Raw genomic sequence first — 144179 nt, forward strand, 5'->3', positions numbered from 1 at the left:
TGTGAATATTCTGATTTTGAAATGAGAAGAAAAAATACTATATGTACAGAAGAATGATGGGCAAGACTGGCAGGAATCTTTGAGAATAAAATCTTCATGAAAGTGTGTGTGTGTGTGCATGTGTCCATATATGTGTATGTGTGAATTAGGGTACATTAGACTGAATATAAGAGAAAAAAAGAAATGGCTGAAAATAACAACATGTGTTTAGCTGAAAATCAAACTACTTAATGTAGGCAGCTCCATGGTTGGTAATGATGCTTCATGGAAGACTCAGATTTTTGTCATTTTTTTTGTCTGCCTTTGGGTTTTTCTCAGTGTAGGTCCCCTTATGATCTTGAATTACTGGACCCATGTCATATAATGATATTTCAATTGACAGAGGAATAAATTATAAAAGTGTCGTCATTCATCTCTATTTTAGAATGAGGGAGGGAGATGGAAGAATGAATAAACTTGGTTCACAACTATGCACTCCTCCAGAGCTCACCACATTCTGCCCTTGTATTTTCATCCAAGACACTGCTACATATATTGTGCTATATTTATTTTACACAAAAACTTCCACAATTGTTAAACTGGGTTGCTATTTGGTTCCAAACATCCTAGAAACCAACGGGAGAAGAAAGATAGTTACAGGATTCTCGGTGCTTATAAATCAAACCAGACCAGCTGCTCAGGAGAAATGCAGCTTTTCTTCTTAAAGGACTTTATACCGGGAACATAATGTGGCATATACAATAATATATTTATAAAACCCAGCATATTTTGCAGTTATTGTTCATGGACCCAGAGTTCCAACATAAAAGTTCATGTCAGTTAAAGTGACTTTGGATGACAGCAGCAAATGTTGTTCTAATAGCTGATCTGGTCCTGGGATAAGAAAAATGCTTCTTAGCTGAATGCTAGTTAGAGATTAAAAGACTATTTACATATTTAATCATCTACTGAACCAAAGGATAGTTGAATCTTTCCTATTAAAATTTTTGTTTCAAACAGAATTGATGCATGGATTTGAAGATAAAAAGATTATTTCCATCAAAGTGGCACAGATAAGAAATCTTTGGTGCTAAAGAAAGAACATATTTTTGAGAAGGGTATGTTGAAGTGGGATGGGAGTGTTAGGGTTTTATGGAATGAATCTATGTTAATGGAATAGAAACAGTATTTTCAAAGAAAGACCAAACACATTCTCCATTAATATATATATTTTTATAAACTTAAAAGTTCACTATTGGAAAATTACCCTAAAGTAGCTCAACTGCAAAGCTCATGTCCCATTTTTATAGGATTTCAAGTATACAAGGCTGTGTGTGTGTGTGTATGTGTGTGCACGCGTGTGTGTATCTTAAAGAGTGAATATATGAAAGAGCTGAAATCTGTTCATGTATAAAAAATAGTAACTAGGTTTCACTACATCTATATATATTCACTACGTCTATATTCTTTACCATATAAATATGAATATATATATATTCAAAATCAAATTCTACATTTTCTCTTAAAACTAGTTATTTTTAAAACAACCAATTTTATTAACAGTTCGTTAAAAATTAGTTTGGTTGAATTCAGTTGATTTCATTTCTGCCTTTACATCATTTAAGTCTTTACCATTTGGTCTTAAATTTGTGGCATTCAGTCAATTATTTAAAGAGCTAGTATCGTCATGTATTACAAATTTTATTAAATATGAAAAAACCACAAATATTTATAAATACCCATGGTGTTTCACCACATTACCATCATAACAATCTTAGAAATTATTATTCCAACTTTATATATGAGAAGTTTGGTTTAGAAGGGCAAGGGAATAGAGTTTGTGCTTTAGACAGATTTGGGCTCAAAGTCACACCCTCCACTTTCCAGGTTGAATAACTTAGAGCAAATCACTTACTCTTTCTAAGCCCTGGTAAAACAACACTTGTTTTATAAAGTTCATAGTTGAAAAAGTTAATGTATAGAAAGTATGCATAGTACTTGACACAGAGCAATGACTAAAAGTATATAAGCTATTGCCTTTATTACTATTCTTTTTATTTTTATAGAATTATTTTATTGTTGCTAACATTTTATTGGCATTATTAATATTATTACTATCAAAGATAGTAATAGATTTTCTTCAAAATTCATTTTGTTGTAGTGATCAAAACAGATTTTATTTTGTTTTTAAGATTTATTTATTTATGAGGGAGAGTAAGAGCGCATGCACGCGGGGAAGGGGCAAAGGGAGAAGGAGAGTCTTTTTTTAAATTTTTATTTTATTATTATTATTTTATTATGTTATGTTAGTCACCATACATTACATCATTAGTTTTTGATGTAGTGTTCCATGATTCATTGTGTATAACAGCCAGTGCTCCATTCAATACGTGCCCTCCTTAACACCCATCACCGGGCTAACCCATACCCACAACCCTCAGTTTGTTTCTCAGAGTCCATAGCCTCTCATGGTTTGTGTCCTGCTCTGATTACCCCCCCTTCATTTTTCCCTTCCTACTATCTTCTTCTTCTTCTTTTTTTTTTTTAGCATATAATGTATTATTTGTTTCAGAGGTACAGGTCTGTGATTCATCAGTCTTACACAATTCACAGCGCTCACCATAGCACATACCCTCCCCAATATCTATCACCCAGCCACTCCATCCCTCCCACCCCCCCACCACTCCAGCAACCCTCAGTTTGTTTCCTGAGATTAAGATTCTTCATATCAATGAGATCATATGATACTTGTCTTTCTCTGATTGACTTATTTTGCTTGGCATAATACCCTCTAGTTCCATCCACATCATTGCAAATGGCAAGATTTCATGTTTTTTGATGGCTGCATAATATTCCATTGTGTGTGTGTGTGTGTGTGTGTGTATACACACATATATATATACCACATCTTCTTTATCCATTCATCTTTTGATGGACATCTTGGCTCTTTCCATAGTTTGGCTATTGTGGACATTGCTGCTATAAACATTGGGGTGCACGTACCCCTTCGGATCACTACATTTGTATCTTTGGGGTAAATACCTAGTGCAATTGCTGGGTCGTAGGGTAGCTCTGTTTTCAACTTTTTGAGGAACATCCATACTGTCTTCCAGAGTGGCTGCACCGGCGGAGAAGGAGAGTCTTAAGCAAGCTCCTCACAGTGCTCAATCTCATGGCCTGTGGGCAAGGAGATCACAGCCTGAGCTGAAACCAAGAGTCAGATGCTTAAATGGCTGCACCACCCAGGCACCCCTAAAACATTTTAATTTCATGTCTTTCTGTCATAGTGTTGATTTCAGGTCTTCCTGTCAAAAATATGTGTCGCACTAGGCTTCAATGCTTTAAAGAGAACATGTGTCTCCTAAAGTAGTGCTGCTCAAATTTTAAAGTGCATTCAAATCACCTGGGAACCTTAACTACAGAATCTGATTCATTCAATCTAGGCACAGGCTTAAGAATCTGCATTTCAAAAAGCTCCCAGGTGGTGCCAGTGCTTCTGGTCAATCCACAGTTTGAATAGTGCAGACACACAGGGCATATTTAGACTCTTGGGCACATGAAGGTGGGAAATAGCACACAGGCTTCTTGGCCTCAAATAGAATACTTCCTAATTCATCCTTGAGAAATGAAAGATCACTGTTTTCAAACCCTCAGATTCAAAGTTAATCCATGATTTCATGAAGAAAGCATAAACTTCATTCTTTCATTTCATACCTAAAGTATGATTCACCTAAGAAGAATCATATTTAGAGATAGTTTGTGTCTTTGACCATGTGTTTTTCCTTGCTTTTCTCAGAGCATAAAGAAATATAAAGACCTCACTCTCCTTTCTTAATGGATACTTATTATACCTCTGAATGTCTTCTGCCCTCATGGACATGAAGTCCATGTGTATTGTATATAAATCTACTTACAAGTGCTTAAAAGTAATCTTTCTCTGGAATACATATCTCACTTGTTTCTCTAGTTCTCTTCTCTCATCACGACTACATTTTGCTCATCTTTACCTCTAGTCTCTAAAAGCAATTATCATCTCAGGAATGCAGATTTTTGCTCTGATAATTAAGCTTAACTTTCATATGAATATCTTCCATGCATGAACATTTGCACAGGGTGGGCTTGAAACCATTACTGGTTTAGTGGAAAAGAGCTTGACAATGTGCAATAATTGCTATGGTCTGAATGTTTGTGTCCCCTCAAATTTCATATATTGAAATCCTAATCCCCAAGGTAATGGTATTAGGAGGTGGGTCTTTTGGGAGGTGATTGGTCATGACGGCGGAGCTCTCATGATTGGGATTAGTGCCTTTATAAAAAAAATACCCCCAGAGAGTCAACCCATCCCTTCTACCATGTGAAGCTAGAGGGAGAAGATGGCCATGAGTGAGGAAGCAGGTCTCAGCAGACAACAAATCTGCCAGCGCCATGATCTTGCATTTCCCAGCCTCCAGAACTACAAGAAATAAATTTCTGTTTATAATCCAACCAGATTATAGTATTTTGTCATAGCCTCCCAAATGGACTAAGGTAATAGGAACATGTTTTGTTTTGTTTTTCTCCCCCTCCTCCCCCTCCTTCTCCTTCTTTTTTTTACTATAGCATAAAGACATTAAATTAACATTTATTGAAGGCATTTGAACAGGTGTTTTGGGATGATGTAATACTTTCTGATTTTGTTTATTCTTCTTCCTGTTTAATTAATTGCTTTATTAAAACCCAGCATACACTTATACTAATAAGAAGAAAGTATGGAAAAAGAATGTTATCCAAATTAATCTTCTCTGGAAAAGTTATTGAATATGACATTGTGTTTCAATTTAACTTCTTGACCTAAACTCTCTGAGATTTTATAGAATGATACTTTGAGAATTTTATTCTCAAATTTTTTGATAGTTCTTCTTTTGTGTCTACTGAGGAATACTAGCACCCCACCATTCTTTTGTGACCATCCATTAAATAAAAGAAAATGAGCCTTTAAATAACAGTTTGTGGAAGGTAGCATTTCACATTTGGGGATATAATTTTATAAAATAATTTAAATAAAGGTTTGCAGCAGATGTGTGTGTTTATTTCAACAAGTATTTATTGATTGCATAGGGACATGTAATATCCTTGAAACCAAGAATACTTGGTTTCTGCATAGGAATGTGAAGTAGAAACATATGAGATGGCATGAAATCTATGACTGAAGTATACAGTTCAAGCAACAAGCATATATATATACACATTTACAATATGAAATTATATTATTTATGAATTTATATGTCTATTTTCTGTTTTCTTGTCAAGTGTGGATAATCTAGAAGGCAGATGTAGTTCTAGATGTTGATCTTTTCAGTGGTATCCTATAGGTAAAATGAGTGAATTTGAACCAGATGAATAAGGCTGTATTACATATGTTCCTTGCAATGCCCATATATCTAGCCAGTGAGCAAAATGGGGCTGGTTTTGTCCAGACTGCCCTGGTTTTAGTCACAGTGGAAGATGTCCATGGACACATGAGCTTTCTAGAGATTCAGGTAAAACTATCTTCTAGTCATCCATACCTCAGGTCAAGGGGGGGGGGAGGTGGGCAGAGAATGAGAGAGAGAGAAAAATGAATGAATGAATGAATAGTGGCTTATATTCCTCTAGAACTAATTAAGTTTAGTAGTCTAATTTTAGGAATGAAGAAATGAAGACCTAAAGAAATAAGAAGACTCATATAAAATAACATTTCTGTGAGTACAGAAAGGAAATATCTTTGTATCTTATCACCAAAAAGAGGTATTATTTTTAAAAGAAAATAGCAAGATCATATAAGAGAAAATATGGGGGTGGGTGAGCAGTGAGAAGGGAAGGCCTCTTCAAGAAAATCACAATTAGGCTGACACCTGAAAAATACAAAACACCAGTCAAGGAAAAGAAAGGAATAAAAATATCCCATGAATATTTCAGGAATGGCATGTGCTAATTTACTGAGAACAGGAAGAATAATTTTTTAGAAAATTACAGGGACAGGGTGTGGTGAACAACTGGATCTTGAAAACCAAGGGGGAGGACAGTATAAAGACGTGGCTGTAGATATAGGTAGAGAACACATCATGCTTTCTTGATTCCGATCAAGCTCCTCTCTCCCCAGTTCCCAAGGTGTAAGAACTACCAACATGAAGACATCAGATCATTTTGTTTGCCACCAGTACACTTTCTGGTTCCATAAAATTGCAGATCACATTTTTTTTTTCTTAGCATGATTATTCTGAGGATCAAATAATGTGAGATGTGTGAAAATGGTTGGAAAATTAAAAATACTGTAACTCTATGGGATTATCATTGCAAGAGACAATGCTTCAGCCATCCATGTTGGTTGGGCTTTGATATACATTCACAAAGATCAGTTTGTTTTCACCAAGATGCCATGATTTTGTTGTTAAATTCACTAGATCCTTTGATGTCACTAAACTAAACCCAAAGTAAATGGCAAAGAAATGTAATAGAGTGTCTATCATGATAAAAGTTAACATTGATTTTAGGGCAGAGTATTCTCCTAGAAAGTCCTTATTACACAAAGAAAGGAGCATTAAAACCTTTTGGGATAAGTAAATCTTAACTACGAAAGCACACTGGAATCTGACTTTTTTTCAGGGCAGGCAGATTAGGTCTTTGGAGCACAAATGCAGGTGTGGTATCTCAGACAAGAGTTTAGATATATTTCTCTATCATTCCACTGCATGGGCATAACCAAGGCCTAGCTACCTGCCAGAGGTGCACATCAGCTGCAGGTTTCTTTAAAGTCTTCATCAAACTGCCAATATCTGTAACTCCTTGATTCTCATCATCCATAAAACTTATGTTGTTGAAAATATGTACAATTTAAATACTTGAAATGATTTATAGCTCAGTGACAGTAAAGTATTTACTTTCCTTTTGGAAAAAAAATGTTGAAAGAGACAAGGAAGTTTCAGGGGGATCTGAAGCAATAAGAAATATGAATTGCCCAAGACAAAACTGACTGATTTTAAATTGTGAATGTAGTTTATCTTCAGTGTGATTAATTTACTCTGACTTCTATGTGTCTTTTGTAACATCAGAAGTCGAAGCAGTATGTAATATCTGGATAATTTTTAATTATACCAGATCATAAACTTACTTGAACTTCTGGTTCTTTAAGCATTTGTTGACTAAGTTGTGTGGGGAGAGTGGCTAACAGAGTATGCAGACCCTTGTCTCTTTCCTGAGTTCCAGGTCCGGATTATAACAGGGAAGAACATAAACACAACAAACAAAAAAGCAGACAAAGAAACTAGTAATCAAAAGTAATTTGGGGTGCCTGGGTGGCTCAGTTGGGTAAGTATCCAACTCTTGATTTCAGCTCAGGTCATGATCACAGGGTCCTAAGATGGAGCCCCACCTGGGCTCTGTGCTCAGGGGAATCCACCGGAGATTCTCTCGCTCTGTCCCTACCCTGCTCCCTCTCTCTCTCTCCCTAAAATAATAAATAAATAAATCTTTTTTTTAAAAAAAGTAATCTAAGAGTTCACAGGAGAATAAGTAAGTGGCGTGATCAAAATGTGAGGTGGTGGATAAAACTAACAGAATACATTCCTAAATAGTTGGAATCAAGCTCGATATCCATGGAGTGTGTTGTGCGCGCACGCACGATGTGCATTTATGAATAAGAGAAAGAGGGGAATGGAAGCGGGTGGGGGAGCGGGAAGGAAAGAGACTTACACAAATAACATTAAAATTTCACAGTTATATTTATCTAAAGTCTTTGTGAACACTTTATGTTCTCTACCATATTCATCCAGGGAATATCTTGTAAAACATGTTTCACAGGCAAGCAAGGTATCTGACTTTTTCTCTTCCCGTGGTTTAATCCACTTGTGAGTTTGAAACCTAAATCCTTTTAAAGATTCAGTCCCTTTGGAAATGCTAATCTCAAAAGGATTTTTATTTCCTTTTTTGGTGTAAAAGTAATCTCGCCTCTTTCTGTGCAATTATATACTACATTCTATTTATTTCTATTGCATTTTCACATTAATCTTATTTTCCTGATACTCTAGTTAGGATGCTGTCCATTTAGAATAAGGTTGTAAACACAAAGTGAAAAGCATTCTTGGAAAAGAAAAAGAATTATATTGAAGTTTTATAGACGATTTCCCCTCCCCCTTTTCCTTTTTGCTTCAAAACATTGCACTCCAGTAATGCTTTTACATTTGAGGCTAAGTCAATCAATATCAATATCAAAAATATTGATTCTTTTATCTGCAGGATGTTCTTGGCCACAGCAGAAAGCACAAATGAATAAAAATACATGTACTTTCTTCTCCTTTCAGAGAAGACTTGCCATCTGTCCATGGCCTTTCATGATCAAGACACCAAGTCACTTGGTTTAATGTTACATAAAGCATCTCTACAGAATGGTTCCAACAAAAGATTCTATCTCAGGAAGATAAAAGAAAGGAGACATTTGAATTTTTTTTTTATAATGCTGTATGCCATCAAATATTTACTAAGTGTCTTCTAAAATCTAAGCACTATGTTTGATTCTGAAGATATAATGGGCAGAAGTGCGCATGTTCCATAATTTCTCCAAACATCCACTCCAGTGAGATCAGGAAGGACAATTATGTGGAAAACAGCCCCAGTATTTTCAGAAATTCCTAACAGACAGGCAGTGGTGGAGTAAAGAGAATTTTAAGATTATTTAGAGACCCAGATTCTAGGTCCAGTTACTACCAATTAAATTCTCAAATGTAAAATAAAGTTCAAAACACTTACTTTCCAGTGACCTAAGTAAGTAAAGGCTATGACAATACTGTCGTGGATGTTTTGCTTCTGTTTTATTGCTTATTTTATTATAGTTTTGTTATTGTTATTCCATATCATAACCTCACTCTTTTAATATTTCCAGGTACACAATGATAGTAGATAGATAGATATAGGTATTCATTCATTCCGGGAGATATTGAAAAACAGTTGTAATGATTAAAGATAGTTTCTTTTTGTACTTAAAGGTTATTGGGGACTCAATGTTTAATATCTAGGGATTTACTTAAATTGCATCAGGTAGCACTGCTTCCATTTTATGCCTATAGGCTACTATATTTCCTTACCTATTAAACAAAGTAACTTGTCTATTAGAATATTTTTCATGTGTTGCACTGTTAAAAAGTAAGATACATTAGATTTTGATGTATTCTTAATTTTATTTTGTGAGATGTTTGACATTGTTGGCCCAATGGCTATTAACCCCTAAATTCTTTAGTTAATGACCAAGGTGTTAAATATTTGTAAGGAATTAGTCAAATAAATTGGGAAGGAACCAGTTAAATGTAAAGGCTGCAATGGCATCATTGCTGCTAATAATTTTCTTCCATGCCTGTCTTAAGATGTTGTACTCAGTTCACTGGGGGAAAGGAGACAAGAGAAGGGGAGTACTGGAAGGACAAGAAAAAAGAAAGTTTTGGTTTAGTTTTGCTTTCTCTCTCTCTCTTCAATAAGACCTGTTCAGAATGTCTATTTGGACTTAAGCTAGAAATATCCAAGCACAAATTTCTATGACAACCAGCCACGTATTTCTCAGGCAAGCCACGGTTTACTTCTGAAAAAATTCTCTCAGGTACCCAAGTGGTCTGGGCTAAGAAAAAAAAAAATGGATTCTCTCACAGGTAGCAAATATTTTTCAAAAAGCTCTGTGTGTGTTTCCCCACAAACAGGGCCATGGGATAGGCTAACTTGTAAATGAATAATTTGTCTCATTTTCTCTAAAGAAAGATAATCTATACCAAAGTTCATGAGAGAGAACAAGCTCCTGTGACAAAATAATTGTATAGGCAATAGTCATACTTTCCATAGGCAGGCAATGTTTAATGTCAGTTCAATAGGATAAGAACTGTGCCTCACATAATTCATTAGCTTATTTAATTCCCACTTCAAAAAATTAAATGTATTAGAGATAACATGTCCACCCTGAGTTTGGAAAAGCAGGATTAAAGTGGATGTCCTAGACTAGGACTGGAATAAGAATTGTTTAACATCATTTAGTAGGAACCCTTTACAAGCTTCATTTGAGAACACTGTCATATTTAAATCACCAACAAAACTAAGAGGTACAACAAACCTATTTATCCATTTTTATGAATATAAGAAACTAAATGATTATGACAAATCAATTAGTTTTCAAAGATCAGAACAAATGTCATCTCCTTGATAAAATCTTCCCCTAACTACCCAACTGCACGTGATCCCATTATCCTCTAAATTTTCATAGCAAAATATAGTTACATGTATTACTACTCTCCTCTATAGACTGTACCCATCATGAATAAACACATCTAGTATTTTTTTTTTGCAACTCATCACATTAAGGCACTTTTTTAACTAAATAACTTTATTCACCCATTTGATCTTCCTAATAATCAATATTTTATCTCCAAGTTACAAATAAGGAAGACAAAACTGAAAAAGTTAATTTGTGAAAATTACTCTAGCAGTATGTGGCAGAGCCAGAATTAAAACACAAACCATGTTTTTTTATATAGCTCATGTTGTTTTATATGAAGAAAGAATATAATTTGCATCTGTGTAACACTTAGAAGGTATAACATAATACTTTGAGAATACTAGTTACTAAGTAAATGCCACGGAATGAATAAATAAATGAACAGGACTTCAAATAAAGAGAAAAAAACATTTTCAAAAAGTAAAGATGGAAACTGGTCAACTTGATCTTAACAATGTAACCAAAATTTTAGAAGTATAAAAACAAAATTCAGAGATAGTCTTAATATTGTTTCCATCAGTAAAGATATAAATCTAGACAAACAAAACACAATGCACTTTAATATAACAAACAACATTAAATATAAAGATAGAAAAATAACTTTTTAGGATGAAGCTAGGGCATAAGACAGTCATATAAAGGTAGGACCTAACACAAATTATGTGAACTACAGAAAGAACGGATATCTCTAGTTAAACAGATATGCACTTAGACTGAACTGAAGAAATTTTTTAAAAAGATTATTTCATATAATTTTAAGTCTCTGTTTTCTCTATTGTCAAGGTCTGGGTATCGTTCAAAAGTATATATCCAACCTATAGCTCAAAAACTATTACAAAGCAATATGTAAATAAATATTTGTTGAATTTATTAATGATCATGTTACCTTATCTCTAAAAATAAGAAAATAAAAGATAATTTAAGAATGTAGCAATATATTCAGTCCTATATAATACAAGAAAGATACTGCTGGGCAAGTATTACAACTGCATCTTTAAGTTTTGTATTCTATGAAGTTTAAAATGCCTATTTGCATATACAACATAGCTATCTGAAACACACTTAAAATATTCATAATTTGGAAAAGGAAGAGCACAACTGATTAAAAATGTGATGTTTGTGGAGGAGCAATGTAGATGAAATGCAAATTTTAAAATATTAATTTTTCTGATCATGCTCAGTTATCAAAAGACGTGAACAGACTCCAAGTTGTGAGAAAGGGACATGCATCTTAAGTACATTGTAAAAAGATTACCTGAACTGAGATTAGTTCTAATAAACAGAACCACGCTGGCAAGAGACCACATAATTCACAGCAGTTAGCAACATAGCTCCGGGGTCCTGCACACATACTACACAAGAACCAACACACCCACATACTTGGCTTTCTGACTTTGGGAAAACAAAAAAACAAAAACCAAACAAATACCTTCTAGAAATCCCAGTAGCCTCCTCTGTATCATGGGGGTCATAGATATGCCTCCCTCATTTGTTTGGACAAATTTTAAAACATAAGCACACAAAAACACACTTAAGCAATTGTTGTGCCTATTATTAATCAACATCAGTTTTTGCTATTTTGTTTTGAAGTAGATTAAAAATAAAGTCAAGCGGGCGCCTGGGTGGCTCAGATGGTTAAGTGTCTGCCTTCGGCTCAGGTCATGATCCCGGGGTCCTGGGATCGAGTCCCGCATCGGGCTCCCTGCTCCTTGGGAGCCTGCTTCTCCCTCTGCTTCTCTCTCTCTCTCTCTCTCTCTCTCTCCCTCCCTCTCTCTCCTTCTCTGTCTCTCATGAATAAATAAATAAAATCTTTAAAAAAAAAAAATAAAGTCAAGCAGTAGCCAACGATTATGCAAGAAAAATGGGGAAGGGCTTGACTCTCAGATAAACCTGAAAGAGTATTTGCTTATGATGAAATAATTTAAATGACTTATAAAATAAGAATACTGAAACAATTTTGAGCCAAATACCTGGTACCAATCCAAGATAAGGAATTACATTATTCTAGAGAAAATACAAAAGTCTTGAAGTTAGTAACACAAAGCAACACTTCAAAAAAGGAATTTAATTTTAGAAATTATAACTTTTGTTTACAAAAATTAAAATCAGATTGTATATAGATAACACACACACATCCACATATATGCAAAGTAATATATACATATATACATGCAGAGTAGTATTGATATATATGTGTGTGTGTGTATATATATGTGCATGTGTATATATATACATATATGTATAAATATATGTGTATATATGCACATAATATATATACACATATACAATATAAACACACAAATATATATGTATATATATATTCATATCCCATCTCCATGAAGGGAGCTTACTTCTCCAAAGTATTGTGCTGAATTGCTTTGGTCTTATGGTGGGTGGAGACTACCATGTTGACCCCGGCTTCAGGGTTGGCTTTGTAAACTAAATGGAAAACAGGATATTGACAAATGTGATGCAAGCAGAGGCTTGAAATGTGCTTAGGACTTTGGATTTACCTTCTGATGTTGTTGTCTTCAACCTAAGAACTTCCTCCCTGCCCCTTATGCCATGGATACAAAATGAACACATGGGGAGTGGGCCTGAACCCAATATGCCCGTTCTAGCCAGACTCCACTGCTGGAAGAAATTAAGAACAACAATCCCCAGCCAGCTAACAGATTCACAAAACAGAATAAATGATGGGTATTTAAAGCTACTGAATTTTGAAGCACTTTTTAATGAAACAATAGCAAGTAATAACTAAGCACTATTTAATTATAAATCAATGTTAAATAAATAAATTGTAAGTTGTTTTTATTAGAGAATACATGTCCTCTATATACTGGCAAGAATGAGCTTTGAGTATTTTATTACTTCTGTTTGGTGAAAGAAATTCTGCAAATTTGTAAATAATGTTCACAATGTAATATGATAATGAATAAATATTAGACAGAAAATGTTTTGAAATGTTTAAAGAATTTTATCAGTATGAGGGGACTTACAACATTTTCTCAAATAGAAAACATTTATTGTAAAAAGTTAAGCAGTATACACATGCAAAATATGCCCATAGCATGAAGATAATATATGCATTCTTCTTTGAACCTCTCTATATAATGCCTTAAGTCACTAAGTCATTTCCTTCAGTTAGAATCTTAAAGAGCCCTTTGACAAGACATCAGCACTCAAAAAAACATTCCACCAAACTTTGATTAAAACTTGTGCTAAAAAAATCATACTTGAAACTAGAATATTTTCATGTGCTTGCTTTGATTTTTCTCTCTCAGATTATATATCTTCAAGGAATTGTGGCTATAATCTTGCTTCGTAATTAATTTATCACAGATGAATTTGAAAAATAGGTTTAGTGAACACTATTTGATGATCTTTGGCTTGAAACAGTTACTGTAACTTTTCAGGCTTCCCACATTATAAACCTAATTAAATACAAAGGCATTCGGCAGATAATAAAGTAAGTGTTATGTAAATTTTCAGTAAAGACAAAGTAGTGATTATAAATAAAATCAAGATACTTGCTGAACTGGAAAGGGATTTTTATTCATGGAAGGATAGTTTGTTAATTACTTTTTCATGTTTTTCACATTAACTAGAAATGGTTCTTCCAGCCACTCAAAATATCCACTGGACAAGACTATACAGGGTGAAGAATTAAATACATCTGTAAATGGCAGGTAGAACCATTCAGATTTGCTTGCAGTGTCTCCTAATGTGGCCCTACTTTTTTCTGTGTGCATTTCAATGTGTCAGGGACATTTGAATAAAGGGGAAAAACATTTCACTGTGTGTGTTTTTGAGGACCGTAGAGATCATTAGTTTAAATACAGTACTTTTTAGTAATTTCACCAGAATTATTTCTTTTCAGTATTAGAAAATATCAGGAAATTCACATTTAACTATATAAAAAGTTTCAGTTTATAAAAGGTGCTATTTTCTTTCTTTTTTTTTCCCAAAGAAATTCATCACATGTCAGTAATTATGGGTGAGTTACTATAATTTATAATTATGATGCATTTTGAGAGTGAGATCTCTTTTCCTCTTTGTTAGATATGGTTACTTTTCTGGTTGTTACTTGATTATAAAATTCAAATAACCACTTAGAAATCTGTAAACACCTCATTCTACTATCTCATGAAAATTTGTTAGCTAGAAAAGGAATCAAGATTTGGGGTGTTTTTATCCTCCTTTTAATTTCAGACACACTTTCTACCTATATAAAAGACTTTTTTTTTTTTTTTTGTAACAGTTTAGCAACTTGAGCTAACATAACATGACGACATTAAAAGCTTTGGAAAATACTCTCATTGTTTTTTTTCTTTATATAAATATTTTTAGCTCTATCATTCTAGAAAAAATAAGTGAATAACAAAATAATTTCTGGAAAATGAGGGCATCAAAAAAGATAAACTTTAAAAAATATTTCATTTTTTAGGCATTTTAGAGAAAATTAACTCCTGAAGCATACTGGATTTGTGGCATATACACTGAGATACAGATGTCTCATCTTTTTCCCAGATGGATCTTTCCACTCATAGAATCACCAGTCTTCACCATTTGCTCTTAGTAGGTTGCTTATTTTTCTGACTCCTTCCTGGGTTTCTTTTCAGATTTTTGCTCATGCTGTTGCAAAAGCATGGATATATAAGAGGAAATTGGGAGTAGAAGAAAGAGAGGATAAGAAGGCTTATGTAAAATTCCCACATAGCAGATAAAAAATAATTTATATTTGACAGGATATGAAATATAGTAGTAGTTCAGAAAATCTGCTATGTGAATTGTCAAAAAAACACAATGTCCAATTTATTTTGTGGCTCTGTAAACTTGTTTTTTTTTTTTTTTTTCCAGACAAGAAAAATCTAGCAATCGGGGTGCCTGGGTGGCTCAGTTGGTTAAGCGGCTGCCTTCGGCTCGGGTCATGATCCTGGAGTCCCGGGATCGAGTCCCGCGTCGGGCTCCCTGCTCAGCAAGGAGCCTGCTTCTCCCTCTGACCCTACCGCCTTTCATACTCTCTCTCAAATAAATAAAATATTAAAAAAAAGAAAAAAAGAAAAATCTAGCAATAATAAAGAGCAAAGCTTAGAAAAGCTAGTAGCTCTTTCAATGGGAAAACCTTATTAATAGCAAATCAGACTGTGCCACCTCTTCTACGACCATTTTAATCACACTGCTCTTCAAAGTAACTAATTCATCCTCACCTATAACTAATAATTGTTTGGCGTACCTCCAGGACTAAGTTATTCTTACTCATTAAACTCACACTAGTCATTCTAGCCCGCAAATGATCTCAATGAACTTTCATGACACTTCTGTTTGTTAACACAAGATTAAGTATTTAATTATGCTCAATTAATTGTATGTGTCTTGAGTTTTTGCACAGACCGTAAACAACAGAGCCAACAGTCGACATCCTTTCTGTAACCAGCTCTTGTTTTAGTCTTTCTGCTTATTTTCTCTTGATTGCAGGTTCCTTATATGCTACATGTTTTATGCTATGCGACCCTATCAATAAATATAATTGAATAATACTTAGACTCCTTAGAACCATCTTGATCAGCTAGACATCTACTTTGTGTTCAGAAAAGATGCATTCACCTCCTATTCACCTCCTAGATCTCTAACCATCATCTCATTTTTGTTTCATTGAATGACTTTAAAGTAAAAACAATGGCCTTTTCTCCTCCATGGGCCTTTGGGGGTTTGTATTGTATCGCTGAATGGGGATTATACTTTTAAATTGTAAATTATTTAAACAAGGTATTGTGATATTTAAAAAAATAAATTATAACAAAATTAGTGTGAATAAATAGCAATTATACAAATAACAAAATGATGTGCTCTTCTGAATACCAGAGGTTTAGTCATGTCAGTATTAGATATAATAGAATATATATATATATACCATTAAAATAAAGTCTAAATGTCTATTGGTTGAGTAATTGGAAAGTCCAACAGTTTGATGTAGCTTATTATGCCAGGCTATAAATTAGGCATCCTTTCAAGTTTAAATTATAACACATTTTATTTTTTTAAAATGTTCAATACTATCAATAGTGTCAATATTATCATAACACACAATCTAAACCATGAGTAGGGGTCTGTTGAATTAATTGAATCTGAGAGGCACGGAAGAGTCTTACATGTGGCAAAATACAAACTCCATTCAAAGCAATGATAAAAACAAACACAAAATATTGAATCATTTTTTGTGTTCCTTAACTCATTCATTCATGCATTCTTTAAACAAATAATCCTTGGGGATAAGCACCAATAAGTGAACTAGAAAAGGCATGTAGTGCTGTATAAACTATCTGTAAGACCTAAATTTTGATTAATTCCAGGCGAGTTGATGGAGCAAGTTAATGGTTGGTGAGAACCAATTGTTAAATTTAAGAAATTTTTCAAGCTAATTAATAAACAAAGCAATTGTCAAATATTAGATTATATAAATTTGCAACTAAAAAAATATATACAAAAAAGTAGTCCATACTCAAAACATATCACTGCCTATTTATTTACCTCATTTTCCATTATATATGGATTTTGAGATTTTTTGCATCTATTGTATCTGTATGGTGGAAATATTATATAATGGTGTGCGACTGCACATATATTTCCAATCCACATTCAGTGATATGTTGCTAGCCTACAATTGGGTCATGGTGGAATACTGAAGCCATGCAAAGTGATAAATTCCACAATGCAGGAATTGCCCGCTACCACCCAAATAACTACAATCACAAATGAAAGGAGGACATTACTAACAACCTTACAGAAATAAAAAGGAATATAAGAGACTTTGAATAAGGGTGTATCAATAAATTAGATAACAAAAAAATAAGCAAATTCTACAAAGGCCAAACTATTGAAACTGATTAAAAATAAATTTAAAGAGGGCACGTGTTGTGATGAACACTGGGTGTTATACACAACTAATGAATCATTGAACAGTACATCAAAAACTAATGATGTACTATATGTTGGTTAATTGAACATAATAAAAAAATCTGAATAGAACTAGAATAATAAAGACATTGAATTAGTAATCTGAAAACTACCTATAGAAAAAAATCCGGACCCAGATGGATTTACCAGTGAACGCTACAAAACATATAATGAAGAATTAATAGCAACTCTGCACAAATTCTTCCAACAACGATTAGGGAAGGGAACACTTTCCAAATTATTCTATGATATCAGTATTACCCTTATACCAAAAAGTAACAAAGACATCATAGAAAATAAAACTATAGGCCAATGTATTTTATAAATATAGACACAATAATGTTTGAGATATTAGTAAATTGAAGAAGTAAATTATAAAAATGGATTATATATCATAATCGAGTGGATTAATTATAGAAATGCAAAATCAAATTAACATCTGAACATCAATTAACGTAGCAACCTTATCAATAGAATAAAGGACAAAAACTACATGACCAGTTAAACAGACCCAGAAAAATCACTTAACAAAATATACATCTTTTTATAATAAAACCACTCAACAAATTATGAAAGAAGGGAACTTTCTCAACTGATATAGATCATTTATGAAGATCACACAGCTATCATTATACATAATAGTGAGAGACCGGATGCTTTTCCCCTAAGATTAAGAAAAAAATAGGGATGTTCATTTTAGCCATTACTATTTAAAAATGTTCTGGAAGTTCTAGTCAGGCCATTTAGGAAAAAAAATTGAATTAAAAATCAAACCGGAGAAGACCAATTAAAACTACATTTGCCGATGATATGATCTCTTATATAGAAATCTTGTAAAATCCACAAAATAATTATTAGAACTAGTAAACAAGTCCAGCAAGGTAGCACCATCATAATTAATATACAAATATTAGTTGTATTTCTAAACAATTGCAATAAACAATATGAAAAGAAAATAAGAAAATAAATCCATTCATAATAGCATCAGAAAGAATAAGATGTTTAGGAAAAAAATTTAACAAATGGAGTGCAAAACTATAAAATAATTGAAAAATTAAAGAGATTCTAAATAAATGGAAATAAGTCTCAAGTTCATGAACTGGAATACTTATTAAGATTGACCTACAAATTTACCTTCAGGTTCAACACTATTCCTATCAGAATACCAACTACCTTCTTTGCAAAAACTGACAAAATGATCCTAAAATTTATATAGAAATGTACTGGATCCAGAATTGCCAAAACAATATTTTATTTATTAATGTATGTATTTATTTATTATGTTCAATTAGCCAACATACAGTACATCATTAATTTTTGATGTAGTGTTCAACAATTGGTTGCGTATAACACCCAGTGCTCATCACAAAAAATGCCCTCCTTAATACCCATCACCGTTTACCCCAACTCCCCATCCTCCTCCCTCTGTAACCCTCAGTTTGTTTCCTGGAGTCCAGAGTCTCTCATGTGAAAAAAATCAGAGAGGGAGACAAGCCAAAACAATTTTTAAAAACAAGGACAGAGTTGGAGAACCCACCTTACCTGATTCAAAGACTTAATACATAATTGCAGTAATAAAATAGCAGTGTTGACATAAGAAGAGACATATATATCAATGGAACAGGATTAACAGTTCAGGATAAACACCTACATTTATGATAAATTGACTTTTTTCAGCCTTACTGGAGTATAACTGACAAATAAATTAAAAGATATTTAAAGTGTATGTGATGATTTTATATACATATACATCGTGAAAGGATTTTTAACAAATGATGCTGGATATCTGAATAGCCACATGTGAAATATTTAGATGGACCCCCTACCTCTTACCATATAGAAAAATTAACCCCCAAAATGGATAAAAATCTTAAAATGTAACAGCTAAAACTATAAAAATTTTAGAAGAAAACATGGGGTTAAATCTTTGTCACCTTGGATTTGATAGAGGATTCTTGGGTATTCTTAGACACCAAATGCACAAGCAACAAGGAAAAAATAGATAAAGTATACTTCATTATCAAAACTAAAACCTCTGTGCTTCAGAGGACACTATAAAAAAAAGTGAAAAGACAATTGACTAGGAGAAAGTATTTGCAAGTCAAATATCTGACAGAGCACTTGTGTCTAGAATATACACAAATGCCTACAAGTTCATAATAATAAGACAAAAAAACTATTAAAAATTGGTAAAGGATCTGAGTAGACACTTTTAAAAGAAGACATAAAAAGGTGAATAAACACATGAAAGAATGTTCAACATCTTGGTCATCAGGAAAATGCAAATTAAAAACCACAGGACAAGTGTTGATGAAAATATGGGGAAATTGAAAAGCCTCATACATTGTTGGAGGAAATTTAAAATGACACAGCCACTTGAAATACAGTGGTATTTCTTCAAAAATGTAAATATAGTGTTACCAATTGATCCAGAAATTCTGCTCTTAGGTATTCAAGATAATTGAAAACACATGTCAATGCAAATACGTGTACATGAATGTTCATAGCAATATTCTTCATAATAGCCAATAGTGTCTTATATGAACATATCACATATTAAATGATTACATTTATATGAAAGGTCCCATTAAGAGAATAGGAAGACTGTAGGGTAATGGCTAAAGAATAAGTGGCTGCTTTTTGAAGTGATATAATATGGTAATACTGATTCTGGTCATGATTGTATAATTCTGTGAATATACAAGAAAACCCCATCAAATTGTACATGCTAAATGTGTAAACTATAGCTCTGTAAAACCATTAACAACAGAAAAAGCTGTCTAATCATCTAGCTTTTACATTTTTTATACTGCTTCTAAAAAATAACGTCATATTTATCAGAAATGTGAAGTTGTAATTTTTTATACATTCTTTTATGGAATTTATTTTTCTGATTATAATTAGCTGCTTCTATGTAAAAAAATATTCTGTGTAGAGAGATCATTAAAATACTATTTCAAGACTGCCAGCCTAGACTGCATTAAACGGAATTTTTGTAACATTTTCTGTCTTGTTTAGTAAGAGTTTCTTTTAATTATCTTTGTGTTTGCTGTGCATTATCTCTATACTTAATTTCTTGACATGTGAATTCTTTAGGTATTCCATAACATTGGGGAATACTGCTAATTTCAGAAGCTCTAGCTGTGCTTAATTCACAAGATTATGAATAGTACTTAGTTGCTCTCACTCCCTCCTATTCTTTCAGCCAATCTGTGGCAAAATGCAATGGAGATTAAATATTCTTTTGTTCAAAATATTCCCAGCATTTTCCTATACCATCTCCTCTTCTTCCCCCTTACCTTTAGTGAAGTGAGAGTACCAACTGATATCTGGCATTTGTTCACATCTTTAATAAATAGCAAAAGAAAATCATGCCTTAGACCTAATTTGCACTGATATGTGAGACAGTACAACTAAAAGAAAGAGACAATGTTTATAATAGAATGGCTTGAAAGTGAAGAATACCCAAATTAGAGAATTTGGTTATTACTATGGAAAGTGTTTTGGAATCAATGAGTAACCTGGTGAGAATGAATTCAGCTATTCAATTTCCACTTATATTTATCTACATTTATTCCCACTCCATTTACTTGGGTGTGTCTCCGCATTAATTACTTCCTATTTTGAATAGCTCTTCTTTCCAGAACTTAGGACTTCAGAATTGAAGACCACTGGAAATTTGTTAGGAATTCTTGCTCTCCAGATACTCCTAGCACTGCATGTAGTTAAGACAAAGTTTCCCTTACTGTTTACCTCAGTAAGAGTGAACACTACCTTGGCAAAGCTTTGGTGGTGTTTTCCAAGGGGAAGGTCAAGGTCAGATTTATTGAGGCAAGTATTTTACTGTGACAGTTGACTATGATTGGGAAAATCATAATATAATAGTTTGTGATTTGGAGGAAAACAAGGCAAACTTCTGAGGAAAGAGGTAAACAGTATTGGAATATTGTTGATTCTATTAAAAAGTTGATGAGCTTTTCAGGAAATTCCTGTAATAAAGTTGAAAGTTATTCACCTGGGCAAGAGTCTCCTGGGTCAGATTATGACAAAGAAAACAGTGGAACACTAAAGTCAATTTAACATAAATAGCAAACTGTGTGAACACAGGTAATTCTGGTTCTCTATTGTTTCAACATAATGTTCACAGAAAGGGGGCATTTGAACTTGCTCTTGCATCTTTGAGCCAGATGATTACTGAGAATTTAAAGGACAGGAGCATTTATACCAATTTCTTTGTGTAGAAGACAGAATGGGATTGCACTGGAATTTTCAGAGAGAAATGACAGATTGAGACAATTAATTAAGGATCTACTAAGAGATGAAACAAATGAAAGAACATTAGTGAAAACATTTGATGCCATGGACTATGTAATAAGAAATGCACATTTATTACTAAAACAAATGAAGGGAAAACACAGAACATAGGCTGTAATATGCCTGTAAATATAGAATATAATAATTATATTCTAGTAGCAATTTGTAAAATTCAAATTTAAGACTGGAAGATATATGATATCTGACTCATAGTTTTTAATTAAAATTAATAAAATAAGATACACAATTTGTAATCAATCAAAAATCATGGCGAAGAGCCCAGAGCCCAGAGTCTAGAGTCAGACTTTGTGTGGTCATAATTCTATTTCGGCCCTAATTCTGCCACTTCCCAGTCAGAGCAAATTAAATAACTGTAGTTTTTCATTTTGTTTGTGTGTATGCATGTGTTTTGTAAACTTGGGAAAAAATAGAAACAAACATTTAATTGTTGTTACTTGAAGTGAGATTCTACATATGTAATCATAATATACCTATATCTGTGTTTACACCTAGATACAGACATAGGTATATGTATCTCACTACATTAAACACAATACATTTTCAATACATTTAGCTCCCTTAGTTTTACTATTTCTAAATTAAATTTGTGCTTATATCCTGAGGTGAGCATCAGCTGCAGCAAAAGAAGCGAATTGGAATTCCCCCTAAAATCAGAATCCTGAAATCCAGCAAAATTTGGTTACCATGCTCCCAGATACATGACTGAATGTCCTTACCTATAAAATCTAGGGTTTTTTAGTTACTTAAAATAATTTATATTCATCTTTATCCATTTATGTTTCATCGGTAGTCCTTCGAACTTGGGTCTAAAAGAAGGCTCAGGCAATATTTTGATGCCAACTGTGGGGAATTTGCTTATTTAGGTGGAAGTTATTCAATGGTGGGAAATGCATATTACAATTGCCAACATGGGAAGAATATAAGAACCCGGAAAACTTCCTGAAGGGGGGAAATACACATTTCTGAAACTGGAATATATATATCTTTGTGTTCCTATTCCTCCTCTTGCCTCTGGGATCTTGATAATCTCTCCTAGGTGTATTTGACTGAGAATGACATTTTATTTTATTTTTTTATTATGTTATGTTAATCACCATACATTACATCATTAGTTTTTGATGTAGTGTTCCATAATTCATTGTTTGCATATAACACCCAGTGCTCCATGCAGTATGTGCCCTCATTAATACCCATCACCAGGCTACCCAGGAGGATGATAGTAGGATTCAAATGTGGTCTTTGAAGTATCTTAATGATTCACTAAAAGACCCTTGCTGTGCCATATTTTGGTGCATCCCTCAGCTGACTGCTGTTTGTGAGTCATCTATTTAGTCAATAGTCGTGTGATAGAGGGGTCCTCCAAGTGGTATGGAATAAGACAGGCTGATCCCAAGGCCCAAGAGATATACTTAGATTCAAAGATGGCTGAGTTTGGGCCAAATTTCTGAGTGAGCCTCAGTCAAATGTTTAAAGGCTAAATTGCAGAAATTTTCAAGTTTAAGTGGGGAGTGTGGGCATTGTGGCCTGCTGGAGAATTGTCTTTTCCTTGTCACTACACAACAAAAGGGGAGCGCAAGTATCATGACCTACAGTGGTTTCATCTTTCCTTTGCTTATATATAATGAAAATCCCTCATAATACAGCAGGGCACAGAAGAAGACACCTGAGTAATAACACAGACTGTTCAGACACCCAATAACAGTAGAGTTCTCCATAATTTGTGTTAAAGATGAACTTTGGTTAGCTTTTTATTTAAAAAATGAGATACTACTATAGTATAAAGACAATCTAAACAAAACTAAACAAACTGTGATAAAAAAGAAAAACCAATCAACCAACCAACACTGGATACCACAGTTCTCAATTGTATCTCAAAATTCAAGGCAAATCAAATAAATATCTCACCGGTGCTTTTCTATATACTTTTCAAGCAAGACCTAAAATTCTTTAAAAAAAGATAAAAAGGGGCAAGAACACTCAAAATCATTTCTAAAATAAGCAGGAAAAATAAAATTATCCTATTACCTGTCAAAGCTTATTATGAAGCTCAAAGTAACTAGTTCTAGTAATTAGAAAAGTGTATAATATTTGAATCAGTAATGCCAAGGATGAATAGAGTAGAAACATATCTATAGAGAGAGGAATGAGAGGGAGAATAATAATGGAAATGCCACAAGATTGAAACAACTGGTGAATCTCTGTAAGGATGCACAGGTGTTTCTTGGACTATTCTTGCCAAAGTTGTGTAAATTTGAAATATTAAAATAAAAAGTTACCATAAGAATATCTCAATTCAGTAAAATAACTTGAGAAATAAGTTAGATTCAGGGTAGAGCTTTCCACTTATTTTCCAGATAGGCTCCATCTAGCTGGCAATTAGTTTGAGAGAGGCAGCCCTGAGGAGTAAAGCAATCTAAGTAGAGTGGTTTGAGAATTATGTCTTAGAAATACATTGAGGGGCGCCTGGGTGGCTCAGTCAGTTAAGCGTCTGCCTTCAGCTCAGGTCATGATCCCTGGGTCCTGGGATCAAGTCCTGCATCGGGCTCCTTGCTCTGCGGGGAGCCTGCTTCTCCCTCTCCTCCCCACTCGTGCTCTCTCTCACCATCGCTGTCTCTCTCTCTCAAATAAATAAATAAAATCTAAAAAAAATTTAAAAAAAGAAATACTTTGAAATAATTTTGTTACATTAAAAGGGCAGCAGATACAAATGCTTTTCCTATTCCACTTTCAAATATTGGATGTGAGGAAGGTATACACCTTATCTTCCTAGATTATGAGTCACAGAGAAGAAATTCAAGAAGGTACTTGGTGGTCAGAAGAACGGGCAGTAAGAGCGGTCACTAGTGCTTTTCAAATATCTTCATGATCCTCAGTATGCAGCCTTTGGTATCTAGGTAGGTCAAATAACCCATCTTGCCAGCCAGTAGAGCACAGCAAAAACAACATACCCCATGGTAAACAACTGTGAAGAAAGTGTTTTTTACTTTCCATTATCTTGCATTCTCAGTCTACACAGATGAAAGCTATGTATTCTGACAAGAGGCTAAATTGCAAGATAGAAGAAGTTTGGACCCCTGATTTAAATTGGACATGGACAACAAATAAACATTTGCCCTAATAAATATATATAATATTCATATTATAATAAATATATACATATATTATATATTTACATATAATATGTATATATAATTATATAACTTTTACTATAGCTTGAGTTTCCAATCACTTTAAGTATTCAATAAAATATGTTATTATATGTCAGGTATTGAAAAAGCAATTGCTTTAATGACATAATTGTTTGTTAAGTCACTGCCAATCTAATAATTTATGTTTCTTTCTACAAAGTTGATCAAGAAAGTGTTAATAAGAGATGTTTATACACAGTATAGACTCTTTCCTAATTTCTTAAATATTTTTGATTTGCAATATCAAACCTACAATGTAATCAAAATTAGAGAAGAAACTCTTCATCCTCTTATTGCTTGCATTCTCTTAGCTTATTGCAATGCCTGAGAATAAGATATTTTATTGAAGAAACACATATAAATGGATGAATGAGTGAATTAATTAATAATATAATGTAATTGTAAATAGAAGTAATGAGAAGCATTGGTTGGATAGCAGAAACTCTGCTAGTAATTATTAATGCTTCCCCTGAACAAAAGCAATGCTTCAAATCATAAGGCAATGAATAATACATTTCTAAGTTAATTATATACAATGAGGGATGACACGTTTTATTTCTAGTATTACCATATACTTTTCACTCTTGATATTATATATAAAATTAAATGCCAATTTTTTTCTTGATTCTCTATGAATTGCCATTAATCTATCCATAATAATGATTTAAGCATATGGAATTTAGAGCTTCAGTCCACTATTGTCATGAGTACTCAACTTCATTACTGATTTGAGAACCTGAGCATTTATTGTGGAAAACAATGGCAAATATATCCCCATACATGTTTATAAAATTGTCTAGTTATGAAAATAGGTATTGATATTCTTCTTCATTTTTATATGAAGCTTAAATCATTAGTAAGAATTTGAAGAAATCATAAGTCTAAAATTCATTCTCTCTTTAGAAGGGTCAATAGAGTTCCAGAGTGAGTAAACATTTGGTTACTGCAAAAAGATACAAATCAGAATTTCAACATGTTTATTCATTTTTATCAGGCTTTAGGCAAAATAATTTCATTTGGAAGTTACATAAAAACTCATTCTAATGTTCTGCCTTTCTCTCTGGCTGTGAATAAAAAAAGAGGTAAAGACAAGATTATTTGCAAAATCTTATATAATCATTTAACACTGAGCTGATGTGAGATTCTGAAGCCTTTGTTAAAATAACTCTTTACTCTTGTGTTTCAATCCTGGCCTCAAGCATTTGCAAGCTTGCAAACCCAGGAAAGTCACTTAATCACTCAGTCTAAATGTCTGCCCCTGGAGAATACAAATTATAATACTAATTGTACAATGAGGATTAAATGAGATGGTATGTGCAAACATTGTTTTCTCATTAGTGAAATGTTTTCCAAATATGAGAGATGATGTGATGTTGATGCAAACAGGGAGACCTTTAATAGATGCAGCAATAGGTCTCATGGCCATAGAGAACCATCTGTGGATGGGGTGACTATACAGATGAAATACTACTGTGCTCAGTAGAAGGACAAATGTCATCTAACATTCTTTCCCTTTAGGCATTTCTATACGATAAGCAATTTAGGTTGTCAGGCAGGAAAAGCTGCCCCACTGTTTATGATAATAGTGATTTTACTTTGCACAGCAAGTGAAGGGGTGTGTGTGTGTGTGTGTGTGTGTGTGTGTTTTCAATAAGCCTAAGAGATTGTGTATAAATTCAAATGCCTATTTTGAAATGTATAATGTTAAATAAATCTGTCACCAAAAACTGAAATGAAATTGACCAACTCACTATTGGCAACTGGATATGGTAAACTATATTTGTCAGTTGTGGAACCAAAACAAGAAGGGTCAGAAATTAAAATTTAATGGCCTCAGGTAAAATCAGCCTAGTGATCCATCTCCTCCATACAGCTGATTTGCTGGTGGAACATGAATACTCTGATTATTGGCCAAGTCTGTCTTCATCTAGATAGTGCAAAGCTGGTTACTGCTTCTGTTTGACTATGTGACTCTTGCTTTCATGGATTTTGAGGCTTATCAAACTGGTTGTGGCTGATATATTCTCCCTTTACTCATGCTGGTATAAAAATACTCATTTTGGATTTGAAAATGTCTACTCTATCATGGAGTGCTTTTAATCTTAAACTCTGAAGTTTAGGAAGGGATGTGATAAAATTTGCATTGACATCTTTGAGCCTCCTGAAATTGAAAGTGTTGGTTTTCTCAGCCTTCTACCTTTAATGCTCAATTTTTCATAATCAAAGTGTCTGCAGTGATAAGCCAAGGTCAAATCCAGCACCTAGATGGTTATTGGAAGGCTTGGTTCTATGACTAGCATGTAGTAGAGACAAAGACCATCTCCTGATCTAACATTTAGAATTTTAAACAGAACAACCACAGATGATTATAAAGTTGATGCATTTCACAAAGATGTCTAGGTAGGGGTGGGGTAAGTAGACATTAAATTCTACCTCACATTAATCACCAAACTGAGCCTTGCTAAGAAGTTGCATCTCCTCAAAGGGTGGGGGGTGAGGTGGCTATGTCTAATTGGAACCAAAGTGCCACATAGAAGAGTAAAGGCCTTGACCATGAACTTGTTTGGGAATTAAAGAAAATGTGGGTAAATGTAAAATTATAGCTCTGGGGTTTGCAAGACTGTGGAGAAACCATCGTTATATGTAACAAGACAGAAGACAAGATTTTCTCCTCCCACTTATTCTAACTCTGATCCAACAGCACATGCACTGAGAGAAGCAGTCAGATTAGCAGAGACATTATAGGGGTTGACACATGTATCATACTCTATTTTCAGTAGACAACCCTGTGGCTGACATTGGATAATCTACAGTTTTTCCTTTGAGAAATCTCAAAGACTCTGAGATGCCTTGATATTGTTAGACAAAGAGGATCTTCAAACTTCTTTTTCAACTGTCTACACTTGCTAATTAGAACATCTCTGGAAGAAGCTATACATTGGTGACAACTTGGGCTGGGGGCAATTATAGTATTTTCTGGCCTTAAGTTTATGAATCTGAATTCCAACTCCTGGGGAGAGGGAGTAACCAGGGTTGTTCTTTATGATTAAGCACCATGGGTAATGACTTTATGCCAATAAGAGTGAGTCTAGGTGGAGATAAAATGCCCTCAATGTAGCAGTGAGTTCAGTATATGATGTATATTAAATTAAGTATTTTAAAACAAGTTGCCCTGTTTTTATTGTAGACTGATGAAATATATCACACATGCTATGCTATGGCAGGTACTTATCTAGGAGTCTTATAGACCAAAAAGTTATTCTTACTTATTAGGTGAGTTTTAATATACACCTCTGAGAGAGAAACATAATTCCTATTTGTTGGGAGAAAGTTTCATGGAAAAATTCAAATGTTCTCAACTGCCTTTCACAGAGCCAACTGTCTGGTCAGATAGTGACATCCACTGCTAAGATTTTGGCGTTTGTGGTGTAATGCCTGATCAAGTGCCAAAAGAATATATCCTACCTTTTATACTTTCCTGCTATATAATTCCACTTGGAACAGCTCAGGTGGGCAGATAAAATTAAGGACTCCTCTAAATGCAGTCTGTAGCTAAAGATGGTATATCACTTTAGAAGAAGTCATACTGGTTGGTCTCTTCCCTTAGAGGATTAGATGAAGACTGATAATCATTTTTTCCATTTTTCCCCCCTGTGGTAACATACACATAACATGAATTTACCCCCTTATCAGTTTTAAGTGCATAGTTCAGTGGTATTAAATGCATTCATAATGTTGTACTACTATCATTAATCTCTAGAACTCTTTTCATCTTGTAAAATGAAACTCTATACTCATTAAACAATAACTCCCCATTCTTACCATCTCAGACCCTAGCAGCCACTACTCTACCTTTTGTCTCTATGATTTTGACTAGTCTAAGTATTTCATATAAGTGGAATCATAGAGTATTTTTTTCTGCTCCTTTACAGCTCCACCCCCACCTCTTTCAGTTACTGATGTCACAAAATTACATATATTCTCTCTTTATATATTACATGTATTTATATATGTATATTGCATATATATGTAATCTCCCTCTTTATAACTTGTATGCAAAAATATAAATTTGTAAGTCTTTTAAATGCATTAGTCTTAGATTACATAGAAAACAAAATGTGGAGCTACAAACCAAAGTTACAAAAAAACTAGCTTTCAGACTCATTTTTTAATGTACAGGCTCTAAGAAAAAGTAGAACTTTATTTATTTAGTATTTTTAAAAAAGATTTTATTTATTTGTCAGAGAGAGAGAGTATAAGCAGAGGGAGTGGCAGACAGAGTGAGAAACAGGCTCCCCGCTGAGTGAGGGGCCTGATGTGGGACTTGATCCCAGGATCTGGGATCATGATCTGAGCTGAAGGCAGATGCTTAATTGACTGAGCCATCCAGGCGTCCCAAAAGTAGAACTTTAAACCACTGCTACAATAATACTAGGTTTTATCCCTGTCCATGCATATATTTTTACTGACATTTCCATCTCTTCATACAACTTCAAGTTGCTGTTTAGTATTATTTCATTTCAACCTATAGCACTCCCTTTAGTAATTCTTCAGGACAGGTCTAATGCTAATGAACTGCCTCAGCTTTTGTCTATCTGGGAATGCCTTAAATTCCCCTCACTTTTCAAAGATAGTCTTACAGGCATAGGATTCTTGATTGACAGTGTTTTTGCTTTTGTTTTAGTTTTCTTTTACCACTTTGAATATATCAGCCCACTGCTTTCTGGACTCCAAAGTTTCTGATAAGAAATTGACTGATAATCTTACTGAGGATCCCTTGTATGTTATGAGTTCCCACTTCCTTGCTGTTTGAGTCTATCTTTGTCTTTGACTTTCAAAGTTTAACTATAATATGTCTAAGTGGAGGTGTCTTAGAGTTCATCTTACTCAAAGTTCATTGAGCTTCTTGGATGTTTATATTCATGACTTTCATGAAATTTGGAAAGTAGCCATTATTTATTTGAATTTTGTGTCTGCCATTTTCTCTCTCTTTTCTTCTGGAATTCCTACAATGTTTGATGGCATACCACAGGTCCCTTAGGTTCTGTTCCCTATTTCCAATCTTTTTTTTTTTTTGTTCCTCAGATTGGATACTTTTTTTGCCCTACATGCTCAAATCTGCCTTTAAATCTCTCAGTTACTATAATTTTCAACTCCAGAATTAATTTTTAATTTCTTTTTTGATTTTCCATCTCTTTCTTGATATTTCCATTTTGTTCATATGTCATTTTCTTAACTTTCTCTACATCTCCCTTTAGTTCTTTGAATATGTTATTTTAAAATCTTAATTTAATAGATCTGTCATGGGATCTTTTCAGGGACAGTTTCTTTTAATTTATTATTTTCCTATGGATAAGGCATACTTTTGTGTTTTGTTTAAAGCCTTGTGATTTTTTTTTGTAGAAAGAAACATGCACATTTGAATCTAATAATATAATAACTTTGGAAATAAGAGTCCGCCCCTTCCCTCAGGGTTTGCTGAATTTTTTTTTTTTTTTTTTTGGTAGATTTTCTCTTTGTCAATGATCAGTCTGAGGTATAAACTAAAGATCACCTCAGGTCCTTTCTCAGCCTGCACCTTTCCCTGGGCATACATGTTCACTTTTTAATTTCCCCTATATATAAACTTGCTTTGGAAATGTCCCAGTGTTCAATATCTGGCTCCCAAAAGGAAAAGAAAGAAAAAGAAAGAAAGAGAAAAAAGAAAGAAAGAAAGAAAGAAAGAAAGAAAGAAAGAAAGAAAGAAAAGAAGGAAGGAAGGAATGAAGGAAGGAAGGAAGGAAGGAAAGAAAGAAAGAAAGAAAGAAAGAAAGAAAGAAAGAAAGAAAGAAAGAAAGAAAGAGAGAGAGAGAGAGAGAAAGAAAGAAAGAAAGAAAGAAAGAAAGAAAGAAAGAAAGAAAGAAAGAAAAAGAAGGAAGGAAAGAAAGAAGGAAAGAAAGAAAAAGAAAGAAAGAAAGAAAGAAAGAAAGAAAGAAAGAAAGAAAGAAAGAAAGAAAGAAAGAAAAAGAAAGAAAAAGAAAGAAAGAAAGAAAGAAAGAAAGAAAGAAAGGAAGGAAGGAAGGAAGGAAGGAAGGAAGGAAGGAAGGAAGGAAGGAAGGAAGGAAGGAAGGAAGAAAAAGAGAGAAAGAAAGAAAAGAAGGAAGGAAGGAAGAGAACAAAATGAATGGAGGAGTACCAGACCTTTAAATGCACTGGAAGTCACTTCAGCTTAAGGGAGAAGAGCTTCTGAGATCAGAAGGAATAAACAGCAATCAGAGCACAAAACTCCAATATTTGGAGGATAGGGTCTTTTTTTGCCTATCCTGACTCCCACAGGCTGAGTGCAAGCTGGTCCTATGACAAAGGCATAATTGTATGCCAGGGGCTGGTAGTGGGAGATGGATAGCTTCTATTGTGTTAAAAGCTGAATTTCACTAAAATTAACTACAATTTACCAACAAAACCTTCCCTTGGAAGTTACCAGCTTTCAATAGACTCTAGAGTTCTAGAATGATTACACTGGACAAATTCTGCCAGTAAACTTGCTGTCTAGATGGAAAGACAGATTCCTGTTGCTTCCTCCTATGCCATCTTCCCATAACCCCAATATTGAATCATTTTTGAGAGATATATTTGATTTGCCCTTCATCATTTCTGCTGCTTAGTGTATAGAAGTTCAGTTTAACAGTCAAGAATATATTCAGACTGAAATCATATATTGACTCTGTCACTTCTTACTTAGGTGATACGGGACAAATTGCCCAAATGACATTGCAGCTCCTTCATCCACAAACCATGATAGGCAGCTTCTAAAATGGTTTTCAGTGATACCCACAACCACTAATCATGTTTTTTCATGTGTGCTTGATCTACTCACTCTCTAATAAAATAATATGATAAGCACAATGAGGTGTCCCTTACAAGATTAGGCTGATGGTATGTGTGTGTGTGTGTGTGTGTGTGTGTGTGTGTGTGTGTGTGTGTGTGTGTGTGTTTTCCTTGTTGACACATTTTCTCTGGCTCTCTTATTCGTTTCCTCTGACGAAGTAAACTAACATTTGGAGGAGGTCCATGTGGCAAAAAACTGAGTGTCGTTTCCACTCCACAGTCGGTAAGAAACTCAGGCCTTTGGTCCAACAGGTCATGAAGAACTGAATCTATCCTACGATCACGTAAATTAATCCTTCCCTAGTAGAGCCTTGATTTGACCACAGCCCTGGATGATACATTGACTGTAACCTGTAACAAACTCTGAAGCAAAGAACCAGATTGCTCTTGTCCAGATTTATGACCAACAGGAATTGTGAGAAAATAAATGTGTGTTATTTAGACCACTATTTGCAGCAATTTGTTATGCAGCAAGAGATAACTAATATAATGGGTAATACTCTTGTCTACCTCAACCTAATTTTTAAATGAGGATTAAAGGATATAAAGCAGATTACTCTTCCTACACAATCACTGGTATACAGTAAGCACTCAAAGAATATTGACTATTCTTATTCTTTTTCCTTATTTTAATTTGATTGGTACTCAGACTTGATAAATGAATATGAGTAATATCTCTGGGATTCATATTTATAACAAGTTCATATCAAGGAATTTTAAATCATTATTCTTATTATACTACATATTTCTTTTGCTTGGTTGTTTTATATATTGAATTCATAGTTTTAAATTTGCCCTGTTAACTGTCACCTTCCAGGCCATGGCTCCCAGGGAAGATGACTCTTTACAAAGAATTCCATGAGAATGTACAAATCTTCTAGGCTTTAAGAAAGACACATATACAATTTAGCTGATCTGGTTATTAGAACAAATCCCTAGACTATATATACGAATGGAAAGAATTTATTTCCCCCAATGGAGATTTCTTGGTTAATTTATTTCAAAGGTGTACAATTTACATTTAGTTAAAAAAAGAAAACTAACCTAAGAAAAATCATTTTACAATTATTTTTGAAACAACTCAAGTCCTTTCCACTTCATAAGCAGAACATATTGAAGTGGCAGTGCCTTCTGGCACAAGAGTAACCAGGTTATATCTCCTTATCTCTTGATATGGCCTGCTATTATTACTGACTACTCAGTATTTAACATTATAGTTTTGACTGGCTATTAATTACTTATGTATATCTTCATATCTAAAACTTTGAAATCAGTATATTACCAACTCCATCATCCAACCAGGTAAAATTCTAAGAAAATTATCAAGAATTCAGGAAGAAAGATTATCTTTAAAAAATAATGACCCCCTCTTTTTTCCCTTTATTGGGAAGATTATAAAAACTTTTAATGTTTTTAAGAATTAATTTGAGGGAATTTCTTAGAAATGAGAACAAAGAAGCATTGAGAGAATTTTCTCATTTATCCATGTACCCAGCTAGTAAGTGGAAGTGTTCAGATTTTAACTCTGGTAGTCTGACTTCAGAATTTGAACTCTGAAATGTTATGCCATATGCTACCATTAATAGCAGTAGCCATACTTATACCAATCAAGTGATTAATATTTGTCAATATTTGTAAATGATTCATGTATATATTGTAATTAATACTATGCAATGGCTATGTGGTGTAGGCATTGATGCAATAAACATTTTAGCAGGTCAGGCAGAGAGAAATTAAAGGAAATTATACTGGCATACATAAATGTACTCACATTGCTAATCCCTAAACTTAATTTTTTTTTAAGATTTTATTTATTTATCTGATAGAGAGAGCACAAGCAGGAGGAGAGGAAGAGGGACAGGGAGAAGCAGGCTCCCTGCTGAGCAGAGAGCCCGATATGGGACTCCATCCCAGGACCCTGAGATCATGACCTGAGCTGAAGGCAGACGCTTAACTGACTGAGCCACCCAGGCGTCCCAGCTAATACTTAACCTTCTATATAGGAATTCTCACACTACATGAATTTCATGATTGGAGTGTTGATATGCCTGTGTGTTTCATTAAAGAATTATTTGAAGAGTTGTTCTGAGCATAACATATATGTCAGAGAGACATGAAGAAACAATGTTTAGAGAATTTTTGTCTACCAAATATTAGCAGATAGATTAGAAGAATCAAAACTTGTTTAGTATGTCTACAAGGGACCTCTATACATTGTATTATGTATTTATTGAGTGACCTCGATGATTACCCACCCAAGAAAGCGGGGTTAAGGGCAGAGTTAGAAGTGATTCTTGCCTTTGAAAGGCACACGCTTAAATTGTGGTTAGTCATGTAGATATTTTAAGAGTTGATATTTTTTTGCCTTGTTTTAGGTTTCAAGTATGCTAACATATGAATCAATATAACCATTTCCAAAAATTCTTTATATTTTCAAGTCTAAAAATCATCATGGGGGAAATGAAGAAATTAAAAGACAAAAGCAGTTCATTATTGTTATTAAGTCCCTCTACTTCACATCAGGCCATTTTAGTTAATCCTTTCCCCATTCCATTACCAGCCAAGAGCTGCTGCAGCTAAAACTGCAGATGGTTCAGGCATGGAACACAGAATGTCCTGAGTTCCAGCTGGCTATAAGAACCTGAGATGAGCTTATGAGGCACATGCCAGCAAGCTGCTTTTCCTCCTTTTTCTATATTTCCTATTTTAAAAAAATGTTCAAAAAGACTAGATTTGCCTGTGTCCATTGGCAGTGATTATAATCCTTTGGAATCAGAAAAATCAAAGTGAAGCTGGAAATGCTAACTTCTCTTTTCTCTTCCTGCTCATGCTGAGCCTCAGTGCTATTTTCTTTCACAGGAGTAAGAATTTTGCTTAGTCCTGGCAACACCAAGAAGGCTGTGCCTCTCACTAAATATTAGGATTGAGTAGTTCCTTGAAGCTTCTGCATATTAAGATGACAAAAGTGAGTAAGATCAATCCAAACAGCAGAAGAATCAGGCTCTGAGTAGTCTCTCCAGGGAGGAACTGGAAGAAATATTATGGTCCAATCTAATATAAAACTCCCTTACCCACCATAAGCTTAATGTAGTAAGTCAAATTCTACACACATAATCATAGTTTTGAATCCAGACCTCCAGAAATTCCCTAAGGACATGCAACAGTAAGAATTGTGGAAAAAAATAGCAATTGCTTATTGGAATCTGGATAAAAATGTATTTGTTGCTAGGAAATCAGATATAGGAACTGCCTACAGGTTTCTACTCTAACATTTCTGTAAAATGCAACTGCAAGTCCATCACTAGTGGATTAGGGAAGCAAAATCTGAAAAACAAAGCCAAAAAAAAACACAAAAATTGTGCCAGGAACTGTTCCACACCTTTTAGTGTTTTAGGTCTTTCCTGCCAATTCATAAGCATGGTGGAGGACAGAGCAGTGTGATTGCAGCTGGACGAAACAAAGACTGACCAATAATTTATTTCAGACTGCATTCTGCTTAATGCTTGAATTGGCCCAATTTTTCTGCCAAAAGTATCCATGGTAGTCAGGATTAATAACACTGGAATTATGGAATTGAGAGGTAGCTTCATATTCCAACCTCTCACACGTGGCAGGAATTATGTCTTTAGAATTGTACCTCTAGACACCCTTAGGATTGCTGAGTTCACCAGTTTGTGAGTTAAAGCTGGGATCCTTATGTTGACCTTAAAATTCCTTATCTATTATGCCTGCCCATTTGTCCAACTGGAAATATAAATGATTTTACCTCAATCTAAATAGCTGTTGCAACAGCTTTAAAAAAACAATATTCTTTTAGGATAAAGCAGTTTTTAACAATAAGGTTTTTTGTTTTCAGAACAATTTTAGGTTCACAGAAAAACTGAGAAGAAGCTGCAGAGATTCCCCAACTACCCCTGTATAGCCTCTCAGGTTATCAACATCCCCAGCAGAATGGTACCTTGTTACAACTGATGAACTTAAACTAACATATCACAATCTCCCAAAGTCCATAGTTTACCTTAGAGTTCATTTGTGGTGTGCCATATCCTATGGATTTGCATAAAATACAATGACATTAGTCAATCATTATAGCATTATATGAAGTATTTTATTGCCTTAAAAATACTCTGTGTTCTATCCATGCATCCCTCCCCCACAATCCCAAGCTGTGACAACCACTGATCCTTTTGTTTCCATAGTTTTATCTTTTTTAGAATGTCACATAGTTGGAATCATATAGTTTGTGGCCTTTTCAGATTGGCTTCTTTCACCTCGTGATATGCATTTAAAGTTCCTCTGTGTCTGTTCATGGCTTGACAGCTCATGTTGTTTTAGGGCTGAATAATAATCCATTGTCTGGATGTACCAGTTTATGTATCCATTCTGACAATTTCTGTCTTAACTGATGTATTTAGACCATTCACTTTTATTATTTTTTTTAAATTTTTTATTGTTATGTTAAACACCATATATTACATCATTAGTTCTTGATGTAGTGTTCCATGATTCATTGTGCATAACACCCACTGCTCCATGCAGAACGTGCCCTCCTTAATACCCATCACCAGGCTAACCCATCCCCCCACCCCCCTCCCCTCTAGAACCCTCAGTTTGTTTTTCAGAATCCATCGTCTCTCATGGTTCCTGTCCCCCTCCGACATACTCCCCTTTATTCTTCCCCTCCTCCTATCTTCTTCTTTTTCTTTTTTCTTAACATATCTTGCATTATTTGTTTCAGAAGTACAGATCTGTGATTCAACAGTCTTGCACGATTCACAGCGCTCACCATAGCACATACCCTACCCAATGTCTATCACCCAGCCACCCCATCCCTCCCACCCCCACCACTCAGCAACACTCAGTTTGTTTCCTGAAATTAAGAATTCCTCATATCAGTGAGGTCATATGATACATGTCTTTCTCTGATTGACTTATTTCACTCAGCATAACACCCTCCAGTTCCATCCACGTCGTTGCAAATAGCAAGATCTCATTCCTTTTGATGGCTGCATAGTATTCCATTGGGTATATAAACCACATCTTCTTTATCCATTCATCTGTCGATGGACATCTTGGCTCTTTCCACATTTTGGCTATTGTGGACATTGCTGCTATAAACATTGGGGTGCACGTACCCCTTCGGATCCCTACATTTGTATCTTTGGGGTAAATACCCAGTAGTGCAATTGCTGGATCGTATGGTAGCTCTATTTTCAACTCTTTGAGGAACCTCCATACTGTTTTCCAGAGTGGCTGCACCAGCTTGCATTCCCACCAACAGTGTAGGAGGGTTCCCCTTTCTCCACATCCCTGCCAGCATCTGTCATTTCCTGACTTGTTAATTTTAGCCATTCTCACTGGTGTGAGGTGGTATCTCATGGAGGTTTTGATTTCGATTTCCCTGATGCCGAGTGATGTTGAGCACTTTTTCATGTGTCTGTTGGCCATTTGGATGTCTTCTTTGGAAAAATGTCTGTTCATGTCTTCTGCCCATTTCTTGATTGGATTATTTCTTCTTTGGGTGTTGAGTTTGATAAGTTCTTTATAGATTTTGGATACTAGCCCTTTATCTGATATGTCCTTTGCAAATATCTTCTCCCATTCTGTCGGTTGTCTTTTGGTTTTGTGGACTGTTTCTTTTGCTGTGCAAAAGCTTTTTATCTTGATGAAATCCCAATAGTTCATTTTTGCCCTTGCTTCCCTTGCTTTTGGCGATGTTTCTAGGAAGAAGTTGCTGCGGCTGAGGTCGAAGAGGTTGCTGCCTGTGTTCTCCTTTAGGATTTTGATGGACTCCTGTCTCACGTTTAGGTCTTTCAACCATTTGGAGTCTATTTTTGTGTGTGGTGCAAGGAAATGGTCCAGTTTCATTCTTCTGCATGTGGCTGTCCAATTTTCCCAACACCATTTGTTGAAGAGACTGTCATTTCTCGATTGGACATTCTTTCCTGCTTTGCCAAAGATGAGTTGACCATAGAGTTGAGGGTCCATTTCTGGGCTCTCAATTCTGTTCCATTGATCTATGTGTCTGTTTTTGTGCCAGTACCATACTGTCTTGATGATGACAGCTTTGTAATAGAGCTAGAAGTCTGGAATTGTGATGCCGACAGCTTTGCTTTTCTTTTTCAATATTCCTCTGGCTATTCGGGTCTCTTCTGGTTCCATACAAATTTTAGGATTCTTTGTTCCATTTCTTTGAAAAAAGTGGATGGCATTTTATTGGGGATTGCATTGAATGTGTAGATTGCTCTAGGTAGCATTGACATCTTCACAGTGTTTGTTCTTCCAATCCATGAGCATGGAACGTTTTTCCATTTCTTTGTGTCTTCTTCAGTTTCTTTCATGAGTATTTTATAGTTTTCTGAGTACAGATCCTTTGCCTCTTTGGTTAAATTTATTCCTAGGTATCTTATGGTTTTGGGTGCAATTGTAAATGGGATCGACTCCTTGATTTGTTTCTCTTCTGTCTTGTTGTTGGTGTATAGGAATGCCACTGATTTCTGTGCATTGATTTTATAGCCTGCTACTTGACTGAATTCCTGTATGAGTTCTAGCAGTTTTGGGGTGGAGGTTTTTGGGTTTTCCACATACAGTATCATATCATCTGCAAAGAGTGAGAGTTTGACTTCCTCTTTGCCGATTTGGATGCCTTTGATTTCTTTTTGTTGTCTGATTGCCGTGGCTAGGAATTCTAATACTATGTTGAATAGCAGTGGTGAGAGTGGACATCCCTGCCGCGTTCCTGACCTTAGGGGAAAAGCCTCTCAGCTTTCCCCATTGAGAATGATATTCGCTGTAGGTTTTTCATAGATGGCTTTTATGATATTGAGGTATGGACGCTCTATCCCTATACTCTGAAGGGTTTTGATTAAGAAAGGATGCGGTACTGGGCGCCTGGGTGGCTCAGTTGGTTGAGCGACTGCCTTCGGCTCAGGTCATGATCCTGGAGTCCCGGGATCGAGTCCCACATCGGGCTCCTTGCTCAGCAGGGAGTCTGCTTCTCCCTCTGACCCTCTTCCCTCTCATGCTCTCTATCTCTCATTCTCTCTCAAATAAATAAATAAAATCTTTAAAAAAAAAAAAAAAGAAAGGATGCGGTACTATGTCAAATGCTTTTTCTGCATCTATTGAGAGGATCATATGATTCTTGTTCTTTCCTTTGTTAATGTATTGTATCACGTTGATTGATTTGTGGATTTGAACCAACCTTGCAGCCCAGGGATAAATCCCACTTGGTCATGGTGAATAATCCTTTTAATGTACTGTTGGATCCTATTGGCTAGTATTTTGGTGAGAATTTTTGCATCCATGTTCATCAAGGATATTGGTCTGTAGTTCTCCTTTTTGATGGGGTCTTTGTCTGGTTTTGGGATCAAGGTAATGGTGGCCTCATAAAATGAGTTTGGAAGTTTTCCTTCCATTTCTATTTTTTGGAACAGTTTCAGAAGAATAGGTATTAATTCTTCTTTAAATGTCTGATAGAATTCCCCTGGGAAGCCATCTGGCCCTGGGCTTTTGTTTCTTGGGAGATTTTTGATGACTGCTTCAATTTCCTTAGTGGTTATAGGTCTGTTCAGGTTTTCTATTTCTTCCTGGTTCAATTTTGGTAGTTGATACATCTCTAGGAATGCACCCATTTCTTCCAGGTTATCTAATTTGCTGGCATAGAGTTGCTCATAATATGTTCTTATAATTGTTTGTATTTCTTTGGTGTTGGTTGTGATCTCTCCTCTTTCATTCATGATTTTGTTGATTTGGGTCATTTCTCTTTTCTTTTTGATAAGTCTGGCCAGGGGTTTATCAATCTTGTTACCTCTTTCAAAGAACCAGCTCCTAGTTTCGTTGATCTGTTCTACTGTTCTTTTGGTTTCTAGTTCATTGATTTCTGCTCTGATCTTTATTATTTCTCTTCTCCTGCTGGGTTTAGACTTTCTTTGCTGTCCTTTCTCCTTTAGGTGTAGGGTTAGGTTGTGTATTTGCGACCTTTCTTGTTTCTTGAGAAAGGCTTGTATTGCTATATACTTTCCTCTCAGGACTGCCTTTGCTGTATCCCAAAGATTTTGAACAGTTGTGTTTTCATTTTCATTGGTTTATGAATTTTTTAATTCTTCTTTAATTTCCTGGTTGACCCATTCATTCCTTAGTAGGATGCTCTTTAGCCTCCATGCATTTCAGTTCTTTCCAACTTTCCTCTTGTGATTGAGTTCTAGTTTCAAAGCATTGTGGTCTGAAAATATGCAGGGAATAATCCCAATCTTTTGGTACCGGTTGAGACCTGATTTGTGACCTAGGATGTGATCAATTCTGGAGAATGTTCCATGGGCACTAGAGAAGGATGTGTATTCCGTTGTTTTGGGATCGAATGTTCTGAATATGTCTGTGAAGTTCACTTGGTCCAGTGTGTCATTTAAAGTCTTTATTTCCTTGTTTATCTTTTGCTTAGATGGTCTGTCCATTTCAGTTAGGGGAGTGTTAAAGTCCCCTACTATTATTGTATTGCTCTCAATGTGTTTCTTCGCTTTTGTTATTAATTGCCTTATATAACTGGCTGCTCCCATGTTAGGGGCATAGATATTTACAATTGTTAGATCTTCTTGTTGGATAGACGCTTTAAGTAGGATATAGTGTCCTTCCTCATCTCTTATAACAGTCTTTGGTTTAAAATCTAATTTGTCTGATATAAGGATTGCCACTCCGGCTTTCTTTTGGTGTCCATTAGCATGGTAAATGGTTTTCCACCCCCTCACTTTCAATCTGGGGGTGTCTTTGGGTCTAAAATGACTCTCTTGCAGACAGCATATTGATGGGTCTTGTTTTTTAATCCAATCCTATAGCCTGTGTCTTTTGATTGGGGCATTTAGCCCATTTACATTCAGGGTAACTATTGAAAGGTATAAATTTAGTGCCATTGTATTGCCTGTAAGGTGACTGTTACTGTATATTGTCTCTGTTCCTTTCTGATCTGTGCTGCTTTTAGTCTCTCTCTTTCCTTAGAGGACCCCTTTCAATGTTTCTTGTAGGGCTGGTTTCGTGTTTGCAAATTCCTTTAGTTTTTGTTTGTCCTGGAAGCTTTTTATCTCTCTTTCAATTTTCAATGAGAGCCTAGCTGGATATAGTATTCTTGGCTGCATATTTTTCTCGTTTAGTGCTCTGAAGATATCATTGCAGTCCTTTCTGGCCTGCCAGGTCTCGGTGGATAGGTCTGTTGTCAATCTAATGTTTCTACCATTGTAGGTTACAGATCTCTTCTCCCGAGCTGCTTTCAGGATTTTCTCTTTGTCTCTGAGACTCGTAAGTTTTACTATTAGATGTCGGGGTGCTGACCTATTTTTATTGATTTTGAGAGGGGTTCTCTGTGCCTCCTGGATTTTGATGCCTGTTTCCTTCCTCACATTAGGAAAGTTCTCTGCTATTATTTGCTCCAATATACCTTCTGCCCCCCTCTCTCTTTCTTTTTCTTCTGGGATCCCAGTTATTCTAATGTTGTTTCGTCTTATCATATCGCTTATCTCTCGAATTCTGCCCTTGTGATCCTGTAGTTGTTTCTCTCTCTTTTTCTCAGCCTCTTTATTTTCCATCATTTCGTCTTCTATATCGCTGATTCTCTCTTCTGCCTCATTTATCTTAGCAGTTAGTGCCCCCATTTTTGATTGCACCTCATTAATAGCCTTTTGGATTTCGACTTGGTTAGATTTTAGTTCTTTTATTTCTCCAGAAAGGGTTTCTCTAAAAACTTCCACGCTTTTTTCAAGCCCAGCTAGTATCTTTAAAGTCATGATTCTGAACTCTAGGTCCGACATCGTACTAATGTCCATATTGAGTAGGTCCCTGGCTGACGGTACTACCTCTTGTTCTTTTTGCTGAGGTGATTTTTTTCGTCTTCTCATTTTGTCCAGAGGAGAATAGATGAATGAGAGAACAAAATGCTAACAGGTTAACAAGGTCCCCAGCAAATATACTCTATACAAATCAGAAAAGACCTGAAACCAGGGGAAAAGAAAGGGAAAGAGAAAAAAGAAAGAGAATAAAAGAAAGAAAAAAAAACAAAAAGAAAAAGATTAAAAACAAAAACAGAACAATACAAAAAAAAAAACCCGATATGATGAAATATGATCAGGCTAGTGCATAGATCAGTGCCACAGACTAGATTTTGGGCGTATTTTGGTCTGTTAGAAAAAAGTGCCTCCTAAAATTTTAAAGGAAGTAATACTTATATATGTACAAAATAAGGGTTGATACAATGAAGGGATGGAAGATGATTGTAAAGATGAAAATTATAAAAGATTTTATAAAAGGAATTGATATGATAAGAAGTTGTTTGAAAAAAGAAAGAGGAAGATTTAAGAAAAAAAAAAAGGGAGAGAATGTGATCAGGCAGGAGACTATAAAAAAGCCATGCACTAGTGATTTAGGGTATATTTTGATCTGTTAGAAGAAACTGTATCAAAATTTTAAAGAAAGAACAACTTATATATATATATGCCAAAAATAAGGGTAACTACTATGAAGGGATAAAATATGACTCTAAAAATGAAAAATAAAAAATGTTTTTTTTTAAAAAAAGGGATTGATAAGATGTTGGTTGAAAAAGGGAAAAAGAGAAATTAAAAAAAAACAGTTAAAAAAATTAACTTTGAAAAACTAATGAATCATGGTAAAAAAAGCCATGTATTCTATGTGCAGTATTCCCCTAGCGCTGGAGTTCTCCCGTTCTCCTTGATCGGTAAACTCGGTCTTGGCTTGCTGGCTGTTCGTGCTGATCTTCTGGGGAGGGCTCTATAGCCATGGTTCCCAAATATCTTTGCCGGAGGCGGAATTGCCCCGCCCTTGTCGGTCCCAGCTAAGCAAGCTGCTCGGGTTTGCTCTCAGGAGCTTTTGTTCCCTGCAAGCTTTCCGTACGGCTTTGGAGGACGACAGTGAAAACGGCAGCCTCCCAATCTCCGCCCCAGAGAGGCAAGAAGTTGGGGTTCCGCTCCTCAGTGCGCCCCCAGAGAAAAGCAGCCAGTCACTCCCGTGTCCCCAGTCTCTGGCCGCACTCCATGCTCACCCGTCCTGTGACCGATCATTTCTATCCCTGCACCCGACCCCGTGTGGAGTCTCCAAACCCAGCAGATCCCTGCAGTGCGCTCCTGCGCCGCTCCTCCCGGGGGAGGAAGTGGAGTCTCCCCGGATCTGACGCTTGTTGGGTCCCTGCTGGAGGAGCAGTGGCCCGACTGGGCCGCGGATCACAGTTTATGGCAACCCCGAGCTGAGAGCCCGCGCCTTGGCTCCGTCTCTGCAGCCGGCTTCCCCGCTCCGATACCTAGGAGCTCTGCTGCACTCAGGCACCCCCGGTCTTTCTGTGACCCCGAGAGTCCTGAGACCACACTGTCCCGCGAGGGTTCCACCCCCCCACTTAGCCACTGGAGCGACGTCCCTCAGCGGAGCCGACTTCTAAAAGTTCCGATTTTGTGCTCTGCGGCTCTATCACTTGCCAGAAGCGGCCGACGGAGGCCCCCTCCCCCACCGTCTATCCTCCCGAATATCGCCTCAGATTCACTTCTCCGCACGTCCTACCTTCCAGAAAGTGGTCACTTTTCTGTTCAGAGAGTTGTTGCTATTCTTTTCTTTGAACTCCTGTTGAGTTCGTAGGTGTTCAGAATGTTTTGATCCCTATTCAGCTGAATTCCTGAGACCAGATGAAATCCAGGTCTCCTACTCCTCCGCCATTTGCTCCGCCCCCTCCTAGACCATTCACTTTTAAAGTGACTATTGATATAGTTGGATTAATATCTACCATGTTTATTATTTTCCTCCTTTTGCCTTTCTTTTTGTCCCCCCCATTTTTCCTGTCTTTTGAGAATTGAATTGTACATTTTGTATGATTCCATTTTCTCTCCCTCTTAACATATCAATTATGTTTTTTGTTACTTTTTTAGTGGTTGTTTTAGAGTTTCTAATACATATTTACAACTAGCCCAATATGCTTTCAAATAACACTACAATTATTAAGCGGTATTTAATAAATTATAGCAATAAAATAATGTCAGTCCCTCCCTTACAATTCACTTTGTATCATTGCTGCCATTCAGTTCATTTATACATAGGCACACATTGTGGGTAGATAGATAGAACACATTATTGCTATTATTTTGAAAAAAAATCTGATCAATTAAAATTTAATGCTTGTTCCTTATTATTATTTTCCTATGTATAATTTTTTTTCTCTTTAAATAACTTCTTTTTACATTTCCTGCAAGGCAGGTCTGCTGGCAACTGATTCCCTCAATTTTTGTTTATCTGAAGATGACTTTATTTCTCTTTCACTTTTGAGAGATAATTTTACAGGATATGGAATTCCAGGTTGGTTGGATTTTTCTCTCAATACTTTCTCTCACTCCACTTTCTTCATGCTTGCATAGTTTTTGAGGAGAAGCTGGATGTAATTCTTAGCTTTATGACTCTATAAGTAAGGTGCTTTATGTTTTTTTTTGTTGGTTTCTTGCAGGATTTTTTCCTTGTCTTTGATTATTTTATAGTTTCAAATCATTACCTTAGGTAATGTCTTCTGACACTCATCCTGCTTGGTGTTTTCAGATCTTTCTGGATCTGTGCTGTAGTGCCTAACATTAATTTAAGGAAATTCTCAGTCTTTATTGTTCCACCTAATTCTTCTGTTCCTTTCTCTCTTTTATCTATTTTTGCTATTCCCACTATGCATAATATTATACCTTTTGTATTTGTTTCACAGTCTTGGATATTCTGTTTTCCCAAATCTGGTTCTCTTTTCCTCTTGGGTTTTGATGATACTGCTGATATAACTTCTGAGTCAGGGATTATTTCTTCTAGCTGTGTCTAATGTACTAGTAATCCCATAAAAGCCATCCTTCATTTCTTCTACATTTTTTTCTAATATTCTTTTTTTTCTTATGATTTCCATCTCTCTGCTTACGTTGCCTACCTGCTTTGCATGTTGTCTACCTTATTCATTAGAGCTCTTAGTATATTTATCAGAGATGTTTTAAATTCCTGGTTAACAATACCAAATTCCCTGCCATGTCTGGAACTGTTGTTTGCATTATTTCTTCAAAAGGTGATTTTGCCATTTGGCATGCCTTGTAATGTTTTCTTGATAGCTGGACACGATGTACTATGTAAAAGGAACTGCTGTAAATAGGCATTTAGTAATGTGGTGGTAAAGAATGGGGCGGGGGGAGGTGCAATCTATAGTCCTATGATTAGGTCGCAGCCTTTTAGTGTGCCTATGCCTGTGGACTGTGAACTTCACAAGTGGTTCTTAGTGTTTTTGTCTCCCTTATTATGCAGGAGACGATGGCTATCATTGGCTGCAGTTGAGTATTTCCCTTCTCCCAGGTTAGTTAGGCTGTGGTAATACCCCAGAAGGCTAGACTCTGGTTAACTAGTTTCTCCTGAGGTCAGGCCTTGTTAATAAGAAAAAAGAGTGCTGTGGCATATTTCAAAATTTCTCCATTGCACCTCCTCCTTCCATAAACATGAGGGGAGTTTTCTCCTTTATTTTCTTTGACAAACTGGTGGAGTTCCTGAAAGCAATTTCATAAAATTGTGGAGTCTCCCATATGGTTGGGTCTCCTTGGAGAGCTTAACTCTCAGAATTTTCCACACTGATCTTCCAACAATTCCTCACTTATGACTCAGGTTTTCCTACCTAGACACTGGTTCTCATAGAGGTTTGCACTCCCGAGTCCCATCTCTGGTAAGTTGTGACTCTGTTTCTGCAAGTCTGTCTCCTAAATATCGGGGCCAGTGGTTTGCCCTGCAACCTGCCTTCTTGTACAGAATATAGAAGAATTGTTGGTTTTTCAGTTTGCTGAGCTCTTTACTTGTTGGATGGAGTGGAGGTCTTCAGATTCCTTACATGTGGAATTGAAACCAATAAAACTGTTACATTTCCATTAATCATTCTACAAATCAGACCATTCACACTGTTGAAAAATATTCCTAAGTATGTACTCAAATTTTCAAACAGGGCTTAAGTATGAAATTTTCTCAAAAGGATGTTTCTTATAGAACTGGTGTCCTTTATTGCTTTTCTCAATGTGCATGAAATATGGTTTACATCCACTAACTCTTGATGGATGGAGTCTGGCTCTTCATCTCTAATATCCAGTTAATCAAGTCCTACATTTCAAAAATTATTCTTGTTTTCTAAACTGTCAGTTTAACTTCATGCTTTAAATAACCTCATAATTGTCTTTCACCTATATTATTGCAATAATTTCCTTATTATTCTGCTTGCTTCTACTCTTACTTCATTCTAACCATAATTTACAGTGAAGTCAGACGGTATTGCAAGAATTAAAATCTAATAATTTCACTTCCCCTTATAGAAACTTCTCCATGGCTTTGCATTTCCTTAAAAATATAAATAAAATTTAAAAAGTCCAAGCTTCTTAGCAAGGTATACAGGGGTCTGGCCAACACTTGTTTTCCCAGTGGTGTTTCTTTCCACCTTTTTCCTCACATGCTCTTAGCCAATAACATGCAAACACTTTCTCTACATTCTAGTATTGGCAGCCTTGCAACCACAATTCTTTAATTATGGGCCTTTGTGTCATCTCTCTCTCTCTTTCTCCCTTTTTTCTTTTCTTGATACATTGCCCATATTACCTAATAAGTGACTTCATTTTTTGTGATAAATTTCCCATATCCCCACCCACACTCTAGAAGTTCAGGTCAGAGTGGAGGACCTAGGATTTGCTTCTGGCCATTTACTAGGTATAGTCCCTTGGATATGTCGCTTATCACCACTGGATTTTTTTTTACCTTAAATTAAATAAACTGAGCAATTATTTATGCTAAATTCATGCAGTTGATGTAAGGATAAAATGAGCTACAAAAAAAAAAAAAAAAGTTACCTTAACTCTAATGTCCTATACAACTAAGAAACATTACTAAAGTGACCACTGCTATATAATTCATCTGGTAGTTTCTCTTCCAATTCCTGTTTCCTTCTCTGCTTTATTTATTTTTTTGGAATACTGTTTAAATAAAATAGAATAATGAGCAGTAATTTGTTAATCCTTCAGAGATAACTGCAGCGTATAGCTTCATTACATCAAATGTGTTTACATTGTTTAAATGATTTGCCAGTGGGGACTTTTTTAAAAACAAATCCTAGATATGCTATATTGGAAATCTGAACAAGATCTGAGCATTTTCCTGGGCCTATGGTGATTTTCAATAAGATTTATTTTTATGAGGAATAAATTGTGTGCAAGTTAGGAGAAGCAAATTATTATGGAAAGAAATGCTATTTTTCCCCTCTCTCTTTAAAATCATGGCACAGATAAATATTGAATACCAAAGAACCCTACTTTATTTCCCCTTAATTTTCCTTGCTATAAACATTCCTTGGTATATATTCTTAAACTGGTATTAATAAGAATATATATAAGAGTAAGAATTAATAAGAATATCTGTATGTGCTTATTAATATAATTACATACGTATTTTAAAATGCAATCTTTACACCTAATGTAAGCTATGTTCTTTGGGTAATTATAAGGTGTTAATGTATGTTCATCAGTTGTGATAAACATACGATATTGTGGGTGAAAATGAGAAGCTATGCATGAGTGGGGAACAGGGTATATGTGAAATCTCTGCCTATCACTCAATTTACTGTGAACCAAAAACTACTCCAATAAACAAAGTCTATTAAATTTTTTTCCAGAATAGTAAAAAAAGAGAAAAAAAAAATCTAAAATGCCTAATCAATTTGTAAAGAGATCATTTCTTAAAAGAATTAATAGTATGGACCCAAATGTTGATGATCAAATCTCAAAGTAGAAATTAGATTACTTGTTTGCAACGTACAGAAGACTTATGAATCAAGGAAGTAAAATATACTTTTGTATTATAACTGATGACAAAATTAACAGGATCTTTTGAGAGGCGGATGCTTTCAAATATCCACATTTTTATAACAATGTGTAATCTATACATTGATTTATAGCATTTTGTTGATTTTTTTTCTAAGCAGCCATCCTGTGAAGTATGTTGTTTTTCATCTTTTGCTAAGAATATTTTACTAGAGTCATATATCTAGAATGTCACAGATCCCAAACTCAAATTACAGAGGACTGATACAAAAAGAGAGACAAATTGGCATCATGGGAAGGGATTAGCTTTGAAATCTGTCATACTCACTTTTGGATGATAGCTGTATATTTTATTAGTGGTAAATAAAGTTAAATACACTCAAATGCCTATCAAGCTGCAGAGCACATGAGAAGTAGCTAATGTATTTTTGATTTTCATCCCCTTAACATTCTTATCGACTGTTTCTTCTACTTGAAATCATGTAACTGGAGTGTTTAAAGTAGATAAAGGTTATTAGCTGACTCTACCACTGCCGATAGGTCACATAAATAGTGATGTTTACTAACCTGGATTAAGTCTTCCCTCTGGTCTGCATTTTGTTGTAAATGGAAAATTTCTCTAAAAAAATAAGTCTTTTTTAAATTAAATAATTACCTACCTAAATAAATAAAATGAAATATATTTGATTTTTCAAACATTGACCCTGGAATTGGGGATTATTGGGGAAGGGTGATAATGAAAGGGGAGAAGCAAGGAGAACAGAGAGATGGCTACTGAAATAACTCAGAAGCGAGAATGGCAATGTTATGCACCAGGGTGGTGGCCAATGACAAAGTCAGAAATGGTCATATTCTGCAGATATTTTGAAAATAATACCAAGGATGTTTTATGATAGATGTATTATTGGCTATGAAAGAAGGAAAGGAAAGGAAAGGGAAACAAAGGAAAGGAAAGGAAAAAGAGAAAGAAGTAGGTAGGAAAGGAAGGAGGGAAACAAGAAGAAAAATACAAAGAAAGGAGATGAGAATGGCTACAAATATTTTGACTTGAACAACTGGAGGACTGAAGTCATCACTAATTGAGATGAATTTCAGTTTAGGGCATATACCTATTAAACATGTAAGTGGTGCTATTACAGAGAATGCAATTAAATAAAAATAAGTTCAAGGGGGAACTCAAGAATAAATATATAAATTTAGGAATCACTGTTACATAGATGATATTTAAAATCATGAGAATCGAGTAGGTCATCAAGGGAGTGAATGGAGTTTGAGGAAAAACAAAAGCAAAAACAAAAATAAATTCAAAGGGTAAGACCTGAAGTATTTCAAGGGAAATATTTTCAAGGAAAGAAGCATAATCAAAATAAAGAAGTCTTCAGTAAATAACAGACCGATTTGTTATTCCTACTAGCATATGAACTGGGAAGGAGAATTTTGAAGTGAACACCATAGGAAAGGAGAAACATATGCCATACTGACACCAATAAAATAAGCTGGGATAGCTATATTAATTTCAGAACAAGCCATTTCAGAGCATGGGAAGTTGTCAGGGATAAGAAGTATTACATGATGATAAAGTGGTCATTCCTCCTAAGAAGACCGAAAAAACGATAGCATGTATTCAGCTAATATCAGAGAATCAAAATATCTGAGGCAAAAACTGATAAAACTGCAAAGAGAAAAAGACAAAACCATATTAGGGCTAGAGACTGCAATATCCCTATTTCAGTAACTGATAGATCCAATACAATAGGCACAGATCAAGAACAAGGCATAGATGTTACCTCACACCATTCCTATTCAACATCATATTGGAAAACTTAGTACAATCAGAGGAGAGAGAGAGAGAGAAGATTGGGAAGGGAGAAATAAAACTCTCTTTGTTCACAGATGACATGATTATCTCTGCAGAAAATTCAAAGGAATTGGTTAAAATTTCTCAGAATTAATGTGTCCTTATAGCAAAATTTCAAGATCTAAGGTTAATATACAAAACTCATTTTTTATACTTGCAAAAACCAAGTGCAATTTGATATTAATGACACAATATTATTTAATGTCATAAAATGCATATATATGTAAACTTATAAAATATGTAGAGGATATACACATTGAAAGCTATAAAACTAATGAAAGAAATCAAAGATCTAAATAGTACAGAGATACTCTTTTTTTTTTAAAGATTTTATTTATTTATTTGACAGAGAGAGACACACAGCAAGAGAGGGAACATAAGCAGGGGGAGTGGGAGAGGGAGAAGCAGGCTTCCTGCCAAGCAGGGAGCCTGATGCCGGGCTCTATCCCAGGACCCTGGGACAATGACCTGAGCTGAAGGCAGACGCTTAACAACTGAGCCACCCAGGCGCCCCAGTACAGAGATATTCTTAATTCAAGAGGTCTTAATAATAATTCAAGAAGACTCATAATCATTAAAATCTCAATTTTCCTGAAATTGATCTATAGGGTCAACAAAATCACAATGAATCATAGTGAGTTATTTTGTAGATAACTGACTGCAAAGTTTATAAGAAAAGACAAAATGCAGAATAGGTAATATAATACAGATAAAGAAAGGGAGCAAGTTGGAGGACTGGCATTACCAGACTTCAAGATTACTATAAATCCAGAGTGATCAAGGCAGCACACTATTGGAGAAAGAGTAGCCACATAGATCAATAGACCAGCATTGATAACCCATAGTTCGAAACTCACAAATACAGCCAACTCATCTTTGACAAATTAGCAAAGGCAATCAACAGAGAAAGGATAGTCTTTTCAACAAATGGTTCTATAACAAGTGTACATCTGTGTGCAATAAAATGAATCTAGACACTGACCTCACTGTTTTTACAATGATAAATCAAGATGGATCATAGACTTAAAGGTAAAATGCAAAACTATAAAACTTTCAGAAGATAATAGGAGAAAATCTAGGTGACTTTGGATTTGGCAATTAGTTTTTAGATAGAACACCAAAAGCACAATCCATGAAAGGAAAAATAAGTTGGAATCTATTAAAAGGAAAAACTTATGATTTGCAAAAGACCAGTAAGAGAATGAGAAGGCTAGCCAAAGACTAGAGAAATATTTTCAAAATAGATATTTGATAAAATACTTATATCCAATATTACAAAGAACTTTTCATACTTAACAACATGAAAACAAACAACCCAAAATAAAAATGGCCGAAAGATTTGAAACAAAACAAAACAAAACAAAACCCAAAAGACAACAAATACCTCATTGAAGAAAATATACAGATGGCAAATATTCACATGAAAATATGCTCAATGTCATTCATTGTTAGAGGACTGAAAATTAAAACAAAAATGATATACTACTCTATACCTATTGGAATGACTAAAACAGGAAATCAACAATACAAAACACTGGCAAGGATGCACAGCAATAAGAACTTTCTAACACAAAATGGTGTGTCACTTTGGAAGAAACTTTGGCAGTTTCTTGTATAACTAAGCATATTCTTACCATACAATTCATATAAAGCTAGTTGTTCAGTTACTTACCTAACTGAATTGAAAGGATTATCCACACAAAGACCTGCACCTAAACTTTTACAGCAGCTTTATTTATAATTGCCCTTAAAACAGAAGCAGCCAAGATATTCTTCAGTAGATGAACAGATAAACAAACTTTGTATATCATAAAATGGAATATTATTTAGTGATACCAAAAAAATCTATTACTAAACTATGAAAAGACATGGAGAAAACACAAATGCATATTGCTAAAAAAAATCAGACATATTCTAAAATAGTAGAGCATCCTATAATATACCTTACTTTTACTCTTCAAAATCATTATGGTCATCCTAAACAAGGAAAATCTAATACATTTCACAATAAAGAGGCGCCTAAGGAGACATGACAAAAGATGGAGTAACCTGGATATAATCCTGAAACAACAATAAAAGAACATTAGGTATAAAACTAAGGAAATCAGAATAGAATATGGATTTTAGTTAATGAGAATATGTTATAATAGAAATAAATATACAATATCATATAAATGTCTGACTCCGATAATAGGAGAAACTGTATGTATGTGTCAGAATGGATATGTAATTCTACTATCTTCTCATTTTAAAAAAAAATCTAAAACTATTCTAAAAATAAAGCATATTAATAAAAAAATTGGTACTGGGAAACAAAGTGAAAACCTATGCACACTTTAGTCTTCAGTACATGTCCTTTAAACTATTACCATGACATATAGACACATAGGTGATAAACTGTTGACTCATATCACAGCTTTCCATGAAAGAACAAAATTTCTGCTAAATTTCTTCAATATTCTGCTCACTAGTGCTATCAGCTCATATTCAGATAATCCCTCTGGTTGTCTAGTTTTATATTTCAATATAATTAATTTTCTCTTGTTCTTTTTTATGTGAAAAAAATTCTAGATACTTGAAGACTGTAATTGAGTTATTCTTGGCATTTCAGGAATGGCTGTGTTTTTCTTAAGTCATTTTCTTAAGTCTCAGCTGTTTGGTCCCCAAATGTTCAATATCTCTGATGATGTCATGTCATGGCCAAAAATTCTGTGAGAACTACAAATAAAACTCTGATAGGACCATATTTTCTTGGCGTGATAGTAGTTTAATGTATTGGTCTTACAGAACATGCAATATAGTCATTGGCTTAGAATACTCTTTAGGAGAAAACTTCTTTTGTTCTAAACCTGGAACTTGGCTAAAGTGGTAATTTTCATTTATGCTAGCAGCAAGATGCTGATTTTGATGCATTTGCTTACTCGACTATTTAGCTGTTGTAATCATGAAAATAAATGAATTGCTTTATTGCTAACAAATAAATAACTTGGTAATAATTTCTCTTCCTTGCAAGCACATAACAAAGTGCCATAGTACATGCCTGTAAATAGAGTATACAAGGGTGAGACAGAACATTAAAATCATCATAAATATGAGGTAGTTTCACAGTTTTATATAGCATGTTAACTAATTAAGTATGTTGCACAAGATAAATTGGAATTACTCAGGATTTACCAGATATACACTATGTAATCTGTATCTGCAAAGCCTAGGCAGAGGTTAACATAAACATAAAGCTAAAAACTCAGTATTAGAAGGTGAATAATTAATTTACAGTGACTTAGGTTTGTCCTATGATATACTTTATAATTATGTATCAAAATATGACGACTTCAGTATTTTCATGAAGAAATATGCCCCTACAACTCTGTCACCTTTAGCTTCTTCTTGAGTGCAATTGTTTATATGTACATGCAATCATGGTTTCCATGTCACAAAGTTCTCTTTTTGACATTCACACACCATGGGCAATGGCATCATTCTTAACAGTAAGTAGAGATTCTTTGATGTAATAGACATTAATATGTAATAGATACTATGTAATATCTAATGTGTTATGATATGTAATAGACATTAACATTTTTTGGAACTTCATAATAAATTATATAAATTTATAAATTTCTAGACATTTCAGAATAAATTTAGATGCTGCAAGACTGAACAATTTGGAGTAAATATTGCCAAATAAACTAGAAAAGTGGAAAAATATATGTTTGAAGACGTTGTAGACACAATATGATGGTGAAGAACTATCCAGTTAAAATGTAAATAACTCATTGTTCAACGAGGAAATCATACCGGAATTGAATATTTTGCACTGAATGATAAGAAAAATGTTATAAAACAAAACTTGTCTGACATATTTAAAGCAGTGAAGACACAATATAGCCTCACACACACACACACACACACTAGCAAAGGAGCAAGACAGAAAATTAACGGTTGAAGAATATAACCCAAGAAATTATATAAAATGCAGCAAAATAAATAAAAATAAGACATAGAAAGAAAAATAATAAAGACTGGTAATTAATGAAATAAAAACCATGCAATATAGAGGGTCAACAAAGGCAAATATTGATTCTCTGACTGACCAATATGCAAGAATGATGAATAATACAGATGAGAGAAAACAAAATTCAATAACATGAAGAAAAAGATATCATTACAAATCCTGAAAGTTTGATATAATGATATTAACATGCAAATAGTATTATAAATAATTTTACATGAGTAAATTTGAAGTTAAGTCAAATGGACAGAATTCCTGAGAAAACAGAACTTACAAAAATGGATGGATTAAAATAATATAAAATCTATATATTTATATAACTATAAAACCATCCCTAAAGAAAAATCTAGGAACAAATGCTTTCACTTGAAAAATATACCAAATATTTAAATGACATCATGTCAATTTCTAGTGTGTATTATATTAATAAATTAGAAGATTTGGGGGTGCCTGGGTAGCTCAGTTGGTTAAGCTTCTGCCTTCAGCTCAGGTCGTGATCCCAGAGTCCTGGGATCGAACCCCGCATTGGGCTCCCTGCTCAGTGGGGAGCCTGCTTCTCCCTCTCCCTTTGTCTGCCACTACCACCGCTTGTGTGCACTCTCTCTCAAACAAATAAATAAAATCTTTAAACATAAATAAATAATAAGAAGATTCAATTATATTTCTATTTATCAACAACAAACACATTCAAGGGAGAGAAAGAGAAACAGAAGGAGACAGAGAGCTATGTTAAAGAGCTACAAGAAATAATATAAAGAAAGCATTATTGAGCAATATTAGAGAATTTAGTAATGGAAAGAAGACACTATGCTCAAGCATTGTAAGACTCAAAGTAATAAATATATCCGTTTCCTCCACAATAATACAAATTTAGATCTATTTAATGCAATCTTAATAAAATTTCCAATTTGTGTGTGTGTGAGGGAGAAAAAAGTCAAATTAACAACAACAACAACAACAACAACAATAAAAGCAGGTTAAGAATAGCCAAAAAACATTTGGAAATGATTAAGCTTTGGTCTTGCAGGCTTCTAAAGGCTTTTAAAATTCTATAATAATTAAAAGATCATGAGAGGTAGAATAAAATAATAAATTAATACAACAGAATAGAAAACTTAGAAATAGATCTAAACTCATGCAGACCTTTGATTTCTAACAAAGTTGACACTTCCCATTCACTGAAGAAAGGTCATACTTAATGTAAGGAAAAGTAGACATCTATGATGAAAAAGATGTAACTTGACCAATACTTCATACCATACACAAAGTCCAATTTCATGTGAATACTATATCAAATTATAAATGTAAAAATTGTTTTAAAAAATAATAACAAATTCATAATGTTGGGGTAAGGGATATTTCCTTAACTAGATAAGAACTAAATCCATATATATAGGGATTTTTTTCTTTATTTTTATTTTTTTATTATTATGTTATGTTAATCACCATACATTACATCATTAGTTTTTGATGTAGTGTTCCATGATTCATTGTTTGCATATAACACCCAGTGCTCCATGTAGTATGTGACCTCTTTAATACCTGGGCTAATTTAACCACTAGGCTAACGCATCCCCCCACCCCTTCCCCTCTAGAACCCTCAGTTTGTTTCTCAGAGTCTATAGTCTCTCATGGTTCCTCTCTGCCTCTGATTTCCCCCCCTTCATTTCCCCCTTCCTGCTATCTTCTTCTTCTTCTTTTTTTTAACATACAATGTATTATTTGTTTCAGAGGTATAGGTCTGTGATTCAACAGTCTTACACAATTCACAGCACTCACCATAGCACATACCCTCCCAAATGTCTATCACCCAGCCACCCCATCCTTCCCACCCCCCACCACTCCAGCAACCTTCAGTTTGTTTCCTGAGATTAAGAATTCCTCATATGAGTGAGGTCATATGATACATGTCTTTCTCTGATTGACTTATTTCGCTCAGCATAATACCCTCCATTCCATCCACATCGTTGCAAATGGCAAGATTTCATTCCTTTTGATATATATATATATATATCTCAAATATATATATATATTTGTTGGTTTGGTCTAAGACCTGTAGATTGTAGTTTGAGACTGTTTTTGACAAATGTATCAACTTGTACTGATATACCTGTGAAGTGATATTATTTTTCCTTTAGAGATGTAAATATCAAAGCTTATTTATAAATATATGTAATATATATGATTATTATCCCAAATTTTAGTGGTAAGTATGATAGATCATGGATTCTGTTACTTTTCCCTTTGCAAAATGTTGCTTTCTATATTAGAAATATTTTCCTCATACAACTTTGAGAATTGAAGTGGGCTAGTAGTGTTTATATGTATTTTCAAATAATGAAACAGAAATTTCCAGTGGAGTCTAATTAAAGACCTGGTATTAACCATATAAGATGTTTAATGTTCCCTTCTACTTACAGTTATTCCTGGTTCCATCTTCTTTCTTTCTTTCCTTTTTTCTTTCTTTTCTTTTTCTTTTTCTTTCTTTCTTTCTTCTTTCTTTCTTTCTTTTCTTTCTTTCTTCTTTCTTTTGTTCTTTTTCTTATCTATCTATCTATCATCTATCTATCTATCTATCATCTATCTATCTATCTATCATCTATCATCTATCTATTATGACTCAGGTAATGCCACAGGCTAGTGTTTCTCTAAGGGTGATCATTGGACCTGCAACATCAGCATCATTTGGGAATAAGTTTGAAATATAAATTTTCAAGTCCCACCCAGACCTACTGAGTCATAAACTTTTGGGGAGGGTGGAGGGCAGAGGAGTACTGAACAATCTGTGTTTCAACAATTCCTCCAGGTTATTCTGGCACATGCTGAAGTTTGAGAACCACAGAACATGTGCTCCTGAAGAGAAGGGACTACTAATTATCTAACCAATTAATTGATCACTTTTTATTAATTCATCCAACCAAGTGAATGCTAAGAAATGATTACTGGTCTTGTCTATACATGCATCTATTTTTCATTGTTGTTTAAAATAATATTATCATATATTAAATATGTAATAGTACACAAACAAGAGTTTCTCCCAGTTGTAATCAATTCTAATAATATGATAATGTTAACATGTGCTTCAAGATCATTATTTTTATATTATGTATCTCTAAACCTTGAAATCCATGGATAGAAGCAATAATGCCAAGATTTGGAACTCTCTGAAAGTAAATGTTGGTGCCATCATATTTCAACTAATATCCAATTCTTATGAAATAAGATTTCCATAATTATATGGCAGCACTAACGATCATATCCATCTGAGGCTTCAGGTCTTCTTCCAAGTCCAATGACTGTTGGCAGAGTTCATGCTTTTGACATGGCACTTTCTATCTTTAAGCCAGCAAAGATATATAGAGTTCTTCTCATACTTGAAGTCTCCCTGATTCTTATTTTGCTTTCCTCTTCTGCTTTCAAAACTCACATGATTACAATGATACCATCTGGATAATCCAGGATAAACTCCTGTTTCAAAGGTCAGTTAATTAGAAACGTTAATTACAGGGGCAGAGCAAGATGGCGGAGGAGTAGGAGACCTGGATTTCATCTGGTCTCAGGAATTCAGCTGAATAGGGATCAAACCATTCTGAACACCTACGAACTCAACAGGAGATCGAAGAAGAGAGTAGCAACAACTCTCTGAACAGAGAAGCGACCACTTACTGGAAGGTAGGACGTGCGGAGAAGTGAATCTGAGGCGATATTCAGGAGGATAGACGGTGGGGGAGGGGGCCTCCGACAGCTGCTTCTGGCAAGTGATAGAGCCCCAGAGCACAAAATCAGAACTTTTAGAAGTCTGCTCCACAGAGGGACATCGCTTCAGTGGCTAAGCAGGGGGGTGGAACCGTCATGGGAAAGTGTGGTCTCAGGAACCTCAGGGTCACAGAAAGACCGGGGGTGCCTGAGTACAGCAGAGCTCCCAGGTATCAAAGCGGGGAAGTGGCTGCAGAGACGGAGCCAAGGCGCGGGCTCTCAGCTCGGGGTTGCCATAAACCATGATCCAAGGCACAGTCAGGCCACTGCTCCTCCAGCAGGGACCCAACAAGTGGCAGATCCAGGGAGACTCCCCTCCCTCCCCCGGGTGGAGCAGTGCGGGAGCACACCACAGGGATCTGCTGAGTTTGGAGACTCCACATGGGGTCGGGTTCCAGAGATAGAAACGCTCAGTCACAGGACGGGTGAGCATAGAGTGTGGCCGAAGACCAGAGAGACAGGAGTGATTGACTGCTTTTCTCTGGGGGCTCACTGAGGAGTGGGGCCCTGAGTTTTCAGGTCTCTGGGTTGGAGATTGGGAGGCCACCATTTTCACTCTCCTCCTCCAAAGCTGTACTGAAAGCTTGCAGGGAACAAAAGCTCCTGGGAGGAAAACCCCAGCAGATTACTTAGCCCAGACTGACAAGGGCGGGACAATTCTGCCTCCGGCAAAGACATTTGGGAACCACAGCAACTGGCCCTTCCCCCAGAAGATCAGCAAGAACAGCCAGCCAAGACCAAGTTTACCAATCAATGAGAATGGCAGAACTCCAGAGCTAGGGGAATACTGCACATAGAATCCATAGCTTGGGCACCTGGGTGGCTCAGATGGTTAAGCGTCTGCCTTCGGCTCAGGTCGTGATCCCAGGGTCCTGGGATCGAGTCCCACATCAGGCTCCCTGCTCCTTGGGAGCCTGCTTCTCCCTCTGCTTCTCTCTCTCTCTCTCTCCCTCTGTCTCTCATGAATGAATAAATAAAATCTTAAAAAAAAAAAAAAGAATCCATGGCTTTTTTACCATGATTCTTTAGTCTTTCAAAGTTTATTTATTTATTTTTTAATTTTTCTTCTTCTCTTTTTCAGCCAACATTTTTTTTAAAGATTTTATTTATTTATTTGAGAAAGAGAGAATGAGAGACAGAGAGTATGAGAGGGAAGAGGTCAGAGGGAGAAGCAGACTGCCCGCTGAACAAGGAGTCCAATGTGGGACTCGATCCCTGGACTCCAGGATCATGACCTGAGCCGAAGGCAGTCTTCAGCCAACATCTTATCAATCCCTTTTTTTAAAAAACATTTTTATTTTTCATTTTTAGAGTCATATTCTAGCCTTTCATAGTAGTCACCCTTATTTTTGGCAAATATATATATATATATATATAAGTGGTTCTCTCTTTAAAATTTTGAGATACAGTTTCTTCTAACAGATCAAAATATACCCTAAATCTCTAGAGTATGGCTTTGTTCTACTCTTCTGCCTGATCACATTCTCTCCCTTTTTTTCATTTTTTTAAACCTCTTCTTTCTTTTTTCAAACAACTTCTTATCTTATCAATTCCTTTTATAAAATTTTTGTAATTTTCATCTTTACACTCACATTCCATCCCTTCATCATATCAAACCTTATTTTTGTACATTTATAAGTTTTTCCTTCTTTAAAATTTTGGGAGGCACTTTCTTCTAACAGACGAAAATACACCCAAAATCTAGTGTGTGGCACTGATCTATGCACCAGCCTGATCATATTTGATCATATTCTGTTTCTTTTTTGTTTTGTTCTGTTTTTGTTTGTTTTTATCTTTTTCTTTTTCTTTTTTTTTTTCTTACTCTTTTTTCTTTCTTTCCCTTTCTTTTCCCCCAGTTTCAGGTCTTTTCTGATTTGTTTAGAGTATATTTTCTGGGGAAGTTGTACCCTGTTAGCATTTTGTTCTCTCATTCATCTATTCTCCTCTGGACAAAAAGACAAGATGTAAAAAATCACCTCAACAAAAAGAAGAAGAGGTAGTACCGACTGCCAGGGACCTACTCAATATGGACATTAGTACAATGTCGGACCTAGAGTTCACAATCACGATTTTAAAGATACTAGCTGGGCTTCAAAAAAGCATGGAAGTTATTAGAGATATCCTCTCTGGAGAAATAAAAGAACTAAAATCTAACCAAGTTGAAATCAAAAAGGCTATTAATGAGGTGCCAACAAAAATGGAGGTGCTAACTGCTAGGATAAATGAGGCAGAAGAGAGAATCAGTGATATAGAAGACCAAATGATGGAAAATAAAGAGGCTGAGAAAAAGAGAGAGAAACAACTACAGGATCACAAGGGCAGAATTCGAGAGATAAGTGATACCATAAGACGAAACAACATTAGAATAACTGGGATCCCAGAAGAAGAAGAAAGAGAGAGAGGGGCATAGGTATTTTGGAGCAAATTATAGCAGAGAACTGCCCTAATGTGGGGAAGGAAACAAGCAACAAAATCCAGAGGGCGAGAGAACCCCTCTCAAAATCAATAAAAATAGGTCAGCACCCCGACATCTAATAGTAAAACTTACGAGCCTCAGAGACAAAGAGAAAATCCTGAAAGCAGCTTGGGAGAAAAGATCTGTAACCTATAATGGTAGAAACATTAGACTGGCACCAGTCTTATCCACAGAGACCTGGCAGGCCAGAAAGGACTGGAATGATATCTTCAGAGCACTAAACGAGAAAAATATGCAGCCAAGAATACTATATCCAGCTAGGCTCTCATTGAAAATTGAAGGAGAGATAAAAAGCTTCCAGGACAAACAAAAACTAAAGGAATTTGCAAACATGAAACCAGCCCTACAAGAAATATTGAAAGGGGTCCTCTAAGCAAAGAGAGACTAAAAGCAGCACAGATCAGAAAGGAACAGAGACAATATACAGTAACAGTCACCTTACAGGCAATACAATGGCACTAAATTTATACCTTTCAATAGTTACCCTGAATGTAAATGGGCTAAATGCCCCAATCAAAAGACACAGGCTATAGGATTGGATTAAAAAATAAGACCCATCAATATGCTGTCTGCAAGAGAGTCATTTTAGACCCAAAGACACCCCCAGATTGAATGTGAGGGGGTAAAAACCATTTACCATGCTAATGGACACCAAAAGAAAGCCGGAGTGGCAATCCTTATATCAGACAAATTAGATTTTAAACCAAAGACTGTAATAAGAGATGAAGAAGGACACTATATCCTACTTAAAGCATCTATCCAACAAGAAGACCTAACAATTGTAAATATCTATGCCCCTAACATGGGAGCAGCCAATTATATAAGGCAATTAATAACAAAAGCAAATAAACGCCTTGACAGCATTACAATAATAGTGGGGAACTTTAACACTCCCCTCACTGAAATGGACAGATCATCTAAGCAAGAGATCAACAAGGAAATAAAGACTTTAAATGACACATTGGAACAAATGGACTTCACAGACATACTCAGAACATTCCATCCCAATGGAACAGAATACACATTCTTCTCTAGTGCCCATGGAACATTCACCCAAATAGATCACATCCTAGATCACAAATCGGGTCTCAACCGGTACCAAAAGATTGGGATTATTCCTTGCATGTTTTCAGACCACAATGCTTTGAAACTAGAACTCAATCACAAGAGGAAAGTTGGAAAGAACTCAAATACATGGAGGCTAAAGGGCATCCTACTAAAGAATGAATGGGTCAACCAGGAAATTAAAGAAGAATTAAAAAGATTCATGGAAACCAAGCAAAATGAAAACACAACTGTTCAAAATCTTTGGGATGCAGCCAAGGCAGTCCTGAGAGGAAAGTATACAGCAACACAAGCCTTTCTCAAGAAACAAGAAAGGTCTCAAATACACAACCTAACCCTACACCTAAAGGAGCTAGAGAAAAAACAGCAAATAGCACCTAAACCCAGCAGGAGAACAGAAATTATTTAAAGATCAAAGCAGAAATCAATGAAATAGAAACCAGAAGAACAGTAGAACAGATCAAAGAAACTAGGAGCTGGTTCTTTGAAAGAGGTAACAAGATTGATAAACCCCTGGCCAGACTTATCAAAAAGAAAAGAGAAATGACCCAAATCAACAAAATCATGAATGAAAGAGGAGAGATCACAACCAACACCAAAGAAATATAAACAATTATAAGAACATATTATGAGCAACTGCATGACAGCAAATTAGATAACCTGGAAGAAATGGATGCATTCCTAGAGATGTATCAACTACCAAAACTGAACCAGGAAGAAATAGAAAACCTGAACAGACCTAGAACCACTAAGGAAATTGAAACAGTCATCAAAAATCTCCCAACAAACAAAAGCCCAGGGCCAGAAGTCTTCCCAGGGGAATTCTACCAACATTTAAAGAAGAATTAATACCTATTCTTCTGAAACTCTTCCAAAAAATATCAGTGGAAGGAAAACTTCCAAACTCATTTTATGAGTCCACAATTACCTTGATCCCAAAACCAGACAAAGACTCCATCAAAAGGGAGAATTACAGACCAATATCCTTGATGAACACGGATGTAAAAATTCTAACGAAAATACTAGCCAATAGGATCCAACTGTACATTAAAAGGATTATTCACCATGACCAAGTGGGATTTATCCCTGGGCTGCAAGGTTGGTTCAACATCCGCAAATCAATCAATGTGTAACAATACATTGACAAAAGAAAGAATGGGAATCATATGATCCTCTCAATAGATGCAGAAAAAGCATTTGACAAAGTACAGCATCCTTTCTTGATCAAAACTCTTCCAAGTATAGGGATAGAGCATACATACCTCAATATCATAAAAGCCATCTATGAAAAACCCAGAGCGAATATCATTCTCAATGGGGAAAAACTGAGAGCTTTTCCTCTAAGGTCAGGAATGTGGCAAGGATGTCCACTATCCTCACTGCTATTCAACATAGTATTAGAAGTCCTAGCCACAGCAATCAGACAACAAAAAGAAATCAAAGGCATCCAAATCGGCAAAGAGGAAGTCAAACTCTCACTCTTTGCAGTTGATATACTTTCTGTGGGAAACCCAAAAGTCTCCACCCTTAAACTGCTAGAACTCATACAGGAATTCAGTAAAGTGGCAGGATATAAAATCAATGCACGGAAATCAGTGGCATTCCTATACACCAACAACAAGACAGATGAAAGAGAAATTAAGGAGTCGATCCCATTTACAATTGCACCCAAAACCATAAGATACCTAGGAATAAATCTAACCAAGGATGCAAAGGATCTACACTCAGAAAACCATAAAATACTCATGAAAGAAATTGAAGAAGACACAAAGAAATGGAAAAACATTCCATGCTCATGGATTAGAAGAACAAATATTGTGAAGATGTCAATGCTACCTAGAGCAATCTACACATTCAATGCAATTCCCATCAAAATACCATCAACTTTGTTTCAAAGAAATGGAACAAGTAATCCTAAAATTTGTATGGAACCAGAAAAGACCCCGAAGAGCCAGAGGAATGTTGAAAAAGAAAAGCCAAGCTGGCGGCATCACAGTTCCGGACTTCCAGCTCTATTACAAAGCTGTCATCATCAAGACAGTATTGTACTGGCACAAAAACAGGCACATCGATCAATGGAACAGAATCGAGAGCCCAGAAATGGACCCTCAACTCTATGGTCAACTCATCTTTGACAAAGCAGGAAAGAATGTCCAGTGGAAAAAAGAGTCTCTTCAACATATGGTTTTGGGAAAATTGGACAGCCACATGCAGAAATATGAAACTGGGCCATTTCCTTACACCACACACAAAAATAATCTCAAAATGGCTGAAAGACCTAAATGTGAGATAGCAATCCAACAACATCCTAAAGGAGAACACAGGCAGCAATCTCTTCGACCTCAGCCGCAGCAACTTCTTCCTAGAAACATCGCCAAAGGCAAGGGAAGCAAGGGCAAAAAGGAACTATTGGGACTTCATCAAGATAAAAAGCTTTTGCACAGCAAAAGAAACAATAAACAAAACCAAAAGACAACCGACAGAATGGGAGAAGATATTGCAAAGGACATATCAGATAAAGGGCTAGCATCCAAAATCTATAAAGAACTTATCAAACTCAACACCCAAAGAACAAATAATCCAATCAAGAAATGGGCAGAAGACATGAACAGACAGTTTTCCAAAGAAGACATCCAAATGGCCAACAGACACATGAAAAAATGCTCAACATCGCTCGGCATCAGGGAAATCCAAATCAAAACCTCAATGAGATAACACCTCACACCAGTCAGAATGGCTAAAATTAACAAGTCAGGAAATGACATGTTGGCAGGGATGCAGAGAAAGGGGAATCCTCCTACACTGTTGGTGGGAATGCGAGACGGTGCAACCACTCTTGAAAACAGTATGGAGGTTCCTCAAAAAGTTGAAAATAGAGCTACCATATGATCCAGCAGTCAGTCTGGTAATCAACCCATTTATCTAAGTCTGTATAAATCATATTATTATTATCTTTATGCCTTTTATCTAATTATTTGAAACGAAAAACATGCTGAGATTTTATGATCGAAAATTTTATGAGATATTTTTTCTGGGACTCCAGAATATTTTCCTTCTTTGTTATATTTACAAAGTCTATTTATATAATATACATTTATAAAATATTTAATCCAATTTCCCTAAAACTTCTCTCTATTTGCAATAAAAAAATTGCTAACCTTACTTTCCCTACCCATCCCACTCTTAATTCCTGTTTACCATTATATTTTAGAAATTGGTATCAGAAATAAAGGAGGTCCAAAATGTGCCATGACGAAGACATGTAAATAAATTGATGTATAGCTAACATAATTTTAAAGATAAAATTAAAATATTTTTTGGTAAGAAAAATAAGCCTGGAATATTTGTCATATTAAAAGGATGAAATAGGTGTGCCTGGGTGGCTGTTTGCTAACAAACTAATGCCTTGGGAATCAAAGTTATAGGACAATTATATAGAGCCTTTACTAAGTAGTAGCTGTCCTTTGAATGCCTCAGATATTGCCTTGGACTGTACAAGGCAATGAGCTAGAACGGAGACCTTGCCAAATGTTAGGACTGCTCCCCACAGTGAAAGGGCACTAGAGGAACAGAAAAATGTGTCCATAAATTCCAACAAGCAAAGAAAGCTGTTCTTTCTCCATGCTTCCCATCAATAATCAAAATAGAAAAAACCCATCACACATTTCTAAGGATCTGAAAATATGTTACACCTGGGGTCTACTTGCCTGCATTGTACACAATGGTCTTGGACTGGAGAACTTGCAGAAGCAATAGGAGAAACACTCTACATGCTTGCTGAACATGGTACACACAATCCACCCACGGGATTAGGTAGAAGTGGGGGTTCCTAGGGAGTGGGGCAGGAATGAAGTACTCACTGAGGATAAATTTGTAGTAAAAACTTACAAACATTCCAAGAATTCAAAAAAGAAATACACTGAAGTACCTGAGTGGCTCAAGTTTGTTAAGTGTCCAACTCATGATTTCGGCTTAGGTCATGATCTCAGGGTCCTGAGATCAGGCTCTGTGCTACGAGTAGAGCCTGCTTAAGATTCTCTCCCACTCCCTCTGTCCCTCCCCCTCCCCCTCACTCGCTCTCAAAAAAGAAAAAAAAAGAAAAAAGAAAGAAAGAAAGAGAAAGAAAGAAAAAGAAAGTAACATGGTAAGTCTATCTTAGAAAATAAATCAGAGTAGTCTTGCACATAGAAATAAAAATATGTAAAAAATTAAAGTATAAAGAGGAAATTTAAGAAATATATGTTAGAATGATAATATTCAAATCTCATGTAATACAGAAATATTTAAAAACCTCAAAGAGAAAATCACTGGAGAGAAATAAAAGTAAAACATGGAAAAGCTCAGAAATTTCCAAAGTTTGTGCATGATATAATATATCAATTGGGTTAAAAATTACATACTTAGGTTTGTACAGAAATAATGAAAATAAATGCATACCTACACATCATACTGAAACTGTAGAGTAAAAATGAAAGTATGGAAGTACACAGGAAAAAATAATCACAAAATGTAAGCAGAGAGAAAAGAAATTATTTAACTAAGTCAAATCAGACAAAACCAAAAATATGTTGCTGAAGGCAAATTTATCTTCTGCAAGTATACAGACAAGAAGATATAATAATATTGTCAAATTGTTGAGATAAAATAATGTAAGCCTAAAATTTTTAACCCATGTTATTGATATGTTAAGAACAAAATAAATCCATTATGATATATACTCTAAAGCTGCAATATGTTTTCTTTTTTAATCTAAAAACTAGCAAAGAGATTAATCTTTCTCTGACTTACATCTAGTTGATGTAATATGTTGAAATTTTCCTTTCTCTGTGGTCAGAAAATATAGGCACTACTAATTCTGCTGTACAATATCATCAATACTTATTTTGAGGCTGTTTATGAGAAGATATAATTTTAATGAATTCTTGAAAATAGTACATTAATACATTTTATATACATACAAACATACACAAACACATACATAAATAATACCAATGCAACACAACATATAATTAACATTCATTACATTTTTATTTTGTTTGCACTGCTTTATCAATGGCAATTTGAAAGAAGTGGGTTACTTGTATAAATACATCTGTTTCTCTGCTTTAATCTTTCTGCATTTATGATTCAATGTTGCTTAGATATGAATATTCACAAAGGTTACTTACAGAGATGGCAACTGGGTCTTAGAGCAATTAAAAACCTTGTCCAAATTTATAGCTCATACTGAATAGAGCCAGGATTTGAACCAAATTTAGTTTGAATCTAAAGTACATGTTCTTAAGCATTAGGCCATAAATGAACTGGAAAGGCTTTGCATTTAATCAAATGATTCTGAGAGATCAAACCTACTTTAGAGGGAACTTTGATGTCCCAAGCCAAACTTGACCAGTCAAGATCCAAGTTTTAGAGGGGAAGAGAATGATTTCAGTTCATGGTTCACTGAGATTGAAAACTACATGTGAGAGTTCTCAAAACTAGAGCCAGTTCTAATCCTATTCCATTAAGCACAGTAGATCAAAACAGTGTATGTTGCGTTTTCCACTTACTCCCTGCTTTGGAAAGCAGAAAAAGCATTAAATTCAACAGAAGAGGGAGTAACTGAGCCAAATATAGACAAGGTTAAAGCCACCATACCCAAGGTAGGGAAAGTTTACTGAGTTTTCTGATCACTTTCTCTTTTGGCTCTCACATTAACTCCATTAAGAAGACAGGCAACAGTACTATGAGTCATTAAGGTTATTATTTATCTTCCTATGTCCAGTTTCTAAAGAATACTTGACACATGAAAACAATGCTCAGTATATATGCCAGTTAAATTGATTATTATTCCCATTTTGTAGTGAGAAAACTGAGACTTTTCTGAGTTCATTTAACTATGAATGGCAGGAGCCAGAATTTAAACCCAGGAGTTCAGTACTGAAGTTCAGGGATTTTGCACTTCAGCTGACAGACAAAAAGGTTTCTGCACCACCACCCTATGTTCCCGAAAGCCTTGAGGCTGATGACCTATCCTCTCTATCTCTTGTGACTTCCATTTGCTCTTTTGTCAAATGGCATCAATTCAATAAATTAAAGAAAACAGATGGAGAGGCACATCAAGTCGGCAGTACACAATCCACTAAAGTAATTAAGCAATTACTTGCAGGAGCACATTCCTCCCTCAAATATAATAATGTGTAGCATTATCAACATTTTTCTTACAGAGGATTAAGAGCATTAAGAAAATTAAGCATCATTAAAAGGCTTGCCATGAAATTACATAGTAAATTATTAAAGTTAAACCCATTTTTGATTCATCAACATGTTTTTGTTCTTTTATTTAGTGAGGATCAATTTAGTGAAGGGAAAAATAGAGAGGGAAATGGAAAACCAAGGAGACTGGCATAGGCTTATCATGCCAGAGGAGATTAGTGGCAAGTTTCCAACTGGGTGCTATAAAAACCTTACTTAGAGGGCTCTTCTCAATAAATTATCTAGCAACATAAACTGGAAAGGAAAAGAAAAAAGTACAGAGAGACTCATCTGTGAAACCTGTGCTGATGCATAAATTCCTTTTTAGTATTCTCCCAAGCTAGCCACCAGCTAGCTAGCAGCTGAAGGCAATCTGTACCACACACACACACACACACACACACACACACACACACACACACTCTCTCTCTTTCTCTCTCTCTCTCTCTCTCACACACACGCACACACTGTCATGACACTGCTATTACATTAGAAAAGATTGAGGAAAAGGGAAGCTGAGTCACTGATGGATGTGACAGCACAGCAGGGCACAGAAAGCTGTCATTTGCCTCTGCGAGGCCTAAGGGACTTTAATCCCTGGGCATCAGACCTAGGCCAGATGTAAAACTGACCCTCACTTATGTTTTACTTAACCCCAATGTGACTGATCTCAAGGCACTGCAGAGGATGATTACTAATTACTAATCCTACATGTGTTTGTAAACTGAGAATGATAAATCTGCAGGTTAGCATGGCTATGACCACTCCTAACATATTTGCAATGCTCTATTAACATACATTTTATTACAGGGTCCTTACCATTTGCTCCAAGGGGGGAAAATAGGGTAACTGATTAAAAACAAATGTCTGTTGGCGCTGGAACCTCATATGATATTAGGAAAGAGTGGTATCTTTTTTTTTTTTGAAAGAGTGTTATCTTGTCATTAGAAAGCATTTTAGTGAAGAAGAGATTCTCTTTGTGACTACACTTAATGTTATTGTGAATATCAGTAGTATAGGAATGAGTTTAAAAAGACTCACACACTAAACATGAGATTTCTAGACAGAAGCCATATATATTAATGCAGATCTGTGTGAAACCCACTTATTCATACTCTGTATATCTACCAATCAGGATACTGAGAACAATTTTATTTGGAAAAAAATCAGTATAGGAAGGTAAAGAATGGAAGAATATCTATGTTCAGAGACTAATTTGGGGTGGAAAATATGGAGGCATAGAGCAACTATTTTTCCTCTAAGCATTACTTCTTAAACCAACTGTTTTAATAAAGGTATCACTTGGCAGTTTAATCCTGTGGAGGGGGCTTTCTAGCAAGTGGATTTTTTCAAAGTGTTAAGAATCAGAATTTAAAGGTAGTGCCTGAGCCAATGATTATAAATACTGTGCCATGGATTGGAGTAGCACTGGAATCATTGTAGAGCTCTATAGAAAAATTCATTTTTTAAAAAACTCTAACTTTCTTTAAGAGATTCAGTAAGTTTGGAGTATGGCCCAGCAATCAATGAAATGCAATAATTCCCAAATTGGGTCTATGTGGTTTCAGAAACCACTGTCCCTAGCCTTTTGATAATAGAGGAATAGCCCTGCATGAAGAGGGAGAACAAAGATGGCAGGATGTTCAGAGAAAGCCTAAAAGATGCCACTTCCAGTATTTGGAAAAACAAAAGGGACCTTGAACTATGATTTTTGTAGCTTTGAAATCTAGACTTGCAAAATACAATGACTGATGGATCAGTATCACTCCACTTGATTGGATCATCCTGTTGAACAGCTGCATGTGACTTCTCCCAAACTTCTTCTTATGTTACTGATAACCAGTTGTATTGTTAGATTGCATATATATTGTTTTTTTAACACGTTTTCTTGTGATAATACTATAATATATTTTCTTCCTTGGAGTGAATATGAAGTGGTTTTCGGTATGGTGGGTAATAGGATTTGGGTTTAAATTCTCCAATTGAATTAAATTCTGGATAATAAGTTTACTTAGAAAAATCAGACACAATTTCCACTTTCTGAAAATCTAAAATCAAGTTGCCGTTTTAAATATTTAAATGTTGTATTTACTTAAATAAAAATTACTGAGGTTGTGAGACAGTCTGAATCAAGCTGATGAGTACAGAACTGTTACAGTAAATTGGATTAGTAAAGATGGACTCAAAATCTTTGACTCAAAATAATAGTCCTTGTTACTTAATGCATTCTGGGCCTGAACACCAAGACCATTATCTCAAATCCTTCATTCATGTAGACATGCTGTATTTTTATACATTTTAAAGACTTAAAGGAAAAAAAAGTCTCTCAATATGTGAAGTTTAGCATCCCAAAACCTTAATAAAATTTCTTGAAAACTAATTACAAATAGATATAGAAATGCTGTGAAATGCCATTATTTTGCTATCAATAATTAATACAGTTTCCACAGGGCGCCTGGGTGGCTCAGTTAGTTAAGCGACTGCCTTTGGCTCAGGTCATGATCCTGGAGTCCCAGGATCGAGTCCCGCATTGGGCTCCCTGCTCAGCAGGGAGTCTGCTTCTCCCTCGGACCCTCCCCCCTCTCATGCTCTCTCTCTCTATCTCATTCTCTCTCTCAAATAAATAAATAAAATCTTTAAAAAAATACAGTTTCCACAAATCAATTTTATGAAAAAATAATTTTACACATTGTCTATTCATCTGAAAGCACCCTCACATATCCAAGATATCAAGTAAGACTTTCAGATTCTTACTGAAACAACACAGACTTTTTCAGAGTCCTCCAGGTTAGACCACAAAAATCCAAGACAGCTTGCTTAGGCAGAAAAAGAGCTGCTTTGTGTGAATCTTGAAAGGAAAAACAAATACTTAATCTAGAGTAAAGCAATTGTCTTTGGATCCTGAAAGGTTAAGTAGAAGATGCTATCTGAAAATGATCACTATCTGAAATATCAAGATTTAGGTTTGAGTACAATTTCTTTGCAACTGCTTAAGGCCCACATTCTCATTTGAGAAAAGGAAAACGTATTTGTTGCCCTACCTTTCCTATAGAGTCCTGGGATAACATAGATTGAAAAACACCTCATTGATGTTATATATAATTGTGGGGTGCAGCTCGGAGTTCTGAATTCCAAGGTGGTGGCCAAAGGGAGAAATTAAATCCAGAATGTTTCAAGTAAGAGAGGATATATGTTTGTGCAGTAAAACAGACCCCATTGCACTTGTTGTGATAAGCACTGGGTGTTATATGTAAATGATGAATCAGTAAATTCTACTCCTGAAACCAACATTGCACTATATGTTAACTAATTAGAATTTAAATAAAAACTTAAAATAATAAAAATAAAATAAAATCATGTGGAAATTTAAAAAAAAATCTCAATGGCTTGAAACAAACAAGAAATGAATTTATTCCTCACTTACATCATATGCTTATTGTAGGTTAGCAGGTGTGCTCTGCTCAGTATTATAAAAAATATTCAGGCAAATAGAGAAGACATCATTGTAAACATGGCCAATCACTATGCTGGAGCGGGGAAAAAGAATTTTGAAGGGTTTTACACTAGCAAAAGCATATGATAGCCCAGAAGTATCATATGTCACATCTGCTCACAGCTCATTGGACAAAATGAGTTATGTGGGCCACACCTGACTACAAAAAGACCAGAGAAGACAATACCACTATATACCTGGGTAGTGGAGTGGGAGAACTGTTTGGCAATTAGTAGTAACTGTTGCCCTACCCAGATGTTCAGGTATTTAGGGATTCAAGGCAAGACTCAGCAAGACTCAGAAAAAAAAGAAAATTTAAGAGTAATTGAAAGAGTACAATAACTCCTCAGAGCTCTTAGTGAAAAGATAAAAATGATAAAAACCACATAAAATTATTACAAAAATATGGCCACTGAACTCATGACAAGGGCTGCCTGTATTCTATCCTATCCTAGGTTAGGTAGCCTTTCTGATATGGACAACAAAAATCTAGAAGGTGGGGCTCCTATCTGTGAAGCCAATGTGTCTTTGGAAATCATTTTTTTATATGAGGAATTTGAAGGATGCTGGAGAGCCCTCACAGTTCTGACAGGATTCTTTTTTTTTTTTTTTTCAGGGTTTATTTTCCAGTTAGTTTTTGAAATATTCGGAAACATTTTAGAAGAGTCCCACATGTATAACCTGGATTCTTGCCATCTCTCCTTTTTTTTTAAAGTATTATATGTTTCCTAATATAATGGGAATGAGAACTACTAACTTGGTGTCAGAAAAATAATGAGTGTGAGAGGTTCTATGGGGCAATGACAAGGGAACACCTGTATGGCAATGGGATGTATGCATGCTAGTGTAGAGCAGTGAAGAACCTGAATAAATAATGCTTTCATGATGCTGGGAACACGGCAGAAAGAAAGTGGAACTAATAGATACAGAATCTGTGGAAGGTACTCTTTGCCTTTTCCCAACTGATAATAATAACCCTTGATATTTATTAAGTGCTTACTAAGAGGCAGGACTTGCAGAAAGTGATTTACACTTGTTTTCTAATACAATATCCCCAATATCCTATGAAGTCAGTAATATTACATACATAGGAGGAGAACAGAGCAAGAAGATGTTAAACAACTTGCCACTGAACACATAGCTAGTGGCAGACCCAGAGTATTAATCCAGGGAGGTGAGCCCAGAGCCATCAATAAGTGTATGCCTTACCCTGGGTGGGAGGTAAAAATAAATGGCATCAGTCTTAGTTTGTGACTTGATGAGGAGAACCATGTGAAGACAGACACCTGGGTCATATGAAAGGGGAAAGAACTCAACTGCAGCAGCCTGAAAGGAGTCAGGACCCACTAAATGAGTGAAAAATAATTTTGCAGTAGTAGTTCTCTATCCTCCCTGCCCCGTCTCCAGAAAAGGTACAATGTTTCAGGATATGGAACCAGGCAGATGTCTATTTGATTAAATGTTGTGAACTACGTAGTCACCAACACCCCAAGATCATCTGCCAAACTCAGTCTGGCACATGAAAATAAAAAAAATAAGTTATATTTTATAGGTATAGGCAGCATGATACCACTTATATCAGACTGGCTTATTTATCATGGCCAACGTCCTTGTGCAAAAGGTATTCCTAAATACATGGGCATGTCAAAATGTCTAACTTAGTTTGTTGAAGAAAACGTCAATTGAGAGTATTTTAGAAGGCTCTTCACTTGATAAAATGGAATAAATTTATCCCTATCTAGACAATACAAGGATAATGCTAATAGCATTTATGTATCCCCAGGGTCTTGTCCCAACAAACATTCTCCAACTTCCTCTCCCACTGTACTGTAATAATAACAGTTGCCAATCCAACAGTCTGTCCCTCAAGGGGGTTTGGGAGAATTGCCTGGAAATGGACATTAGGGAAATGCCTAGAGTGATGCAGATATTATATATTCATAGAGTTATGGGTTCCCTGAGTGTATTTATATGTTAAAATTCATCAAAATGTAAACTTGAAATCTGTATTTTTTGCATATAAATTATGCATACTATCATATGTATTGTTCAATATAATAAAACAAAATGAAGGAAAAGGAGATGGGAGGAAAGGAACTAAAGAAAGTACATATAGATAACTATTTTAAATTGATTAGCTGCAGAAGCAAGCAATAAAAGAGCTCACTAACTATTGGAAGAGTAAGTGCTATCAGAGAATGTTCTTACTGAATTTTTATAAGATGGAATATATATAAATATGTTTGTTTATATATATTCCAACATTTCTTCACTCTATACTCTAGTGAAGGAAAAAAAAATGACTCTCTAGCAATGTTCTTAAGTAGCAAAGAAAGGCATAGGATCTAGAACACCTTTGATGGGATTGGCTTTAAATGAAAGATGCAAAGTTCTCTTAATTAACTGAAATGTAGAGCATGTGAGTTCGGAATGTTGCAGGTGTGTATATCTGCTGGTTGGAGGCCATGGAATTCATCTTCTGATTACTTCAAATTTTTCATAAAATCAGAACAAGTGGCCATTATCTGCAGTGCAGAAGGAAGGAATTGCTTTGTATTTGAGAGATGAGAGAAAAGAAGGAAGCAGTCAGATAGGAAAGTAGGAAAATACAGTCAATATTTGTCAATGTCAAGGCTCCAGTTGAGGAAAGTAATAACGGATTGAAAATTTGAGTCTGTTAAGGCAGGAGAACTGGACTTTCTAGGAAATGTATTGCAAATCCAAGCAAGTGGCCACTGCATGGTTTTGTTTGGTCAATAAAAGTAGAGTAAGCATTCAACCAGCACATGAGAACAATGGCTCCACACTTGGAGTTTATGATTGATGTACTGATATGCCGCCAATAGGTTACAAATTGGCAAAATATTTGTTCCACCACTTACAAAGCAGCTAAGTGATGTCGGGATGAATCAGAGACCCTAGTTACCCTGTAATTACTCCTGGTCACTTCCAGCTGTGAGTACACTCACCCATGTATTCCAGCACTTTGCCCAAATTTTAATTTCTATTTGTACCATGATATGAAAATATTGGAAAGTACTTTACAAGATGGCTATTTCATTGTTCTTCCTTCTTCTTAAAAGTTAAAAATTTCTCTCCCTTCCTCACTCTACAGTGATTGCCTTCCCTCTGATAACACTGGAAAATATACACTACAGCAGAACACATCCATCATTATCCCCACCAGGTCACCCAACCTAAAATCTTACCCCTGTACTCTACTTTCTTTTCATTTTCTATGGGTGAAGCTTCTATCCAACCCAACCACATCATTTTTCACTAGATTCCAACATCACTCCCATGCATTCTTGTGTTTCTATTCCTGTGATTTTTCCCTTTTCCCTACAACTTCAATAGTTCTCTCTGTAAAGGCTTTTTTTTTTCTTTTTTCCAGTTTTCATCTTATTAGTTTACCTCCCTTCTCAGGAACTCATCCCCTGTTCCACTTTGGAAAAACTCTTTAAAAAAAGCTGTCCTTAAAAAACTAAAAATAAAAAAAAGATAAAAATAAGTAAAAGAGCTGTCTTTAACTATTTTATCCAAATCCCTGCCCTTGTATTAACACAAATAATAATTAGTGCAGAGGACCATAGGGGAAGGGAGGGAAAACTGAATGGGAAGAAATCAGAGAGGGAGACAAACCATGAGAGACTCTGGACTCAGAGAAACAAACTGAGGGTTACAGAAGAGGGGGATGGAGTAACCGGGTGATGGGTATTAAGGAGGACACGTGATGTGATGAGCACTGGGTGTTATACGCAACTAATCAATCATTGAACATTACAACAAAAACTTATGATGTACTACATGTTGGCTAACTGAACATAATAAAATAAATAGATAAAAAGATGCCTCAATTTGGTTTGGGAACTGTTCTGCTTCCAACATCTTGTATTTCTCAACAATATTAGTCTCTTAATCTAGGAGAAATTCTACATTTTCAATTACAGCAGTAGCAAATGACTAGTGAAACTGAGGGAAGCAGGAAAAGATACTTACTATTCATATTTGTGTTTTTCTGTCTATAAATAAATTTATTACCTCCTAGAGAGTATAAGAATATTTTCTAATTTTTGGAAATGAATAGGAATTATCACATTTAGATATGATGCACAGGACAAACTGGAGGAGAGAGGATGTGGAAATAATTTTATTTATTACACAGGATACCTATCATTTATTCAGAAGCCAACTGTCTAGTTTTGAGCTATGAAGTTTCCATCATCATTAGCTTTCCTTCTTTCCCAGCATCTCCTTCCAAGTCCTCTAGCAATGGCTCAGAAGAAGCATTCCACCTGCAAAACACACACACACACACACACACACACACACACACACACTCCAATAGTCATAACCTGTTAACATTCTGAGGGATGAGGATGGGACATGAGTGAGAGAACCAGGACTGTGTCAGAGTTGTGTGTGTGACAAGTTCTGTGTGCTTTTGAAGTTTTTAAAATTATTTTTAATAACATCCCTAACAGCTGAATTTGTTTGCCCTTTAAAATACAGACACCCTAACTGCAGTTCTTAGCAGCAGTTGTTACTAAGCAAATAATTTATTTAACTGTTTTGCTGTGTGATCTTTCACTTAATTTTTCCTAACATTGACATTGTACACAATCCTGTTTCTGGACAAAATATGGTAAAGACAGTTGTTAATATCTCCCTACTTCCCAGTTTTGCATATTTACATCAACTCATTCATTATACTTATGAAACATTTATTCTCCTAGTCAGCTTCATGTAAATCATGTTGTAATGTATGTCACCTAACAATACTGCTCCTAAGAAAATACCTGCCATTTCTTAATTATAAAGTATAAATGACAGAATATCTAAACTTGTTACCTTTCTTAAGACTAATTGTATTTGAACAGGAATTGGAGTTTTAGATATAAAAAAGTATGACTCTAAAGACATTCAATGACTAGAGAATACATAGTATTACTGTAAGAATGCAATACTGTCAATTGCTATGCTTCTGCTAATATTAACTTATTTGTATGTTTTCTATATGTTTTATCCTTCTTCTTAATTTAGACATAGGCAATTTCACCTTCAATTTAACATAGCTAGGAGTTCTTTTTAAAATTTTACATTAAGAAGTAAAAATTAGCATATTGAAAGATATAAAATGACTAAAAATGTCCATGTACTTTTTTCTCCCCCTTTGGAACATTTGACACAAATCAGAGTCTAAAGACAAAATAATCTGAGAACAAAAGCATAAAAATTCAATCTCTCTCTGAGAAGTATAGTTAAAAGAGTACAGATAATCCTAGTTTATCCCATGTCCTGTATATTACAGTTAATTAATGCATACTATTCACATTTTTATTTAATGCAGTATGTAACAAAATATAAATTATGAGAAACATGTTTTTAGTGTATAGCCGAGCTTTGGAATAATTAAGGGAACTCCCTTAGGAGAAAACAAAGATAGAATGGAAAAATAAGAGGGTAGAAGATAATCTGAAAGCACATGTATGCAAAATTAGTTATCAAAAGCTTCCTCCATATTCCAACACCCATTCATGATGAAAATTCTCAGTAAATTTAGAATATGGGGAAACTTATTCAACCTCATAAAGAATATCTACATAAAAATCTACAGATACCATACTTAATGGTGAAAAATTCAGAGTTTTCCCACAGAAAAGAACAAGGTACAAATGTTCTCTCACCACTCCTTTTTAATGTCATACTGGAAGTCTTTGTTAATGCAAAAAGACAAGGGTTAAAAAGATATACTAATGGGAAAGGGGGAAATACCCTCTGTTCCTGAATGACATGATCATCTATGCAGGAAACAGGAAAGAATGACAAAGCCTCCTGCAAATAAACAGCAACTATAGCAAGTTTACAGTATACAAGGTTAATGTATAAAAGTTAATCTCTTTCCTATATATCTGCAATTAACCAGTGGAATTTGAAATTAAAAACAAAAAATTGCATTAATACCCTCAAAAATGAAATACTTAGGCTTCAGTCTAACAAAATACATACAAGATCCAATGAGGAAAGGTACAAAACTCTGATAAAAAAATCAAAGAGGAATTAATGAATGGCAATCCATCCCATGTTCAATACTGAGATAGGAAAACTCAATATTTTCAAGTTGTCAGCTCTTCCCAACTTAATCTATACATTCAGTGCAATCCCAATAAAAATCCCAACAAGTTATTTTGTAGGTTTTAATAAACTGATTCTAAACTTTATATGGAGAGGCAAAAGACACAGAAAATAGCCAGCACAATACTGAAGAAGAATGAAGTTGCAGAACTGACACTACCCTATATCAAAACTTAGTGGAAAGCTACAGAAATCAAGACAGTGTAATATTAGCAAAATAATAGACAAATAGATCAATGGAACAGAATAGAGATCCCATAAATAGTCCAACATAAATACAGTCAACAGATCTTTGACAAAGGAGAAGGGGATTTTTTTCAACAAAGAGTCCTGCAACAACTGAACACACACACACACACACAATCTAGGCGCAGATCTTATACCCTTTGCAAAAATTAACTCAAAATGGATCACAGACCAAAATGTACAATGCAAAACTATAAAACTCCTAGAAGATAACATGGGAGAAAATCTAGACAACCTCGCATTTGGCAATAACTTTTTAGTTACAACACCAAAGGCACAATCCATGTAAGGAATAACAGAAAAACAGGACATCATTAAAATAAAAAAAAAAAAACCCGCTCTGTGAAAGACACAATCAAGAAAATAAGAAGAAAAGCCACAAACTAGGAGTGAATATGTGCAGAGGACATATTTGATAAAGGACTATTATCCAAAACATACAAAGAACTCTTAAAACATAATAATAAAAAAACAGCATGATTAAAAATTGGCCAAATGTATTATAGATACCTCACCAAAGAAAATATACAGGACAAATAAGCATGTGAAAAGATGCTACACATCAAATGGCATCAAAGAAATGCAAATTAAAAAAACAATGAGATACTACTACATACCTATCACAATGGTCAAAATCTAGAACACTGACAACAGTAAATTCCAGCAATGCTGTGGAGCAACTGGAACTCCCAGTCATACCTGGGGGGAATACAAAATGGTACATCATTTTCAAAGCAATTTTGGTGGCTTCTTACAAAACTAAAAATGCTTTTACCATATGACTCAGTACTCACTCTCCATGGTATTCACCCAAAGGAGCTAAAAACTTACATCTGTGCAGAAGCCTGTACACATGTTTATAGCAGCTTTATTCATAATTGCCAAATCTTAGAGGCAATTAAGATGTCCTTCAGTAGGCGAATAGATATACACAATGTAGTATATCCAGATAACGGGATATTATTCAGCACTAAAAAGAAATGAGCTATCAAGCCATGAAAAGACATGGAGGAAACTTAAATGCTCAACACTAAGTGAAAGAAGCCAATCTGAAAATGCCACATACTCTTTGATTTCAACTGTGTCACATTCTGGAAAAGGCAAAAGAGGAAAAGCATTTTTCTCCTTTTTTCATCTATGTCTCTACTTTTTATTGCTGCATGTAAATATATGCAAATAAGTGTACTTTAGCATAAAACAATAAAACTTTACAAATTGAATACACAAGGTAGCCACCAAAATAAAGAAATGGAATTTAACAGTGCTCCAAAAGTCACCTTCCATATCTTGACTGGATATTAGTTACCTCTTACTCAACCCTAAACATGTCCTCAGTTCTTACAGCAGAGACTAATTTTTGCCTAATGATTATTGAGGTTGAGAACCATTTCCATTTATTTATTTACTTGTTTCTTTATTTGAATGGCTTCTTTTGTGGAATGTCTGGTCAAGACTTTTCCATGGTTCATCAGGATTTTATCCCTTGGATGTATCCTCTGTTAAATATAAATCACAAATATTTTCTCTCACTGTGTACTTGCCTTTTCATATTCTGAACAATGTTTTCTTTTGATGAAGAGATGATATTAATTACAAGACAGCATCAATTTATCTTTTTCCTTTATTGTTAATTTTTACCCAGTTTAAGAAATCCTTATCTAGACCAAGTTTATAAAGATAGTCTTCTAGATTTTTGTTGACTTTCAAATTTAAGTCCAATTTCATATAGAATTAAATTTTATTGAAAGAGCTGGGAACAATTAATCATTTTTTCTAACATATATCCAAGTACCCTAGGACAACTTATTGAAAAATTTTTTCTTTAATACACTTTTTAAACATTTTATTGATCTATGACTATTGAAAAAATACCAATTTAATTGTAACTTATGTCTATAATTTTTAATTACCCATAAAAAGGTCACCAACATTTGATAAATAATTAGAAAAAAACCAGTCTTCAGAATATACTTTTGTTTTTTTTATTTTATTATGTTATGTTAATCACCAATAATTATATCATTAGTTTTTGATGTAGTGTTCCATGATTCATTGTTTGCGTATAACACCCAATGCTCCATTCAATATGTGCCCTCTTTAATACCCATCACCAGGCTAACCCATCCCCCCATCCCCCTCCCCTCTAGAACTCTCAGTTTGTTTCTCAGAGTCCATAGTCTTTCATGGTTTGTCTCCCCATCCGATTTCCGGGGGGAAATCAGAATATACTTTTGTGATGATAGTGAATTAGGGCTCGTGGATGTTTTTAGAGAGCTACATATTTTGGCACTCTTCCCTGAGAAGCGAGGTCTATGTTCACCCTGCTTAAATAGTATGCTCTGTGGCCTCTTTAAATACTAAGACATAAGCAACATTCTGCTATTTAGTAGTTCATGACTTTAAAGGACTGGAAACTTTACGTTTTTTGGAACCATTATTCAGTGAACCCACAGACACTTCAGAATTCTATCTTGCTGGAGAAAATATGTGAAGAGTCCCAAGGATTCATAGAGAATAAAAGCCCAGATGTATTCAAACTTTCATACCTTCCAGCCAAGGCAAAAGGCATGGGAGTAAAATCATCTCTGATTCTTCAGACTACTATAGCCCAAAGTTGAACACCACTGAAGGATCAATTAACAATCATCAGGTAGAGCAGAAAAGTCTGCCAGACAAGCACTGTCTGAATTTCTGATGCACAACATCATGGAACATTATAAAACGGTTTTTGCACTAACTGGCTAACTTTGTGGCCAGTTAATTATGCAGCAAAAGATAGCAGTTTTCTAACTGATTCATTTCCACTAACTTACTATATATTTTTAATTTACCCAATTCCATGTCTATAAGACCTTTATTGTAGAAGAATATATTTGTGAGTTTATAATTCCATGTTGATAGTTATATTCTGTCAGCTCATTAAAATTTAATTTCATTGTTTTCTAGCATCTATAATCATTATTTAAAGTTTAACTGTTGGGGTGCCTGGGTGGCTCGGTTGGTTGGGCATCTGCCTTTGGCTCGGGTCATGGTCCCGGGGTCCTGGGGCCGAGTCCCGCTTCAGGCTCCCTGCTCAGCGGGGGGCCTGCTTCTCCCTCTCCCCCTGCCCCTGCTTGTGTTCCCTCTCTCGCTGTGTCTCTGTCAAACGAATGACTAAAATCTTAAAAAAAAAGAAAGTTTAAATGTCATATTCAGCCCCTTTGAACATAATGTATTATATTTATCTCAATATTTTTCTTCTTTTCCTCATTTTCTTTCACTTCTGAAATTTTATTTTTGTGCCTATTTTTTTCTTTTTGCATTTATCCTTCTTGGTTTTGCTATGATTCTTTTGGTTTGACATTTTTGCTAGTTTCAAAAACATTTCGGTACTTATTTTTCAAATATTTCCTCTATTCAATTCTGTCATCTTCTTCTGGGAATCAAGTCATATGTATATTAGAATATTTTCTATATTACTTTCTTTGTCACATTTTGGATAATTTCTATTTTCTCTCTTACTGTTTTTTTTTTTTTTTCTGAACTACCCTCTATCCATATACTATCTTTTGGTGTGTCTAATCTGTTCTTAAGTTATTGTATTTTTTTAAAGTAGGCTCCATGCTGGGCTTGAACTCATGACCCTGAGATGGAGAACTGAGCTGAGATCAAGAGGAGGACACTTAACCAACTGAGCCACCTAGGTGCCCCAAAGTTATTGTATATTTTTTAGTTCTTAAATTTTCTTTGTTTTTTCTTCCTGTGTTTTTTTTCACATGAACAAAATTACTAGTCTTGCTTTCTACTTTCTTGAACATAATAAAGCTATCTTAAAATCTTTGTCTAAAACCTCCATTATCTACCTTGGGTCTCTTTTTATTGTCTTTTAGTTATTCTCACCTTTGTACACATCTTTTCACCTTGTACACCTGGTAATTTTTGGTAGAGTATCACACAATGAATATGAAAATTTATAGAAATAATTTGAAAGTCTGGCAGCTAGGCAGGCAACACTAGTAATTCCGATTTACCTAACTCGATTGGGGATTTAAGCAAAGCTAGGATTCCATATCTGTAAGTGTTTTGTTCAAATTGATTCCCTTGAGTGCTGATTTATTTTCAGTTCATCATTACTCCTAAGACGTGGATCTAACCTCAAATAATGGGTTGTTTACCAAGCATACCAACTTGTGGCAAAACCTAAACTCCAAATCTATCCCTTCAGTTCTGTATGTCATAAAATCTGCCTAGATTTTCAGATTTACCCATTCACTTTTCTTGCTTTGGGGATTATAGGGGTATTCTAAAGAAAGAGCAGCACCAGATGCTGAGCTCAAAGCTCTGGGCTTCTAGTATTATTAGGTCTTGCCCCTGCAATTCTCCAATGCATCTCACATATTTTTAAAAAAGATTTGGTCATGCTTTTTCCACGTTTTCTATTCATTTTCAGTGGAAGAGTAAGTTTGAAGATCTTATTCTGTCATTATTGAAATTTGTATTCCCTCAGAAAGACTTAGTATATAATTTGATTAAACAACAATAACAACAAATTCTTAGGTCTTAGAGACAAAAAAAGCTCACATCTTATCAATTTTCACGGGAACACACGACTATAATAGAATGATCACATAATTTTGAAATGCAATGTGTGCTATTGATAATTACATGAGACAATAAGCCTAGAGTGGACTCTTCTGGTAAGTTCACTGTTGGGATTTTTTATGCAAGCACTATGTTTGAAGTGGCATTAGGATATATATGAGCAGCTGTCTTTTCTTTTGTGAATTGTATGCTTTAATGGGTGAGTAAAGGTGACAAATTGATGAACCAGGCCTTCAAGGATATATATAACTTTACCATGAATGTAGGGTATTTAAAGCCTTTCCACATTGAAAAAATGGCAAAATTATGGCAGTATCAATATCCTTTGTGTATTTAAAAAGAGGAAGTTGTATTAGATAACAGGAGCAGTGTTCGGTTGCTTTAAACAACATCTTAAAGCACTTTAACTGATTATTACAAAATATCTGAAAAGTGATAGACATATAACACAAAGAAGGTGACTACCTAAAAAAAGTAATTTCAAGAGCACAATAAAACATTCTGAAATCAGGCACTATTATCTTTGTATCAATTTACAAATGCTTGTCATTGAATGCTTTATTTTTTTTTTCTGATTTAGTCTCCTCAATGACTCAGGCAATAAGATATGATAGAAGTTCAATAAATATTATTCGAATTATTTAGTAGCCCCAGCAATACCTTATTGCTATATTTTTGTCACAAATCTGTCTTTTTGGGCGCCTGGGTGGCTCAGTTGGTTGAGTGACTGCCTTCGGCTCAGGTCATGATCCCAGAGTCCCGTGATCGAGTCCCGCATCGGGCTCCCTGCTCAGCGAGGAGCCTGCTTCTCCTTCTGCCCCTCCCCCCTCTCATGTGCTCTCTCTCTTTCTCTCATTCTCACTCTCTCAAATAAGTAAATAAATCTTTAAAAAAAATCTGTCTTTTCCACACAGTCTAAAAATCTTTCAAGAATGAGGCCTAACACACAGACAATAAAATTAATAAATGCATGAATAAATAAAACAAAAATTTATATAATTTCTAAAATGTACATTTTATAGTATAGAAATGTTTTATTTTATTAATTTTATTTTTTTTAATTCCAGTATAATTAATGTACAGTGTTATATTAGTTTTAGGTTTACAATATAGTGATTGAACAATTCTACACATTACTCAGAGCTCATGACAATAAGGGTACCCTATCACCTCACCTGTTTCACCCATGCCATCATCCATCTCCCCTCTGGTAACCACCAGTTTGTTCTCTATATTTGAGAGTCTGTTTTTTGTTTGTTTGTTTCCTTCCTTCTTTTTTTCCCCCTTTGATTGCTTGTTTTCTCTCTTAAATTCCACATATGAGTGAAATCATATGGAATTTGTCTTTCTCTGACATTTCATTTAGCATTATAAACTCTAGATCCATCCATGTTGTTACAAGTGGCAAGACTGAATTCTTTTTTAGGCTAACATTCCATTGTGTGTGTGTGTGTGTGTCACTTCTTTCTTCATTCATTCATTGATGGACACTTGGGTTGCTTTCATATCTTGGCTATTGTAAATAATGTTGCAAAAAACATAGGGGTGCAGATATCTTTTCAAATTAGTGTTTTGTTTTGTTTTGTTTTGTTTTGTATTCTTTAGGTAAATACCCAGTAGTAGAATTACTGGATCATATGGTAATTCTATTTTCAATTTCTTGAGGAACCTCCATACTGTCTTCCACAGTGGCTGCACCAGTTTGCATTCCCACCAACAGTGCACGAGGGTTCCTTTTCCTCCACATTCTTGATATTTGCTGTTTCTTGTATATTTCACTTAGGCCATTATGACAGGTGTGAGGTGATATCTTATTGTGGTGTTGATTTGCATTGCTCTGACGATTAATGATGTTGAGTATCTTTCCATGTCTTTGGAGAAATGTCTGTTCATGTCTTCTGCCCATTTTTAATTGGATTGTGTGTGTGTGTGTGTGTGTGTGTGTGTGTGTGTGTGTGTGTGTGTTGAGTTGTATAAGTTATTATATATTTTGGATTTTAACCCCTTATCAGATATGTTGTTTATAAATATCCTATTCCATTCAGTGGGTTTTGTTGTTGTTGTTGCTGTTGTTGTTTCCTTTGCTGTGCAGAAACTTTTTATTTTGATGTAGTCCCAGTAGTTTATTTCTGCTTTTTTTTCTCATGCCTCAGGAGACATACCTAGAAAAACGTTGCTATAGCCAATGTCAAAGAAATTACTGTTTTTGTTCTTTTCAAGAATTTTTATGGTTTCAGGTCTCACATTTAGGTCCTAAATCTATTTTGAGTTTATTTTTGTGAACGGTTTAAGAAAGGGGTCTAATTTCATTCTTTGCATGTAGTTACCCAGGCTTCCCAATACCATTTGTTGAAGAAATGGTCTTTCTCCCATTGCATATTCTTGCATCCTTTGTCAAAGATTAATTGACCACATAATTGTGGGTTTATTTCTGGGGTCTCTATTCTGTTCTTTTGATCCATATATCTATTTCTATGCCAGCACCATATCTTTTGATTACTACAGCTTTGTAGTCTATCTTGAAATCTGGGATTGTGGTACCTCCAGTTTTGTTCTTCTTTTTCAAGATTGCTTTGATTATTTGGAGTCTTTTGTGCTTCCATACAAATTTTAGAATTATTTCTTCTAGTTCTGTGAAAAATATGATGGGTGTTTTGCTAAGGATTGCATTAAATCTGTAGATTGCTTTGAGTAGCATGGACATTTTAACAATATTTGTTTTCCCAATTCATGTGCATGGAATATCTTTCCATTTGTTTGTGCCATCTTCAATTTTTTCATGAATATTTTATAGTTTTCAGAGTACAGGTCTTTCACCTCCGTGGTTAAGTTTATTTCTAGTTATTTTATTATTTTTGGTACACTTATATATAGGATTGTTTTCTTAATTTCTCTTTCTGCTGCTTCATTATTAGTGTGTAGAAATGCAATAGATTTCTGTATACTGATTTTCTATCTTGTCACTTTACTGAATTCATTTATCAGTCCTAGTAGTGTTTTTGTGGAATCTTTAAAAAACAATAGAACAGATCAATGAAACTAGAAGCTGGCTCTTTGAAAAAAATCAACAAAATTGATAAACCTCTAGCCAGACTCATCATAAATAAATAAATAAATAGGATTCAAATAAACAAAATCCAAAAAAAAAGAGAAATAACAACACCACAGAAATAGACACTTGTAAAAGAATATTATGAAAAATTACGTGTTAACAAATTGGACAACCTAGAAGAAATAGATAAATTCCTAGAAACATATAACTTACAAAAACTGAAGCAGGAAGAAATAGAAAATTTGAACAGATCAATACTAGCAATGAAATTGAATCAGTAATCAAAAACTCCCAACAAACAAAAATCCAGGACCTGATGGCTTCACAGGTGAATTCTACCAAACATTTAAAGAAGAGTTAATATATATTCTTCTCAAACTATTCCAAAAAATAGAAGAGGAAGGAAAGCTTCCAAATTCATCCTATGAGGCTAGTATTACCCAGACACCTATTCCAGAGGACACTACAACAAAAGAGAATTCCAGGCCAATATCTCTGAAGAACATAGATGCAAAAATCATCAACAAAATATTAGCAAACTGAATCGAACAATACATTAAAAAAATCATTCAACATGATAAAGTGGGATTTATTCCTGAGATGCAAGTGTGCCTCTATATTCACAAATGAATCAACATGATACATCACATCAACAAGAGAAAGGATAAAAAGCATGTAATCATTTCACTAGATCAGAAAAAATATTTTATTTTCTTTTAAAATGGGGAATGGCCTGGACTTGAGTTTAAAATATGAGATTAATCCAAAACACAATGTGACTCTGTCAAGAAGGAAATAGCTAATGTCAAATCATCTTCTAAGAACTGACTCCTATAAGTGATGTGGCTAAAACACAGTGGGGGTTAATTGTCCAATGGAGTGGAAAGGACATAGCACAATGTAACATACAGTGCATAATATAAAAAGTCTATATTATATAAGGAGTACCTAACCACTTTATCCAAATTCTATTTAATATAAGCAAATTCTATACAACCCCACCACTTTGTATATAAAAGGATTCTCATGATCTGGGGTGTCAGGTGTGATTCACAAATACCTAGTAGTTTCTCAGCATGGAATATATAAGTATCCACCTATCCTGATGTGTTAGATGTCCAATGTTTCTTCCCCAGAGTTACTCTAGCCTCTAAAGGTATTCTGCATAGACACATACTCATGTAAAAAGATGTAGGTATGTTTGCTTATTGCTAATCACACATGAAAACTCTACTAAATGTTATTCTACATCAAAATATGCTAGGGATCCATTATTAGAGCACTATCGATTTCTATTATATCTGTTTATCTGGCCATTTATTCAAGAAAATGACTTGTCTGGGTCAGGTTCTGTTATAGTTTATCTGACAAACCATAAATCAACATTTCTATTTTTTTTCAGTAAAGGGGTCAGTTCACTGATTCATGTTCTTTATTTAAGAATGCCTCTTGTAACATATCCTTCTTCAGAGGCCCCTTATTCTTCCTGAGGGATATCAATATACATTTAAATATTGAGCAACATTGTTCAAGGTCTCAATGCTTTTCCTCCAATAAGTGCTCAGTTTTCAAACACTTTTACCGTATCTCCAGCCTAGCTATCTTTACATTCTATGCATCAATTGTTTCTCCCATGGGAACAAACAAACAAGGAAAACACATTTAGTTCCAAAAAGATTAGCCACTCTTCTGTGTTCTTAAATTTTCTATGAGCATTATTACATTATCTCTGTACCATGGTCTAGTTAAAATTTCTTATGTTGTTAGAAAACAAATTTGCTTCTAGTACAAAGTCTTCTTGAACAAGCACTCAAATTCCTAATGCACTGTATGGAAAGCTGAAATCAAAATTATACATTTCCTAAAGACCTGATAACTTTACACAGAATCAAGAAGTAAGAAAAAACATCCATTCCAAAGACACATTTCTAACTATAGCAAATCATTGACATAAATGGTTATTAGGCTAGTGAGTGTGAGTGTGCCTGTGTATATGCGGGGGGGGTGTTTATATGTAAAAGAGTATTTATTCCCTGTGTGGTTAAATGATAAAGATTTTTTTTTTTACTTGTTTATTTTTATCAAAATACTACATCATCCCACAACATGCTCATAAAGATTAGCATAGGCTGTAAAAGTCCTAAATCTGGATCTGGATTATGAAATTACTAATTTGGTTGCTTTGAAATATGTATTCTTTAAATTACTATCTGTAATTTATGGGTATTACAATGTGTCTATATGCAGGTAATAATCATTGAAACTGACACCTTGTCAATCCTATTGGAAAATATTAAATTGAAAACTTCCTTTCCACAAAAGTAAGGGAAACATCTTATTTACTTTTAACTCCTAAATGTCTAGTACAATGTTTGACATTATATACAACCAATATTCATTGAACAACAAAAAAGATAGAATATTAGAAAAACTTAACAATCATCAGCCAAAAAATATTTTATATCTAGTGAAAAAGTAATCTATATGATGGAAAAAAAGTCAAATAAGTACAGAAAAATCATACAAAATATTTTACAGATTTATCCCCATTCCTGTTGTGTATGTAAATGAAATATTAGAAGATTTTCCAGCTTATATATTGCAGTGAACTATCAGATTTATTTTGGTTCCTTGAAAACACTAGAATGGTAGGGGAAAAAAAGAAACATGTTACAGCTTATAGCAAATCAAGAAACAATTAATAGATTGTGAGACCCCCGAAAAAGTTCCAACACAGTGAAAAGAAGAAATTTTTAAATTGTCATAATTATCATAATATTTAGCTATAAAATGGGCATGTCAATCAAGCAAAAGGACAATAGGAGAAAGGTAATTCAGTTGGAGAAAATATTTGGAACAAGATCATAAAAATCTTTCTGCCTAAAACAAATCATACTCCCTAAGTAAACAGTAAACTAAGAAAACAAAAGCTTTTACTTATTATTATATGAGATCTCAGCAACTGTATCAGATTTTTTTTATGATTTCCTGTGTCATGAGGCCAAATATTGCCTTTTGTCCCCCCGTCTCTCTCCCTCTGTCTCTGTCTCTCACACATGTACACAGAGACATACACACACTAAGATTTCACATAATAAGCCTTATTGACATATTGAAAAAAATGGCTGAAAACAACGTTTACTCCTTTCTCCAAAGGACACAACTTCTAAATCACAAAATCTGATTTTGAAAGTTTTGTTGGAAGTGTTATTGTATTGAATATTCAATCAACTAATGCTAATGTACACTAGGAGAGAAACAGAAAACACGGGGCTTACATCCAAATTGAGAGAAAAATATTATTTTGCTAGAGATTTAGAATATCTTTATTTTCTCCTCTTGAATTTTGGAAAGGAGGAACTACATTAAAACTGCTTTTCTCTTTCTGGTCTGAAAATAGATTGAGGAGCAGGTTGGATTATGGAAAAGTTTATTCAATTTAGCTTTGAAAATTTCTAAACTGGCATTTCTACATTTTAACACCTCTTTTATTAAGCCTATTAGGAAATAATTATGCCTGAAAAGTCCAATGTGGTACATCTACGCATTTAAAAATAAATGAATTTTTTTTCTCCCATGTTTCTTTATACTATATATTTTTAAAATTTTCTCATTGAAGTCAGTCTGTTTCCAAGTGTAGCTGTTCCTGGGACATGAGAAATTAGAATAAGCTTTGTGTTAAATAAGATATTAACAACACATACTTTCCATAAGAAAAGTATTTATTTTGTAAATCCTTTGAAAACATGGAATCATGTCATTTATGCTCGTTTTGTACAAAGACTGCATTTTTTTGCTTGTGTAAATATTTCTCAGAGATGTTTTAATTGTTTCTATTTTTTAAAATTTGGCAATAAGATAAAGAGATTGCCATAAAATAGACTAAATTTTAAACGATGAGTGTTAATTATTAAATAGTTTTTGTACCAAATCTTGAAAATGCTTTCTCAAAAATTAAGGGATGTAATAACCACAATCCATTGTTTTCCTGTGCAATTCCTCTCACTATACCAGTTTACATTCCCACCAACAGTATTTAATGGTTTCATTTCTCCACATCATTGCCAATGCTTATTTGTTTATTTATTTTTAATAACAGTTATGCTAATAGCTCTAAGGTTGTATTATGTGTGAGTCTGTATCTCACTGCGGTTTTGATCTGTATTTCCCTGATAATTAGCGATGGTGAGCATGTTTCCATATACCTGGTGGCCGTCTGTATTTCTTTCTTCTTTTTTTTTTTGGAGAAAAGTCTATTCAAGCCCTTTATCCATTAAAAAAATCAGATTTTATTATCATGGTTATTGATATTTTGCTACTGAGTTGTAGGAGTTCCTTATAGATTTTGGATATGAACCCTTATTAGACAGACAGTTTGCAAATATTTTATCCCATTCCATAGGTTGCATGTTCACTCTCTTCATTTTTTCTTTTGCTGTGCATATAGGTTTTACATTTGATGTAATACCACTTGTCTATTTTAGGTTTTGTTGCCTATGCTTTTGGTGTCATATCTAAAAAGTCATTTCCAAGACCAATGTCAAAAAGCTCCCCACCCACGCACCCACCTGGTTTTCTTCTAGGATTTTGTGGTTTCGGGTCTTAAGTTTAAGTCTTTAATCCATTTTCAGTTGACTTTTGTATATAAGATAGGGGTCCAATTTCATTTGTTTGCATGTGGATATCCTTTCTTGATACCATTTGTTGAAGAGATTATCCCTTTCCCATTGTGTGTTCTTGGCACCCTTGTTGAAGATCAGTTGACCATATCTGTGTGGATTTATTTTTGGAATCCCTATTCTGTTCCATGAGCTATATGTCTGTATTTATACCAGTACCACGCTATTTTAATTACTATAGTTTTGCAAGGCATTTTTTTAGGGGGAGATGGGGAGGAAGAGAGAATCTTAAGCAGGCTCCACACCCAGCACAGAGCCTGATGCCAGGCTCAATCTCAGGATCCTGAAATCATGACCTAAGCCAAAATCAAGAATCAGATGCTTAATTGACTGAGTGACCCAAGTGCTCCTGCAATGTATTTTAAAATCAGGAAGTGTGATGCCTCTGTTATTTTTTCTCAAGATTGCCTTGCTTTTTGGAGTCTTTTGTAGTTCTATATTAATTTTAGAATTGTTTTTTTCCATTTCTGTAAAAAATGCCATTACGTTTGATAGAGATTATGTTGAATTTATCAATTTCTTTAGGTAGTATGGATAGTTTAACAATATCAATTATACTAATCCATGAACAGAGGATGTTTTTCCATTTAGTTGTGTCTCCTATAATTTCTTTCATCAGTGTTTTATGGTGTTTAGTGTATATATCTTTCACCTCTTTGGTTAGGTTAATTCCTATGTATTTTATATTTTTTGATACTATTGTAAATGGGATTGTATTCTTAATTTCCTTTTTAGATAGTTCGTTATTAGTGTATAGAATCATAACTGACTATTGTATGTTATTTTTTAATCCTGGGACTCTGGTGAATTCACATGATCATCTTTATAGATGCAGAAAGAGCATTTGACCAAAAATAACAAAACAAAACAAAACCACAAAAATTCAACACATTTTCAAGATAAAAAACTCAACTAATTAGGTTTAGAAGGAATGTGCTTCAAAATAATACAGGCTATACATTACAGTCCACAACTAACATTATCCCTAATGGTGAAAACCAAAGCTTTTCCTCTAAGATCAGAAATAAAACAAGGATGCCCACTATCACAACTTCTATTCAACATAGTATATGAAATCCTAGGCAGAGCAATCAAGCAAGAAAAAGAAATAAAAGGCATCCAAATTAGATAGGAAGAAGTAAAACTGTCTCTATTCACAGATGACATGATCTTATAAATAGAAAACCTTAAAGGCTCTACAAAAAAACTATTACTTTTTCATATGTAAAAAAGGTATGATATATATATATAGAGAGAGAGAGAGAGAGAGAGAGAGAGATCTATCTATCTATCTCTCTATATATATGGACACATAACCTTCAAAAAATTCCATGTTTATTGCAATTAAAGAAATATTCATGGACCCAAGTGTTCTAAGCTCTATGAGTATTGTTTCCTTTATTGAATATATGCTATAGCCACTGAGTCTATATATCAAGTATATTCACCCATTCCTTCATTCATCCATTCACTTATTAATTCACTGACCAGATATTTATAGAAAGATAATTTATAGTGGAAAGTCAGGACATACAAGTGTATAGCATGCATTTTCTTTTAGGAATCCACAATCTAGCAATGGCTATAGGAACACAACCAATTTTAATTAAATGCAAATAGTACAGTAATAAAAATAAATACAGCTTGCCACCATTTGCAAAGAATCCCATATGCTGGTAGAATGAGCATTGTCTACGTTTTTACAATTTAACTCATATTTTCATCTTGTTGTATACTTTAAGATTTGACATCTTTGCTGTTTCATTTTGATTTCTCAATTTGACTGAATAGAAAGCTTTCTTTCTTATTTTGGCCCTAGTAATTTAGGAGAAATAGATCTCATTTTCAATTCTTCTAGTGACTGGGTAGAAAATCTAAAAATATAATGTACATACATTTTCAATTAAGTGAACATAGACTGAATTTTTATAGTTATTTTCATATGTGTATTTATCATTGATACAGCTTTTTGAAGTTTGTTTCTTAATATTCCACATTATTCTGCAGCTTTTCTCTTTCAGCAATCCATCATGAATAGTTTTCTAATAGAGATCTAACATATATATATAGTTTTTCCATATTTCTTTTTTCCTTGCTATTTATAGGTGACATTGTCAAAGTGGAAGATCTCACTTTGAGCTTAATTAACAACTGGAATTAAATCAACAGTAAAGAAGCACAGTCATAGCATGAGGCAAACACACAATACCTCAGATAAATTAGAAGACACCTACAGAGGGTGATTGTGAAGGTACTTAGAAATTTCTTTTCTGTATATTAAAGGTTCAAGCTATTTTATGTGTATATAATCGAGTTGACAGTTTCTTGGTTTGTTTGTTTTTTTTAAAGATTTTATTTATTTATTTGAGAGAGAGAATGAGAGAGAGAGAGAGAGCACATGAGAGGGGGTAGGGTCAGAGGGAGAAGCAGACTCCCTGCCAAGCAGGGAGCCCGATGCGGGACTCGATCCAGGGACTCCAGGATCATGACCTGAGCCGAAGGCAGTCGCTTAACCAACTGAGCCACCCAGGCGCCCCAGTTTCTTGGTTTGAAGTCATGTTAAGTTTCTTAAAGTAAAAACAAGGATTTTTTTTTCCCCATTCACTCATTAAAAGAAAACAAACTTGTTAAAATATATTTCCTGGCATAGCAATCTAAATCTACATCTTTCTTAAGGAAAGTAAGGCCTGTACAAATTTTATTATTTTCTTTGGTTGTTACTTATTTTTTCTTCAACTCTTTCAGATGTGCTAATTGTTTTCCTTGTTTTGTGAACAATTTCCTTATTTTGTGAAAGAAAATGAATTATTTTAGGAAAAGAGCATGGAAAAGTAAGAGGAATTAGTGGTAGAATTATGACTAGAACCCATAGCTGAGTTAAGGGGAGAGACATTGAATTATCGAAGACGTTATGATCAAGAGACTAAAAGACAAGCATATTATTATACTGTCTGGGGAAGCAAAGAAGAAAAGAGTTTTCATGATGTAAGGATCATATTACCATCATGGATGTTTAAAGAGATAAACCATGAGAGTGGTATCATGCAAGGAGGTTTGAAAATAAAGAAGAAGTGTAAGAAAATATTTAGAGAAAATTGCAGGATCAAATAATATTTTTAAGCAATGTTATTAATAATACTATTTTGAATTTATTTAGCATTTACTATGTTTCACAGGAATAATTTAATTCTCACAACTCCCTAATAACCACTGCAGATCATATTTCAGAGCTATTAGGTAACTGCCATGAAACCACATGGCTAACAAATGGCAAAATCACAGTTCAGGGCAGTCTTTCCAAACTCTGAGTTTCCAAAGTCTACCTATATTTTCAATGTATGCAGAAAGAGTAAAGAAGGCACACTAAATGAGCTATATCTGGATACAGAATAGACTTGTGAGTGGAGATAGACACATTAGCAATGATGGAAAGTAATGTCACTACCAGGGAATGTGTGGAGAATGAGATGGGAATAAAAGACTGAATAAAAATAGTAACATAAATAGCTTTACTGAAGAGGATGAGAGAGTAAGAGGCTAACGCCAAACAGATCATATCTTCTTTGTAAGTATAAAGAGATACAGTGGTTCATACATTGATAAAGCCATTTTGATAAGAACCTAAAAATATATATAATTCATAATAAAAATATATATCTAACATAAATATAAATATATATAACTATATTACAATCATATTATAATTATATATTATAAATACTACATATATATGTATGTCTTTATATATGTGTATATGTGTGTGTGTGTGTGTGTGTGTGTGTGTGCGCATTTCACATTTGTTTCTCCCATAGGGGCTTCAACTGTTTTGTGTTATTCAAAAATTAATCTCTTTTGCCACAATGGAAGTTGAGAAATTATATCATTTCATATCATAGAACAGCAATTAGTGCTTGATCTTCCATTTAAATTATATTCTCTGAAATCTAATTATTTTTTAAATGTCAGTTACATGATATTCTTCTATCATTTATCTACCTATCTAATTTACATTTATATAGACATTATACTAATTGACTCACACAATTATGGAGGATGAGAAGTTCCATGATCTGTCATTAGTAAGCTGGAGGACCAGAAGAGTCAGTGGTGTAATTCAGTCTGTCTGAAAGCCTGAGAATGAGGAAAGCCAATGGCATAAGTCTTACTCAGAGTCCCAAAGCTTAAGAACCAGGAGTGAATGATGTCCTAGACTCCAAGGTTGATGTGTAAACTCAAACAGAGAGACCAAATTTTCAAGTCCTTCTCTAGAACAGGGGAAAGTCCTTGAATGATGTTCACTCTTCTGATATTCCATAAGTTAAATATTATGGTGTAAAAACTAACATACTTAAATACTGATATAAATACCAATATATAGTTAATACATCTTATGTTACATGTAAACAATAAGAAAAGGGGGAAAAACAAAGCTTTTGCTTAATATATGATATATATACATATATATATACATAAAAATATATTCATAACAAAATAGAAAGGAAATACTTATGAAAATGACAGTCCTCATTTCTAGAAGAGTCATGTGATTGAAGCTGGTATTTATAATAACCTTTGTCAGGGTGCCTGGGTGGCTCAGTTGGTTAAGCATCTGCTTTTGGCTCAGGTCATGGTCCCAGGGTCCTATACAAATTTTTAAATAATAGTACTTATTTTGGAGTATAGTGCACATCGTCATGGGTCATAAACCTCACCTTTAGGGCCCTGCTGGGACTTACATCAAGTTACAGGTCTAGAAGCAAAGAAGGGTATTAGGTATGGGTCCTGAGGAAAATCAGCATTGTCTTGCATCACAACTGCCTCAGTGGAGCCATTACTGTTTCCTAGAGGAATGCAAGGGTAATCACCTCAGAAGAAGACAAAGGCTGTTATCACTGGGGATTAGAATACCGTAGCCACTCAAAGTGAAGAGGCTGATACCATTAGCTTTAAGAAGATGTAAAGAGATTTATTATAGGAATTGGCTCACTTCCTATAATAAATTAGGAACACTGAGAAATCCTAAGATATGCTTTCTTCAAGCTGGAGGACCAGGGAAGCAGGTGGTACAATTCAATCTGAGTCTGAAGGCCTGAAAACCAGGAGTACTATGTCAGAGGGCCAAAGAAGATGGATATACAAGCTCAGAGAGAGTAAATTCACACTTCTGCCTTTTTGTTCTTTTCAGGCCTCAAAGAATGGGATGATGCCTACCCACACTGGTGAGAGCAACTTGTTTCCCTAGTCTATGATTCAGATGCTAATTTATTTTGGAAACATCCATACGCACACACTCAGAAATGCTTTTTCAGGTTTCTGGACATCCCTTAGCTCAATATGTTGACACATCAAATTAACCACTGTAGGGATACAGATAGATGATGAAAGAAAGAAAAGAAAAGAAAAGAAAAGAAAAGAAAAGAAAAGAAAAGAAAAAAGAAAGAAAAAGAAAGAAAGAAAAAGAAAGAAAGAAAGAAAGAAAAAGAAAGAAAGAAAGAAAGAAAGAAAGAAAGAAAGAAAGAAAGAAAGAAAGAAAGAAAGAAAAGAGAAAAGAAAAAAACATGAAAGGATATGTAGACAGCTGTTTAATTTCAACTTTGACACACATTTCAAAAGGAAGTCCAAAGCAGTGGACTGGAAAAGGAAACTTTTATTAGTTTAATCAATAATTTATAAACAGTAAAGCACACATGGTTGTGCCCCACAATGAACCTCTAACCCCCCAAAATTTGCTGCTAATTCTTGTTCTTTTATAGTTCCAGACTTAGATTTCCCTACTAGCTAAATTACCTTTCTCTTTCTCCTTTGTTCTAACTTCTTCTTTTAAACAGCCTCTTAGTGTTGGGAGTGTTGTGGGGCTCAGTTTTTAGCTTTCTTCTTTTCCCTCCCAACACTAATTTCCACTGGTGATTTCATTTGGTCTCAAACACACATTTATTTCTGCTTGGGTGTACAATAGACACACAAAACACAATTCACCAAAATTAAGCATCTGTCCCTGTCTTGGCCCTGAATATTTTCAAAATATGTTTCACCCATGTCCTTAGCTCAGCTGATGGAAAATCCATCTTTCCAACTGCTTAGGGTAAAAACCATAAAGTTACTCTTGACTATTTTCATTCTTTCCACCTCCACATGGTATCATAAAGTCTAAAACATTACCATTTTTCACCACCTCCACATGCTTCATTCATGGCATAACTCAAGGGCATAAGACAGTGCCTGACACATACTCCTTGTAAAGCCATGGAAACAGATTTCCATGGTTTCTGGAGATGAAAGTGAACAACCAAAATAGATGTTGGGCAAGATTCATTTTGGGAGGAGGAAAAGGGAAGTGGTAGATAAGTTTAAATGGAAAAGGAAGGTTAAGATCATTTTACAAACCTTCCTACAGTAATAAGGATTTTGAATTTCAGCCCAGATGTACTGTAAACAATTATTTGGAATTTGTGAAGAAAGACTTTATAAGATTGTCTCCTCTTGTCTGTGATTTTGCTTTCTTTGGTTTCAGTTACCATGTTAAATCATAGTCTAGAAGCAGATGGTCCTCCTTTTGACATACTGTCAGAAAGTTAGTAGTAGTCTAACACTACATCACAATTCCTATGTCATTCTCCTCATTTCATCTCATCATATAGGCATTTTATCACCTCATATCATCACAAGAAGAAGAGGGAGGACAGAACAATAAGATACTTTGAGAGATGACTTTTACCTAACTTTTATTACAGTTTATTGTTATAATGTTGTATTTTATTATTAGTTATTGTTATTAATCTCTTACTATGCCTATGCTATAAATTAAACTTTATCATAGGTATGTATGTATAGGAAAAAATACAATATATATAGGGTTCCATACTACATGTCATTTCAGGCATCTCCTGGGTGTCTTGGAACATATCTCCTGCAGAGAAGGGGGGTGCCTACTGTACTAAGAGTTGAATCAGAACAGCATCGTCTGGCCAAAAAGCTAAGCTATTATGAAAATAAATTCTCTCATTAAAAAGGGGGAACTCTATATTTTTTCAACTTTGAAAAATATTGCTCATTAAAATGTTTAAAATGTCAGCTGTTTTTTAAATTATATTAATTAGAAACAATGCCAAACACTTTTATTTTGCCTCACATTCATCCTAATTAAAAAAGTCCAATGTTCATTTGAAAGTAAGCTCCTAAGGCTCATCCAAGGGATGCCAAAAAAAAAAAAGGATGTAAAAAAACAAAACAAAACCCTACAGTATTCTGTGTATTAATGTCTAAGAAATTATATGAACCCATTGGGATCTCACACATACACTATATACTTTTTTAAATCTTATGATTCCACTGCCAAAATATTAAGCACACAAAATAAGCTCTTATTTCTGTTCTATGAACACAACTTTCTTAAATCATTTCTTTAGTCATTTATTATAGAAATGGGTTCTGTAGAATACTCCAGTCTAAAAATATATGTGGAGTTCTGGAGAATATAAGTAAGTATGAAGCTTCTTGACTATATTATGAAATGAAGATGGAGATACTGTCTGTACGTTCACTATTATCTCCCTAACACCTATCAGTTTTTGGCACATAGTAGATGCTCCAAAAATAAATGTCAAAAAACTCTGAAAATTAAATTGATATAATGAGGTATGCACCTGCAAAAATTAATTGAAATTCTATTATTTATAATTAAGTCCTCATCTCAGCACTTGTAACTTTTCCAAGTACTTTCCTAAGTTGTCTCATTTGATTTTAATAACACCATAGCACAGAGAACTTTTATTTTACTAATTAGGATACATTAATTGATGTGTCTAAATTCACAGAGCAGAGCCACTAAAACTCACACCCACATTTCTTTTTTTTCCAGGAAATCATATTTTATTTATTTATTTATTTATTTATTTATTTATTTATGAGAGAGAGAGAGAGAGAGAGAGAATGAGTGGGGGGGGGTGTTGGCTAGGTGCAGAGGGAGAGAGAGAGTGAGAGTATCTTAAGCAGGCTCCATACTCAGCATGGAGCCCTATGCAGCGCTTGATCTCACAACCTTGAGATCATGACCTGAGCTGAAATCAAGAGTTGGATGCTTACCTGACTGAGCCACTCAGGTGCCCCAGGAAATCATTATTTCCTATATGATATATTTATAAGACACATAAACAAAAGAAGGAGTTTCAAAATAACCCCCTCTGAATCACTATTCTCAAATACAATTTCTACTCACTCTGTTAGAAAAGCAATTCAGGAAAAATAGCTAAATCCTATTTTGCCAGTGAGCAATCATCTCATATTTCTTTTACTATTTCCCTAGCATAATATTTAGATATTACTGTATGAAATATGAAGCAAAATAGGCTTTTCTGAATAACTTATTTCCTGATCATTTTCATTCCTTAGATCTAAGAGAAGGAGGAGGGTAGTTAAGTCTCCCTTACTAACTTTACTGAGTCTACCAATTTAAATGTTAACCTCATCCAAAAACACACTTATGGAAACATTCAGAATAATGTTTGACTACATATGTGGGCACCATGGCCCAGCCAGGTTGACATGTAAAACTAACCATCATAGGAGTTAAAAAGTCTCAGCTATAATTCATGAGTGCAAATTATAAGACAGTTTCCTGATAATGTGGAGACAGTTACTTTGCTTATAAAATGAGGAAAGTCCTACTTCCTTTGATAATATTGTAAAAAAAAAAGGCAATAATAAATATGAATGTTCTTACCACAGAATCTGGTACCTGTTGGTTTTTAATAAATAATAGACTCATCATTTGTTAATAAATTTGCATGTTTGCACTTCCCCTGAATGAACTTTTCTTGCCCTTCCTTTTCTGGACTAAAACCTAGATCTTATCCTTTATTAGTCTTTGCACTAAAGCTCTCACTTTCTACCTTTCTTGTACAATGAGATGAATCTCCTATAATAAATCCACTGGATTTCTATTTCTAATTCTCTACCTTAAATTAGCATAGCCCTGTCTCCTAAGTTGACCTAAGGAGTCCCTGATCTAGTTAGACATGTTAATCTTTGAAAGTAGCCTGGTTATTCCTAAATTTTCAGATTAAAACAGAAAAATCCAAATTATCTAGATTAAAAAAATACATTTCACTACATAACTTATATGTGTGATTTGCAGGTCAACAAGCAATGAGAGACTTCTAACATTCTAAATACCTAAAACTATAAGGGCAATTCCTCTGGGGAAGTGGGGAGACATTTACTCTATACCGATGAGTTCAGATTCACAATTATAAAAGTGGATGCCTATTTGGGAGTAATTAATAAAATGTGTCACTAAACTCTGAACTACTGCAATGTTTCTGACCCATTTATAATTAAAATAAATCTTCTGAAGGGTTTGAAGTTTTCTGGCTCTGAAAGTCCCAGAAGTCTGGCTCCTTTTTTCCTATTCTCTTTTAGTTGCCTTTGGCAGTATTGGCAATTTAGATATTCATTTGGTCTAAGTAAGTGAAGTCCACATTTATACCTGAAGTTCCAACCCCCACTTTGATCAACACACTACCAGTCTACACCACATAATGAATATGGCCTTGTTCTTGTGACAGTACGTTAAGGACAAAGAAAGACCAACACAATTCATTATCTTAATACAAATAAAAATCCCCACCTGAATTATTATTTTCTCATTAACCTCACTTAAACTTTGAATCCTTTTTAATTCATCTTATCTCTGGTTTACCTTTGCTCCAACGCCACATATATTCATGGGCCACTCATATCCTCAATTCCTAAATGGATGTTACCCATATTCCTCTGCTAATAGCAAGGTTTTCAGACAGAATGAACCCTTAATCATATTCTGGATTTCCCGTTAATTCATCTGTGAATTCAAAAGGTGGATTTGGTCTTCATTTTAGCAGGGGACCTAATCTGCTTGCTTTTAGCCTCACATTGGTCTTTGACACTTTTTTTTGAACAGTGATCTTTAAATTATAGACTTATTTAGGCTGCTGTGAGCACAGAACATGCCCTCAAATTACAAGTCTATTTGTGTTGGTCGGCAAGTGCATTTATTAGCATTAATGTATCAATTATTTTTAATTAGTTCTTAGAACTTCTCTTTCACCAATAGTAAAGTCATTAGCTGTAATTTGCAAATGAAAATGATTACAATGTTTCCCCAGCCCCACATAATAGTGCCTCTCGTTATCTAACCAGAAAATAACTTATTATTTACTCTTATTTAGTCCCTCTTTTTTTTTATTTTTTATTGTTATGTTAATCACCATATATTACATCATTAGTTTTTTGTTTAGTCCCTCTTTTCTTGTTATCTGTTAGCCTAACAACCTGTGGAAATCTTAACAATGTGGCAAAAGTTTCCTAATTGCTCCTTTTTACCCCATACTGATATCAGGGTGAATTCTGACCTCCTCTATTCTTTTTCTAGTTTATTTCTGTAAAGCTAAAACAACAAAATACACTTTTGAAAACAACAACAACAAAACGAAAAACACCTGCCTTTGGAACTCACAGTAGTTTTGTGTTCAAGACCAGAGAGAAGGAACACCTTCAAATCTCCACTGTCTAGATCATTTCAGACCATAAGTGATTATAATCTTTTCATTCAGGGCAATATTTTTTTATAAGCTTAAAAGTGATTAGTTTTTGAATGTAATTTTAATATTTTAAATGCATTAACAATCACAAAAACATCTTTTTTTTTACCAGAGTAGTTGGTTTATATTTGAGGCAGAAAATAGTATCACAAATGTATACAAGGAATAAATTAAATGTAGGACCAAAAGATCTAGTTCTATATAAAAAGGACTCAGATTAATTCATGAATCAATAACCAAATTAACAACTGGTTCACTTAACATTTAATTTAACATTAAAAATCAACACTTAAATCACTGAATTATGAATCAAGATTAATTTACAAGGACTTTTTTTTAAGCTTCATTGAGCAGTTTAAAGGAAATAATAACTATATATAGTTTACTTGAGTAAGCTTGAATATCTGAAAGTCTCAGAATTGAAATTTAACTTGATTTGTATTTTTGATTATGGTACAAAGTTATCACAAAGTTGTATGTGGTAACAAATGTTATTTCAGTGACTTTCAACCCATGCTCCTTTGAGTAAACTTGGGTAAGCAGTTCCAGGTTCTATAGAGAAAGTCTTAGACACACAACCAAATCATAACCAGGACTATCTTGTTCACATGAAAAATTAAATGAAATTAATGTGGAAAATATTAAATACTTTGCATTTTATTTTCCTTATTTACATTTTTAAAACACATTAGCCTATATCTCATTCAATCTTACAACAGTCTCAGGGGACATATAAAATAGCCATCGTTTTGTATTGAATACACAATTTCTCAAAACTTTCCAGTGACTTCATCAAAATCAATAGAATTAAAACCAAATTCCACTTATTTCTGTAGCAGCACTGCTACTGTTACAATAAGACGTTATAACCAATAACTAAGATTCCATCATTAATTCAATCAATACATATACTGAATGTATTTTTTGTAAGCTAAATTTAATTTTATTTTGTTTTAATATTTTATTTATTTATTTGTTAGAGAGAGAGAGGGAGAGAGAGAGAGAATACAAGCAGGGGGAGTAGTAGGCAGACAGAGAAGTAGGCTCCCCGCTGAGCAAGGAGCCTGATGTGGGACTCAATCCCAGGACTCTGGGATCAAGACCTGAGCAGAAGTCAGATACTTAACCGAATGAGCCACCCAGGTGTCCCTGTAAGCTAAATTTTAAATGAAAGGAAAGGATATGATAAATATATGTCAATAATCACATAGAAAAAAATGAAACTGATGCTCCCTACCAGGAAGGTGAATCATGATAAAAATATATAACTTCTAGTGAGAACAAACATGGAAAAAGCCAAGAACTGGGAATAAAGGAAAGAGAGTAAGCATTTCCTCAGCACAGCTCATGTTCCCAAAAGTAGTTTATGCTATGTGATTTATAACCTTAATTTATCTCAGTTTCCTCCAGACTTATGAGGTAAGCATGCTTCCAGTTACATTTACAGATAAGGAATGGGCCTATGTCATTTAAAGAAGTTACTCAAGATCTCACACCATGGGAAGAACAGTGCTAGACTTGTAACTGGCTCTGTTTTTCATCAAAGTCATTCTCCCTTGATGTATAAGAATATGAATAACAAAGAAATGAGCTGGTTGGAGCAGTCATCTAATACTTTAAAAACTAGGAAACCTTCAGAAACAAAGATGATAGGAAGAATAGAAAACTTTTTGTATCTAGAAAGAATTTAATATGCATTACTGTTTGGTCATAAACTGGCCCCCACACATGGAGGGCTAAGTGAGATCAAAGAAAGAGGTAGATCACTCCAGATTTGTAGGTGTCAGGTTTCATAAGCAAGGGGACTTACATATGTGGTTCATCTTGGGCTGTCACAAGATAAGTAGATCTCTGAACCTGCCTACCTGAATCTTAAAAATGTACATCAAAATGAAAAGCTTTTGCACAGTAAAATCCAACAAAACAAATAGAAAACCTACTGAATAGGAGAAGATATTTGAAAATGATATATCTGATAAGGGATTAATATCCAAAATATATAGGGAACTTATACAATTCAACATGAAAAAAAGCATAAATACTGCAATTAAAAATGGTCAGAAGACATGAACAGACATTTTTCCAAAGAAAACATACAGATGGCCAACAGACACATGAAAAGATACTCAACATCACTAACCATCAGGGAACTGCAAATCAAAACCACAATGAAATATCACCTTACACCTGTCAGAATGGCAAAAGTCAAAAAGACCAGAAATAACAAATGTTGGAGAAGACATGGAGAAAAAGGAACCCTTGCAAATTGCTTGTGGAAATGCAAACTGGTGAAGCCACTGTGGCAAATACTACAGAGGTTCCTCAAGAAATTCAAAATAGAATTACCATATGATCCAGTAATTCCACTACTGGTATTTACCCAAAGAAAATGAAAACACTAATTTGAAAAGATATATGCAAACCTATGTTTTTTGCAGCATTATATACAATAGCCAACATATGGAAGCAATCCACATGTCCAACAATGAATGAATATCCATTCATTGGATATCCATTCACCAAAAAGAGGTGGCATACACACATACAAACACACACACACACATACACACACATAATGGGATATTACTCAGCCATAAAAAAGAATGAAATCTTGCCATTTGCAACAATAGGGATGGACTGACAGGGTATAATGCTAAGTGAAATAAGTTAGAGAAAACAAAATACCTATGATTTTGCTCATATGTAGAATTCAAAAAATAAAACAAGTGAACAAAGAAAAACAAACAAATAAACAAAGCCTCATTGTTAAATACAGGGAACTGCTGCTTGCCAGAGGGGCAGTGGGTAGGCAGATGAGTGAAATAGGTGAAGTGGATTAAGAGTACACTTATCACAATGAACACTTAGTAACCTGTAGAATTGTTGAATCACTATAGTGTACACCTGAAACTAACATAACATTATATGTTAATTATACTGGAATTTTAAAAAATTAAATATATAAAGAGGACTTAACTGAGTTCAGTCACAAACAGCAACCAGATGGTCTCAATAACACTTTGCTCTCTCAAGGCTGCACCCTTGAAAACCAGTCCAGCTGTGGAACTACTAGCAGAACACACATTCAAAGGACAAAAGATGGGGTGCCGAACCTCCCATTAGCCTGGGTGTAGCTCACAGGTGAATCAGCAGTTATGTCTTCTCACGGACCTCATCCAAAAGTTACTAGGAATAGATTCATAATTCCAAAAATTTCTTTTTCTCAGGTCCACAGTAATCCATTTAATCTTCCCTTTCTCCTTTCTTTCTTTATTCAACAATTATGTTATTATGCCTAGTTAAACATCAGACAAAAATAACTAAATTTAGGCATTGGATGAACCCCTCCACATAGCAGGCAATGTGTCAGGTGCCTTAAAAAAACACATTATCTCATTAAATCTTCACTGGGATACTGTGAGTTACACCATATTATCCCTGAGTCTCAGAAAGTCATCAGGATAAAAGAAATCTAAATCTAAAAAGACAAATGTCCCCTCCTTGATGTAAGGAAATAAATCATCTTCTCCCATGGAACTATTTGGTTCCCTGAGAATATAGTAGTATATCAGGAATTCAGGGTTAATCACCACTGCCAGAGAGTTAAATACCTAGCAAACCCTGGTCAACTTTAGACAGCCAAGGAATAGCCTTCATTCCTGCTCTCATCGCCACTTTGTCCATTAGTTAATACAGTAATCCAGGGAATGCTGGTAAAAGAGGCTGAGAGAAGTCCACCAAGTTATCAAATTCCTTGTCTACAATATAAAGCTTCTGATAAGTGTTACATTGGGTCATATATAGCCTTATGTTCTGCATCATACTGAGATGTCCATTTACATGTTTTCCTCAAATTTCCTTATGGCAAAATTTCCATTTTTTGTTCTAATTCCTTGACCATTCAAATTCTTAGATACTTCCCTTTTATCAGAGTAAATTCAACATTAAAAAATATCAGTTGTACCAGGCAGAAGGGACAAGATATTATTCTGCTCACTGGACAAATTTCCTTTCTCCATTTCCTGTAGGTTCACTTCTGAGTTAGACTGGGATGCTACTTTAATCAACCTGAAACTGGTTGATTATTGTTTTGAAACCAATACATTATGCAAGGCCATCTCTAAACCAGGTTTATTTTGTTTTTCTACCTTGGCTAACTGGTAAACAAAGGGAAAATTCCCCTGAGGCCACCAATATTCTAAACTTCAACAACTTTTTAAAATATTTTCTTAAGGATCATAATACTTACATAACCAGTTTATATTAGAAGACTTTGATTTCTGTATCAATGTTGTAACTATTTGGGGGAGTGGAGAAGATTAGTGGCATAATAATGCATCCAACTTTATTATTTTGTGATTCATCCCTCTACCAATCTCCTTTTAATAGGTCATTATTTCATCTGGATCTGCATTGACTTACTTTACACACAGATAGAAACTCATCTGCTTGAATGAAAATGGATTCTGGTACACACACATATGCACAGACATGTAATTTCCAATTCAAATTTGCTAAAATATATACTCTTTCCTCCTTCAGAAAACATCCTAAAATCCATTCTGTACACACAATTCCCAGGTTTCGGTTAGTTGCTATAGTTCATTCCCTGAATAATCCTTTTCTTTTTGGGATATAGCCTGCATTTGACAGTGTGGGAGAAACTAGGATGCAAGTACAATTACAGATATAGTGGTAACAAATAATAGGGAAATGAGGGATATCTTTAAGTACTTACTATTAAGGCATTCATTCAGGTGAGGGGACTATAGTATCTTAAACAGAAAATGCTCAGAAAAGGAAGAGGGGATTCTTTATATAGGAGGAGAATGGCAGAAGAGGATTTTCATGCATTAGGGACCCCCAGATCTTCACACATGACACTATTTCAACATCTCAGGTAGTGTTTTTTCCTTATTTATTTGCATTAATATTTCTTCACACAAAGACCAGAAAAAGTTGAGAATACAGCTGATAATTCAATTCAGCTACCTGCAGGAACAAATCCCAAATCTGATTTATGGCCATCTCAACTGCCCAGTTGTAAGAAGATAGCTATTATTAAAATATAGTCATATATGCCCCTTGAGTTTCAGTTTGCAGTCAGAATTTAATGACTTGAGCTGGGCTATTCTTTTACTTTAAATTTCTTCAGGCATTCAGTCATGACTACCATACTGTGTAGCCTTTGCATTCCTGCTCATCACACTAATCAGGGCAGCAGTAGTGAAGTAGTCAAGAGCAGCTTCTGCCACAGAAGAACTTAGTTGTGTTCCCCTTACATGTCATGGGTTGTGAAGCCGCATGTCAGATTATGAACATAGTATTCCACCCTATTATAAATTGATTTCTTTGAGGCTCTGTTGAATAGATATAATTCTCTATTTTGATGTTCTTCACTTAGAATTCTTTAGTTGCAATCAAGATGGTCTGACTGTAGTTACATAATCAGAAGTATAACTGAAAGAAAGGATAGCAATCAGACCTGGAAACTGATAGTCATCAATGAAATTCAGAAGTGTTTGGTTCTGGTACAGCTGTATAACAAGAGTAGCATCATGGGGATTTAGCTGCAAGAACTGAATGAGCTCCAAATATTTAGGTGTCTTTATTCATTTCCTTGTAATTCATTGTTCAGAAAAAGAAGATTCAATTGTTTAACTTAGATTTCAGATTTACCCTTTATTTAGGATAGGGAAAAGCTTCATTACATAGAATTCTGTGGGGGAAAATTATATCATCTAAAGAATGTCAAGGTAATTTTAAAAAGTGGAAATAAATGCTTCATATGTGGGCTAAATTTGGTTTAAATATACATCAGCATTATACAGGTCTAAATATAGCCACAAAACCTAAATGTGGTTCAAATGATCTCATTTATCTAACACAGGTACAGCCTCAATAAATACCGTTCCCAGTTGGAAGGTGCTTGTCTGGTCCTGGTGTTATGATCCTCATCATAAAATTATACAGGCTCAGGGAATGGAATCCATACTGAAATCACATCTTTTATCTCCCATAGTGCTTGCCTATAGTAGAGGCTTCATAAATAGTTGCTGAAGAGTTGAAAAAGAATCAATCAGAAATGAAAACTGCAATAAATGAGATTGGAAACAGGCTTGATGTAATGAAGAGCAGGCTGGAAGAAGCAGAGGAACAAATTAGTGATATAGAACACATAATAATGGAAAATAATGAAGGTGAGCAACAGAAAGAATAATTATGGAACATGAAAATAGACTTAAGGAACACAGTGACTCCATCAAATGTAATAATAGTCATATTATAGGAGTCCCGGAAGACAAAGACATAGAAAAGGGGACAGAAAATTTATTTCAAGAAATAATAGCAAAAAACTTTGCTAATCTGAGGAAGGAAACAGACATCCAGGTCCAAAAGGCATGGAGAACTCTGATCAAATTCAACAAAAGCAGGCCAACACCAAGACATACTGGAATTAAATTTGTAAAATATAGTGATAAAAAAAAAAAAAAATCTTAAAAGCAGCAAGATAAAAGAAGTCCTTAACTTACAAGGGAAAACCCATAGGGCTAGCTGGAGATTTATCAACAGAAACTTGGCAAGCAAGAAGAGAATGGCATGATATATTCAAGGTGCTGAATGGGTAAAAGTCTGCAGCCAAGAATATTCTATCCAGCAAGCCTATTCAGAATAGAAGGAGAGATAAAGAGTTTCCCGGACAAATGAAAACTAAAGGAGTTCATGACCCCTAATCCGGACTTGCAAGAAATATTAAAGGGGACCTTTAAGTGCAGAGGAGAGACCAAAAGTGACAAAGACAAGAAAGGATCAGGGAAAATATCTGGAAACAATGACAATACAAGTAATAAAATGGCAATAAATACATATCTATCAGTAATTCCATTGAATATAAATGGACTAAATGCTCCAATCAAAGGACATAGGGGCACCTGGGTGGCCCAGTAGGTTGTGTCTGACTCACGATTTTGGCTCAGATCATGATCTCAGGGTCTTGAGATGAACCACCACATTAGGCTCTGTGCTCAGTGGAGTCTGCTTGAGATTCTCTCTCTCCCTCACTCAGCCCCTCCCCCCACTCTCGCTTTCTATCTCTTTCTCTCTAAAATAAATAAATAAATCTTAAAAAAAAGACATATAGTGTCACACTGGATTAAAAAACAAAATAAAACAAACAAACAAAAGAACAAGACCCATCTATATGCTGCCTACAAGAGACTCATTTAAGACCTAAAGATATCTGTAGATTGAAAATAAGGGTGTGGACAAATATTTATCACATAAATGGATGTAAAAAAAAAGCTGTAGTAGCAATACTTATATCACACAAACTAGACTTTAAAACAAAGACTGTAAAAAGAGACAAACAGCATTCTATAATCATAAATGGGACAATCTAATGACAAGATATAACAATTCTAAATATTTATAGACCCAACATGGGAGCACCCAAATATATAAAGCAATTAATAAGAAATATAAAGGAACTAATTGATAATAACACAATAATAGTAGTGGGCATTAACACCTCACTTACATCAATGGACAGATCATCTAAACAGAAAATAAACAAGGAAACAATGACTTTGAATGATACACTGGACCAGATGAACTTAACATATATATTCAGAACATTCCACCCTAAACAGCAGATGCACATGGAACATTCTCCAGAATAGATCACATATTAGGACACAAAACATGCCTCAAAAGATAAAAAAAATGCCTCAATAGATAAATAAATGTTTGAAATCATACCATGCACCTTTTCTGACCACAAAGCTATAAAACTAGAAGCCAACCTCAAGAAGAAATATAGAAAGACCATAAATACATGGAGGTTAAACAACATGCTATTAAACAATGAATGGGTCAACCAGGAAATAAAAGAAGAAACACACACACACACAAAATACATGGAAACAAATGAAAATGAAAACAAAACAGTCCAAAATTTGGGGGACATAGCAAAAGTTGTCCTAAAAGAGAAGTGCATAGCAATACAGGCCTGGCTTCCTCAAGAAGTAAGAAAAATCTCAAATAAACAACCTAATCTTACATATAAAGGAGATAGGAAAGGAAAAACAAATTAAGCCTAAAGCCAGTAGAAGGAAGGAAATAGTAAAGATGAGAACAAAAATAAATGATATAGAAAACTGAACAAAATATGCAACAGAACAGATCAATGAAACCAGGAGCTGGTTCTTGAAAAAAAAATTAATAAAATTGATAAACCTCTAGCCAGACTTATCAAAAAGAAAAGATAAAGGACCCAAATAAATAAAAGCACAGATGAGAGGAGAAGTAACAACTAACACCACAGAAATACAGTTATAAGAGAATACTATGAAAAACTATATGCCAACAAACTGGACAACTTAGAAGTAATGGATAAACTCCTAGAAACATATAAACTACCAAAACTGAAACAGGAAGAAATAGAAAAGTTCCACAGATCAATAACCAGCAAAGAAATTGAATCAGAAATTTAAAAAATCTCCTAACAAATAAAAGTCCAGGGCCAGATGGCTTCACAGGTGAATTCTAGTAAACATTTAAAGAAGAGTTAATACCTCATTCTTCTCAAACTGTGCCAAAAAGTAGAAAGGAAGGAAAACTTCCAAATTCATTCCACGAGGAATAAGCATTACCTTGATACCAAAACCAGATAAAGATTCCACTAAAAAAGAGAACTACAGGCCAATATCTCTGATGAACATGGATGCAAATATTCTCAATAAAACACTAGCAAACTGAATCCAGCAATACATTAAAAATATAATTCATCACAGGGGTGCCTGGTGGCTCAGTCATTAAGCGTATGCCCTCGGTTTAGGTCATGATCCTAGGTCCTGGGATAGAGCCCCGCATCGGGCTCCCTGCTCAGCAGGAAGCCTGCTTTTCCTTCTCCCACTCCCCCAGTTTGAGTTCCCTCTCTCGCCGTGTCTCTATCTGTCAAATTAATAAATAAAATCTTTAAAAAAATATAATTCACCACAATCAAGTGGGATTTATTCCTTGGTTACAAGTGTGGTTCGATATTCACAAATCAATCAATGTGCTAAACCACATTAATAAAAGAAAGGATAAGAACCATATGATCATTTAGGGCACCTCAGTGTCTCAGTCAGTTAAGAAGCTGACTCTTGATTTTGGCTCAGGTCATGATCTCAGGGTCCTGGGGTGAGCCCTGCATTGGGCTCTGTGCTCAGGAAATTCAAGATTCTCTCTCCCTCTGCCCTTCCCCCTGCTTGTGCTCTCTCCCTCTCTCTCTAAAATAAATAAACAAATCTTAAAAAAAGAACCATATGATCATTTCTTTTTTTTTTAAGATTTTATTTATTTATTTGCGAGAGAGAGAATGAGAGATAGATAGCACGAGAGGGAAGAGGGTCAGAGGGAGAAGCAGACTCCCCGCTGAGCAGGGAGCCCGATGCGGGACTCGATCCTAGGACTCCAGGATCATGACCTGAGCCGAAGGCAGTCGCTTAACCAACTGAGCCACCCAGGCGCCCCCATATGATCATTTCAATAGATGCAGAGAAAGCATTTGACAAAGTATAACATCCATTCATTATGAAAACCCTCAACAAAGTAGGTTTAGAGGGAACACCATAAATGTCATATATGAAAAACCCACAGCTAATATCATCTTCAATGGGAAAAAAACTGAAAGCTTTTCCTGTATGGTCAGGAACAAGACAGGGATGTCCACTCTCACCACTATTATTTAACATAGTACTGGAAGCCCTAGCCACAGCAGTCAGACAACAAAAAGAGATAAAACACATCCAAGTTGGCGAGGAAAAAATAAAACTTTCACTATTTGCAGATGACGATACTCTATATAGAAATTAGAAAGACTCCATCAAGAAACTGCTAAAACTGATACACGGATTCAGTACAGTCACAAGAAACAAAATCAATGTACAGAAATCTGTTGCATTCTGTACACCCAAAATGAAGTAGCAGAAAGGGAAATTAAGAAATCAATCCCACTTACAATTGCATCAAAAACAATACGATGTCTAAGAATAAACCTAACTAAAGAGGTGAAAACCTATACTCTGAAAACTATACAAGACTGATGAAAGAAACTGAAAAGGATACAGAGAAATGGGAAAAGATTCCACGCTCATGGATTAGAAGAAAAATCCCTGTTAAAATGTCTATTTTACCTAAAGCAACCTACACATTTAACTGCAATCCCTATCAAAATACCAACAGCATTTTTCACAGAGCTAGAACAATCCTAAAATTTGTATGGAACCACAAAAGACCCAAATAGCCAAGGCAACCATGAAAAAGAAAAGCAAAGCTGGAAGCATCACAATTCCAGATTTCAAGTTATACTACAAAGCTGTAGTGATCAAAACAGTATGGTACCAGCACAAAAATAGACACATAAATCAATGGAACAGAATAGAAAACCCAGAAATGGATCCACAACTATATGGTCAACTAATCTTTGACAAGTAGGAAAGAATATCTAAAGGAAAAAGACAGTCTCTTCAACAAATGCTGTTGGTAAAACTGGATAGAAACATGCAAAGAAATGATACTGGACCACTTTTTTATACCATACACAAAAATAAATTCAAAATGGATGAAAGACCTAAATATGAGACAAGAAACCATCAAAATCCTACAGTAGATCCCAGGCAGTAACCTCTTTGACATCAACCACAGCAACTTCTTTCTAGATACATCTCCTGAGGCAAGGAAAACAAAAGCAAAAATGAACTATTAGGGCTTCATCAAGATAAAAAGTTTCTGAACAGTTAAGGAAACAATCAACAAAACTAAAAGACAACCTAAGGAAGGGGCATGGGAGAAGGTTTTTGGAAATGACATATTTGATAAATGATTAGTATCCAAAATATATAAAGAACTTATACAACTCAATACCCCTAAAATGAATAATCCAATTAAAAAATGGGTAGAAGACAGGTATAGACATTTCTCAAAGAAGACATACAGATAGCCAATAGACACATGAAAAGATGTTTGACATCATTCATTATCAGGGAAATGCAAATCAAAACTACAATGAGATATCATGTCACACCTGTCAGAATGGCTAAAATAAACAACACAAGAAACAGGTTTTGGTGAGGATATGGAGAAAGGGGAAGCTTCTTGCATTGTTGGTAGAATGCAAATGGTGCAGCCACTGTGGAAAACATTATGAGGGTTCCTCAAAAAGTTAAAAAGAGAACTACACTATTATCCAGTTAAGTACACTACTTGGTATTTACCCAAAGGATACAAAACCACTAATTAAAAGGGATACATGCATCCCGGTGTTTATAGCAGCATTATCAACAATAGCCAAAATTATGGAAAGAGCCCAAATGTCCACTGAGTGATGAATGGATAAAGAAGTGTATACACACACACACACTGGAATATTAGCCATAAAAAAGAATGAAAAATGCCACTTGCAACCACATGGATGGAGTTAGATTCAAGAGCACACACTGCATATATATTGGTATATCTCTATATATGTATATATCTGTATATATGAACATACGTGTGTATATCTGTGTATATATGTATATATTTGTATATCTATCTATCTATCTATCTATCTATCTATCTATCTATCTATCTATATATCTGTGTATGCTCAACTGTATTATCTCTGTGTATGCTTATTTGGTGTCTGGCAAGAGTGGAAGCTTTCAAGCTTATTAACCATGGCCTTGCCTATCCTCAGAATGTACAGTATTACTTTTCACATGCTGGCACTAATAAAAACTGACATGTGGAAATCCTTATGTTCTTAGCACATAAATCATTTGATATTGAGAACAACCTATTAACTTATTTAATTCGCTTTCCTCTTTCTAGATTTGAGGAAACTGAGGCATAGGGAAATTACATCAGTTGTGTCAAACACACTGTCAATTTCCTCAAGACATTTAAAACGCAGAATCTGTTCTCAAATGTTAACTTCTTTGATTTGATGCTTAAAAAATTTATTGATGAATGAATGAGCATGAAGTGTATGAAAAACTGAACATAACCAAGATTCGTAACTGTTTTCTAGATATATAATAAAGCTTAAATTTGTGTAAATAGATTTAAGTAAATCTATACCATACAGATGATTAATATATACTTCTAATTCAACTCAAAACTGTATTATTACAGAAGCTTTATCTGGAGGGTTCAATTTACAGTTGTTGCTTGGAATATTTCAGTTATAGTTCAGAATCGCTAAGTAAATAGCAATGTGAATTTATCTTAAATTTTAACTTAAAACTCAAATGCATGCACTTTATGTCAGGAAGCCTTGGAGAAAGGTGGTAGCTGACCAAAGCAGGCAGAGGCAATTTCACATGTGTTGAAACCAATGGCAGGTCCTGGCTGAGAGACAAGTTTAAATATTTTGATATTAATATTTATTAATATATATTTACTCATTTAGTTAACACGCTGTGTTTTTTTTTTTACATGCAATGCACATGGAGAGTCAGTGAAGAATGTGAAAGTAGGAAAGTATGGGCCAGTTTGCAGAAATTATGAATGTTTTTCTTACACTGGCTCTAGTAATGATTTCTGGAGAAATGTTTGGTAGAAGAAGATACTAGATCCTACCTAGAGAATCAGAGATGACTGTGAAACTGGAACTCTTCCTCCCTACCCTGGAAAAAAGCACTTCCTTGACAGGATTGTGGGTGAGGGAGCAATGATGATAAGCACCACACGAATGCTCAAGCGCAATCAACGATATGGTAGCAAAGGTTAGAAAAGTAAAACCAAGAGTGATATTAAACAACAGGTATGGATTAAGAAAATAAAATTAAGAAATTTAATAAAAAGACCCAGCATCAGCCACAATGTGGGAGACCTTTTAGGACAAATTAGTGGTTTGACAATGTGCCAAGGAAAAAGGTAAAACTTCAGATTTGGAGAAGGGACAGTTTAAGTTTATAAGAAATCTGCTCAGGAACAGGTGTGGAATATCTTTTCTGAAGCTTCCAGCAAGAGAACCTCTTTGTACCTTCATTTATGTGAAGGAATAAACTGAATGCACTTGCAGAAAAGGTGTCCTTATCATTCAGAGAAAGGAATCAGTCAGTAAAGGGCTAGATAAACAGTCTCTCAACCAAGGGTCAAACCCGCATGCAGAAATCTCTGCCAATGCTCAGTCCTCCAAACAAACAAACAAACAAAAAAACACAAACCACTACAGAAGAGCAAGCAAAAGTAAAGAAGAAGAAAAGAGAAAAGAAGGAAGAGTGGCAGGAAATTGGAAAAAAGAACTAAAAAAACAACAGAATATTGAGTAAGTCAGTGACCTAAAAAGGCTGTGCTTGAAGCTGAAGGTGTGGAAACTCTAAGGCTACTGGCTCAGAAAGAAAGAAAAGCAAAAGGAGAAGCCAGGGCAAATGTGGAGAGAAAAATGGATGGAGATAGGAGTCCTGAGAAAGACACTAATGGCAATGAGACAAAAATAGGTGTAGGAAAAAGCAAAAGGCATTCAGAAGTTGAAACATATTCTACGGAAAAAAAAAAAAAAGAAGAAAAGATGAAGTACCCAGGACATTCTGAAGTTGGAGAAAAGGAAGATCAGGATGATCCTGTGAAAGGTAAATTCAACTGGAAAGGAACTTTTAAAGCAGGTCTGAGACAGGGCCCAGATAATAGGATAGCAATCAAAAAGCTAGGGGAGAAGATTTCATCTCAGTATTTACAGTGCAAAATGAACATCAGAAAGCAAAGAGGAAATTCTGACCAACTCTAAGAAGAAATTCAACAAAAATCTCACCTTCAAGTTACAAAAGGGCAAAGTCAAACTCTTGAAATGAACAATTTTGTATTTCAAACATAAATCCATTCTACTATTGATGTATTCCTTTCACCATTGTTAATAAAACATGTAATGAATTACAACAACTAGAATTTTGCTTTCCAGTGTTGTATTTTTAAGATAAGAAAACAATATATTTTTGGTAGTACTTTTATGAAAAAGTAAAATATATTATTTTCCACACACGCACATACACATTTGCATGATGCATATTCATTAGCCTATTGTTGGGTGCAGGGTCCAGGTTTTTGGTTTGAGTATACGTCTACTAACTGGCAATCTCTCTTGCATAAATCACAACCAAAAACGAATTCTATAGCATTTCAGTATCAAGTTCTTTAAAATGAAGAAGGAAACAAAAGCTTATTACAAAGTCATCTTACTGCAAAATGCTTTCGATATTTTTTGCATAATATCCCATCTTTTTTAGCTCTCTAGTACTCAATTAGCAAATTTTTAGTGAATTGTCTGGCTTATATTTGAAAGCATTCAACTAATTCTTCAGGAAACAACTCTTTTTTGACAATCATAACTGGATTGATGCAATATTTAATTAAATTATGTAAACATAATAACTGATATACGTGGAATTAGTAGACTTGGAAGCAACAAAATCAATCTTGACCAGCCTAATATTCAGCTCGTGGGAGCAAATATTCATAAGTTTCTCAGAGAGTAATGTCCCAGCTGCATGTGTTTGTCAAACTTTGGGCATCAGTTAGTAAGTTCCACAGCCAAACAGGAGAATGCTGATTAATACTGCAAAAAAGCTAAGTGGGGTTATTTAAGACAAATTCCTTAGTCACGATTGTTGTCAGTTACAGGTATCTGACAACTGTTGATTATGTTGTTTCTGATTATTTATAGGTCACATGTGAAGTACCTCCCTCTGCACTTGCCTCTGAAGGGTGGCAGAAAATGCCCCCCCCTGCAAAAATATGCCACTTAGACACAAGGATTATTTTGAACTAAAGGCACTTGAAATATAGCAGATGCAAGAAGGGCATTTGAACCCTCCCTCTTCTTCTGGAAAACAGGAAATAAAAACTCCCCTGTACCAGGAAAAAAGGAATATTCTTTAGTAAGAGTCACAGCTGAGGAAATTCCATACAAATAGACCTCGGTAAAATAATTCTTATCTTCCTTTAGCTTCCTTAGTCACTTTTCCACACTTACCTCTCTGTTCAACCTAGCATAAAAGCATTTAGGTTTCCACACTTTGGGTCTTTTTTTCCCTCATGGGGGCTCCCATCTCACATAAAACTTACCAATTTGTATGCTTTTCTCCTGTTAATCTGTCTTATGTCAGTTTAATTCTCAGCCCCAACCAAAACTCCCTAAGAGGTAAAGGTAAAATTTTGCCTCGCTTACTCCTCTTATTTTCATCATGGAGAGTTTAGAACAAGACATTTTAGAGTTTACGAAAAAAAAAGTTTTGAATTTGAGTCCTCAATTTGCCACTTACTAGCTGTGTGAATTTTTAAATGAATTTCTTAGCCTCTCCACATTTCAGATTCCCTATCTATAAAATAGAAATACTAATGTATATATTGGGTTGTTTAAGTAAATAAAAACTATATACAATGGATTTAGCAAAGTGCCAGGTAAAAAGTACAGATTTAAAATACGGTAGCTTTAACTATACTCCCCATCTCCACTTTAACACTCTTGTTTTTTATGAGAGTTGTCCTATCCTTTCTACATTTTCTACATATTGATCAGACTGAGGGAGGTCTAAGATGTGTATTTTTACTCCTAACACTCTTTCTCTTGGAAATCTCATTTTAATGACGTTTTCCTAGGTTCATTTCTTGCTCTCATTCTATCAACTGACAACAAAGATTTAGCTAACCCAATTCCTCTCCATTTACTTTGGCAAATCATGTCATCTTCTCTCAGTTTATTGAGAAAACTCATTTTCTGACATATATGTCACTGAATGGGAAGTGAAAAATCCAACCAACACATTCAATTGAGGAGCGATTGAATATCCTGTTTATTTTAGGGAAAATCAGAAACTTATTAAGGGGCAAGCATGAAGAGAGTACCTGTGAGATATTTAGATAATAGTGCAAGAGTAAAGGCAGAAGAGAGAGAAGTAAGGTTCTGAAGCTGTGGCCATTTAGTTGTTGAGCCAATTTCCTGTTGGCTACAGGAAAAAGGACTGATTATCCAAAAGTCACTTGTTTGCAGGAAGCATCACATAAACATCACAGTTTAAGTTCTAGCTATAAGCACAATCCTCTGCTTTAAGATGTGTATTAGAGGCCTTGATCATATCCCAAACCTATAAAACATGGCCTTATTTCTGTAGTAAAAGCATACCCAGAGATCTAAAATAATCTTAGGTTCACTAAACATACTAGACATATAACAATGGTTTACTTCACTATAGAAAAATAAAATCCTAAAAGTGTCACAACCCAAGTCTTTGAAATCATAAACACACACACACACACACACACACACACACACACACACATAAAACACTGACTTAGGAACATAGAATATTTCCCCACATCCCAGAGCACTCAAATTAGAGCACTTTCCCCTTAAAAAGTTGAAAATAATTTAAAGGTGAATAAAACAGATTCCACTATACTTGAAAAGTAAATTTATGGAAATTGTTATCATAAAAGTAATGAGTGATATAGAGTAAAAATACAAATTGCATTCTCATGTCTGTTGATAGGGCTGCATGAATAAATATCTTGTAAATGTGTTCTTTCTTCTCTTTCTCTCTCTCATCTTGTATTTCCTTGTAGATAATGTGTGATAAATCTCAGTCATTAAGATTTTTACTCAATCATACAGGACCAGGGACTTGAGTGAAAAGGGAAAAAAAAGCTGAATAAGGAAAAAAATTTTTGATGAAAAGGTGAAAAATAAGACTGAACTACTTCTCAAATTTTAAATGTGCTCTCTGAACATGTGGGAACATTGCACTATAATTAATAGAGCTAATGGGTTAGTTCCAGTATTTTTTTAGTTGTGTGATCTTATAAACATTAGTTTACTTATCTTTGAAAGGGCAAAAACAACCTTTCTTACAGTGATGTTGAAATAAAACAAGGTGATAAACTATGTAACATGTTTGCTACAATGCCCTTAACAAATAGTAATTAAATTGTTTTTATCAGTATCAGTATGTTTTATCATGATATAAGGAAAGCAAAATTAAAATGAGTGCATGTTTGACAAGCCAACTGATTTTGAGTTTCCACAAATGACAGGCACTAAATACTAAACTGTAGTTAATAATCTCATACTTTGTATCATTTATTCAGATAGAAGTCATTGGGCCATCACAGAAAATTAAGGAAAACTCTAAATATATATATATTTATATATATGTTATATATTAATATATTTATATTATATATTGTATATAATATAATATTTATTTATATTATTATTTAAATATATAATATAAATAAAGATAAAATATATATTATATACAAATAAATATATTAAAATTAATATAACATATTAATTATAATATTATAATAATATATATTAATATAGAGCTAAATATGTTTTTGCTGTAAATCAAATACTATTGGGCATTATATGTTCACATGGAAAATACTAGCAAGACACCAAGAGTTAAGCACTAGTTATGGTGCAAAACCATGAAATTGTAATTATTCTCAACCATATTACATTTTTAGGATTTCCTACATCAGAGCTGGATTTCATTTTCTATATCCATGGATACAGATAAAAGTACAGAGCCATCTGTAAAGTTTTGTTAATAATACAATAAAGGCATGCCATTAACTAATGAATTGGGAAGCTTACAGTCTTTGAGGAAGTAAGAATTTTAGCCCAAGAAACAATAAAAAGATTCAGGAGCTATATTTTATTCCTTGCAGAGAATAAGACCAAGTCTCAAGCACTGGCTGAGTTGAATGTTTGACCAAGGTTAATGCCTATGAATTGTTCTAATTAAACCACCTGGTCCAAAAGATACACTTCCCATAACTGTCAACCATGATTGATAAGACAATGGGTAGATACATGGGAGCAGGAAACCTGTTGATATGTAATGAATGGTACAAGAAACTCATTTTTATTAATTCGAGGTGAAGAGCAAAATCACTAGGACAACTTTCTCAAGGAGCCTGATTCAGTGCCTAACTTGAGAAACACTGCTATATAGAAAGTATGATCAATACATGATCTCCCAGATCAAGGGTTCCACAACAATGTGTTCTTTTGTAGAGGAAATTTATAGAAATTGTAGACAATCAGAATAAAACTTTGTTTTCTTTTTTAAGATTTTATTTATTCATTTGATAGAGAGAGAGCACAAGCAGGGGGAGTGGCAGGCTCCCCACTGAGCAGGGAGCCTGAAGCTGGACTCAATGCAGGACCCTGGGGTCATGACCTGAGCTGAAGGCAAACACTTAACAGACTGAGCCACCCAGGCGCCCCTGGAATAAGACTTGGTAAGAGCTTAAAAAATTTTACTTTCAAAAATATTTGGGGTGGGATCAGTGAGAAGATAAAATAATAGAAATGAGCTATATTTTACCAAAATGATCAAAACTAGGATTAGAAAATCAAGAAAATAGACTTTAGTTCAGTGTGAAAACCTTTCAGGATCTATTGAAATGGCCTTCTTGCAAATATAGTGTTACTCCATCATGACAAAACTCTGGAGGAAGCCAAAACAGCAGTGGCATATAAATGGTACAAGCATCCCTATTCTTCTGCTCTACCAATTACAGTTACAATTAATTGATTATTATACTTTTGTTTTTCTTATGAATGTGGATGAGATAGGAATCCTTATTAGCACAGCACTGCAGGGAGTGAACAAAATGGATTAAATTTGACATGCAACATACAATCTATTTGATATACTGGAAATAAATAATTTTTGTCTCTTTAAATTCTAAGATTCTGAATTAATATTATATATGCTTTCAGAAACATACAACGCACAATTTTTGTGATTCTCATCCCTGCCCGTTTTCTGCATATGTAATGTAAAATCCAAAGGGCTTCACATTAAGATTTATAATAGCCATTCCTTCCAAACTTTGTCAAAGTATTAAAAACACTTCCAAATTTTTCCCAGTAAAAATTAATCATATACCAGAATAGCAGCAAACTTCCTAAAATAAAATAAAACTTGATAAAATATTTTTGTGTGGGAAGCATTTAATGACTGACAATATAGATACAATTCTATTGAACTTGTTACAAGTGTAATATATGGGGGTATGGAAAAATGTGTTTTAAAACAACCTTTATAGAAAAAGCTGTATAACTATGAAAATCAGATTCCCCAATGAATGAAAAATAAAAGCCAAAAAAAAGATCATCAGATCTATCTCCAAAATTGCATTTAACATGTTAAAATTGTATTGTGCTCCAATCATAAAATTCAAATACTGCACTAGTAATACAGTGCAATTGTGATGCATTATCAGGGCATTTTTGCTCAAACTTTTAGTCTTTCCCCTGGCTCATTTTTTCACTAGATAATGAAAAAATCATTAGTCTTACAGTTTTCATGATCACTAAAACTATTCTGATTTAAATAACTAAATATTCCAGTTTGCATTAGTTACCAATTGCTACATGACAAAATACCTCAGGATAAACAATTTTATCTCACAGTTTCTGTGGGTCAGTAATTTCAGACAGACATAACTTGCAGTCATCTGAATCAGGTCTCTGACAAGACTTCAACCAAGTTGTCAGTTGGCTCTGTGGTTTCATCTAAAGGGCCAACTGAATTCAATCCATTCTAAGCTCACCCATGTGGTCATTGGTAGAATTCAATTCCTTATGAGCTGTTAAATTGAGATTCTCAGTTCCACATTGGAACTTCTCACAGGTCTTTACCACGTGGACCTCTTCATAGATCAACTCAACCATATCAACTGGCTTTTTAATATTAAGTAAGGGAGAGAATAAATGATTTGTAAGAATATTTTATCAATAGTCTGGTTACCTAAGTAAAAGCACATAAAGATGCCACACTTTTCAAAGCATTATGGGGGAAAAATGGTTATTAATTTCTAATTTCTACTATTTGGTTTAAAATGTAGTTTAGTACAATCAATATGGATCTCCAATGTAGGAAATGCAACATTTGTTCCTTTCTGTATTTTATTTCACTAAAAATTATATGCTGCACTGAGGTAGTTGCTCTTCTGACTTCCTAATAACTCAGAACTATACAATATTAGGGTTTCATGGAGTTTCTAAGTTGTAGATGACTTTAAAAGTGATTATGTCTCACTCCGTGCCCATTGAAAGACTTGAAAAATATTCCTGTTATTAGATTGCTATAGCTTGTTACTCCAAGTAATAATAAAAAACAACAAAAAAATAGCTTTGAACTTTTGTACTTGAAAGTCATCATTGGAACATCTGGGTGGCTCAGTCAGTTAAGCATCTGCCTTCAACTCAGGTCATGATCCCGGGGTCCTGGGATCAAGTCCTACATCAGGCTTCTTGCTCAGTGGAGAGCCTGCTTCTCCCTCTGCCTGCAGCTCCCCCTGCTTATGCTCTCTCTCTCTAGCAAATAAATAAATATTTTTTTAAAAAAGTCATCATTATCTAAGTACTGCTTGTTATCAGTTGTATTCCCATGGCTTCAAATGGTAATCTAATTATTCCTCCATATGAAATGACTTTCCTTCTTCCCTAATTTTTTTTTCCTCCATCAGTGTCTGTTGGTAACATGCAGATCAATGGAAAGAGCATTGTTTTTGGAGGTGAAAGGAATTAATTCTAACAGTGTGAATTGGTGCTATTTCCATGGGCTTTGGCAAGTTGTTTATTCTTTAATCCTAATTTTCTTTATAAGTAAAATGGGGTTAATGACATCTCACAAGACTGATATGATGCTTAATAAGAAAACATTTTCATATATAGCATTATTCTTGTCACATAGTGGGCTCATTATAAAAATCCCTTCCCTCAAAAAACAAAAACAAAAACAAAAAGAAGAAGAAAAGAAAGAAAAGAAAAGAAAAATGTCCCTTCCCTCATTTGTTGATTTATGTATTACAAGGGAGAATCTGAATATTTGGAGAATTCCCTAGAGAATAAATGCAATGTAAAAATAAAATGATAAGCAAATACATAATTTCCTAGCCTGATTTTAAGGAGTAGAAGTGTGTGTAAGTTCAGCAATCTAGAGTGAAGGATCAATGGAGAATCCATGTCCGTAGTATGCATAATGGCAACAATTCACACATTTCAGGAGCAACCATATGCAAAGTATCAGTGTTCAATATCCAGCACTTAGGGGGCAGCCTATAGTAAACAGTGACTCTAAAATGTATTATAGTATGTGTTTGAGAAACACAATATTTTGATTTTCAGAAAAAATAAAGAAATTCATTTATTTAATTATTCAGTTTATTCATTTCAAAGGTTCTTTGGCCCTGTCATTTGGGGACTTATTTTACTGAGTAAATATACTTGTAGTTATCAGATATCTTTTAAATGAATGCTTTCCTATAATGGTTGAGAGTTCCTAAAATGTATTGTTTTCCTAGTTTCTTTAAAACCTACCCATCTAAATCTTGCTCATTCATGCTCTTAATGAAGGAAAGGGTAATAAGAAAAGTATGAAATGCCCTGTACCTTGTAGTCTTTTACTTGTACTCTATTGTTTGCAACATATTGGTATAAATATGCAGTTTTAGGACAAGTACTAAACTTGGAATCAGATAAATGGATTTTAGCCCAAGGTCTATTAACTAATTAGTTGAAGAACTTGAACATATAGATTTATTTATTCCCTCTAGGTTTTATTTCATTATCTTTGCTACAAGTGGGAATCAAACACAAAATATGGGATGAAAGTCCTAAAAGTGGACTACTACAGTTCTTACTTGCTAATAAATGAGATTCCTGAACTTAAATCCAGATATGCTATGCTAGCTAACAATAACAAATCATACCTTTCTGTCCTCGAAAGGAACTGTGGAATGGATGTTTTCACAGGTGATTAAATATTGGAAGGGGCTTTCAGAGACCTGATATGCTAAACATATCATGTTCAGTATGTCTTTAATGGAATATTTCATCAATTTATTATTAGAAAATATTTCTCATGAAATAATGCAAGAGCTAGAACTGCTGAGTTTGTTATATGTATGCTTACCAGAGGAAGTATTCAAATGAATAAAGGATTTGAAATAGGTTTTCAAAAATTATATTACAAATTTATAAAGATATATAAAATGTATTGTCTGGTGTCTCTACTTATAATATGGAGCACATTTGTTTATAAGATTAATGTGTCAGTCAACTTAAAACAGCCACATATAATTTTGCTGCTTTACCCAATGTAAGGCTTGACAGTCTTATAGTAGATATACATCAGTCTCTGTATCTGTGACTGCATCTGTATTTATGCATGTATCTATCTGTCTGTCTTTCTGTGTATCTACCATCCATATATCTCCTTTTGGCTTCTTGTAAAAGGCAGTCAGAAATATACTTGATGGTATGGGACCTCCACTCAAGCATGAAAAACCTCCCTCATTATCTTGGAGAATAAAGACACAAAACTCTATTTTTTCTTATGATAGGCAGCCTTCTAAAATAACACAAATGATCCACATCCTTGAGTGTGAGATGATCATAGTGATTTGCTTCTAATAAGTACAATGTTGTAAAAAAATTTGATAGGTTGTCACTTTCAAGTTTAGACAGAAAACACTGACTTCCTTCTTTCTTGTACTCTTTTATATATATATATATATATTCTTTGTATTCCTTCCCCTCCTAATCATCTTCCTTGCTTGCTCTGATTAAGCAAACTGTGAACTACCCAATGGAGAGATACTGTTATAAGGAATTGAGGGCAGTGTCTGGTTAAAAGTCACTAAAGAATTGAAACTCTAGTCTGACAGCCCAGAAAACATGGAAACATACCAAACACCATCTGAATTTGGAATTGGATCCTTCCCCAATACAGTCTTCAGATGAGACCACAGCCCAGTGTACCTGTGAGAGACACTGAGCCAGACAATCCAGAAAAGCCATGCCAAAATTCCTAACCCAGAAAAACTATGAGAGAATAAATGTTTTAGGCACCTAAGTTTTGTCATAATTTACTTATAAGGCAATAGATAACTAATACATTCCTACTGCTATATTGGCTTCTAGTGGATGAAGCTATATTATTGTTGTTTTGTCTGTTAAACTATTACCTTTCTTACTTATTTTAAAGGTCTGCAAATTAAGACAGGTGGGTGCTGGCAACAGAGAATGGGTAGGCTTGAATATCCATATTTCACACACAAACCCATTATGACTTTATGCAGTCACTGCAAACAAATCCAGAAATACTAGTGAATTAAAATTTAAATCTGAGGGGAGCCTGGGTGGCTCAGTTGGTTAAGCAGCTGCCTTCGGCTCAGATCATGATCCCAGGGTCCTGGAATCGAGTCCCACATTGGGCTCCCTGCTCAGCGGGGAGCCTGCTTCTCCCTCTCCCTTTGCCTGCCTCTCTGCCTACTTGTTCTCTCTCTCCATCTCTCTGTCAAATAAATGATCTTTAAAAATTTAAATCTGAGCTTTCAGTTTGAATACATCAATGTCTGAATTATTTTTTGCATTTTTTAAAGATTTTATTTATTTGAGAGAGAGAATGAGAGAGAGAGAGAGCATGAGAGAGGGGAGGGTCAGAGGGAGAAGCAGACTCCCTGCCGAGCAGGGAGCCTGATGTGGGACTCGATCCTGGGACTCCAGGATCATGACCTGAGCCGAAGGCAGTCGCTTAGCCAACTGAGCCACCCAGGTGCCCATGATACAACAAAACAACTTGTGGTTCTGAGTTCTAAGAGAATGTACCTATTAGGTTAACATTTGCATTTATATTATTCAAATTCTCATGGCAAATGGTAAGTTTTCAAATTTAGCTGTAAGGGTTCTTCATAGTCCTGCCTCAGCACTTCATTGTTTCTTCTTATTTTGTGTGGGTTTTTTTTATTGTTTGTTTTCATTGTCTTTAAAAGTGGCAGGTTTCTGAAGGACTTATAATTGAATTATCTATTAAAAGCTGTTTGAAATAATTACCATTGATTAGAAGAGAAGGCTGGTAGGGTTTTAATGCTTCAAATCAAGTGATAAATGTAATATGATCCAGGGATCAGAGTAAGTGGAAGTGACGGCATTATGTATCTTAATGCTGGTAAATGCTTTTGTAGGTTATTTAAAGATGCTAAATAGAAGGTTCCTGGGAAGGAAAGGAACTCTTCCAATTAGCTCCCTCTAAAAAGGTCAGCTTTGGAACTTAGAGTCAGCATCTTTGTCTTTGGGGCTTGAATGACAATTAGCCAAATGTCACAATGTAATTGTAGCCTTAGCTAATGCACTAAGCTGACAGTTACCACAGGATGGTAATTTTGATATGTGTAATTGCAGTAGCTGGCTAACATTTCCTGTCAAGTGGTCAGAACTCTAAAAGGAATGGAGACAAACAGAGAAACAAATGTGAAAGATTAAGACCTGAGTTCCCTATTGTGAGGTGGTGGTTAACCCAGGTTTGGGATGTCTCCTCCAATTAATAAGGGACTTACCTCTTATTGCCTATATTAAAAAGGACAACTAACATTAGGTTCCCAGGTTTTGGAAAAGGTTGGAAATGTCAAGCTATCAGTATATTCATTAGTAGTCCATGGCTGACTCAAAGGCAGCCAAATCTTGCAAGGTTGAATTGCAAACATGGAGCGTGTTGTGTCATTTTTACTAAGTAACAGTATGAAAGCACTAAGGAAGAAGAGAAGGAAGCAGAGGAAGAGTAGTAGAAAAAGAAAGGCCCATTCAATTTATATTCAGAATGCCATTAGGAATCAATGAGAGAAATTTTTCATATGGGATTCTTAATAATATGTATATAGTAAGTTTCAGTCTATGGAGAATTGACAAATATACTTTATTATTTGACCCTGATAATAACATTGTGAGTAAAGAGAGAAATTTTAAATTTTGTCATTTAAAAATGAAGGAAAAAATTGTCAGAGAAGTAATAAGATTTACTGAAGAGAATACAACTAGAAAATGGGAGCACTAGTATTTATAACCTGTCTGATTGCAGTTGCTTCTTTTGTAATTATAAAAAATAACTGATAACTGATGCATTGCAAAAATACATTATATGTATGATTGTGTATGTATATGTACACCTTTGTAACCAATAAACTCTAGCACAAGACTTCCATTCTTTTACTCTGTGTGTGTGTGTGTGTGTGTGTGTGTGTGTCCTTTATAGAGGGAAGTAAAGGTAGCTACCCATATAGATTGCACTGACTTACTTGCAGCTTTGAATAAATGCCTATCTGAGCAATGACGCAAATAAGCAAACCCCCTTCCCCTGCAACTGATATACTTTTCACTTAAAAGGCACGTGAAAGAGTCTCATTAAGCAAGATATGAAATTCATCATCTCACATATCAAAAAACATAGTTAAATTTATATTGATTTGTTTGTTTTAACTCTAAGGAAGTTCTTAAGTATTAATCATTCTAAAGCAATCATTTTAGAGATACTTGTTAAAACCATGGGATTAGAAAATTGAATATGAGGTGATTTTTATTTAGTTGTTTCTTATTGGAAGTAGTTCTACCAAACTAAGAATATCTTTAGAAGGGCAGACAATGCAACTGAAAACTTAGCTGACATGCTTGATTTGAAAAAGCTAAAGAAAAACTATACAATAATTCTAAAAATAATCACTAGCTATCAATTTTGTCTTTTGAAAGTGTCCAGTGACATTAATGAGTTGGAAATAAAACATGTGTGGTTTCAGAAAAAGAAAGTTTATAACAGTTTGAGTCAGATCTAACCTAGAAATGCTGAAAGCCCTGGTGAAACTCTTTCCATGGCCAGATATATAGGCAAGTGTATATCATTAAGAAACATGGTGTTATAGACTAAATATTTGTATCTCCCCCAAATTCATGTAAATCCTAATGCCAGTGTGATGGTATTTGGAGATGGGGCCTTTGGGAGGTGATTAGGTCATGAGGATGTAGCCCTCACAAATGGGATTAGTGCCCTTATAAAAGAGACTATAGGGAGCTTCCTTACCCACTTCCAACATGTGAGGAAACAGCAAAAAGATGACCTTCTATGAACTAGGAATGGGGCTCTCACTAGACACCAAATCTGCCAGCAGTTTGATCTTGGACCTCCCAACCTCCTGAATTGTGAAAAATAAAATTCTGCTATTTATAAGTCACCCAGTCTATAGTATTCCGTTACAGCAGTCCAAATATACTAAGGCACATGGCAAGCATAAAATTTGTTGTGTTGGGGCCAGTGATGATGAAGTATATTTACATGCCATGTTGGAGCTGAGGAACAAAGAGAGTTTTGCTGTTCAAGACCATACAATGTACCGCTAAGCTCAAGAGTTATCTCAGATAAGGATTCAGAAAATAGTGATGCACAGCTCCAAGGAGTAACCTACATTACAACAAATTTACTTAAAATTGCCCTTTAGATTAAATCTAAGCTTTTTCATTGAAACATTTAAGAAAGAACACTTCTGTATGCCTCATTTTTCCTGAAAATGCTTTCCTTTTATCACTCTTCAAATGGGGCAGGAAGGAGCAAGGAATAGATTAGGGTTTTTTTGTTTGTTTGTTTTCTGGGAGAAAAGGACCATCTCTAAGACCAAAGGTACCTTCAAACCACACTGAGGAAAAACTAATAATTATTCCTCTAGGATAGAGGGCATTTTGTGTCAACATATGAACCAAATCAGCATTATGCCAGTTTATTTGAAGGAAAGAGAAAAGATCTGGCAGGTACAAAGATTGATGCCGGTTAAACAAGTCATTAGGTGGTTAGGCTATGTTTTGAAAAATAGATTTTGCTCTCCTTCCCTGTATTTTAATACACAAGTCAAGGTAGAAATTTTATTTGTAAGTCATTCTAAAAGATAGAGTGTTCACATAACTAAAAATTTTATTGAAGAGAAAGACATTTGTGCAACCATATATTGGTATCCCTTTTATTGGACTATTGTTAAAGAATTATATCATGTACAGCATTGTAAATCATTCCTATAAACATTATGATGGGGGTGAAATGTTGTTTGACTATAGAGGAGCTCTCCAGTAATATTAAAATCAGATTTATTCAATGCTTTGTGTCCCATCGTCTGGATTGCAAAAAGATCTTTTGCTAAGATAAAAGCATTGTTAAAGGGACACAAACATAATAATGAAGCAGAGTTACAGTGCAGTACTAATAAAGACCATGAGGAACCACTTTTTAAAGATAAATTAAATTAGGCTTCGACAAATAATAAACATTTTTGAAAACAGAAGCACTATGTCCCTATTTAGTTCAAGATAAAATACTTGTCATCTGAAAGACTTGATTTGGAGGGGGAAAGACAGATATAACAGTTAAGAACAAAATATTAATCTAGCTAATGGCAATCTTAAAAAGTTAAGAGTAGAAAGAAGAACCTTGAAGTTGATATTGTCCTTAATTCATAGTCACTGGAGCACGGGAATCATAGAACTAATGTAGGCTCAAAGATACTTAGGATTCTAACAGACTACACTCAATACTAATTTAAGTTCTTACAATGACAGGGTCACAGTGTTAAAACAGACCTTGGTTTTCAAAGAAGACAAGGAGCAGACATTTCCAGCTGAGTATTTGGAGACGGCTCCTGAAACTCTGCAGACATTACCTTTCATAAGTGTGTAGGAAAGGGAGCTAAATCTCTCCTTCCTTGCTTTATTTCTGCTCTCAACTTTGTTAGCCCTGTCCAAGTTAGGGTCAGAAGGTTGGGAGGGCGGCAAATTGTGAATCCAGAAAAAAGTCTGATTCAAAAAGTCAGATAATCTTTTACAGATATAATTATTGGGATTAAATAGATGGGGGATAAATTCTGAACTGCTGAGTGAGGACAGGTTCTTCTGTCCAGTACTCGAGAGGCAGATAAGAGCTCTGGCCTTTGGTTCCTGCTGGGTGCTTGAGGTTGCTTGCCAAAGAGGCTATAAAACTATAGGAAAGGGAGGATTGACTATTGAACTGAAAATATTCATCTCTTTCCTTTGCTTAAATAGAAGGCAATATCAACTGGTATAGCCATTTGAATCATGCTTGTCAGAAGGTTAAAACAGGTAACTTCAAGATGAGATTAAAAAAAAAAAATAGATTTTGTCTAACAATTAACCAAGACCTGACACTGGTTTGGAATTTCCATTGTAATTTTTCTTTCAGTAGATTAAAAGTTTTCTTTTAAAGAATCTTGAGTGGGGTGCCTGGGTGGCTCAGTTGTTAAGTGCCTGCCTTCGGCTCAGGTCATGATCCCAGAGCGCTGGGATTGAGCCCAGTGTTGGGCTCCCTGCTTGGTGGGAAGCCCACTTCTCCCTCTCCCACTCCCCCTGCTTGTGTTCCCTCTCTTGCTCTCTCTGTCAAATAAATAAATAAAATCTTAAAAAAAAATAATCTTGAGTATGTATAGAAGTGATATTAATCAATTATGATTCACTAACCTGTTGGCATTCTTAAATTAATCAGGTTTGCTAACAAGTTATTTAGATTCTAGAAGATATAAAGAAAATCTAAAGACAACAGGCATTGGGCAACTAAGATCAAATTTCAGTAGCTGGTAAGAATTATCAGAAGATGAGGATACCTTAGGATAAAGAACACTTGAAACAAGAACAAAATATTGGATTAAAGGCTAAAGAAGCACAGAGTGATCTTAATCAGTCTAACAGTTTTTGTAATATGCCGTTCATTCTTATCTGCTTTAAATACCCTTTATTTAGATTTCTTTAGAAGATGGAGCAGATAATAAGACCCTCAGTTACCTGGTCTTGGATTTACCAGCTTAAAAAAAAAAAGGATGGTGGAAGAGTTAGAGATTAAAGTGCTGTTACATATTTTTTCTAGAGGATTCTGTATCATATAATTGTTTCATTAGTAAATCTTTTTTTTTAATTTTTTTAAATTTTTTTACAGAGAGAGAGACAGTGAGAGAGGGAACACAAGCAAGGGGAGTGGAAGAGGGAGAAGCAGGCTTCCCGCGGAGCAGGGAGCCCGATGCGGGGCTCGATCCCAGGACCCTGGGATCATGACCTGAGCCAAAGGCAGACGCCCAACCACTGAGCCACCCAGGTGCCCCTGTTTCATTAGTAAATGATAAAAAAAAAAAATAGAACATCATGCAAAAAGCGAGCTGCATGACTTCTTGTGCAGAAATCCCTAAATGTATTTCCTGAAGTAATATTTTTTCTCTGATCAAAAGCATCAAAAAATAAATAAATAAAATAAAAGCATCAAGGAAGGAAAGAAAAGCCCTAATATCCAAGAGTGGCCTAGTTATTTGGAAATTTTTGACTATTAGAAATTTCTTTGTTATAGTAAACTGACATTTTTTTATCCTTTATATTACTCTATTGGTCCCAAAACTCTAGGGCTATGTAGATGAAGTGCAGTCTTTCTTCCAAATAATAGAACTAAGATGAAATAAAAATAATAAAAATAAATTTCCTTATGAATCTTCTTTAATCAATGAAAAAAATTTTCATATATATTGTATTGATTTCTTTTCTATGATGATTATTCTCCCTGGACACATTCTAATTTGTCAATGTCACTATTTAAAATTGTGATGTCCAGAACTAAACTCAAAAATAAGTGGAATGGAATGATAGAAAAAAATATAGTTTTGTGTTTTTATCCTCCTTACCTGAGATACATACAGTACTGCCTTTCAGGCAACCTGATTATATCAGAGTCCAGAATTGTAATATTATGTTATTAACACAAATTATATTTTCAGATATCTACAACTTGATGTATTTTATATGATCAAATTTAATAAAGTATTATACAATTGTTTTTTTTTAATAAGTACAGGACCCCTTATTTTTTCCCATTAAACTTATACTAGATGATTCAATCCATTATTCCCATCTGCCCAGCTCCTTCTTGATTCTACTTACAATCCAAGTTATTAACAAACTGTCTCATCTCTTTTATCCAAAGACTTGACAAACTGAAAGAACAGGTTGAGGATTTGGACACAGAGTAGAAACTGAATTAAATCTTCCTCTCTCACCAGTTTTTTAACCTGAGCCTTTGAGATTTAGCTTCTTTATGCATAAATGGGGTCACTTGAGTCACTGAATTCTTATAAAGATTAAAATTAATTAAACATGCAAAGTATTTCGAATAATTTTTGACTTGATGACAAATAGCCATCATTATCATGACCATTGGTATTGTTTTCATCCAAGAAAGTAGTAAAAATAAACATAAAATCACATCATAGCATTGCAGTCCATCAATCCATTTGTCCAAGGACTGAGTTAAGTTGTTGCAGCTAAATTCACTTTATTATTCACTCATAAATATGCATAATACCCAATTATGCTACTTAAAATTTAATGCCATTTTACATGAAGTTCTGCCAACTAAAGCCAAATTGCTTAGTGATGAATATACCCAATAGCCATTTTCAAAATTCACACAACTATTTAAGTACTTCTAATTTTGTCTATGGATCTCATTTTTATCCCACCAATTTCTGAAGTATATGAATAGATCTTTTGGAGTGTTGGATCCTGGACTACAGTCACCTTGGGAAAAACTAACAAATTCATCTCCCTGAGGAAAAAAAAAAATGGATCCAAATTGAAATTTAGTAAAGTCTAAGTTTTTACAAATTTTGTACAATTTCTAATTAGAGAAAATAAGTCTCATGCTTCCTAGCCTCTCTGGATATAAAGGAAGATATTTTATTTCTTCTAAGATTAAGGAGTTAGATGTAATAATCAATCATCAGATATAAGTACCCAACATATATTAGACATGTGACAAGCACTGGAAGATAACTAAGCTTTCTATGGTGTGGACATCTGCTGGTAAATTATTCTCTCATCTTTCAGTAATAGGACATGGCTTTTAATTTTTTTTATGAAGACTTTATGTTTTTGAAACAGTTTTGGTTTACAGCAAAATTAAAAGGAAGGTACAGAGATTTCCCATAATCCACTCACCCTACATTCTTACTGTTGTACATTATATAGGTTTGGTCAAATGTAAAATGACATGTATCCCTAAGTATAATACAGAGTATTTTCACTCCCCTATAATGCACAGCATGGTAACTGTAGTTAATAACGCTGCATTGCACATTACAAAGTTACCAAGAGAGTAAATCTTAACAGTTCTTAACAAGAAAAACACTGTTACTATCTTGGTGATGGATATCAAGTAGACTTCACGGTATATACTGATATTGAGTCATCATATTGTACACCTGAAACTAATACAATATTATATGTTAATTATATTTCAATAATTTTTAAACGGTAATTATGTAAAGTGATAGATACTATGTGGGATAATGAATAATGAGCTTGATTGTGGTGATTATTTCACAATGAATATATATATCAAAATATCAAGTTATATACCTTAAATATTTATTTTTATTTATCAACTATACTTCAGTAAAACTAAGGGGGAAAAAACCCTGCTTCATTATTTATATGGCAATGCAATGGGCAAAAAATAGCCAAGACAATCTTGAATATGAAGATACATCATGCCAGGGTTTTTTAGTTTAAGGAATACAGAAATGGAGCAATACAGGAGAGAGGAAATAAACAGAGAAAACAGACTAGAGCATTTACTTAATTTATAATAAAGATGAAACTGTTTTGTAGCAAGGTAAGGATGGACTTTTCAGAAATAGGTGCTTTTCCACATAAAGACAATCATTGATCCTGATTGATCATCCTTACACCACTTCATACAACATAAAAATTCCAGATGTGTTATAGATTTAAACATAAAGGATAAAAATAATAATCTAAATACAAAATAAAAAATATGGAGCTTTTAGATAATTATGTTAATATACTTAGAGTAGGTTAAGAGTTTATTAAATAGGATAATCAAAAAAGGAACTAAAGAATCTACATTAGAGAAAAATAGGTTAGTTTATCAGATTGCATCAGAATTCAGAAGCTCTCTTTATTTAAGGACCCCATTAAGACTATGAAAGGCCAAAAGAGTAGAGAAGATATTTGCAAAAACAGTTTATAGCCACTATTTTATAAGAATCGACAAGAATCAACACACCTGTAAAAGAAGAAAAGACAATTCAGAAGAAGACTTAAAGACTTAAGTAAATCATAAACACAAAATTTAGCCTATAATGAATTACCCTTTTCACACACTTAAGGATTTTTTTTTTCTAGCCAGTGTTTTGGACTCTTACATTCTTATCTGACCTAAAATGCAATTATTTTTATACTGTGTACGGTTTAATTATATTAAAGCATTATTATTTTCTCTTGGCTTCTTCTTTTCCAAGTTTAGCATTGTTTATGCTATCTTCTTAAAGTGAGCTGTGGAGTTTTCCTCAGCATGTTTTGGAATAGAATGAGTAAACATGGAATTTTTTGTTCCATGAACATTTGTTAAACTTGCTAAATGAAGCAGCTAAGATTTGAATTTCTTCTTAGAATATATTGCCTATGTACTCAGTCTTCATTAATTATGAAACAATGAAGTTTTCTATTTTCTTCTTGTACGAGTTCTCAAAGTACAATTTTTGACCTGAGTTGTCCCTAAATTTTCTCACTATTCTTTAAAGTCTTCAGTTTATATAATTAGTAATTCACACTTCTGGGGCATGTATGTGTGTGGCTACACACCCTCTCTTCTCTACTCTTTTTTCTCACTTAGTCTTGCCAGAGATTTGTCAATTGTGTTAGTCTTTCAAAAATCTAACTTTAATTTTATTGATTCTCTCCTCTCCATTTTATTTTTATTTTATATTTAAATTGAACTCTGTCTCATTTTATTTCTCCCTTTTTTATTCATTTAAGTTGAGTTACCTCATTAATTTTCATCATTTTTTTCTTTTAAGGCATAATCTTTTAAGGCTCTGCATATCCTTCTCAGCATCACTTTAGTTCTCTCCCAAGTGTTTTGATATGCAGTATTTTAATCACCAGTTAGTTATAAATGTTTTCTAATTCTTACTATGATATCTATTTCTACCCAGACATTATTTTGTGCCAGGCTTATTAATTTTCAAACCCATGTTGATTATGTAATTACGTGGAATCCTTTCATTTATAGCTTTGTGTATTAATAATCAGAACACAAACTGGTGTCACAGATTCTTGAAGTCCTTATATGCAGTCCATTTTACCAATATCCTTGTATTTAGAAAGATTAAATTCTGCAGTTTCTGGATTCATTGTTCTATATATAAATGTTAGGTGGATTAAGAAAAAAAGATTTATTTATTTATTTGAGAGAGAGAGCACGAGCAGGAAGGGTACAGGGAGAGGGAGAGAGAGAATCTCAAGCACACTCCATGCTAAGCATGGAGCCCAACATGGGGCTTGATCTTAGGACCATGAGATCATGACCATGAGATCATGACCTGAGTGGAAACCAAGAGTTGGAGGCTCAACTGACTTTGCCACCCAGGCACCCCAAATATTAGGTTGATTATTAAAATGTGTTTAAGTCTTCTATAAGTCTTATTTAATCTTAGTCAACCTGTCCTATCAATTGCTAAGAAAAGTATGTTAAAGTGAAATGCCTGGTATTTCTGTCTTTTGCTTTCTACATTTGAGGGTGAACTGTTAAGTGAATGATCTCTTAGAACATTTATGTAATCATGGTAATTGGACCTTTTTGTCATAAGAATGAGCAATTTTTTAAACTAGTAATTATGTTCGCCTTACATCCTCTTTGTCTTGTTATCAATAGAGCTCTATCAGCTTTTCTGGTTTGAATTTGCTTAGTAGTACCTTTTCATCTTCTACTATGAATCATTTGGTACTTTATTATCTAGTTTTGTCTCTTATAAACAGCATGGTTTGGATTACATTCATAATCCGTGAAGACAACTTTTTTTTCTGAAGTATTTAATCAATTTTAGTTATAAAAATTAAAGCTTAAATGGACTTGTTTTTCACTTTACATTCCATCTATTTTATGTTTCTTTTTCCTTTTAGATTTTAGCTTCCGTTTGAATTTATTATTTATTCTTTCTGTTAATATCCATTTACTAGTTTGTAAGTTATACTTTTTGTCTCTATCCTGTATTATGTGCCCTGGCCATTACAAAATACACACTTGATCAATCAATCTCTAAGTTTAATCAATATATTTTACCTTGTCCTGGAAAATTTAAAGATTTTAGAACATTTTAACCTGATTCTTCCCCATCAGCAACTGCATGCTAATTTGTGTGCATTTTAATTCTTTCCTTTTTCATATAAATTCCACAATCCACTAATATAGTTTTATGCAATTAATATACATTTAGTGTTCCCTATTTATATTTAACAGACTGTGTGATTTCCCTTATTCCTCTTACTCAAGTCGCCCCATTAGCACAACATTTAGAATTTTCTTTAGAGAATATCTGCGGGTGGTATGCCACAGTGATTTCTGTAGAAAATGTCTTTATATCACTTTCATTTTGAAAGACTCCTTCACTGGTTATAATGATCTAGGCTGACAGTTATTGCTCTCTCAGCACATGGGCACTGTCATATTTCTGTCTTCCCACATCCATTGCGATGGAAAAGAAGTCATCTGTCAAACTGTTACCCCTTCTAAGGTAAACTTTTAGTTCTGGCAGCTTGTAAAATCTCTGTCTTAGTTTTAGTGTTCTTCATTATTACCGCAATGTAAACTTCATCTTATTTATCCTGCTTGTTAATTCTTGTGAGTCTGTGGGCTTCTTGGATCTTTCATAAATCCTTTAGTGTCTCTCATCAGTTCTATGTAGTCTCAGAGTTTTACCCATTTAATATTTTCTTTGTTATACAATCCCATTCCTTTGGGATGTAATCAGTGAAAATAATTGCTCTGGGTTGGTAGCCTACAATATTAGTGGAAATACAAGCCTTCACCACTTTTTATTTAACACTATTATTATTTGGTTGTATTTTAGAGAAACCTATTAGAATCTAAGGAGCTTGAGGAAAGAGACAACTTATTTTTTTGTTTTTGTTTGTGTTTCTTACAGTATTTACCATAATAAAAAGATAATGTTTGGTGATTATTTGTAACAATTCATTCCTTATTTTTTTTCTAAATATAAATGAAACTGGAAACCAGTAGTAAAACAGATCAGTTAGCAATATCAGTGATTTATATGTTGTTGAAACAGGGCTTTGAAGCATTGTGATGCATTTTCCCTGTTAAGACATCTTCCCTGTTGATAATTATTGTGAATTGTTACCATCTAGAGATATTATAATACAAGTGTTTTAAATATTTGAAGGCCATAGCCCTAGGTATAGGTGAACAAAGTGGGACAGCCACTGGAGATAAACATCTCTCTTTCTAACCTACAACGTGTCTTAACTACTGTGGACATTCCAAGTAAATGAAATTGTGGAATTAGGAAAAAGTGAAAAAAATCCTTAAAGATGAGAACTCCCTCTCTTGTAATTTTGTACAGTAATATATTATATGAATGTACAATATGCTTTTTTTAACATTTCTCTATATCAGAGTATTTATAAATATATTAAAATAAAAATTTTGTTCAACTATGACATTTGCAAAGATATACTGAATTAATCAATATTCCAATTTTCTTAACCTTTCTGTGTGCATTGGTTAAAAACAAGGGGTGTAACAATTCTCACCCTTGGCTTCATGTTAGAATAACTGGGGAAGTTTTTAAAAATTGCGACTCCTTGGTTGTTTGCTAGAATAATTAGTCAGAATCTCTGGGGATGTGACTCAGACTACAGTGTTTTTTGTAAGCTCTCTAGGTGATTTCATTGTGTAGCTAAGATGCAGGAGCACTGCACACCAAAAGATTAATGGTTGAAATTAATAGACCTTGGGTAAAACTTGGTGAAGCATTATTGTTACTCTCCCTAAAAAGTTAGAATGTGAGATTCTAAGAAATGAAAAATCATTTTACATGTATGATTTTTTTCTTTCAATAAAACTGAAGCCTCCTAATCAAGTTTTAATCTAGTTATTCATCATCCAAATTGTTTAATGACCTATGTGATATGTGTCATGTCTTTGGAAGAAATTCAAATATTGAGTATTTTGCTGTTACAGAAGTTCTATTCTCTTATTTTTAATTATGTAAACAAGGCATTTCTGTAGCTTCAAAAAATCAAACTGATGTTAGAGTTTGTCTACTTTTAGTATGACATACTATTCATCTAGTTATACATCATTAAAGAGGTATCTTAAGTAAAATCTAACATTTTTACATTTAATATTTTTTCATAACGTGTACTTTTTAAATGTGCTAACTAAATGCATAAAATGTTTTGAATATTGGGCCTTTTAATTATAGGCATTATATCTATAATAGATTATAGATAATTTATATATTATGTTAAAATAATATTACATATGATTTATATATACATATAAATTATGCATACATATACATAGGTCTGTCAATGTACATATTTTTGTTGCCTAGTATATTAGATAATTTTACAAGCTTTCAAAATAGGAATGTGTTAAATTAGCATATCTGTGAGAGAGGTAGAAGAAAAACTACAAGATTAAGGAGGAAAAAATGCAGTACATAAAGAAATTCTTCTAATTCTTTTATTTGTTTTCAATAGTGTGAGTTTCAAATCTCTATGGAATTGAAATTCATTTATCTGTGTTTAATGTAGTGACTTCATAATTCTATTGTGAAATATGATATATATAGTATTTCACAAATTAAAGTATCCTGTTTGATGAAATAATTTAGGTATTCGTTGATCTACAGAAGAGACACAGGTTTCCAAAGTTATTTTAGTAATGTTTCAATCAAAAGTTGTAAGACTGTTGCTCCCCTTCACATTTCTTTAATTTTCACTAATTTTAATTTTTAGCATTTTGTTAAATAAACTTTAGAGTGATAGTTTATTTCCCCCAGTCTTATTAGAATTTTTATCAGAATTCTACTAATCTTAAATTTAGTTTAAAATACCAGATATATTTTTGTTATTAATGTTTTCTTCCCAGTAATATACTATTAACTTATATTTGTTGATATTTTGAGGCCTACTAATGTTTATGTGATTTTCTTAATCTAATTGCTATGTATATTTTAATGTTTATTTCTAAGTAGTTTGACTTTACCATTTATTATATTGGAGAATTTTTTTTTCTTGGTCTTCTCAGTTTATTTCCTGATATAGAAAAACTATGGCATTTTATATATGCGTTTTAAGAAATTTTCCCACATGTGGATCTTTTTATGATTCTAGTATTTTTGTGTTGATTCTGTTAGGTTTTCTATTCTAAGAAAACCTATATGATAGCAAGATACTGATAATTCACCTTTTAAAAAATATATATTGTTTGTTATACCGCATCAGCTAGCAATTTTAAGCTAAGTAAATGATTATTAAAGTTGTATCTTGCTACTAACAGAAACAGCTCTGATTCCCTTTTATATTTTTATCAAATACTTTGTAATTGAGAATAAAGGCACGGTTGTGTTACAATCATTGTGAGCAATAGATATTTTTTTTTTTATTAAGCTACTCTTATTTTTCCTCAGTCTGTAATATATTTTCTAAGAGTCTTCAAGGTCTTCATTTTTAGAGTCCTGCTTGTTCTGAATGAATAGTTACCTGTCACATGCCTTACTATTATTCTGTTTAAAATCATGGGATCTAAACTGAAAACTAAGTTGTTCTGAGCATATTCTTGCAACTGTATTGTCTGATTTTAGTTTCAGCTAATAAAATGAGATAGCAAGGGGGCCTAGGTGGCTCAGTTGGTTAAGTATCTTGCCTTCAGCTCAGATCCAGGGCCCTGGGATCTGTGTGGCATCAGGCTGCCTGCTCAGCGGGGAGTTTGACTCTCTCTTTCCCTCTGCTGCCCCTACCCCCCACTTGTGCTCTCTCTCAAATAAGTAAATAAAATCTTAAAAAAATGAGGTGGCAAATCAAGCATTTTTCCCCCTTAAAGTCTGAAGAAGTTTATATGCTCTGGTGCTATATATATATATATAAATGTGTCTCTCTCTGTCAAATAAATAAATAAAATCTTAAAAAAATATATTATGCTGTGAATCTCCCCATGACTCAAGATTTGGCTGCATTCTATCATATTTTATTTTTTACTTAATTTATTTTTTCAAAGATTTTATTTATTTAATTGACAGAGAGAGAGAGAGAGAGAGACAGTGAGAGCGGGATCACAAGCAGAGGGAGTGGGAGAGGGAGAAGCAGGCTTCCCTGCAGAGCAGGGAGCCCAATGCAGGGCTCGATCCCAGGACCCTAGGCCCATGATGTGAGCCAAAGGCAGACGCTTAATGACTGAGCCACCCAGCCCCCCCCTTAATTTCTAAATTAAATCAGAAATGGAAATAATAACGGGATTCATTCTGTGATAAAATTAGAAGCAGCTCTGGAAATCTGAGTATCTCTTCCTCTGGCAATGAAAGATGTAGTGGTTGTATGATAAGAAGACCCACATTTGAGTTGAGCAACTGAAATTATTAATCATCTTTTCTTTTTTGCCATGTACATCTGTAATAGTGACTTGATATTTCATGTTAGCCCTTCAACATCTTCATTTATGCCCCTTCTCTTTCTTTTTTTTTCTTAATGTCAAAATATGGAGCTAATGATGCTAACAATTGAAAGTTAAAATTTAAAGTTACTTTTCTATTGAATTTTTTTAAGTTTTTATAGGAAGTTTAAGGAAACTAATATTTATCATCTACTATCTCATTTCAAATTCATGGCAACTCTACTGAGTGTTATGTTAATTTTCTCATTTTGTTTTCATAATATTACTAAAAAATAGCTATTTTATTCCAATTTTACAGAAGAATAATTAGGCATATAAGAAATAAGGAAGAAGTGCAGTCTAAATCCACAAGTGCCTAACTTTAAAAGCTAAGCCATTCAATTTGATAGGCAGTGGTAGTAGAGAGTGGGGACCCCAGAAAGCCCAGAGCAGCCCCATCCCTGCCACCTGCCTAGTTTCCACTACACCCCAGAAAAGCTGTAGCTACCACAGGCGGCCCCAGTGACCATCAAGGCAACCATGAGCAGCCAGGCTGAGACCCAGCAGCAGCCTGTAGCAGATGCAGCCACCAAACCTGGCACCACAGTGAACAGCAGTCCAGGGGACCACACACAGGCAGTGCCTGCAGGTAGGGACAAGAAGATCATTGCAACTAAGGTTTTGGGGACAGTAAAATGGTTCAATGTAAGAAACAAATATGGTTTCATCAATAAATATACCAAGGAAGATGCATTTGTACACCAGGCTATCATAAAGAATAACCCCAGAAGTGTAGGAGATGGGGAGACTGGAGTTTGATGTTGTTGAAGGAGAAAAGGGTATGGAGGCAGCAAATGTTACTGATCCTGGTGGAGTTCCAGTTTAAGGCAGTAAACATGTAGCAGAATGTCACCATTATAGACATTATCCATATCCACATTCCAGGGTTCCTCCATGCAATTGCCATCAGGATAACCAGAATAGTGATCATGGGGAAAAGAATGCAGGAACAGAGAGTACTCTTGAAGGCCAGGCCCAACAGTGCCTATCCTACCTTAGGTAATGGTTGCCACCTTTCTACCTGCAGAGACCCCATGGGCGTTGACTATAGTATTCCAACCCTAATGTACAGGGAGAGGTGATGGAGGGAGCTGACAACCAGGGTGCAGGAGAACAAGGTAGACCAGTGAGACAGAATATGTATGGGGGTTATAGACCCAGTTCTGCAGGGGTCCTCATTGCTAAGATAGTCGAGGAAGCACAGCAATGAAGATGAGGAAAATCAAGGGGATGAGACCCAATGTCAGCAGCCACTTCAAAGTCAGTACATGGCAACTTCAATTACCTGCACAGGCACTCAGAAAACCCTAAACCATAAATGACGTCAAAGAGACCAAAGCAGTGCATTTACCAGCTGAAAATATGTCCACTCCCAAAGCAAGAAGTGGGGTGGGGGTGGGGGGCTGAGTAAATGCTGGCTTACCATTACTATCTCTATCATCTTCCAGCTTAGGGTTTAGTCATCCAACAAAAAAGAAATGAATGTGAAATTCCAGCAATAAGAAATGAACAACTGATGGGAACTGTAAACTGTGAGTGCTTGCTTTTTGCCCACTGACCAGATAACTAGGACTATCTGCATTATCTTTGCAGCATGGTTGTTTTTTAATTATTCTACCTAAATATGTCTCTTCTTGGTAATGGCAAATATGTTGTATTTATTTGTTTTTTTAAGCCTGTTTTTTTTTCTCAACACACGTTTGAAGTTTTTTAAATTGTTTCATATATATATATATATATAAATATCTGGTCATATTGAGATTTTTAAGAACTTAATTTTTAATTTGTAATAAAAATTAACAACTTATAAAAAATTTAAAGAAAAAAATTAACAACTTATGAAAATAGATCTACCCTAAGACCCAGCAATTGCACTACCAGGTATTTATCCCAAAGATACAAATGTGATTTGAAGGGGCATGTGCACCCCAATGTTTATAGCAGCAATGTCCACAATAGCCAAACTATGGAAAGAGCCTAGATGTCCATGAACAGATGAATGGATAAGGAAGATGTGGTATATATATATATATATATATATATATATATATATATGCAATGGAATATTATGCACCCATCAAAAAACCCCGAAATCTTGCCATTTGCAATGACGTGGATGGAACTAGAGGGTATTATGCTAAGTGAAATAAGTCAATCAGAGAAAAACAATTATCATATGATTTCACTGATATGTGGAATTTGAGAAACAAGGCAGAGAATCATAGGGGAACGGAGGGGAAAATGAATCAAGAGGAAACCAGAGAGGGAGACAAACCATAAGAGACTCTTAATTTCAGGAAATCCTCCGGCTTTGGAATGTTTACCTCTGAGCTATCTTGTTATCTGGAAGGATGAAAAACAGGCCATAAACCCATTCAACATAATTTATTGACAACAAAGCCTACTTACGCATCTATTTTGATAAACAGATGAAATGGCAACTTGCAGCATATGGGCCTTTTGAAACTCTCTCCATGCTAAAAAATAAAGGGAAATACATGTGGCAAAACACTTGGAAAATAAGCAAACCTCAGACGTTTATCATGAGATGTTTGATGAACCCAAACACAGCTGTGTACACTTCTACCAATTGAATATGGCATTTTTCCTCAAAAACAGCAAACACCTCTTCATGTTACCAGCCTACTTATAACACCATCCCCATTAATAGTTTTGTTCATGCATAGCATATTTCTAAATGAGAAAAGCTTGCTCTTAGCCCATGCACAAGCTAAACTGAAGTGAGGAAAATACTATTTCTAGAAAAGGTAATATCCTGAGAAAGCCCTAAGAGTTATTACAAAACAACCCATTTTGATTTGAATGAGATACAATGAGCAGCCTGTGAGCAAATAGATGGAAAGTTGACTGGCATGACAGGTTAAGATAAAAATAATAGATTATTTCAGAGATTTTACCTTCTAAATTAATATAAAAACTTATTGGTTGAAATAATTTAAATTATTTTCAAAATTTTTTTGGATAGTGTGGGTAATGCCACCTGAAAATGGGAAAAAAAAAGAACAACTTTGTACTTGAAACAGTCTCTGTCTGAAAATAAAACATTCTTTATGTGTGACCCTCAAAAGATAGCAACAAAGTCAGCATAGTAACTCAACAATGAAACCACATTCTAAAAACAAGACAAAAACAAGACAAAAACAAAAGCAAAAAGCATTGCTGACAGTACATTCTATGATATTCATAGATTTTTTCTTATATGTATAGCAGTTATATATATATCATTAGTTTCATATGTGTTGGTTTCTTCTTAACTAAATAAGTCTCCATGAGAGTTGAGATCAATTATTGAAAAAAATATATGTATCAGAGTCTTAGGAACCTGGGCAATATCAAATGTCTAACAGATGTTTAATTGTAGAACTAACAGGAAAGGAGGGAGACAATAGGGCAGAACAAAATTCTTTGAAGAAATAATGCGTAAAATTTCCCAAATTTGATGAAATACAAAAAATAGATAGATGTAAGCAGTTCAGCAAATAAAAGCAGAACAAATACAACAAAATATTCTACCACAATATATTAAAGCTGCTGACAACCAAAGATGAAGAGAAAATCTTGAAAGCAGCCAAGATAAAATAACAGATTTCATGTAGGGGAAAAATGATTCAGATAACCACTGATTCCTCATCTGAAACTGGAATCTAGAAGATAGTGGATTCATTACGTGCACTGAGAACAATTTAAATGTCAAACAAAAATCTGAAATCCAGTTCAAATATCCTTTGAGAATTAAGGCAAAATACATTTTCAGAAAAAAGAAAACCAAGAGAATTTGTAGTTAACAGACCCACACTACAATAAATTCTAAGGAAAATTCTTCCAAGAGAAGAAATAGGATAACTCAGATTTCAGGAAAGAATGAAGAACACTAAAATTAATAATTATCATGGTAAATATAAAGTACTTCCCCTCTAAATATCCTTTATATTATGTAAATGCAACATTTTATGAAGGCATTTGCCAGTGAAGATTTTACATATATATATATAAATACATACTACATATATTTATCATATATATATATGGAAAATTATTTCTACTTGAATATTATATGATTGGTTAATAGAAGTATTAAGAAATATACAAGATTACTTTTGGATCTAAAAATTGAATTTAGTAAGGTGACAGTATTCAAGGTTAATATTATTAAAAACTGTATTTCAGATACTGGTAGCAAACAATTGGAAATAATAAAAATAAATTCCATTAACAGTAGTGTTAAAAATATAAAACAGGAATATATTTACCAAAAAAGTTGTCCATGACTTCTACACTGAAAATTATAAAACATTGATAAAGTAAATTAGAAAAGACCAAATATATAGGAAAAGAAGTCATACTCATAGAATGGTATAATCAATACTGTTAAGATCCTAAATGTCCCAATTAATTTATAGATTCAATGCAATCACAATTATAATTGAAGTAGTCTTTTATTTCATAGAAATTTACAAGCTGAAACCAAAATTTTAATGGAAATATAAAGGACATAAAACATCCAGCATAATCTAGGGCATTGTGAGAAAATACTAAAAAAACAAATAGCATGCAATTTTTAAATAAACATATAAATAACTTACTAAGTTGCATGCATGAGTCTCAAAAATATTACTTATATTATGAAAAAATATTTTTTTCAAAATACATAGTACATGATTTCATTAATATGAAATTCTGGAAGAGGGAAAAAAATTCTATGGGAAAAAGGAAGAAGACAAAATGATTGCCTCTCAGGGATGGGAGCAGAAAGTAACTGACAGGGCGCATAGAGAGATTTCTGAACAATGATAAAGTTTTGTAATTAGCTAGTGTTTGAGGTTAAACAGGTGCATACATCTTTCTAGACTCATTGTACACTTGTGAATTGTACATTCACGCTATGTATATTTTGCATTAAAAGTAAAATAAAGGGCGCCTGGGTGGCTCTGTTGGTTAAGCGACTGCCTTAGGCTCAGGTTATGATCCTGGAGCCCCAGGATCCAGTCCTGCATTGGGCTCCCTGCTCAGCAGGGAGTCTGCTTCTCCCTCTGTCCCTCCCCCTCTTGTGCTCTGTCTCTCTCAAACAAATAAATAAAATCCTTAAAAAAATAAAAGTAAAATACAGATATTGAACTCTAATTAATGGCATGTATGTTTAGATATTTAGCAAAAATTTACTTTGAAATATATAGAAAATAACATAGATTAATGGCTGTGTAGAGGAATGGATATATGATAGAGCAAGTATAGTAAAATATTAATCTTGGTGATATGTTTATCAGTGTTTTCTATAAAATTCTATCACATTTTTAGGTAATTACAGTCAAAAGTTGGGAAAAACAAAAATTGTTTTTTGGAATTATATGTTTTGTTTTGCTTTTGAAGTCTCTTCCCCCCACAAACTAACACCAACTCCACAGCAATCATGCTCATCATTCCGAAAGCATGGGAATATAAATGTGAAGATAATGGCAACAAATCACCAGCTCTGTAGTCTTTAGAAATGTAATTAGTGAAACACCCTTATTCTTAACATAAATTTAGCTAAGTGATCTTGTCAATTTCCTCCCATGTTCCACACCTTTGGTCCACATCTAAGAATTATCTCTGAGTTTCCTGTCAGCTCAATTATTTTAGAATGAAGACTCAGTCTATATTCTCATAATCAAAGACCATATTAAAAAATATGGTGGATGTGATATCTAGTTGAAATTGCATGGGCTTTGGAATTTTGTAGACTAGGATTGAAATCCCAGTTTAACCTCTTATTAACTGTAATATAATAAACAGAAGTTAATGAAGTTATCGACACCAATTGTGTTATGATTGCATGAGATAATGCTTTAAAGCATCTGACACATATTAGGCTCTCAGTAAGTGGTAGCTTTTTAAATTTTTTATGCAACATAGAATATTTCCTAGAGGCTCAGATTTTCACAGATCATCTAGAGTTGCAGAGTAACAACTGAAAATATCTTTATTTTACACTATTGTCTAGATTAAAAAAAAAGTAATGGCACCATTTAGGTAAAAAACATTCACTATTCAATAATAAGCACCTCAGGCATTAATAGCCTCTTAGAAGCAAAATGACGAGTAGGATGTAATCTGTGTTACAGTACCATTTCTTTCTTTTTTTTTCCTAAGATTTATTTATTTATATTAGAGAGAGAGAGAACATGAACTGGGGGAGGGA

General features: G+C 34.5%; 2 pseudogenes; both read left to right on the forward strand.

Annotated features, from left to right (window-relative positions):
- The first annotated feature begins 5387 nt into the window (after positions 1-5387).
- Positions 5388-112874, forward strand: LOC148163528 (cell growth-regulating nucleolar protein-like; annotated as a pseudogene).
- A 25586-nt stretch (positions 112875-138460) lies between these two features.
- On the forward strand, positions 138461-139387 carry LOC114223455 (Y-box-binding protein 1 pseudogene; annotated as a pseudogene).
- The last annotated feature ends 4792 nt before the right edge of the window (positions 139388-144179 follow it).

Source organism: Eumetopias jubatus, unplaced genomic scaffold (genome assembly GCF_037043125.1).
Source record: "Eumetopias jubatus isolate StellerSeaLion01/CBP00866 unplaced genomic scaffold, mEumJub1_p1.0 scaffold_9, whole genome shotgun sequence".
NCBI lineage: Eukaryota > Metazoa > Chordata > Mammalia > Carnivora > Otariidae > Eumetopias > Eumetopias jubatus.